This window comes from Arachis ipaensis, chromosome B9 (genome assembly GCF_059453495.1).
Source record: "Arachis ipaensis isolate K30076 ecotype BB chromosome B9, ASM5945349v1, whole genome shotgun sequence".
Taxonomy (NCBI): Eukaryota; Viridiplantae; Streptophyta; class Magnoliopsida; order Fabales; family Fabaceae; genus Arachis; species Arachis ipaensis.
The window spans coordinates 148,789,853-148,934,031 of record NC_142444.1 but is presented as its reverse complement, the minus strand read 5'-3'; the positions used below and the strand labels follow the sequence as shown (position 1 = coordinate 148,934,031).

General features: G+C 30.8%; 6 protein-coding genes and 1 long non-coding RNA gene across 11 annotated transcripts in view; 2 read left to right on the top strand and 5 right to left on the bottom strand.

Moving 5' to 3' along the window:
• ATATH8 (Protein kinase superfamily protein) overlaps positions 1 to 1,979 on the bottom strand; it is a 6,972-nt gene extending 4,993 nt beyond the window's left edge. Inside the window, exons 1-4 of the mRNA XM_088499469.1 lie at positions 1,379 to 1,979; positions 778 to 953; positions 445 to 610; positions 205 to 257 (exon numbers count right to left, since the gene is read on the bottom strand). Coding sequence (XP_088355595.1) covers positions 205 to 257; positions 445 to 610; positions 778 to 953; positions 1,379 to 1,736 — 753 coding nt within the window. The 5' untranslated portion in view covers positions 1,737 to 1,979. The remainder of the gene's footprint in view (positions 1 to 204; positions 258 to 444; positions 611 to 777; positions 954 to 1,378) is intronic.
• A 56,095-nt stretch (positions 1,980 to 58,074) lies between these two features.
• LOC107617854 (aminodeoxychorismate synthase, chloroplastic) lies at positions 58,075 to 65,734 on the bottom strand. 4 transcript variants are annotated; one of them, XM_088499468.1, is made up of 15 exons: positions 65,554 to 65,731; positions 64,517 to 64,937; positions 64,153 to 64,284; positions 63,558 to 63,625; positions 63,263 to 63,327; positions 63,035 to 63,101; positions 62,361 to 62,618; positions 62,133 to 62,259; positions 61,805 to 61,896; positions 61,571 to 61,693; positions 61,254 to 61,333; positions 60,883 to 60,985; positions 59,997 to 60,079; positions 59,216 to 59,833; positions 58,075 to 58,847 (listed from the first exon to the last, which is right to left on the bottom strand). In XM_088499468.1, the coding sequence occupies exons 2-15, from the start codon at positions 64,851 to 64,853 to the stop codon at positions 58,367 to 58,369; spliced, it is 2,634 nt and encodes an 877-aa protein (XP_088355594.1). In that variant the 5' UTR covers positions 64,854 to 64,937; positions 65,554 to 65,731; the 3' UTR covers positions 58,075 to 58,366. The 4 variants fall into 4 exon arrangements, with proteins under 4 accessions (XP_088355594.1, XP_016175209.1, XP_020966318.1 ...); XM_016319723.3 differs by having other exon boundaries at positions 61,571 to 61,896; positions 65,554 to 65,734; XM_021110659.2 differs by having other exon boundaries at positions 61,571 to 61,896; positions 65,513 to 65,641.
• An 11,264-nt stretch (positions 65,735 to 76,998) lies between these two features.
• On the top strand, positions 76,999 to 82,540 carry LOC107617961 (chorismate synthase, chloroplastic). 2 transcript variants are annotated; one of them, XM_021110658.2, is made up of 13 exons: positions 76,999 to 77,393; positions 77,998 to 78,148; positions 78,301 to 78,377; positions 78,464 to 78,522; positions 79,136 to 79,219; positions 79,307 to 79,399; positions 79,885 to 79,965; positions 80,398 to 80,529; positions 81,124 to 81,226; positions 81,361 to 81,455; positions 81,563 to 81,628; positions 81,819 to 81,903; positions 82,147 to 82,540. In XM_021110658.2, the coding sequence occupies exons 1-13, from the start codon at positions 77,261 to 77,263 to the stop codon at positions 82,290 to 82,292; spliced, it is 1,305 nt and encodes a 434-aa protein (XP_020966317.1). In that variant the 5' UTR covers positions 76,999 to 77,260; the 3' UTR covers positions 82,293 to 82,540. The 2 variants fall into 2 exon arrangements, with proteins under 2 accessions (XP_020966317.1, XP_088355593.1); XM_088499467.1 differs by having other exon boundaries at positions 77,002 to 77,393; positions 79,136 to 79,399.
• A 15,109-nt stretch (positions 82,541 to 97,649) lies between these two features.
• LOC110266288 (uncharacterized) lies at positions 97,650 to 101,026 on the bottom strand. The gene is made up of 11 exons (XM_088499335.1): positions 101,014 to 101,026; positions 100,387 to 100,512; positions 99,704 to 99,833; positions 99,300 to 99,360; positions 99,167 to 99,202; positions 98,888 to 98,968; positions 98,739 to 98,780; positions 98,419 to 98,470; positions 98,102 to 98,318; positions 97,896 to 98,009; positions 97,650 to 97,770 (listed from the first exon to the last, which is right to left on the bottom strand). The coding sequence occupies exons 1-11, from the start codon at positions 101,024 to 101,026 to the stop codon at positions 97,650 to 97,652; spliced, it is 993 nt and encodes a 330-aa protein (XP_088355461.1).
• Positions 101,027 to 113,386: 12,360 nt separating this feature from the next.
• PLP6 (PATATIN-like protein 6) lies at positions 113,387 to 119,163 on the bottom strand. The gene is made up of 3 exons (XM_016320094.3): positions 117,092 to 119,163; positions 115,635 to 115,966; positions 113,387 to 114,050 (listed from the first exon to the last, which is right to left on the bottom strand). The coding sequence occupies exons 1-2, from the start codon at positions 118,235 to 118,237 to the stop codon at positions 115,697 to 115,699; spliced, it is 1,416 nt and encodes a 471-aa protein (XP_016175580.1). The 5' UTR covers positions 118,238 to 119,163; the 3' UTR covers positions 113,387 to 114,050; positions 115,635 to 115,696.
• A 6,209-nt stretch (positions 119,164 to 125,372) lies between these two features.
• Positions 125,373 to 127,167, top strand: LOC107616383 (disease resistance protein Roq1-like). The gene is made up of 4 exons (XM_016318344.2): positions 125,373 to 125,546; positions 125,735 to 126,022; positions 126,123 to 126,780; positions 126,917 to 127,167. The coding sequence occupies exons 1-4, from the start codon at positions 125,373 to 125,375 to the stop codon at positions 127,165 to 127,167; spliced, it is 1,371 nt and encodes a 456-aa protein (XP_016173830.1).
• An 11,951-nt stretch (positions 127,168 to 139,118) lies between these two features.
• Positions 139,119 to 139,734, bottom strand: LOC148546751 (uncharacterized). The gene is made up of 3 exons (XR_015899403.1): positions 139,611 to 139,734; positions 139,397 to 139,534; positions 139,119 to 139,224 (listed from the first exon to the last, which is right to left on the bottom strand). It is a non-coding gene; the product is annotated as an uncharacterized LOC148546751 (long non-coding RNA).
• Positions 139,735 to 144,179: the final 4,445 nt, after the last annotated feature.

Here is a 144,179-nt window from a genome sequence, read left to right as displayed (position 1 = left end):
TTTTTACACTCAAATTAGTATCACTGCTAAAGAACATATTTAAAAGTCACGAATAATTTGACTTATAACCATGTATTATCTTCATCCAACAAGAGATTATGACTGCTCATAAACCAACAATAAGCCCTTCCTTTGGAATTCATTGCTAGAATGATATGTCCACCAATAAGAAAATAGCAACAGAGATACAGTTTTTAATCTAACCTTGGACATCTCAACACCAATGATATCTGGTCTTGTAGAAAGGGACTGACCAACTGCATCACCAATCAAATGAATGTAACAAGGATATTGGTAACCTTACGAATGTATGATATAAATGAAGAAGCCCATTTTTTTAATGCAATACGCACTAAAGGAATCAAATAAAGCATGATAATGAAATTATGATGGAAACTCAACTCAAAAATTATAGTAAGATGTTGAACAGATCAAATTCCACACCTTTTATAAAGGTTGGGCCGAGATTAAGCATTGTTTCCTTTAACACCATCCCAAAATTATAATCGGAGGTTTTATCATCCAACTCCTCTTCTGAACTTAGTTGTAGAAACTTTCTAATCCCCGAAGTTCGAATATTGATCACAGCAGCGGCAAAGGAGGAAAATACCTTCCAGTATAAAATATAAGTTAATATGGACTCACTTCAACAAAGAGCCAAGAAACCATTGAAGGAAACATCTAATGACAAATCCACTAAATATAACATAGCGCATAGCAGACCTAACCAAATGATGTGGATTTATGTTTATTTATTCAAACTGTCAAGAGAACTACCTCAAGAACCCGAAGGCCCACCACATGGGGCCTGACACTGAAGTAGTGAGCAACATCCTGAGGGTCATAAACTTCAGGAAGGGGCTTAGACCACATCTTAGACAAATAATATAAGTAACCTGCATATGCCTCCAAGGCCTTGAGATCAGCCATTAGCAAATCCACTGCAGTCAGTCCTGGAAGACAAAAAATAAGATACAAAATCAATCCGTTATTTATAGAATGAAACCGCATTTAGCTCTAAAAACATAGCTCCTAACCAGGAGTGGAAATGAAATAAATATGCTCAGCTAAAGCTTGGGCTCAATGAAAAGTGAACTTAATTCCCATGATTGAGCTCATATCACTGGAAATTCGGGTGCAGCTCAAGCGCAAGAACTAATTCAAGCTAAATTAAACCTTTTGATAATAATAACCACAATAATTAAGGAATCCAATTGAAAACAGCCAACAGTAGAGTTAACTAAGTTGCAGCTTTCCCCCTAACATTTCAAGCAATTTCAAACAATACCCAATTCATAAAGCTGAATTCCAAATCGAATTAGGCACATATTAGAACACCCCAAATGAAAAAGAACAAAAATTTATCATGTTTGTGTACCTGGGTACCAAGGTTGAGGCCAAGAAGGAGAAGAGTAAGGAGGAGCAAGAGGATCCTCGAGGTGGCGAAGCCATACTATGTCGTCGATTTTCTTGGCAACCTGGGGAATGCGGAAGGTCTCAGAGGCCCAAGTAACTCCGCTATCGATCCCTCTCTTGAGGAAATCCACGTCCTTGCGAACCACGTTAGCGAAGTGGCTGAAATTCCCAAAAGCTCCCGGCTTTTTCTTGTGGTGCTTCTGCTTCTTGTGGTTGTTGTGAGGGACGAGTCCGGAGGAGGCGGTTGCACGGACGGAGAGGAGGGAGGAGATGGGCGGGGACGACGGCGGCTGCAGGGACGGCGCAATCACCGCCGCCATGGAAGAAGGGATTGGTGAAGTGGGAAGCAGGTGTGTGTAGGTGAATGCTTTGTGTGGGTTATGAAGTGACACGATATGATTTGAATTATGATTCACAACTTTGGATTTCCGATTGCTATTTGCTTCATTGGCCTATCAACTATCAACTATTTAGCTACCTTCATCTTCATGCTAAATTCCAGACAATTGATTTCTCAATTATGTGTATCAATAAAGATTAATGACTAAAGTTATTAAAATACTAACTCTTTCAAAATTAGTCAACAACTTTTTCACTTTTTAAGTACCAAGATTTATACAAATTTGGGTAAATAATTTAATTAAGTTATTTTTGAAAAATAATTTAAATAATAAATAATTATATTAAATAATTTATAAATAAGTTATTTTGTATTTGGGTTTTTAGTTTTAAAAATATTTATTTTTATAGAAATATAATAAAAAAAATAGTAGTATTATGAGAGAAGTCATTTTTTTAACTTCTCTGTAAGTTCTTAAATAGCATTTTAAAAATCTGCAATTTGATTTTGAAAATTGCACCAAATATTAATACCACTACTTTTCATAAGTCAAAAACTCAAAAAAATTACTTTTAAAGTTTTCAAATAGACTCTTAAATGTATTTGTGAAAAAACAAAGTTTTTAATGCGAAAATTGTTGTAATATGATGGTCAAAGACCATTGAACCTTTTCATGATAAAATGATTATATTACCAAAAAAATCACATTAAATAAATATTAAAAAATAAATATTTCTTACATATATAAATAAAGCATGATCTGAGGTCATATATACAATTAATAAAAATTTTCTCTTTTTTATACTGCTAATATACTATTTTCTCTTTATATATATATATATATATATATATATATATATATATATAATTTTTATTATATTAAAATATTAATTGTAGTGAATATTAATATTTAAATTTTTTATTTAAATTTTTTATTTTTTATTTATTTATTTTATAACAAAAACCTAATTTTACATATATATATATATGACCATTCATATTAGTTATAAAAAATAATTAGTATTCTATAAATGGGAATTGTTTATTGTATAGATAACACATGTATAAATTTTTTAATTTTTTTATGGTATTTTTTAATTTGGTACATCATAGACTATTTTTAAGTTCTAGTTTAAATTTATTGTTGGACAATAAATTACTGCAAATATAAAGTAAAATTTAAACTTTAAAAATTTTTTTTCTTTTGGTCTTGGAACTTTCAACTCTTAATCCTATAAATATAAATTGTATAAATATAGATATGAGTTTTTTTTTTTTTGTTCATATAATTTTTTATTTTTGGACATATATAATTTTGTTTGGTTCATTGTTCAAATAATTTTGTTTTTGGACCTGCTATTTTATTTTTGGTCAGGGTTTTTGTCGTTACATTAACAATATGATCCTGAAAGTTTAATGGGCTTTGGGTTTACTAGAAGCCCATTATTGACTATGGGCCTGTTAATGCGTATTACAATTTGCAAAATTTCTTTAAAGAAAAAAGGTTGATTGGATCTTACTGAAAGAACAACCCAGAGCTACCAACGGATTTGTAGTGTGAAGTTGAGAGTAAATCATCCAACCTGGTATCTATCTAATTTTTTTTTAAAGATAAGGCAATTTCTGTTTTAAAAAAAAAAACATTACAGCTCCTAACAAATTTTTTCAAGACAATACGATCTCTTTGAAAAAAATAAAGGTTAAATAGTAAAAAAATTTAATGTCGTGGACTTTTATTTGTAATTTGTAGAAACTTTAAACCTCTACAAAATTCGATTTTACAATAGGATGACTACCATTATTATTATCACCGTCTTTTTAATCATTATCATTATAATTTATATTTTTACTATTTCAATTATGCAATTATATCATACCATCGTCATTAATTCATTATCTTCTCAATCATCATAAACACCGATAGCAATACCACCTCAACATCACCATTTTCTTCTCTCATTTTTTTATGTGAGGTTATTTTTTTCTTTTGAAAAGTTTTCGTATTGTGATTACATTTTTTTCTTGTAACATCACTTTCGAGAATGATTTTTTTTTTTACTAGGAATGACAAAACTCTCCAAAACGTGGGGATCCTGTGGAACTATCCCAAATAGAAACATGAAGACGGAAAATTTTCTTCGCGGAAATAGGAATGTGAGCCAAAAATCTTTTGAGGCAGACGTGGGGATCCCGCCCCGTCCCGCTAATCCCCAGATTATTAAATTTACTTAAATATCCTCAATAATTTATTTTTAATATAAATTTTTTAGTCATTTTCACATAATATATATATATATATTTTGAAAAACTTAATCCTAATTTTAAAAGTATCTTTTTTACTCTCCAGTCACCCCAAAAGGTTAGAACTTGCAAATTCCAATCTCCCATAATGTCACAACCATGCTCTTCGCCATTCCTGCTCAGTGCTCATCATGTAGTTACTCCCTCGTCACCTCATTGTCTCTTATCGTGGCATTTTTTCCCCTTTTTTATCACTGTGTGACTGTATCCTTATATGTTGGAATAATAATTTTTTAATTTTTTATTAGAATTTTCATTTAAATGATCAATATAGGAAGATGAGAATAGGTCCCGTAAAAAATGGGGATGGGGACAATATTCTCCCATGACGAAAATTGGGACGGGAACAGAAAGCAAATCTAGAGATGGAAATGAAAACGAGAAGGTATCTTCCGTCCTCTTCCTGTTCTATTGTCATTCCTATTCTCCACTTATCTACCACTAAATAAAGAATTTTTTTAAAAAATTTTATAAATGGTTTGTGAGAATTTTAAATCTCCACAAAATTAATTTTTATTATTATTTAACAGATATTTTAATAAAAGAATCATATTATCTTAAAATAATTTTATTAAAGGTAAAAATATCTTTTTTTTTTACAAAGATGACTTTATCCTTTTAAAAAAATAGACAGCAATTAAGTTTTGTGTTTACTCGTTTGTGAAGTTGAATGTAGGTTTAGAAGTTTCTTTTAACTGTATAATGTTTTTGTTGATTAAAAGTGTAGATTTACTTTATACATTTTAGTTAATGATTTGGATTTATATGACTAAAATAAAGTATTTAATCAAGTATGAAAATTCATTCCTACTGATATAGGAAAGGATCAAATTATTATTATTTTTTTTTTGGAATTATCCTATATGTGCAAATGTCTAAAGAATTCTCTTTTTCCAGAACATCTATATTGAGTTATTGACAAGGGTAAATAATTCCTTCAAAATGGCTTGAATGTCTAAGTAATAATTAATTGCTTAAATAACCCATATGTGCCATATGAAGTAGTGAAAAATGCAATAAATATAATGATAATAATATATATTAAGCATATGCACAAGAGTGAGGTGTGAGGGCCTAAAGGGGTTAGTTTGTAGAGCAATAACCAAGAAATAAGGGAAGAAATGAAACCATGCATGAAATCATCATCTTCTTCTTAAAATTATTTTTCACAAATCATATATATATACACACACATGATTATTTACATAAAAATATTTTTATAAGAAAAAAATAACAAAATATAATAACTAATTAAAATATCGATTTAACTCCTATATTTTTTTGATATTATAATTTTAAATGTGTTAACAAATTCTACAAAAATTCTATTAAGTAATTAAGACGATTTTACGAGTTAAATTTTGTTGCGGTTTCATATTTTATATATTTAATTTACTCTTTTTATTTTAAGAATAATCTTAATTTTTGCTATTTTTTTCTAAAAATTATTAGATAATTTAACCTAAATTAATTACTTAACACAATACATATTAATATGTTAATTATTATTTTGATATAAAAATGTTTTAAGAGAGAGAGAGAGAGAGATGGGAGTGAAATTAAAACATGGATAGGCCCCCCAAACTCCTGAGCCCTTTTACAGGCAATGGCATATGCTGTTGTGGTACTTTAATTTGAGGATTTATTGATTTTGGTTATAAAGAAACTATGAAATGTACCATTTTCTTTCTTTCTTTTTGGGCACATTACAATAGAAAAGGAACAAAATTGGCATCTCTTATCTCTCTGCACTGCGAATTGACTACACTCAATGTGCTATACATATAAAGTTGCATCTCCTTCCACCTTTTACAGTCTCTTTTTTTTGTGATTCAATTCAAATCAAATTGGGATTGGGATCGATCAACAATAATTGAAATGAGATCTATATATATATAATAACATGGTATGTACTTAATTAAATCTCTTTATTTTTGTTCTAATTTTCTACTTGATAGATTCTTTGGGAATATTGTCACTGGTATACCATCAATCATTTTTTATTACATAATGGGCTAGATTGGTTGATGAGTTTAATTAAGAAGTTTTGTAGCACAAAAAATTTGGTTAAATAATAACTTGTACGTAGACTACGAATAAAAAGAGACTTGTATTAATGAAAATATTCGATTCCCACATTTGCTGCCTTAAAAGAAATTCTTATGTGTTCTAAAAATAATTATATCTATTAATATATAAATTTAATTTTGATGCATTATTATGAATAATTTTATACGTATTTCAATTACATAATTTTATAATAGAAATAAAAAAGATAAATCGAAATTGAGTACAAAAGGAATCACTTTACTTTCTACTCACGCAATAAGAAAGGAACTCCTCAACTTAACTTGTCAATGTCATAGTTTGGAAATTGAATCGAAAGGACTCCTCAACCTTCTACCTAATTTTTCGATACAATAAGAGAGGGACTCATCAATTTTAATTGTCCACACTATGGTTTTATTACGAAACCAAAAAAAAAAATTTCAAACTTTTAAATTATTTTGTATTACGACTATCCTAGTTTATGAGGTATTTATAACTTCTTATTAGGTTAAAATATAAAAAATCCAAAACCCACAACCATAAGGTCCAATATAGTAATTAAATAAACAAATCAAAATATATCAAATTAAAACATTCTAAAAATGTACACTAATAACTTCTAAATGACAATTAAACTCTTCATATCACGAATATTTGAAGCACATATCAATATACATATTTTAATATATAAATATTACTTTTGTTGGATTTCAATTATCATGCGTGTTCATGCTTCGTACTAAATATTTCATCAATAATAGTAAGTTATTACCTGTACGTAGAATATTTTAAATTTTCAATACAATGTCCGAATTTGATCATGTTCCAAATAAAACAATGCTACTGAATAAAAGTCAACAAATGTACTTGGAGCGACTAGCGAGTGGGGTAACTTGTTGATGACGTGATGGAGAAAAAAAAGTGCTGCTTCTAAAAAATAATAATGACAGGAAATTATTTTTAATGAATTAATATTAACTAATTTTTTCATAAAATTATTTTTTTTAACTTTGAGTTTTTAAAAAATTTAGAGTTTATAATTAGAATTTAAATTTTAAAAATTATAATTAATAATAAAAAATAATTTCAAAATATTAGTTAATATTAGCTAAAAAAATTAATTCTCTAATTAAACTCTTAAAAAATTATAGAATTAAATTCTCAAATAACATTTTATATAGAGTATAATGTAATAATCCGAATATAAAACTTGTAATATATACTTATAAGATATATAAACACTTCTATCTTTCGGGTTAAATTTTTAATATAAATGATACATTAAAATTTTTGTGATAAAATAAGTTTAGAATTTAATTTTTATTATTTACAAAAAAATCAACATAAGATAAGTAAATAAATATTCACATAAAGTCTAAAAAAATCTTATATAAAAATTTGTAAAATATATAATTTTTATATTTTTATTAATGAGTTTATACTTTTTAAATAAATAATTTTATCAGAATACTAATAACCCCACTAGTTTGGGTGGAGCCCTATATGGTATATACAATTATGATGATTATGGTTATATAATGCATGCTTTCTGTTATATCAATGGAATGCAATGCAAGCACAAAACTAATAATTAGGAATCTAATGATTGTGTTTCTTTCTCGTGTTCTTGCATTGTTTTGTAGGATTTTAGAATTTAGTGGTGGCGACAATTCATCACATGTTAGAATTTAATTTATATTCTATATAATCCAATTTGTTAATATAAAAATTAATTTGAGTGGTATTGTTGATTATTAAATAACTATTTTCAGTTAATTGTATTTGGTTCTTTAATAGAGAGAACATATAGTAAGTCATAAATATTTTTGAGTTCTCAATTCTAAGTTCTAACTATTAAAATACTTTGATTTTGTCCGAGCTGGTGGTTCAAGCAAATCAGAAGTTTCAAATTTACATAAAAAAAAGGTTTATGATTGGACATATGTAGAACATTATTAGTTTAATAAAAATATTGATATATGTGGTATTAGAATGAAAAATTACCTCCTTCTAACCGTTAAGCATAAACATGTGTTGAATTCTTTAAAACTTGTTTCTAAATTTCGAAATTACTTAAAAAAATTCACAAAATGTTTATACTAATTTCGAAATGCTCAATATTTTCACATAAAGAAAAAAAAAATTAGAGACTCAAACAATATAAAAAGAGAAAATAATGGTCATCACTTTTTGAAAATAATTTTTTAATAATCTGTTGAATGCAAATGGGTTTTTAAGATTAAAAAAAGATTAATCATGTAATATTGAGTGCTACAATGCGATTTGCTGTCAAAGAATTTACTCAAAGTGAAAAAATTGACTATAAATAAATATTTTTTCCTGTTTTAAATAAAGATTTTTTTTTCTCGTTATTATGATATTAGTAGTACATTTTGGTATGGAATTAAGAGGTCTTATAAGGTAATTCAAAAATTTTATCTCAAGTGCTCATGTTGGTAATTTTATTAAACCAATAATAATCGTAGTTTCAATCATAGCTAATTTTTTTTAATCTAAATTTAGAATTTCTAATTCTTGAATCATTAACTGGGATAAAATGAGATTGTTTTGATAGTTCAAATTAAAAGTCCAAAAATATTTATGATTTGTTATTTTCTCTTTATCAAAAAATTAATTAACTGATAATACAATTAACTAAAAAATAATTATTTAATGATTAATAATATTGTCTAAACTAATTTTTATATCAACCAATTGAATCACATATAAAATATAAAATTCTAACACCAAATGCACATGCAATAATTCCATCCCCTTTATTTCTTCTTGCTTGTTTTATATTGTATTATAACTTTCGTAATAGAGTAAATGGTTTTATCATCCCTGAAAAATCATTTATTTTTTAAATTAATTTTTAATTTTTTAATTAAATTTATCTTTTAAATATTTTAAATTAATCACATTAGTTATTTCGTCACCTTCATTATTGACAACGTCAAAATTTATTAATATGACGCATTAAGTAATAATACACTAATCACATTACATATTTAGCCGTCTTAATTAATTGATAATATAATAAGTTTATGAAATTAGATCAAATCAATCTCAATTTGAGAATAATCTTAAGCCATTAAAATATTTCAATTTGAGACTAATTTAATCCGATTTAATAATTTTATTATATTAGCAACTAACTATATAACTGTTAGTTGTACGGGTGTGCATGGCCCGGGCCGGTTCGAAGATCCGGCCCGGCCCCGAATACTTTAGGGACTATTTTGGTGTGATTTTACTGGGTCTAGGGCTGGGTAAGAGTCTCAAAAATAGATCCAGTCATTATTTCGGGTCGGGTCCAAGCTATGGCTTGGGTCACCCGAAGTCGGTCCGGTGGCCCGATCATCATACACAATTAATATTTTGTGTTATTAATGATGGATGATGGCTATTCTTATGTAGAATTTAAGTATTGTAAACCTTAATATTTTGTATTATTAGTTATTATAAGACTATAAGTTAATGTTTTATGTTTAAAATGCATAAGATTTTAGACTAATGCATAATATTGTGTTATTTATATTGATTTAAATATTTGGTGTTATTAGACAATATTAGTATTGATTATGGTTATGCTTTAATTCTAGAGAAGAGTTGGTTCTTGTTAAATTTTTCTAAGTGAATTTTACCATGTCAAATAATGGTTGGAGTCTTGGAAATTTGGATATTTTTACATGCTAACTTATAAGAAGGTATCAAGACAATGTAATGTTAACGGCTCGGTTTTCACCCGGATTTTACCCGGTATAATCGTGGCTCGAAAGTGTATATATTTCATCGGGTATAGGGTCAGGTTCGGGTCTAATAAATAGACCCGGTATATATTTCGGGTCGAATTTGGGCCACATCAAACCCAGTTTCACTCGAGTCATGCACACCCCTAGTTAGTTGTGTGTTTTGATGCTATTTAATATGTCATATCAATAAATTTTAATGTCATTAATAATAGAAGTATGAAACTTAAAATCTTTAAAGAATAAATTTAATAAAAAAAATCTTTCAAAAGATCAATTTAAAAAATAAATAATATTTTAAAAACGAATTTGATCATGTAATCTTCCATAATATATACACCATAATTCAATGTCCATAATGATATGCTTAGCTTATTTAGTATTTATCGATATAATTACTGGCTAATATTTATATTAAAAATTAATAATCTTATTTATTTATTCTCATAATTTATCAGACTCTCAATTTTTTTTTGTATTTGCGTTTTAAGTTTCGTCATTAACCACACTTCTTTTATTTTGTTAGAGATATATAATTGTTTATATCTCTTTTTTTTATAAATTTAAATTAAAAAAATATTTTATGATATGATATTAGAATTTTTATAATTAAAAAGTATAGAATTTTATTATTATTGATAAAAAAAAACAGAAATTTAGTACAAGACAAATAAAAAATAATTATTTAAATTAGTCTTTAAAATTTATTTTTGTTAAATAATACGGTCTCTTTTTTAATTTAATTCAAAAAATAAAGTATAAAATAATTTACAAATATTTTAAAAAATCTCAAAATAATTCTTAAATTTTTTTAAAATAATAATTTTAATTAAACAGATGAAATTAAAAAGAGACTATAAAAAACAATAATTAAAAATTATTTTGTGTATTTTAAAATATTAAAAATTAATTTTTTAATATTATAAATCTTAGGACTGGCCTATACAAAATATTCATACATACCTAACAAAATTTGTACATAAAAAAATATATTAAATATAAAACCATTCATATATTATTTTTTGAGAAATGCTAGGACCTGTAATTTTTGTGATTTATAGCCATCAAATAGTCATCAATGATGATTTTAATGGTGTGAGATTTCATTCAATGACTCATTTTTCTTTACTGGTTACATACTGGTCAGAATTAAAAAAAATTGATCGCCTCCTAGACTTTTCTTTATTTTTTAACTTAAACTTTTGAAATAAATAATTTCAACATCCTTAGTTATTGTTTACGTGTTTAGGGAAGTCCCAAAAAAAAAAAAATCCTTTCACAATCGGTATTCATCGCTGCTAAACACAATGAGTACAAATTTTCTCTTCATTGCAAGTCATTCACTTAATTAAGCACAAACGACTGACTACTATTCTTTTTCTATGGTCAAGGAAGATTTAAACTTTCGACTTCTGTTTAAGGTTCCAAATGATAATGAACCATTAGTTCTCATTCATGTAAAGTAGAATTTATGTTACTGTAACTATAGTAATTATAGTATTTTAAAAGATGTTAAAATTAAAATAATATTTTTTATTTTATCAAATAATATTTTTAAAAAATATTAAAAATATATATAATTTTAATTTTAATAATATTTACATAATTATCATAATGACGATGCATAACATAATCATATTATAATTCATCCTATAAAAATATTGCAGATTGAAGATGGTTGTTATGATGGAGTAGTTTATGAAAGTTGCCTCCTCTCATGTGTAGTTCAGTTAAAGCTGCCATTTACAAGGAATATGTAGTTGTCGGGTTCTTGTGTTGCCAACTTTGTACAATTCATAATAAAAGGAGAAATATTATTTTCTAAAAAGTGGATATCACATGAACCAACACATGTATATTCTGTTTTTCTGGGAGGAAAATTTATTTTACAATGACAGATGTTGGAATATATAATAAAGCTATCAAGGTTCTGCCCCCCCTCTGTGTTCTAATCTTCAAACACCGTCAATTTTTTACTTTATTTTTTTTAAAAATTATATTTTTTATTTTCTGATTTTGTCTACTTTTTTTCTCAAATTCTTTCATCACCATAAATTTCAACTACACATAGTATATGGACATATTTTATTTCTCTATACATCTTTTAATCTTTATATTACTTTATGAGGATATACATTAAAAAGGGTTATACCCATTTTTTTTTTACTTTTTATTATATATAAAAAATTAAATTGGCCTAACTTATAACCTTAAAAACTAGTTCAAGAGAATAACTTCACACTTATAAAAATTATGACACTTTTAATTTTAGAGAATATAAAACTTAATATTATATATAATTTATAAAAAATGCTATTTTCAAAACTTGAATTCAGACCCTTAACTAAATTATAAACTATTATTATCTCAACGAATTATATTCTTATTATTTTAATATATTTTAAATAAATTAATAAACACGTTACACCAGTTGATATAAATTTTCATGTATACATTGTAAAAAAAATAAAATAATAATGCTACATGTACATTAAAATTAGTCACCAAAGTTAGCTACTAGTATAAAATACATGTTAGAATATAAATATACATTGAAAATAAATTAAATCACACATGTATTTATACACAAATACATTGGTGGCTGATTTTGGTGTACAAATAATATTTTTGAAAAAAAAGCCAAATTACTTAACAAATTCTGTTACTCAGTTATGTAATTACTTATTTCAAAATTTAATTTAATAAATAAAATATATAAATAACTATGGCCAATTTTTTTTTTTAATTTATTGTCAAATTTATCAAACTTACATTTTTAAAGTAAATATCAAATATTTAAAAATTATATACTTTTGTATTTTTTAAATTAAATATCAAACTTTAGACACCATATCAATCCCCAATAACTATATATCTATTAAAATATGAAGCACCGAAGAAAATTCTAAAAGCTTTTGAAAACATGCATAAAAAAGTAGAAAAAATAAAAAATAAAAAAGAGATACAGAAGGAGCTGACTAAGAGAAAGTGCAGAATAATGTAACCTAACAAACATCTGCTCTTTCTCCTCAAAAGCATGGAAAAGGGTTAATCCGTTATGGGCAGTTAACATGCGTGTTTACTTGTGTTAATTTCAAGAATATCACCCAATTAAACCATTCTTAGAAACATTATTTGAATTATTCGATACTCTCATTCATGTTTAAGTTTCTACTATTAGTTTAATTATTACTTTAGTAAAAGAACAATAATGAATGGTAAAAATTTGAACATAACCAAAAAATTAAGAGAATATTATGGAAATATCAAAACCTAATATAGTTGCCAACAGCTCAACATACACAAGGTGCTCTTTCATTCCCTCTTAGGCTTTATTTTAGTGCCTATTTTAGAATAAAAATATAGATATATTAAAACTTAAAAATTTGCATTTACAAATGTTTGAGATAGATTTGTTGTCGATTTAATTACTTAAATTTTTGAGAGATGTGTATAAAAATTTAGAGTTTGATTTTTGTTAAAAAAAAATAGCATAAAACCAATAAAAAGATAAAACAAAAAAATCTTTACAAAAAATTCATACAAACTCAAAAAAAATTTTTGTGTGAGAAGATGTGTTAGAAATATAATTATTTATGTGTCTCTTCTTATCTGTTTAAATTTTTTTAAAAAATAAATATCATGATATGAAATCAAAATCTATCACCTGCAAATGTTTATGTTTTAAATAATTATTCTAAGACATAAAATAAGTGTATTATAAGTCTCACATCTATCAAAAATAAGATTTCTAGAGAATTACAAAATGTGAGACTTTTCTCATTAAATAGGCTAACTTCTAAAATTGAATTACGTTCACTTAAACTCAATTCTAATATAGTATTAGAGCTTTTATGATTTAAAAATTTTAGAGTTTAATAATTTTAAAACAAATAAAAATAGTGTTGACTTCGAAAACAAAGAATTTTATTATAAAACAAATAAAAAATTTTGATAATCAAAGAAAATTAGTTAAAAATAGCCAGAATTTATTTTATTTAATATTTATTAATTATTGTAACAATTAATAAATATTAAATAAAATAAATTATGATTTTTTTTTTCGTTTTAATATTACCGTAAAAAAATGATATAAATTAAAAAAAATCATATAACAAAAATATTAAAAATATAATAAAAGTAATTTAATAAAAAGATTTATGAAATTAAATGTTATATATACATAATGCATAGGAGGTGAGAGAGAGAGAGAGAGGTACACAGCATGCACATGGTTATCTGCAGATACCAAAACCAATAGGTGTGTGTGTTGATATTGTTTGCGTGCAATTCGAGGCCTATTCTATTACAAGCAGAGAAAGATTTAGAAAACAACTGTTCATCATCATCTATTACATATTTATGTTTCTATGCCACTCTATATCATTACATTTTTCTGACATTTCTTCATCAACTTTATAAACTCTTACTATTTTTTTTTTTAAATTACAATAATGCATACTTAAGGTATAATTATTTTTAATTATTTTAAAAAATATTCATATGATGATTTGTGTCATTGTGTGTATGTGTGCAATAGTAATACGAAATCAAGTGTTCCAGCAATAGTTAAAATTATTAAAATACCCGATTTTTGTAGTACACTTAAAATGTTTCCAATATCATATATTCATAGCTTTTAGGGTTTAGAAAGCCTATACGTTTCAACCTCTATTTCTCAAATCTCAGGCATCAATATCTAAAAGAAATGCAAGAAAATTTGTAATAACAATCATATATAAGATATTAACCTAATCAATTTGGGTTGATTTAGTAGTTAATTCACTAATCCACTTAAACAAGTGTTGAAAATTCGAATTTTATATGTATGCAGTAACCTATTAACTAACAGTAACCCTTAAATGGAATTTAGTACAGCACGATAGATTAGTCTTTATTTTATCGGACTGGAAGATACCGTCCAAAATATAAAAATATAAACCTTCATTCATTAATTACATTACAATCAAGAATGCACAAAATTTAGAGAAATTACTAAAGAAGGGGATGGAATAATAATGAAGTGATGAAGTACAAACACAAGGAGATGAGAAGAAAGGAAGAAAGGGAGAGAAGAAAATAATAATAACAATAACAATTATATATTTTGTGTATATTAAAATTAGTTATTAAAATTAATAATTAATATATAATATATATTAAAATATAAAATATATATTAAAAATAAATTAAATAATATATGTATTTATATATAAATATATAATAATTAATTTTTATAATTAATTTTAATATATAAATAATATTTTTATAATAATAATAATAGTGAGGACAACATCACAAGACTGCAACTGATGAGATAAGCGCACAAAACTAAGAACCTAAGAAACTGAAATTGAAACCGAAAATTAATTTAAAAAAAAAAAAAGGAGGGTCCATGCATATGCATATATAATGAAAATGAATCTGACAGGAGGATTCCCACACTTGTTGCTTCCAACACTCTACACGATAAAGCTAATAAGTTCCCCTCTTGTATCATTTTTAATCCTTGCTTTTTCTCTTTCTCCTTCTTAATCTCTTACCAATTTCTACATACATGGAAGTGGAAACCCCACCCACCCAAATCAAAAGCCCTAGCTACCTACCTATATACACATACATATTGTTATTGCAGCTTTTTCTTGAACAACAATTATGTTTCCCTTACTCTCACAATAATTACCTCTATTAAATCACTTTTAATTACTCATTTATCATTTATAATTATACTTTTCAAAAAAGTTATTATACTTTTGCAAACAGAATTAGTACAAAATACATTTTTTATTATTATTGGAGTTTATCTTTTTTATGTTATTCTTTAAACATTTTTTACTAAATAAGAACATAAGAATATTGGATATAAGGTTAGATTTTAGGGTTTTGAGTGTTTTATTTATTTATTTATTTATTTATTTATTTATTATTTAAATGATAGTTAGGTTAATTTATAAAAAATATTGGACTCTTTATTTTTTTAGGACATTATATATAAGTATTGATGGAATTATTAATCTAATTTGACACAAAGTTGATACTTTTTCAAAAAGTTTAACTAAATGAAAAGATGATACATGAATGATTATATTAATTATATTTTTAATATTTTTTTATTGAAGAATTTCTTTTGAGATCTACATAAATTTTGTGTAAGGTCTCTTTTTTATTTGTCTTATGTTTTTTTTTTTTTTTTGAATTATAAGGATAGAATTTTAAACATTTTTTTTCTAAAAATCTTATACCATGATATGAATATATTTCTCTTAAAAATCTAAGTTGATAATAGAAAACATATAAATAATCATATTTTTATCATAATTAATAATTCAAGATACTTTCACAAAATTTTTAAATGTTGAAATAAAAAATAATATTTAACAAAACAAATTATAATTTCTCAATATCTAGGTCCTATAATGTTATAAGATACTGTAATAATAACCTCATTTTTTATTATTGTTAAAAACAATATAATTATTGAACAATTTGAAATTGTTAGAGATATAATTGCTCAATTCTAGAACCCTCCACTTCATCATTCTCTAAACACCTCTTAATTTGGTAAATTAAAGTAATAAAAAACCAATAAACCTTGTCTAATTGGTGCTTTTCAACAGGCAAACAGGTGTCATTAGTTGCAAGTTTTTAACTTCTAACTACTTGTACTTTATACTGGAATCCATGCATTATTTTTTATATATATGTAAATCTTGTAAGTCTAAATAGGTTTGTCTTTTTCTTCCTCCTCCTTATTGTCCCCAGTTCCATCTTCAATTCACTCCTTTCTGCTACCAATTATATTATATTTATTGTCCATGGAATTTTAACTTTTCTGTTGTTCTTACATGTAGAAGAACCTTGTAAACAAATTGTTTCCACCTTCTAGTTATCCTATATTCTACTGTACCTTATATTAAAAAAATTATGATACTAAATACATACACAAGACACAGCTGTGGGATCAAGGTAATAATAGTATTAAAATATGTTTAGCACTTTATACTATATAGTTTTTATTGGATTATTAAGTGTCTTAAGTGACTCTAAAAGTAGTAAAATCAATTACCCTTTTCAAAGCTCCTTAGGCTACCCATTCAATGTTTTCTAAGGCTAACTAAACTCTTCTTTTTTTTTTTTTTTTTTAAATAAGATTTGGTGTTGTATGGTTCGGCTGTTTTTTCCTGGAAGTTACTTAGCTTTCACCCCACACCAAATGCAATTAATAAATTAATTAACTCAAAGCCAAATTAAATCTTTAATAACTAATATTATCATGTTTTCAAAAACGTGCTCGATCTAACTAATAAATTAATTAATTCAAATCCAAACTAATTCTTTATTATATTATTATAATATGCAAAGATTAACATATTCATTGAAAACATACCTAGATATTGTTTTAATTTATGGGCAGAAAATTAAACCTAGGTCTTTTATTTGTGTTTGGTTTAATAAAATTTTTTACTTTTTAAATTAAAATTAAGTTTTTAAAAATATCGTTTCAAAATTTATAGTAATTATGTTTAGCAAATTAAAATAAAAATAATTTTTAATAAACACGAATTACAAAAGTTGTATTTGATAAAATTACTTTTAATATTTAAAATGACTTTAATAGATATAAATGTAATAAATAGTAAGAGCAAATGCAAATATTCATTAATTCATAAATTTATATTAATTTTTTAATTTTAAAAATATAAATTAGTTTTAAAAAGTATATTTTAAGCACTTTTAAAAATACTTCTAACTTAAAAAAAACCACTAGCTAAATATATGGTGGTCTTTTTCATTTATCAAACAAAAAATAAGAAGTTTGTATTTTTTATAAAGATAAACATATTTTTAAACAACTTTATTAAACTGGACCTTAAACAGTTAAACCTTTTAAATCTATGATATTGATATTATATTTTGATGACAATTCTTTTATGAATATATCAATTATATATATTCTTCTTTATTATTATTATTATTATTTGACCTCGTGATTCAAGGTAAAGTAGTATCAATTATACATTGATCAATATAACAACAATAAAATATTAATCAATATAAGCTTTAATTCGTATAATATATATTTTTTTAATGTTGAAAATTATAAAATTTATTTAAAAAAAAAAAAAGAAATACTAGGGGGCGGGAAGTTAGTTTATCATGAGTTACAAAACTTTGTGATCAATAACCATCAACACTGTGGGAACACAGGAGAAAACTGACTTAGCACAAAACAATATGTCCCATAAAAGGAGAAAACACAATCAAAAGTAACAAAGAATAGCTTCTTTTATTGTAAATGTTCATGTTTAGAGATGAAGTGACATTGTAAGTGATGTCTTACACTCCATGGCAATAGTAGTCATCTACTTGTTAGATATAAAGTTAAATAATTATGTGCTATTATGATGTTTTAATTTCCTTCACATCATAAACGGTTTTTGCTTTTAATTTCCTAATAAGTGTTTATTATGGCTTTTGAAAACTGTTTCTCGCTTTGTACGTGTGGTGATAAAATTTATGGTCATTTATTGGTCCAATAAATAAAATTTATGGTTAGTTAAAACTTTTACTTTTTATAAATGTTATTAAAGTTTGTTTTGAAAGATGTTTTTTAAAAAATTTAGTATCTATATTTAATAAATTTAAATTAAAATTAAAATAACTTTTAATAGGTGCAAATAATAATAACAATAATTTTATTTGATAAAATCATTTTTAAAATTTAAAATGGTTATAAACTTATAATAGACATGAATAAAGGAAAAAGTTTGATCGTAAATAGAATTTGACATTAATAATTAAAATAAATTAGAATTTAATTTTGATGCAACATCAGTATATAAAGTAGTTTTATACGTGCATTCAATTATTGTAACTTCATTTCAATAAAAATAACTACATTTTATATTAACTGCGTGAATCGTCATTCAAAAAGAACGAATGTGATTGTACGACTGTGTAAAATACTTTACACGGTCAGTGCATTAAAATTAAACTCATATTAATTATTAGGTGTGGGGTGGAGCTAGATTAAATTTTGAGTAATATCTCAAATAGGTCCCCAAAGAATTATGGTCGGACAGATTTGTCCCCAATAAAATTTAACTAAAATTTTGACCCTGACGTTTTTAGTTATACACCAAATACGTCCTCATGACAATTTGACCCGATCAGGACATCCTACGTGGAGGTTAACGGGTTGACATGTCATGTTAACTGCCACGTGTCACCTCCAGGACAATTTGGTCCCCATCCAAGCTGGACAAAACGACGTTGTATTGGATCATGAGGCGAATGACGTTGTTTCGTGGAGGACAAATTCGTCTCCACCATGGAATGCAGAGTTGCAAAACAGCAATGTTTTAAATGGAGGACCTATCTTCCTGTTCGAGGGGACCTATCTGTCCGATGATTATGCTTCTATAGGAACCTATTTGTCTGATAACCTAATGTTTGGGGACCTATCTGACCTATAATTGGTGACATTACCCTCGAATACATTCATTGCCCTTTTTTAGTTTCATTGAAAACACAGGCTGATGTATCTCTACCTAGTAGTTTGCAAAATTTTAATCCTCCCACTCATGACACTCAAATTGAAGATTCTCCTTCACATGCCACAAAAAATGTCTCAGGCAATCCTAAAGTATGCTAATTTTGAATGACTTAATGCGTATGTTGAACGATGTCTTGGAGGAGAGAGTGAAGCAGTTGGAGAATCTGTTGTTGAAGAAGAATGAGGATAGCCAAGTTGTGAAGAAGCATACTATTTTTGCTTTGTTTAGGGGTATAATAATTGGGGGCATTGGTAGTTGTAGTTGTGTTTTGTATGTATGTGGTGGCTGTTTAGGCAAGTTTTAATCTGTGTTGATTATCAAATTGTTAGATTGAAATGTCTCATTATATTTAGATGGATATGCATGAAATGAATGGTGGTGAAATAGTATTAAAAAAAAACACATTGCTTTTGGTTTGTTTCATCCATTTATCAAAATGGTTACATAATTGATAATCAAAATATTGTAACCACACAAGTAGCTAAGTTCAGTAACAACATAAACCAAATCTCACAAAAAAAGATTTATTTCCTTCAATATAGACTAAACCAAACCAACCCAAACAACAAAAGGTCTATTTCCTCCAACGTAACAAAATATAGTGTTGGAATCCTTAAAAGCATCATTTTTTCGTAGACTACTTCAATCCCAGTGTTAGAATAAATTTAAACAATTTAGATGCTGTGCCAATGGTTGTAGCTGCCATAGTCTCAACACTAACACTCTTCTGAGCCTTGAGCCTGATTACTGTTTGCTTTGGATCGGACGTCTAAAAGGTTGCTGAGCCTGGAATTAACAAAATTATTATGAGGATGTTTCATACAGATTTCAACATATGCATTAAGTCATTCAAAATTACCATACTTTGGGATTGCTTGAGATATTTTTTATGATATCTGAAGGAGAATCTTTAATTTGAGTGTCATGAGAGGGAGGATTAAAATTTTGCAAGCTACCAGGTCCAGATATATCAGCTTGTGTTTTCAATGAAACAAATATATATATATATATATATATATATATATATATATATATATATATGAAGGTAATGTCACCAATTATAGGTCAGATAGATCCCCAAATATTAGGTTATCAGACAAATAGGTCCCTATAGAAGCATAATCATTGGGTAGATAGGTCACTCGAACAGGCAGATAGGTCCCATTTAAAACGTCGCCGTTTCGCAATGCTACCTTCCATGGTGGGGACGAATTTGTCCTCCACGAAACGACGTCGTTCGCCTCATGATCCAATACAACGTCATTTTGTCCAGCTTGGATGGGGACCAAATTGTCCTGGAGGTGACACGTGGCAGTTAACCTGACACGTCAGCCCGTTAACCTTCACGTAGGACATTCTTACTGGGTCAAACTGCCATGGGATGTATATGGTGTATAACTAAAAACGTTGGGGTCAAAATTTTAGTTAAATTTTGTTGAGGACAAATCTGTCCGACCGTGAATTCTTTGGAGACCTATTTGGGGTATTACTCTTAAATTTTTTATTTTACAATTAACCTAATATATAAAATAAATGCTGAATATTGTATAAGATATAAGAAGAAATTAGCGGCAAGGGTTTTTTTCCCATAAAATTAAAACTAAGCACAGAAACGTACAAAAGTTTTAAAGAATTAAATCCAAAGAGTTATGATAATGAGGCAAGAGAGGAAGAGTTGATTAATATGCTAAATAATCTACTATCATCGGTTTTGATTAGGTGTTGATAATTAATAATCTCAATTTCTTCCCAAGTAGATTATAATATGCTTTAGTTTGTTTATACAAGATGCCACAAATAAATCCCACCTTTATTTCAAGTAGGAGTATAGTCTAGCTAATTGGTAATTTATATGGGTTCGATTTGTTAACAATTTGATGGATTAACTTCGTAATTAAACTTATGATTCGAGTTTAAATTTAAAATTTAACATCATAGTTTTACATTAAACATGAATTAAACTTAAATTTCGTAAAATAAACTTAAATTTAAAAAGGCTAAACTCAACTTTATTAATTAACTTTCACCCCTAAATCTCATCAAGGAAACCAATAATGCCTTTTTCAAAATTAAGAACACATATAGCAACAGTAAAAATAGTCACTAGTCTATAGCTAATTATCGAGCGATTAGAAAACCAATAACTGACTGATATGTCTCTTTATTTAATTTTAGTAACAAACCTAGTTTGCTTCAATTTCCTTTTTTTTTAATTGGGAAAACATGTATTAGTGACAATGGAGAATTCAGCATAATATATTTATATTAATGAACAAAAATAACAAATATACAAAAAATGCAAAAAAGGTAAAATAATGCATGCATGACCAAAAATATTAAGTATATGTAACTATGTAAGTATTAGATGTTGAAAAACTTTTTAGTGAAGTTCCTAAAACTCTCCCCCATGAGAGTAGGACCAAAAAGGTGAATCATCGAAGGACGATCTCCCACCCATGCATGTATCATCCCAAAAGAAATCAAATAGCACAATGGAAACCCTAGCCCACCACCCAATTAAAATACACCTTTAATTTAATCCTAGGGCACTATATTTTAAGTACAATTGTTTCACTGTTCAGCCACTCTAGAGTTTAGACGACCGACCATAAAGAAAATTTGCTTTTTGACAATCAAAAGAAAGTGGTTTGATTTATATATTATATGATTGCATTCGGTTATAATTATTATAACAACACTTCACTCATACATCAGGGGCCAACCCTATTTTGACCACTCGATTACCATCATACATATAATCATTTTTTTTTTTACCAAAGATAGGAGACTTGAACCCGCAACCTCTTAATTGAGTATGGAGAGACTATGCCATGTGACTCGAAACCGCGACCTCTTAATTGAGTATGAGGAGTCTATGTCATTTGAGCTATAACTCATTGGCTCATACATAAAATCATTATTATAGCTTAATTATATAATCTTGATCGAGAAATATATAATCTTGTTAAAATTAAACTTATATTTCTTTATATTTCGATAATATTTTTTTAACAGTATTTTAAAAAAAATATTACTAAATATTAAAAAATATTATTTTAATTTTAGTAATATTTTTTTAAAATACTATAGTCAGAGTAGTATAGACATACTAATATATATATATATTTAGTGGTCATTTATTTATTTTTAATAGCAATAAAAATAGTTACTAATATATCTACCGACAATCGGACATACCTAATTTATAATTTAAAAATTTTAATAACAATTATATAATTGTCGATAAAAATCTTTTTAATGGCTATATATATATATATAAAATTAGCAAAAAAAACATAAGTTAAATAAGATATATAGTAGTCATTATGTCATTGTCATTAAAAATGTATCACTAAAATCAATGAGTAATAGCTCAAATGGCATAGTCTCTCCATACTTAATTAAGAGGTTGTGGGTTCGAGTCTCCTATCTTTGGTAAAAATAAAAAATAAAAATAATTTTTATTGTGGTATATAGGTTAACCAAGGCTCTCTATGGACTAAAGCAAGTTCCTAGAGAGTGGTATCACAAACTTGCTAACGGGTTGGGAGAAATTAGATTCAAAGCAACAAAATCATATGTGTCGGTGTTTCTAAGAGAGATGAATGGAGTAAAGACCTTTGTATTGGTGTATGTTGATGATATAATCATCACAGGAGAAGCTGAAACTCAGGTAAAAGAAGTAATTGAAAGGCTAAATGCAAAATTTGCACTCAAAGACATGGGCAATCTCCACTATTTTTTTAGAATTCAGGTGACAAAAATAAGTGATGGAGGAATTCTTCTCTCTCAAGAGAAGTATATCAATGAGGTATTGAAGAAAGCAAATATGGAAGGTTGCTCAAGTTGTCACACTCCTCTGTCCTCGGCAGTAAAATTATCGGCCTTAAGTGGTTCCAACTTTGGTGATTCTCAGCTTTACAGATCGATTATTGGTAGCCTGCAATATCTAACAGTGACCAGACCTGAGATTTCATATAGTGTACACAAGATGTCACAGTTTGTACAAGCCCCTTTAGACAGTCATTGGAAAATGGTGAAGAGAATACTCAGATATCTCAGTGGTACAATAAATCATGGATTGCATTTGAACAAAGCTAACTCTATGAAAATCACAGCCTACAGTGACTCAGATTGGGTTGGGGACCCTGATGACAGGAAGTCCACAAGTGGGTGTTGTGTATTTCTTGGTTCAAATTTGGTCTCTTGGGCTTCAAAGAAGCAAACAGCTGTAGCAAAGTCAAGCACAAAAGCTGAATATAGGAATATGACAGACTTGGTAGCTGAGCTAATTTGGGTGAAAAATTTAATGTCTGAATTGCAGTTTCCATCAAAAGAGGCATCCATGGTCTACTGTGATAACTTAAGTGCGGTTCTACTTGCTGCCAACCCAATCTTACACTCAAAATCTAAACATTTTGAGATAGATCTTCACTTTGTCAGGGATCATGTAAATAGCAAAGACATTAAAGTAAGTCACATTCCAGGAGCTATGCAGGTGGCTGATATCTTAACAAAGGCCGTGTCCTCTGAGAATTTTCTTCACTTCAGGAGAAAATTGAATATTAAAGAGCTTGACAATATTAATGCAACAGGAGAGTTGAAGAGCAGAGGCAATAATCAGCAGAAACAGCAGAACAAATGTGTAGAGATGATGATGCATGATGATCAAAACACAACAACACAAGAAGAAGGTGAAAGTAGAGGTCATGATAGGTGAGCCTAAGCTCAAGCAACTGTGTTCAGCTGAGTTAGTTACAATATAACTAGTGGACTTTACTGCAGTTAGGCCTGTGGCTCAATTGGTTAGTTAGTTAGTTAAGCCACTAAGCTGCTGTTTAGAACTAGTTGATGCTAGAACCTTCTAGTGACTCATACTCAAGCTACAACTATAAATAGCAACTCTTACTGTTACAGTAACTGCTTTTCTCAATACATAATTACAGACTCACATTCTTCGTTCTCTTCCTTCGAATCTTCTTCTTCTTCTTTAATTCCTTAACCTTCAACCAAGGTTCTTGATACCTTTCATATATAAATAAAGTGTATATATATATATATATATATATATATATATATATATATATATATATATATATATAGTGATATAGAATGTAGAAAGTAAATTGCATACTAAAAAATTACATTGACTCTATAAAATAGATAGAACCGGAATTATTTAAAATTAATATCAGAAGTTTAGTAACACCACAAAAAATATCAAGTCTTTTTAAAAAATATTACACATTCAATTAATTAAATGCTTATCTCATATATAAAATTCTAAAAACTAACACCAAAATATTTTTTTTAAATATTGATATTTTCAACTAAATGATATGATAGAACTAATAACTTATTTTATAAAAATTTGAGTTGCAGATTCACAAACTTTAATAACAAAGAGAATAAGTAGAAAAATTTGTAAATAATGTAGCGAAATTAAATCGAACAAGTGCAAAAAATTGAAAGAGAATGAATAATAACATTTACGTATAAGAAGAAGATGACGTATTTAATAATATATAAAATAATGCATAAATTTTTAAAGAATAACATCGAAATATCTTCACTCTAACACCAAAATTTTAACTAAATCATGTGGTAGAGTTAAGAATTTATTTCATGAGAATTGTAAATTCACAAATTTTGATTAAAAAAATAAGTGAAAAAAATCTGTAGATAATATAATAAAATTAAATAGAATAAGTACAAAAATTAAAAAGAGAATAAATAGTATTATTTACGTATAATAAAAAGACAATGATGATGATAACCATAATAATAATGATTACGACGATGATAATAAAAAAAGAAAATGTTAAAAGTAATTAGTTTGATGGTTTCTAATTGGTATTCTTTAAATTAAAAATTTGTTTTGTCTTTCTTCTTTTCCACATCACCCACCATCTTTTCTTTCTTTTGAGGTGACAATAATAATTTTTTTTCTATCTTCTCAATTTTTTTCAGCCATTTTTTTTATCCTTCTTTTAATGGTAGATGGATCTGATAAGGTGATTGATTGACATGGTAAAAAAAATAAAAAATAAAAGAAAGAAAAAGAATGAAAAACTTAAGAAAAAATAAGGATCCAGAACTTAGACTCACACAAGTGAATGGTACTATGAAGACTTTGTATTGAGTTTTGGTATCATCAGAAGAAAATCATGCATTAAACTTAAGTTTTCTTATAATAAGCTAATAGTGTATCATATTTTTATAATAAGCAGCCCAAAAATATATAGCATACGAAAAAGAAAGAAAACAAAATAAATCTCTAGTTCAAAAAGTATAAAAAATTATCAATTAAAAATCATCAAACTAACTACTTTTATCAAAGAAAAACAACAAAAAAAATTCAAATAAAAAAATAAAGAAAAAAAACATATTTATTGTAACTTAATTAAACTTGATTATATAAAAAATGAAAAAGTCTTAGAGACCAGTAATTTTTTAAAAAGTTAGTCAACATTTAATTATTAAAAAAAAATTGAATAATTTTACATTATTAAAAATATTATTAATGATCAATTAATGATTATAAAATATAAAAATTGCTAATCCCCTAACACTTTTCATAAAAAATTTTAGTTATCTAATTTTTTTTATCAGATATACACATACAAAATAAAAGTTTGTTTTTAGTCATCTCTGTTTGTAGCTAGCTGACTCGACAAAAATATTATTAAAATCCCTAAAAACATCCTATCATGATTTGTTAGAGAACATGCATAAAGCTCTTCTCTTATGGAATCGTGCTTTAATTTTCTTCCTTTGATCATGATACAATATATAATTATATATAATATTTTCATTTGGAGCTAGTGTATATGTTAGTGAGATTAACCTTCCCATAAATACTGTTATTAGTTGATCGGATCCCAATGTTAATATATCCCTCAAAGGCTAAAAGTTTTAATTATATATCACTTGAATCAAGCATTAGAGATTTAACTCTATGTTTAGGTTTAACATTTGCAAACAGGTTAGTGTCAATTTGTTTTTGCAGAATTAATTTTGATTAAAATTAAACTAGTGTCAATGTAATTTGTGTTTGGATAATGTATTGTCAAACATAATTTTACTGAGAAAATTAATATATTTAAATGATATTAGTTAAAATCACGCTGGAGATGTAGAATTTCTAAAAGGACATATTTTTTTAATATTACTTGTAATTCATTTTTTTAATTTAAACAAATTACATCAATCATTAAAATAATTATTTAACTATCATTTTATTATTAAATCGAATATTTAAATATTTATCAAATTAATATTTTTTATTCAATGTGTTGAAGAATAAAAAGTGTGAGATTAGTTAAGTTGATAAATATTTGACTTTTTAACTAATGATCTTGGATTTAAATATTAATCTTTTAGAAATAAAAACTATTTTATTTAGATATTTGTTTATTTTTTAAGTTGGACAAAACAATTAGTTAAAATCTTTATATTTTACTTTATTATTTGAATTGAAACACATTAATAATGTAAAAGAAAGAAATTTTGGGATCCATGTTTGGAAGCAAAATAATTACCATAAATAACATGATAACACAATGTTCGTTCCAAAAAGGTTAAAAAACTGTTTGGTGGATGGAACGCCAAATTAAACATGCACTTAATTAGAGGTATAAAGTTATAAAGGTTTGCCAAATAGGATTGGTGTAGTTATTATGGAATTTGGATCCTCTAAATTTTGAATTTTATTTTAAAAGAAAAAGTGTAATCTCTCACTATTTATTTCATAAGTAGGATAAAAAAGAATATGAAAAAAAAAAACCATTCAAAAGTGAAAGATCATATTTTTCTTTCTAAAGTAAACTAAAAATTTAAAGGATCTAAATTCGTTATTATATATATAATAGACTCTCAAATATTGTCTTAAATTTAGTACTTGGTTTTAATAGAATGATAGATATTTAACTTAAATTTATTACTTAAAAAAGCTACAAAATTTCCTCTACTTGAATGTATAAAATAATTTTACTATTAAATTTCTAGTTATTATTAAATTAGGGATAAATTACACTTAGTTATTATTAAATTAATCATTTTTTTAGATATTACTTGTGTTTATTAATATTAAAATTATTTTTAATTTAATTTACTAAACATAAATATTATAATTTTTGAAAAACTATCTTTAAAAATTAGTTTTGATAAGTTAATCTTGAAAAGTAAAATTCTTTTATCTAACCACAATTAAAAAAAATATATATCTTTAAAAATTTAGCTTTTATAAATTAATCGTGAAAAAAAAATTTTATCAATATTTTTTGATGGAAAAGGAGGGGTCAAAACCCCAAACAGCAAAAAAGAAAAATAAGTTCTTTGTTCTAACAACACCCATACAATCGAAAATAAGAAAATAAACTATAGCAGAAGGAGGAGTATCATATATATGAATCCCTAACGGTAGACTCTGACCCTGCTTAGCCAAACAATCTGCTACCAAATTTACTTTTCGGAGGTTGTGACGCCAATTAATCTCCTATATGCAGCGAGACAAAATAAGAATATTCTGGATGAGGGAGAAGCAAAGATGATTAGACGAGCATCCGTTCTTAATCAAGTTAATAGCCATCTGGGAATTCAATTCTATAATAATGTGATTCAATTCATTTGTCACAGCTAATTGCAGCCCTTTTATCACTGTTCATGCATGCATTATGAAGCAACTTCTTATATTACAAAAAAACCTTTTACAAATCTTCCATATCTACATCCACTTCTACTTAATGGTAGATTAGTGAATCTAAGTATATATTATTTGGGGCAATTTATAGAAATAAAATGATTGAAGAAAACCTTTACGTAAATACAACATTGGCAAACTCTAGACGCAAATGCAACGCAATTATATGTAATCCGCTACACCCTGTAGCGGAACCCAATTGCACGTAATCCACTACAGGCTATCGCGGATTACGTTGAGGACTTCAATACTCATAAACCGCTACAGGGTGTAGCGGTTTATGACCAAATTGTGTGTATGCATAATCCGCTACACCTTGTAGCGGATTATGAGTACAATGGTTGATTATATATACCGCGGAGGCTGTAGCGGAAATCATTTGAAGTAATTTGGAAAAAAAGTTAGAGAGAGAAAGTAGAGAGAAATGAGAGAAAATTCTTGAGCATTTGAAGAATGGAGGATCAACAGCGGTTGTACCGGCTCGACGGCGTTGCCCACGTAGCCAGAACCATCGATGAAGAGGTAAGTGTCTCTATTTTCTTTCAATATTTTAATAACTGTATATTTTATTCAATATTAAGGAAGTAATTTATTAATTAGAAAGATAGAGACTTAATTTAGCTTTTGGTTTGAAAATGAAAATTTTAAATTTAAACTTTGACATTTAACATTTAATAGTAAAGGTAGAGAAATAGGATTTTAAGTTGTGGATGGTAAATTAGTAATTTTAAAACCCAAGTAGCTTAAGAATAGAAACATAAGCTATAGTTTGGTGATATCATTGTTAGAAATTAAGCCGATGTTCTTTATTTCTGAATATGCAGCCAACCCGATGTATTTATAGCGTTCGTAGGCAACAGAATATGCCGTTACATGATAGGATCATACCTTACTTGGAGAGAGCTGGGTTGTACCACCTCACTAGGCTGAACGCGCATTGGTTCTGGTTAGATGAACCGCTAGTCAGTGCATTTATTGAGAGGTGGTGGCCTGAGACCCACACTTTCCATATGTCGTTCAGAGAGTGTACTATCACGCTCCAGGATGTGGCATACTGGCTCGGGCTGCCCGTGGATGGCCAGGATGTTTCCGGGTGCATGACAGACTTCCACTTGCACATCGAGGGGGCCAGATCGGCATGGGAGTGGTTCGAGGACTTATTTGGTGAGCTTCCACCACCGGATAAGAGGAAGTTATACACAGTCTACTTCACATGGTTCCATGAGCGGTTCAGGGTGTTACTAGCTGATGCTTCGGAGGAGACCGTACGCATATATGCACGTGCGTATATTATGATGCTTTTGTCGATACAGCGGTTCATGGACAAGAGTGCTAATCGGGTCCACCTTCACTGTTTGCCTTTTGTGGCGAGACTTGACGACATAGGCAGCTATAGCTGGGGCGCCGCTGCGTTGGCATGGCTGTACCGATGCATGTGCAGGGTGGCAAACAGAAACGTCACCAACTTGGCTGGACCCCTACAGTTGCTGTAGTCATGGATCTTTTGGCGGTTCCCCACAGTGAGGCCGCAGGATTTTGACACTTTCTCTTTTCCATTGGCATCCAGGTATAATTTACATCACATATTCTTTCAAGTTCATAATGTTCTATATATGAAATTACATACTTACGTGCTATTTCTGCAACTCAGATGGGCCACATATTTGTCCACTTCCGATGGGAAGGAGCAACAGATTATTTAGTAACGTCTGGCATTGGATCGACTGACACATCGAGATGTAAGTAATTTATTTTTGTTGTTCATTATTTTATCAGATTGTGTGGGAGCCTTATGGTTCTCTAGACGTACTGGCAGTCATCCATCAGGAGATACTGACTGAGGAGCACAGCCGGTTATGGCAGGCCATCACCAGTCTGATTTACTTTGCAGTGATTGAGTGGCATCGGATAGACAGGGTCTTTCCACAGCTAGGGGGCGTACAGCATCTGCCTGAGCTAGCGCTCAACATAGAGTATCTTCATAGTAAGGACGGCAGGGGTGGAGATAGATGGTTCCTCACTTACTATAGGACATGGCATCAGCATTGGGACGAGCAAGTTCGCTCTGTGTTGAGTATCCAGAGAGTGGCTGATCCCTGGTCCATTCGCTGAGTACCTGGACTGGTGGTACCGTGTTGCACATAGGATTCTGTCACTAGGGATTACTTTCGTCGACCCCAGGCCGACCCAGGTTCCGAACGATGCTATACTCAGAGGGTCGTCGCAGGCGCCGACTAGAGTTCCAGCGTCGGATATGCCGGATAACAGACGTGTGGAGCGAAGACGATGCATTGGGAGACGTGCCACTGATCACGAGTGGCGCTGGCTAGACGACATGATGCAGGAGGAGCAGGTTGGTGGTGATGACGGAGGCCAGGTAGATCATCACCTTCGTCAATCTAGTGCTAGACGACGGGCTGGATCGTCCCGTGGGCACCCTACTGACACTCAGGTTGGTGGCACTGCGGAGGCTAGTATGGGTGGCACACCTTTTACTCACGTATCTGGCTCTCAGGTACTGCATGAGTGTAGCACGCAGATGTTAGCTGATCTTGTTACCAATACTTTCGCCATGGATTTGGACGATCAGCTGGCTGGACCCCAGTTCTATGCAGATGTTGCTGAGATCATACGGGGTGACGACGTTCATCAGTACCAGAGTTCATCAGTATCTGGCTCTCAGGTACTGCATGAGTGTAGCACGCAGATGTTAGCTGATCTTGTTACCACTACTTTCGCCATGGATTTGGACGATCAGCTGGCTAGACCCCAGTTCTATGCAGATGTTGCTGAGATCATACGGGGTGACGACGTTCATCAGTACCAGAGTCCAATTCCAGGCGGCCTATCCGACCCTCCGGAGTATAGGCCATAGCCAGCGGATGTGCCGTCCTAGGTTCCTGAGACCCAGCACCCGGTCGACCTGAATGAGCCCGCAAGCAGCCTGTACGACACTTGGTTCGGCATGGGAGGGACGCCACCATCTGCATTTGGAGTTAGGCTACAGGAGGTTCCACTCGGAGATCGGCGAGCGGCTAGGGTTAGGCGTCCGACTCAATGTGGCACAGGCTCGCACCTACTTGCTCCATTCGGGGGCGACCATGATGTTGATGGTGACCAGCAGTAGCGCCCATTGTCTTATTTCCGACCGTTTTCCTTATATGAATTATGACTTATTTATTTTCTGTTAGGGTTAACGACCGCTATAGGGTGTAGCGGATTATGCACACACACAATTTGGTCATAAATCGCTACAGGGTGTAGCGGTTTATGAGTATTGAAGTCCTCAACGTAATCCGCGATAGCCTGTAGTGGATTACGTGCAATTGGGTTTCGCTACAGGGTGTAGCGGATTACATACAATTGCGTTTGTTGCATTTGCGTCTGGAATTTACCAATGTTGTATTTGCGTAAAGATTTCCTTCAATCATTTTATTTTTGTAAATTGCCCTAATTGCCCTATTTTTTGGATGCCCACGGTATCCCCCAACCCGACAGGCCAAGGACTAATCCGTCGTGGATCGGAGCTCCATTTAAGGGTCTGCCGCTGGCCAATGAGTTACTGCATGCACAAGGCGGGATTCGAACCCCCGACACTTGTTTAAGCGGATGAGTGAGCTGACCACTCGACCAACCCAAATTAATTTGTAAATTGCCCTATTATTTACTTATGTATCACTGATTATATCACTAATTATATTGCTCATAAAATTTATTGCCACATGAAATGTGTTTTTTTCCTTCTGTAAATATATAAAATAAGGCATTCCAACTGTTGAAAACAATAAATTGTAAACACCAAGACTTATTGATTCAAATTACTCCAGCTCATCGATCAATTGATTCAAAACTTGCTTATTTTCTTAAGTAGCCATAAATTTTAATTTTTGTGATCAAATTAAAAGCTTTTTCCTTAACAATACGCCAATTCTGACTTGGACAAAATTAGTTGGTCAAAATCAAATGAGTTCTAATAAAGTTAAGAAGCCTAAGCCAAAAAAGTACAAATTTTATGATCTAATATTGAAATTAAGGCAAGACAATGAAGATCTAAAGTATGCAAAATGTCAACAAATAAAAAAAGTCGACTCGGTTAAGGTTAAGATGTGTGTATCTACACTTTCAACGTATAACTGATCCGTTAATTATGCCAATATAACGAAGATGTGATTCTTTGAAAATCATAAACAAGAGTAGCTAAATATTCTCATTCAAATAATGTTATCAAATTATTTCTCTCAAAAATTTAAGTTAAAAAAAAGAGTATATAAATAGTTATATTTTTAATATGTTCATTCAAAAAAAAAAAAGATTTACTTAAACTTTAGACTTTCTTTCTTTTCTTTTTATTTTTTTTGCCTTTTTATGCTAAAATTATTTTTTTAGAATTTAATAATAATCAAATTCAAAACTTTTTAGTTATAAAAAAATTTATACCCTATCATAAAATTATTTATTCCAAAAATACTTATCACATAAGTATCCTTTCAATTCCTTGCCATACGAAACTCAAGCATATGGGGGTAATTAAGAAAATTTTAATGTATAAGGATACGGTCATACATAATATATTTAGGGTTTTGTTAATTTGTGTCTTAAGGACAGAAATTAAGCATATCATAAAAAAAATATTTTATAAGAGTTATTACAAAAATTTATTTTTTTATATTTTCAATGCATTGAATACATAAAAAATATAATATAAAAAAATAAAAAATATTTAAAAAATTATTATATTTTTAAAATGTGCTCTTAAGACATAGATTAGTTAAATCATATTATAAAATTTAATTTAATCAGCTATTAGAAGATTACATGTGGTATCATATGTTAACTTATTAAAACAGATTCAATACAATATTCTCCTTAACCCTATCATGAAGGAAAAATATAAAATAAATTCTTATGGTTATTCAAAACTTAAAAGTGTTAATCACATATAATTGCAACCACTTTGTACACATGTAAAGTGTCTACCTTTGAATTTGCAAGCATTTGAAAACAGCAAATATATACAAAGACAGAGAGGGAAGAAAATGAAAGTAGTTTTATTTGGGATTCCCAATCTAATGCCATAATAGAATGTTACATCCTCCTAATGTTCATTCCTTTTATTTCTACTTAGAATAATTATTTTATATTTTTTGACAGCTAAATTCAAATTCGAATCTTAAGCATAAACAAAATTCAAGATTTTCTGTTTTTCTAATGCACAGCTATGCAAAATGTTAGATGTAACAAGTTTGAAAAAAAAAAAATGAAAATCTGACAGCTGTTATTTTCATTGTCAACCCTAACATTCTATTAGTGGCCAAATTTTGACAGGCAAAGATTCTCTTAAAGATATCGACCATTCATAAATCATTCACACACAAGGCATAATTTTGGGCTACTCAAACACCCTTTGCAATATAGCTTGCTATTTTACTATTATTATATAGTGGTTGCTCTTACGAAGATGTTTTGTATTTTCATAAAGACAATAGTTAAACTGTGGATATATATTATATTAATTAATTTAATTAAATATATAAATGAATAAATACTCACATTAGTTTTTAAAAAATTTTAGATCCAATATTTTAGTTTTTTACAAAATTTTACGTATTAAAAGTCCTCGAGAATGATGATTTTCATCTGATAGATTAGTTTTTTCGTCGTTTTTAATCAAATTTGTAATATATACATGTTATATAAATAAGTTTTTAACAAATTTTATTATAAGTCAATTGAATTTCAAAAATATCATTATATATAAGATAAATAAGTCTTATTTTTAAATTATCTGTCTATTTTACAAGAATAATAATTTTTAAGAACCTATAAAAAATAAAAATTTATTAGAGACTAATCTGATTTAAAATTGTTTTTTTTTTTTGGTGACTGATTTAAAATTGTTTGAAACTGATATGAATGTTTATTCTATATAAAACTATTTAACGATTCTTAAAGTTATCTTTACATAAAAAATATTTAAAAAAAATAGTTACCTTATTATATAGTATATACAATTAATAAATTAATCTTACTAATGTGTGCATGCCCCTTAGAAATTTCCAATTACTCAAAAGCAATTCGAACACTATTATAAAAAAATGTAGTGCAGGAAGGGCCAGGATTCGGCTGCCAAAAAAATAGGTTAAATCAATTCATGTCCCTTGTACAACAGTGTTATATACGCCATCTATCTTATTTACTATTACTATATTATTCTTTTTTCAGTGAAAAGTGTCTTTAATTTGTATTGTTCATCTTATATTATATCTTAATTAATTAATTATTGCATGGTGGAGAGTACACAATTCCTTGAATCACCGTCCAATAGCTATCTTTATTAATTAATGTCTACTTTTAAAAGTTTAGGAATTATTTTAGAACACTCATATAGTCATATGTTTATTATTATATATATACAAAGTGAGATTTGATGGTTTTAAATAATTGATTTTTTTTATAAAGGTTTTCTTTTATTAATAATAATAAATCTTACTTGTAAGTTGGCATGGTATCCAACTAACAAAAAGTAAGTACAACAATTATTATTCTTTGAATAAATTACATTTTAATAATTTTATCAAAATTTATTGTTTAATATATACGTTATTTATATCTTAGAATTGAATATCATCACATCATATATATTTCAGCCATAAAAAAAATGTCATACTAATCTTATACAAGGCTTGTTTAGATGAGCTTTTAGAAAAATATCTTTTTTGAGTTATTTTTTTTTTAAAGATCTTATAAAAAAGTAGAAATAATTTTATGTTTGGGTATTTTATGTAAAAAAATCTTTTTATCTGTCAATTATGTTTGGGTATAATAATATAAAGTACTTTTTTATTTATTTATTACATGAAAAACATCTTTTTTTTAAGAAAAAAAATCTTTTAAAAAAAATGTAAATTACAGTTTTTCGAACAAGATGTTTTTTTATTTTTCTAGTGCTTTTATTTTTACTACTAGAAATTTGTCAAACACACTAAAAAATAAATAAAAAAATATTTTTTATCAAAATAATGATGCCCAAATAAACACATAATTTGTGAAAAATCAAAATAATATCTTACCATGCATATTCAAATATTTAAAGTTACAACAGTTCAATCCAATTATTCATCATTTTTATTTAAAAAAATCAATAAAAAAATGAAGACATATATTGTTAAATTCCATGTTGAATCAAATTGTTTTATATACATATGTCAGCACATATGACTAATTAAATACGCTATTTTAACTTAAAATAACTTATTCTCTTGTTATATATCTAAATTTTTTTGACAATTAAATCGAACGCAAGTTATTCCAAACACAATAAAAATCAATTTTATTAGTGACAGTATAAATACATGTTTTAATTCCCAACTATTAACATAAATGTGAATGTTCATATTATTCTTTTTTGTATTTCTCTTTTTTTTTTTTGCATTACTTTTTTTCTTCGCGTGTTTTCTCTCCGTCCTCATTCTTTTATTGTTACTATTATTGCTACATTTTTTCCTTTTTTTACCTTTTCGTTCTAGTAATTTTGTAGCATTGATTTTTCTTCTTTATTTTTAGTTTTATTTCTCTTAAGAGAATGAAATAAGAAGAATTAGGAGAAAAAAAATAATGAAAAATAAAAAACAGCAGAATATGAAGAGAAAAAAGAAGAAGAGTTTTAAATTATCAGAATTTATTAGAACAAATAACACCGAAATTTCTTACCAATAATATATAAATTTCTTAATTTTTATACCAAAATTTTGCTACAAAAGGACAAAAATACTTCTTTAATGCTGTATTTTTTTCTTTTTTTTTTGTTGCTCTTACTTCTTCTTTTAGAAGTATTACTTATCATCTTAGACATGAATAAACATGTTTGTAATGTATTTCAATCTTATTTAGTTGAATGAACGTAGGTTCTTTATCTTTTTAGTGATTTTGTAGTATTATATGTTTCTTCTTCTTCTTTGTTTGATTTTTTCTTATTTTTATTATTGTTAAGAAAGTAAAACGAGAAGAATGATGAGGAGGAGGAGAAGGAGAAGAAGTTTTGAGTTATCATTAAGTAATTTTGGTACATTATGAATTTAAATAAGGTGAGGTTTTAGTCTGTACTTGTTTTGAATTGAGTTCGTTTGTGTGACATCATCTTGAAGTAATTTCGGTGCATTATGGATTTAAATAAGGTGCACTTGATTTGTGTTTATTTTGAATCGAGTTTGTTCGTGTATCATCAGTAATTTTGGTGCATTTTGGATTTAATTTTGGTGCATTCTAGATTTAAATAAGATCATTTTTATTCTTAACTTGTTTTGAACTGAGTTTGTTTGCTATCGCTATCATTAACAAATTTCGGTGCATTTTGAATTTGAACGGTTATACATATAAAAAGACGCCGATAAAGATGATAATCATAATGATAGATTAGAAGGTGGAAGAGGAAAAGAAAGGAGGAGATCAAAGAAATTTAAATGAGAAAAGAAGGAGGAGGAGGAGATGGAGGTGGTGGTATAGTGGTAGTGATGATAACGATAATAAAAGAGAAAGATAAAAAAAAAGAGAAGAAGAAGACAACGATAATGACAATAACGACAACAATGTTGATATTGACGATGATGATAAGATGGAGAAGAAGAAGGAGTAAAAAGAATGAGAAAAAAGATTTAAATGAAAAAGGAGGAGGATGAGGAGGTGGTGGTGATGACGACAATAATAACAAAAGAAGAAGAAGAAAAGATGTAACAATAATATGAGTGAAGAAGCTAAGAGATACATGTGAATTTAAAACTATAATAATTTGATTGAATTTAGTTAAATATTTTATTTGGTCATAGAATTATTCTATTTTGTTGTTTCTTTGACAAATCATGATTAAAATTTGTTTGAGTGTTTTTAAGTTGTTAGAAAAAAAAATTTAATAAAAAAACTTTTTTATTTTTTAGGGTATTTAATAAAATTTTAATAAAAAATAAAAATACTAAAAAAATAAAAAATATTTTTTTTAGAAGTAACAATTCATATATTTTTTAAAAAATCTTTTTTATTAAAAAAATATTTTTAACATAATAAATAAACAAAAGTACTTGTTGAGATGAGAAAACAAAAACAATAATTTTTTTGTTATCCACGGTATTTTTCAATCTGACTGACTAAGGACTAATCCGTCCCGAATCTAAATTCTATTTAAGGGTCTGCTACTGGCCAATATCAAAAGCCCAAAAGTGTGTATGATATGTGTGATCTTGTGCAGGACAAAGTTTAAATGAAAATACAACAAATAAGACCCAATAGCAAACAATTCATATGACCCAAGAAAATTGTTACTAATCACAACTAAAGAAGTATAACAACTCTTTCCTCTGACCCATAACCAAGCAACCTAACTCTTCTTCTCTTCTCAGTTCTGTAACCCACGTGATTAATTTTGAATTAAAGTTGAAAAGTTTCAAAAGCAAGCAAAGAAAAGGAAGCTCGGATTAGGGTTCAAATCAAAAGAAAAAAAGATGATTATCAAATCCAAATAACAAAAAAAAAAGCCAAAGGCTAGAGCAAAAAGCAAAAATCAAATCAAGGTTGAATGAGAAGAAAATCAGAATATTTCAATCTTTGTATTTTCATTATAGTTTGTTGAAGCTGCCTTCCTCCTGCATGCACCATTCGAGTAAGATGAAGAAAATGGAGGTAGTGTATCATTGCTACAAATCAAATGTCAAAAACAAAACTTGGAGTCAAAGAATGGATGAATGACTCAGATCCTTGAAGCCAAAAGAAAAAAAGAAGAAAGAGAAGCAACAAGGTAAAGATGCATGCCAACTTTAATTACTGCTACTGTCTCATCTCTCTTCTGCGTCTCTGATATGGATTTCAGAGAAGAAGAAAAGTCAAAAGTGTTCAACCAAGCTCAAGTTTTGAAAGCTTTATTTTTCTTCAAAAAGGGTAAATGGCCAGAAATTAAAGTAAGGAGTGAGCACACAGTTCAGGTTTTCATAGCTTACAAGCTATTCCTCCTTCTCCTTCATGGTTTTATATTAAATTTTCTGTTCTTTAGTTTTCATCTTTCTTTATTTCTTTTCAATGAAAAAAAGGCATTAAGTGATGTATCAGTATAAAAGTCATTGAGAGAAAAGGTAAAGAGAATAATTTTGAAAAAGCCAGAAAATTATGTCAAACTCTTTTTTTGTATTTTTGTTTTGTATTCATGATCTTGAGGGGATTCCCTTGCTAAGTTGGATGAGCACTTAGTGATTGAAAGTCTAGGGTGTGATCCTAGCTAAACTAACTTTGGGTAGAAGTTTGGTTTATCCCAAATAGGAATTGGTAGAATCTTAGAAAAATTGGCGATTGCAATCTTTATAAAAAATAGTAAATATTCTACCACAATTTTGGTGGAGATTGGATATAGACCACATTGCATATGGTGGTTGAACATGATATATGACTGTATGATCTTTTTTTCTTTGTTCTATTTCTGGTTTTATTTTATAAGAGACAAAATGAAATTGTCTCTTACATAATCAATCTAACAGAAGTCACAACATCTTAATTCACTAAAAAAAAGAATAAAGTACTAAATTGGTCCCCTACGTTTGGGTGCAATTCTGTTTTAGTCCCTAAGGTTTAAAGTGTCCTATTTGAATCTGATGGTTTTCAGTGGCTAAGAGAAGGGGGGTTGAATCTTAGCCCCCTTTTTTACTTAATAACACTTGCTGGTCTTTAAATCAACTTCTGGAGACTTTTTTATTTTTGTCTCATTCCCAGCCACGAGACTTTTTCTTTTTGTCTCGTCACCCGGCACGAGATATTTTTCAGTTTTATCTCCTGGGAACCAGAAACAGAAATGGAGTAGAAGAGAGATAGAATTACACCAAGATATATCCTGGTTCAGCTGCAAAGTGCAAGGCAGCCTACATCCAGTCTCTATCACAACAATGATGGAATTTCACTATAATCATCATGATTACATACACCAATTCTCCCTAGGAACTACCCTTCCTATCCGGGACAAGTCCAGAATCTAAACCCAAATCCTGAACTTGACTTGGTCACAGCCAAGCTTTTCAACTGCTAAGTGCTAACCCAATTTGCAAGGGGATTCCCACAGAATCATGAAACACAACACAGATGTACGAAGGACCTCTAAGGACATCTATGGCTTTTTTCTTTTAATTTTGCACTCTCTGCCTTTTTCCGCTCTATGGCTTTTTCTTACAAACCTCACTGTTTGCCCTTTTTTTTTTCATGAGACTCAAGACAAACAAAATTAAACAGAAAAATACAAAATGAAGAACATTGAAGGAGAAGAACTTCTATTAGCTTAGGTTGCTATGAGAACTCTGTGCCTTGCACTCTCTCTCCTTACTTCAAGCTCTAGCTGTTCGCCCTTATATATAGGGGGAAGTCTCCACGGTTGAAATCAAACAAACTAAGCTAATCTTCTTCTTCTTCATGCAAACTGGTTCGGCCAGAGTGGGAGGAGAGATAACCAAATGCAAAACCCAACATGCAATTACCTCTAGTCCTTCGTTGGTCACCAATCTTCATCAATCCGAGCCCTCCATCTTGCCTTGCCCTCCAAGATGGATTCCTAGCCCTTGATGAGTTATGATGATGACAGCTTCATCTGTTCCAACTTCTGCCTCCTCCATCACGTAGCCACTGTAGCTACCTCCTGTGGTGGTTGAGCAAAATCAGAGACAAGCCATCCCTCTAAGGATCTTCCTCTACTAACCGAAATCTTCTTCTTCTATTTTTGGTATGGAGAAGCTGAGATCTCTTTACCAAATCTTACCTTTCTTGGTTGAAAATCTTAGCCACAACATACTTTATTTTGTTTTCTTTTTCTTGCCATCATTGTGATGGTCTTGTAGCTTGCATCTTCATCTCTTTGGTAGCTAGCTTTAGCTTCCATGCTTTCTCTGTTGATATGACCAAAAGAGAAGAAAGAGTAGAGAGAGAAGAAAGAAAATATTCAATGGATTTGAACAATAATCAATGTAACAAAGAGAGAGACAAAAGTGAATTCAAGTTTCCCACTTCCCTTTGCTGAGTAGCGTGTAGAGTCATTAAAGCAATTAAATCAATTTCTCTCTCTCATTTATGTTTCCAATGCTAGCAAATTAAATGTTGAAATCCATTGAGAGAAAGGGTGGTGTCCGTGGAAACATGCAGCAAAGAATAAAATAAATTGGGTTTCATCATATATTAAAAGAACAAGTTAATCATAGTGCCCCAATTCTCTTTTAATTTCGGACCAGCCACCTTGTTGGGCTTCAAATCTGTTTTACTGGCCCAACCAGCAAATCATTGTTTCAGCCACAATAAACATTGTATCAATGTTGAAAATATTTTAATAGGCTTGTTTTATTTTCTTTTCTTTTCAGCCCAAACAAAAACCTGCATAAAAATTATTTTAATTAACATATATGAATTAATAATTTTGTAATTAATCTCATTAATAATGTTTGATCATCACTAATTTCAATTAGAGTTTTTCAAACTTATCAGAATCCAAAAAAATTTCATTTAGCTTCAATATAGTCCCACCGTGAGGTCAAAGTTAAATAATTAACGAAATGTGTAACGACCCAACTTCCAGTACGTCATGATCGTACCAAAAGTAAGGCGTTACTAACCTGTTTTCCTTATTTACTATTTAGTATTGAGCCTTTAGTTTGATATCACGTTTCGATCTTTAATAAAATGCTAGAAAATTAGTTCAACTCATTAGAAATTCATATATCACACATCACCAAGTAATAATAATTACATAATTACTAATAATAATAAGCCTTATACAATTAAATCAAAACAAAGCTCATATACAACACCTATTGCTCTGTATAAGTAATTTAACTCATAAGTAAAGTCAATAATCGCCCGCAGCTTCAAACTGAGTCTTCGAACCTATGTCACTGAAAGGGTGGAAGATATTGGGGTGAGAACAAACCACATGTTCTCAGTAGGGACGGGAATACCATCAAAGCAAAGAAATATTTGTAAATAGAATTGGTTCCATTTTAATAGTAGTTTATCCTTGAAATAACCTTTTAAAAAATGCCTTATGGAAAGTATTACTTTGAAAGCCGTAAAGAAACTTCTTTAGTTTACAAAATAATACGGTAAATAGTTTAAAATTGGAAATGACCACAGGCGTGTCTATAGGACTTCCTACCCAATAACTTACCCCATTCAAATCTGAAACCGGGTACAGCTACAACATACATTCTCAAGCTTTTATCCAATACTCCGTTCAACTTATCTCTTTCCATTACCACAATCTATCAGCATATAACTCAGCAATTCAGTATTAAACTCAATTTTTAACAAACATCTCATTATCAATATCAAGTACAATCCTCAGCGTCGCCACCGCCAGCATGAGAGACCTCTCAGTTGTCAAACATAGACAAGACAAAGCAAAGCATACACAATTAGAGAGTACAGATAGAGCAATTAGGTCAATTAGCAGATAGACACAATTATTCAATTAGGCAAACCCACAAATAAGATTCACACCCAAACAATACACACAAATGCAAATGATGCATGCCTGCCCTATGGCTGATGATATCATCTGTCGGTTATATAGCAAACCCGACAAGTCCTGGTAGCTAACCATGGACTGAAACACCCATTGCGGAGCAAGTGGGTTTGAGCTACAACCCCCATGCTACTACCCGCTCAAATCAGAGCTAGTGGAATAACCACTACTGCGGCTACTACCCAGACGGGTGTTTAGAAGCTCAACCTGGAGCGAGTGGAATCACCACTACTGCCGCTACCATCCAAGCGTTACAATTTCTGACTTGGAGCAAGTGAAATGAACCACAACTCTTGTTTCTGCCCAGGATCTCAAAACATACATTCATTCAGCTTAAATCAATCATCATGGTTATCAAGTCTCAAACATTAACTTGGAGCAAGGGGGACGAACCGCCATCCTTGCTACTACTCAGGGTCTCACACATACACATTCATTCATAATCACTCTTCATTATTACCAATTCTCAAACAATGACCCGACAATATCAACAACGATAATCAAGGTTCACAGCAACGACAATTTATATGTCGTAAAATTGGAATTAACGCGAAATGGATATTAAATGAAATTACAACCTAATTGTCAATAAAGTATTGCGGTAAATAGGAATGGAACCAAATAGTCTCACCGCAAGAAATGAAGCAAGATGACATGATTGGCTTTTCTTTTAATTATACAATTTCTGAAACTCAACCCTGGGATATTAACATCGCGAAATCCTCAATAATATTGAGATTAATAATGATAGGCGAGTTTAATAATATTGAGATTGAGATTGAGATTGAATTTGAGATTGAGAATGAGATTGAATATTGAGATTGAGTTTAAACGGAATGAATGTATGTTAGTTCCCTCGCTTGTTGCTTAAAATTCTTATTTTATACAGAGGGATAGGTGTTGTATCTGAACTTTGTTTTGATTTACTTGTATAAGGCTTATTATAATTAGTAATTATGTGATTATTATTACTTGGTGATGTGTGATATATGAATTTCTAATGAGTTGAAACTAAATTTTTGGCATTTTATTAAAGATCGAAACGCGATATCAAAGTAAAGGCTCAATATTAAATAGTAAATAAGGAAAACAGGTTAGTAACGCCTTACTTTTGGTACGATCATGACGTACTGAAAGTTGGGTCGTTACAAAATGTCCTACATGATAGCAGTATAAAAACATAGTCGATAATCTGGAGAATAAATACAAGTTTTAGAGGCACAAAATCAACCGTAGATACATCAATACATTTATTTATCATTTTTTTTACAATTTAAATGAAATATTTTCTATATAATTAAGGAGAATGATAAATAAATATATTGATGCATCCACGGTTAATTTTGTACCTCTGAAGCTTTTACTTATTCTCCATATTATCGACCTTGTTCTTGTATTGTTGTCATGTAGGACATTTCGTTAATTATTTAACTTTGACCTCACGGTGGGACTACATTGAAGCTAAATGAAACTTTTTTGGATTCAAATAGGACACTTTAAACCTTAAGGACCAAAACAGGATTACGCCCAAATATAGGGGACCAATTTAATACTTTACCCTAACATATTTGCTCTGTTCTTGTTTAATCGTAAAAAGACAAAACAAAATTATCTCCTGTATTACCAACATTGCAGATTCAATATACAACACTGAGATTCATCAAGTTTGAAGTAAAAGAACATAAATTTAAAAGAGTAGGCCATAGATTCAACCCCTCATTCTCTAGATCATAGAAAACCTTCAATACTTTTATATTATTATATCCAAACATAATTGTTAGATAAAAAATATTTTTACATTAGATATCCAAATATAAAATTATTTTTATTATTTAAAAAAATTTAAAAAATTAGTTAATATTCACCTAAACAAATCCCAATATTGTTGATGTTGAAAATTTTTTACATACTCGGACTAAATGAATACTCTTACTCTATATCATTTGTTTTACTAATTTGATGTTAGTTTCTATTTTATATAAAAATTAATTAATTCATTAGCATAAGAGTACCAATTTACTAGCTATTAAAATACCTAAAATTTTCTGGCTCACATTGATTACTAAAGCGCAATCTGACTTTTTTTCAATATATTTTTTTGAGTAATTATCCAATTTAATCTTTAAGAATTTTAAAAGTTGACATTTTAATCTCCAAAAAAAATTAATATATAGATTAGTTTTCATAATTTTTTTCTGTCAGACATATCAGTCCTCAGACTATTTTTCGACATGACTCAACAAAAATTGTTGAGTTAACACGTTAACTCGCACACGTGGCAGTTAAGTGTTCACGTGTGCAAGGAGGAAACGTTGAATGCTATATTACTGAATGCCTTCTGCTTGATAGATCTTTCATGTGTTTATGCACTTGTTGCCATTGCTAGAAGAGAAGATAGACCTGAAATATATGTACATTCACTGCTAAAGATTGGAGCAGCACTAGTTATATATCAACACTGCATTCAACCAGTTAATTTGTAGGAATATTGAGAGAAGACAATATACATAAATCTGATTCCACCAAAGTTGAAGAGATCAATAGGCAGACAGTGAAGAGAAGGAGAAAGGACCCATCTGAGTTAGAAGCTAGTAGAACTAATGGCACCAAAGTAAAGAAAATATTTAGGGTCACTTGTAGCAAGTGTGGAGAGATTGGCCACAACTACAAGACCTGCAAAGACCCTTTAGCAACAATAATTGGAAAACCAACTAATCCAAATAGAAAAACAACATCGAAAGCTGATTCTAGTTCTGCAACCTCAAACCATAATGTAGATGAGATCAATGTCTCTCAATCAACTCCACAAATATAGGTAAAATCAAACCAACCAAAATTGTCTTTTTTAAACTTTCATAGTGACTAAATTGTCTTTTTGAAACTTTCATAGGGATTATATTGAGCTTTTTAACAAGTTATGGAAACTACATTAGTATTTTTTTTTATTGAACTGCAATTTGAACTGTTGTTTAGTCTCTTGTAGAATGTAAATGTGAATGTTAATGCTCATCAGGTTCTTTCAAAAACAACAAATTTGGGTCTAATGCCTAATGTGGTAAGTTAAAAAAGTAATGAATATGTTGTTCTTCTAATACAAAAGTTTATAATATAATAAGTTGTTACTTGTTATATGCAGATAACTATGAGATCAACATCATTGCAAGGTCCCGCCAATTTTTAAGCACCAATTCCATCTAGCGCTAGAGTCAAGCAACCTATTATCAGGCCACACATCAACCACTCCCCATTCAGTCGAGCACTCCACTAACGATTTCACCATTTACAACAACTGGAGGGGTCTCAGCTGAAATAATGGCAGCTGCCAGTAAAGATATTGCATTAAAGATGTTCCAGTTTATTCCAAATTCTGGTTTCAAGCATTCGAAAAAAAGGTGACCAGTATTGCATGCTGAAGACACAACATTAGGCTTTTTGGTGTCTTAGTTTAAACTATGTTTTGGTGTCTTAATGCTCTACTTTGCTATTATCATATTAGTTTTAGATGAGAGATTGTTATGTAGAAAACTCTCAGTTTGGTTGTTATTAGGTTTTATGCTACTGTATGCATGAAGAGTTTGTGTTTTGACACTTCCTAATATCTTATTAGTTTGCTACTATGACATAAATTTTTTTAAAGACTTGTATGCTTAAGTTCTAAAATATTCTACGGTGGTTTACTTAGTATTAAAAATAATGGTGTGTTATATTGTTCCTATTTATTTTTCTCATAATTTTTGTGATTGTATATTTAGTCCAACCAATACTGTTCTTTCATCCTTATTAATAATCTCGCTTCAATACCAAATCACTGCTCTTGATTCTAATAGCATCAACCAATTACTTGCTCTTGATTTTAATAAACATACATATTGCAAAAACTTGCTTTAACTTACTACCATTTAATCCAAAAAAATTACAAATATACTTGCAATTTCACCAAAATACCATTTAAATATTGAACTAAAAGCAAACTTACATATAATATATGTTTAACTCTAAATTTTTTACAAGACAATAATTACCACTGCCATGGCCAAAACTAACAATGCCAGAACCATAAAAACAGACACTACATTAAAATCTCTTCTTTTGAAGTCAATCTTTGGAGCTACATCTTGATGAACCTTTAACACATCAATTTTACTCTGTAACTCTATTAGTTTCTGTTCTAAACCATCATCATCAGTCTCGCAAATGGGTGGCATATTATCAACTAATTCCGTACCAGACATAGCCTCCATAACACCATCATTAAAATTGATGTCAAAAATCTGGTCAACCCATGTAAAGAACTTGCAATGAAGGAGTTTTTTCTGCCCATCCTATAGACAGATTATTCAACACAATTTTTTCTTATTTTAACTAATTAGAATGGCAACAATTATTTACCTTATATAGTGGGCATAAAAAAAAAAACTTGATCGAATTTTCGTAAGTTCTTAAAATGGAGACTATTGCATACAAACTGTATGAGCATTTTGGATGTTGCTCCTTCGTAATATCAATGCTCCTCAACTTGTTCACGTCACCATGTACAAGACCATTATCATTGGAGTCACCGTGTCTCCCTCCACGGTAATTTGAAGAAGACAAACTTCCTCTACTTAGCATCATCAAAATTGAACTTGAATATGTCGATCTTGCATATGACGAACTAGGATTTCATGAGGACGACCTTCAATGATAAAGAACGAGAAAGGAGGAGTATTAATACGATGCCGGCTTTTCAAAAAAAAATTTCAATGACTATTTTGTCCTCCTCACACACGTAGACACTTAACTGCCATATGTGCAAGTTAACGTGCCAACTTAGCCATTTCTGTTGATGAGTCAAGCCGAAAAATAGCTTGGAGATTGATATGTATGACGAAAGAAAACTATGGAGACTAAGATGTCCACTTTTAAAATTCTTGGGAACTGAATTGGATAATTATTCGATTTTTTTCACGGTATCTTCCAACCCGACAAGTGAAAGACTAATTCATTGCCTATTTAAACTTCATTTAAGGGTCTGCCGTTGACCAATAGATTGCTGCATATACAAGATGGGATTCAAACCATCCAACACTTGCTTTAGTGAATGAGTAAGTTGACCACTCGACCAACTCAAATTAGTTATTTCTCTCCAATATCGTTGCTGGGTAATCATTTAAATTTTTTTTATTATGTTTAGATGTTTTTTTTTTTTATAATTTACTATATATGTTTAGATTTGTAAAAGAAAAACACAAATTTAATTATCTAAAATAATAAAAAAAGATGTTTTTACCTTACAGGACATTTTACATTATCCAAAATAAGAAAAATCTCTTTTTCCGTATAGCCAAAAAACAAAGAAAAATCTCCTCTTAAAAGTTTCGATTTCTTTCTTTATTTTTCAACTCCAAATATGGTTAATATTGATACAAAAAAATCTTTTTACCTTTTAATTAGCGAAGACAATTAAAGTTTAGATGCACAATCAATTATGGAAATAGGTACAAGTACCTAAGTATTATATATATATTATGTTTAAAATGAACGTACGTAATCCTAAAAGTTTAAAATTTTGGTTCAATTACTTTTTATAAAAGCTGGATTTGAGAGAAATTTTGCCTCAATTCAGGTCAAAGTTATACATACAAAGAATGGATTATAGCCAGGTGAGTCAAGCTCTATCTGCAAATTAAACATTTGCTTCTACGTTTCATATATATATATATATATATATATATATATATATATATATATATATATTGGATTTAATTTTATTATTATTATCTATAACTCATTTACATATATATCTCATTCTATAGACTCACTGAAGTTGCGTGATTTTTGTATGCTTTTTACCGTGATTTTTGTTGTTAATTAACAGTGACCCTGATGCTAGGCTCATATAGGGTCTATAGCTATGATTTTGCATGGACCTTTGGTTATTTTTATTTTATTTTTGTTATATAATTCTATATATTCTCAATATTCCAAGCAGCACGATATGATTGCGCTCATGGGTTGAATGTTTTACTTTCCCAGAACAAAAGTCAGTCAAAGTGATTATTTGTCAAAAATTGTAGAATGTGTCCATCAAACGTTACACACACATATATATTGTTGTTTATTTGCTTTAATAAAGCAGTTGCAAAATTTAAATAATGGACAAAATATGTAATTCTATTTCTAATCCACATCATAAAGGTCCTTAGTGTCTCCTATTTTTTTTTCTCTATCTTTCTTATGTCATAATCTTTCTTTCTATTTGAGTTTTCCTCATACAATGTTTATTTATGTATATGTGATGAAAATTTTGGTCATATAAAAGTTGTTTATATATATAAGTAATTAAAAGCAATTCTATAACCAACAATCCAACAAAAATATGTAAAAAATTTAAAAAATCAATAATTATAATAAAAAATGTGTAATAAAAGTCCAATAGCAACACATTAAATTATTTTAGATTTTTTAAGGGTTTAGATATCAACATTGTTTATAATATAACATACAGAAGATATACTGTACAATTATTCTTAAAATCTCAAATTGAAAATCATTTTTGTTGTGTGGTGTGTAAGGGCCAAGGGCCACTTCATATAAAAAGATATTATTAATTTTTTTTAGTAATCAATTAATATTTGGATTAAAAAAAAACACACTAACTTTCTTTTTTCTGCCTTAATTAGCGCTCTTGATTGTTGCAATTAAGCCTTCTTTATACTTAAGATTTCTAATCCGATCCTCATATTAAGTTTGTCACTGCCACAAACCAAACTATATATCGATAAGGAGAGAAGAAAATAAATCAATAATTTAATTCTAGGTAAAAATATGAACTACTTTGGCAATGAAAAAACATAATCCATATAGTAGTTTATACCCAGCGTACAATTGCCGTATGCTTACATAAATGTAGCAAGCTAGAACAAAAATGAAAAAAAAAAAAAAGCAATTAAAGGAGCTAATATGATGTATGTTGCAATAATCTGAGTGTAGGTGTGAGTGAGAGAGAGAATTAGGTGATAACCAAGGAGGAGTGGGCTATGATTATTCTAAAACCTAAACAAAAAAGGTTATTAAAAAGCTGTCCCATGACCCAAGTAGTTGTGTAATCAATTGGTAATAAAATATGATTACATAAAAAGCAAAATGAAAACCCCTTCCTTTAAAAACAAAACTAAAGTAGCTATAGAGTTTATATTAACAAATAAAATAGGATTGCTTAAAATTTTGATTTCTTATTTAGAGTTTATTTGTTTAATGAAAAATGCTAATGCGCTATCAAAAAAAAAGTAATGAATGTAGTGTTTGTTTGGGTGTTATTAAATTGATAAAAAAAAGATTTTTTTTTATTTTTTAACGCGTTTGGTAAATTTTTAATAGTAAACGTAAAAATACTGAAAAAATAAAAAATATTTTTTTTGAAAAACTACAATTTACATATTTTTTTAAAAGATCTTTTTTCTTTAAAAGAATATTTTTTCACATAATAAATAAACAAAAAAGTACTTTTATATGGTTAAACCCAAACACAATTGATAAATAAAAAAATCTTTTTGCATGAGTTATCCAAACATAAAATTATTTTTATTTTTCTATAAAATATTTTACAAAAAGATAACTTAAAAAAAAAGATTTTTTCTTAAAAACTTATCAAAATAAATCAGTAATTTTCTACAAAAACTAACTTGTTATTAAAAATATAAAAAGGAAAAACAAAAAATAAAATATACTAAACAATAAATCCCAAAATTTTAAATTATAAATATTAAACTTTAAATTTAGACTTGAATATAAAATATAATAAATATAGTTAAAATTTATTTAATTAATAAAAAGTACAATATTCTTTGTTTATGTTAGTTTGGTAAAAAATTTTATTTTTAAAAATAGTTTATCAAAGTGGAATTTTAAAATATATATATATTTTAATTTTAACATCTATATTTAAAAAATCAAATTAAAAATAACCTTTAATAAGTACAAATAATAATTACATTTGATAAAACAACTTTTAAAATTTAAATAGACCATAATAAAAAATATATATATAATCACAAAATAACATAAAAAAAATGCATCTCTTGATATTTTAAAAAACATCAGTAATTTTTAAAAATTACAAATAAAAACATATAAGTTTTTATTTATCAAATATAAAATAAAGTATTTATGCAAACATCTCTTAAGAGAGTTTTACAGAATCAAACCTTAGTAAAAAGCATTTAATATTTTTTTCCATGGGTAAAATGAAATTGAATTAGTAAAATTTGAAATAATAAAAAAGGAAAGGCATATATAATTGCATGGAAATATTAGGGGAAAGAAAAGGAAAGGGTAGGTTAAGATAATAAGGAAAAAGGAAAGAGGGGAGTGATGGGGGGGAAGGAATTGAAAAGAGAGAAAAAGAAGACACATATTGGTAATACTTGATCTCCTTTATCCGGCTTTAGCTTTATTTTTATTTAAAGAAAGAAAGAAAGAGAGGAATCCATGTTGGTCCAAGCACTCAAAGACAAATTGAGCTTCAGAGCAAGAAAAGAAAAGCACACTTCGCTTTACGACCCAGAAAAGGAGATTTCAACACCTTCAGGGCTAGCTTCGGAAATTGCATTCCCAGCTCTCTCCTTCACCCAACCCAACCCCATAACTCAATCATTTCTCTCTCTCTTTCTCCTTTCCCCCCTTCCTCTCTTCTATATTTAGTGCTTGGTGGAGCTTCAACCTTGCCCTCAGGGTCCAACCATAACCCCACATATTCTTCTTCCTTTTCTCACTATTATTAGCCAAACCCTCTTCATCCCTCCCTATCTTTAGCCCTTTGCTTTTCCTTCTTTTATTCACTAGGGTTCAAAACAAATTTAATTAAACCCCATTTTCATTATTATCACCTTCTTCTTCTATCCATCCTTCTAGATCTCAATTCCTATACCTCAATATATATACCTCCTTCACTCTTGCTCTTTACTTCTACTCTCTCTCTCTCTCTATATATATATATGAGATAAGTTTTCTTATATCATTCATATCAATTCCAGCTTCATATGTATTCCTATGATGAAGCTAAGGAAGAGAATTATAGTATTAATTCTATATAGGTTTCATCATCATCATTATGCCATGTTTTATCATATTATCCATAGGTCTATATATGCATTTATGGAGGAAGAAATTAAGTTAGAGTATGTGTGTTATTACAACTTCCGCCAAAATAGCATTTGTCACATGTTTTTATTAGATGTGGATATGTATGTGTGCATCTAACCTAGTACTTAGTCATGGATACACATGATTTCAGGGTAAGTAGAGACTAAGTATTTGTTGTTGTTGTTTTTGATGTTACTATTGTTGGTGAGCTTTAATAAATGCAATTTAGACATGTGTGTTAAATTTGATGTATCTTAATTTCCTTTGTGTCACATCATGCATACATGTGTGTATGTGCCTGGCTCCCTGTATGCCATTTGTAGAGCTCATCGAAATATCTATGACCTCTGTAGATGGCGTATGAGGAGCCAAGCATATTCCATATACATACATGGAGAAATACAAACACGATTAAAATAAGTTTAATTATGTATGTCTACAGAAGAATGTAAACAAAAAAACCTATATATATGTTTATTAAGTGATATTATTATAAATTATCTTCACTAATTAAACATGTATTATTGTACTAACTATATATTAGAGGGCCATATATATAGGTCAATTATTCAACAGAGCACGGCATTGTCATTTTCAAAGTCACAGGTAATGCTTCCTCATTGCTTAACAAAGGTACATATCTTCCTTTTTTCATCATTGCAAGAAAGAAACTTATTATTTTCTATGTAAAGAAGTTATTTATTCTAGGGTTGTTCTGGTCTTGTTGATGATTCATAATGTGTGACACATAATAATAACACTGCTTATTGACAAACATATATGTACTACTTATTAGATAGTGTGTGTTTTTAAAGAGAGAAGAAACGATGGCATGGGAAAACCACAAGAAAAAAAAGTTACCGTAAATTTTTAGAACCTGTTCCTGACAATTAACATGGAAGTTATAAAAATTAGTTGCTTCACTTTTTCTTCTTGCCATGCTTGTCTGTTCTCATGGACATTTCATATGACCTCTGATTATACCAACAAATATATATATAATGGCCTCAAAAGAAGATATACTGTGTCATATGTCTATACAGTTAAAATGCATTTATTTATATCTAGGGAGAAAATTGGTCACGTGATCATTATGTTAGTCTAGAAAAGTTCAAATTCATAATGCAATAATGCAGTTATGATTCTAATAAACTCTTATTATACATTGACTCTTCTTACTGGTAAACATTTTCTTCATATACCTAGGTTAACTAACAGCTTATAATGAAACAAATTAAAAAATATCATGATGTACATTTAAAAAAGAAGGGTTTAGTTTTAATGTTATTCTTTAAGAATATATTTTTCAAAATATATTCATATATTATATACATGGGCTTTCATGGTTTTTTTATGATTGTGTAGGTGCATTGTTTTTGTTTTTGTAATTGTTTAGTGTGAACTCTCATATGATATTTATTTTTCCCCATCTTATTTTGAACATGATATAAAAATATAATTACTTTGAGAATGTCTTTAATTTATCATATTCTTATGTATAGATAAATAGATCCACCACTAATGTTGAGGATGGGAATACTGTTTTATTATTAATGCCTAGCTAGTTATTATAAGAATGTTCAATATTTTGTAGTTTCATATTGGAGTAATTACTTAAATACTGTCCACATACATAATGTTATTGTATGTATATATAATTATATATTCTCTTAAAAACATTGGTGGTCAATGAACCTTCTGGTTGAATATAAGAGCTAGTTAGGGAACTATATGTGTGAGAGTAGAATGTGAATGTTGATGAATTTGTTAATTATTAAAAGGGGTGTGATATAGCGTCTAGGTATATATGTTATCCATGGGTCATAAGACATGTAAAAATATTCATTTTTTAACCCATTAATTGCAATATATAGTGAAGAAAATATATAATCACATTTATAGTGATGAAGGTGTGAATTCCATTGATTCTCAAGAGAAATAGAGAGCATATGCATATATATAGTTTTTTTAAATTAGGGCACATATTGATGAGGTTATTTTTAGTAAATATTTTTAAATTTTTATTTTAATAAATACAGAATAAATTAATTAAAAAATTTTGGTATTTTTTATAATTGATATTTTAACCATATGTTTTTTAAATATTGATAAAACTTTGGTACAATACTCAATTATTGGAATTAAAACATACAATATGCGAGATATTGTCCCACTCTTAGAATTTTAAAAAATACTATAAAATCTAATAATTAAGTATTATTTATACCAAAATTTTATTAATATCTAAAAAAATTAGCCGATTTTAACTTATACTCTAGGAATACATATTCGTTAAACCCTAAACTATTCCAATAATTTTCTAAACTACAACATCCTAAAATGTAAAAGCTCACCAATAATTGCTATATATATTATTGCTCTTGTTCATTAGGAAATGTATATGCATGATGTATATAGTAGTATACACATGTATAATATGTAATAGTAAAGTTGCTTTTAGGTATAGGAGTTAGGCTTGATTGTATCTCCCAACTCCCAAGTAGTAGAGCATATAGTTAGTAAAATATTTTGAATGGATTAAATATTTTAAAAAAGAATTTATAATTAGGAATTGGGGACAACACAGCACATACACACGCATGGGGTCTGGGCAGGGCTTGAAGAAAGTGAAGAAAAGATGTATATATCACGGGAAAAGCAAAAGCATGATTTGTATGTGTGGGAATAGGAGGAGGAGGATGAAGAAGAGAGGGGGATTATGATTATGATTATGGCCACTGGGGAATAGGAATCTCATGCAAAAAGGAGTTGGACCACTCTCTCTCTCTCTTGCTGAGAAGAGAATATGTTTTTACGGTCAAAGCAGGTCAAAAGTGGGACCACCCTGGGGAACCCTGCCTCTCCTTTCTCTCTTCCTCTCTCCAAATTTGTTACATTCTATTATTTTCTAGTTCAACAATGGAATATTATTCTACTTATACATCATGGTTTTATTCTGTTAGGATCATATGTTATTAGGTTATTGTTTAAAAATATTAAATGTCTTGTAATTTTATCTTTTTTAATTTTTAATTCATATTTCATTGGTTAGTAATAGAATGTGGTTTGTATGACAAGAAGGCAATGATTCTAATATTCTTCTAAAACTAGAAGATAAATTATTATTTTTTATATACTGCATATAATAAGTCTGATTGTTCATGAATTAAATTCTAAACAATTAATTTGTTACATCATTCTCATTCTTATTATAGAATTAAAAAACTTAAAAAAATATTTGTATAATCTTAGTGTATTTTTTAAAAACTTGCTTTTATTCATACGTTAAATATATAAAAAAGAATAATTTCTTCTCTAATTTCACAAAGATTAAAAAATAATTACTTTATAAGATTACTTGTTAAAACTAATAATATGTTTCCTATAACAAGTAGTATTTTTATTTAGGTAATGTGTTTTTGGTTTTTCTTAAATAGTATCAATTGGATTATTAGTATCATAATAATCCAATTATGAAATAGATATATAGAGTTATAGCCTACTAATGCAGATGGATTATTAGTGAATATGATTGGTCAAAAAAAATAAAATAAAATAAAAGACTGAGAATGCAAGTGTGCAATGTTTTTTCTCAATGTTTGTTGAAGGCAACAGTGCTGATGCAAAGTAACCTGCAGTTTCTTTGTTCTTCACATATGAGAAAGAGAAAGAGAAAGAGAAAGAGAAAGAAAGAGAGAATAAAAATTATTAGAGTAATCATATGATGTAAGGTGCAGGCTAGGCCCGGTTCCTCAGTGTTTGATGCCACTGCTGGCAGATTAATTGTACTCTTCAACTCTGAGAAAAGTAGATTCTATACTATTCCTGTCTCACTTTGCTTATGGGAATCCATCAACCTCTTCTTTCTCCATTTAATTCTCCTTTCTTTCTTTCTTTTTCATTTTCCTATGCTCAATATAAAAAGAAGAATTATATTTTTTAAATCTTTTCTTCATATCTTATAATGTTAGTATTTATAAAAAAAATTAACAGAATATTTAAATTATTATTTCGTTTAAAAAATTGAGCAGAAATTAAGTGAATAAATTAAAAAATATATATATATATATGTCATCTAGCTAGATGTAACAAAATTTTATTTTGATGTTGATAAGATCTATGCATAATTAATTTTTTTAAAAAAAAAGTGCATATTGCATATTATGAATTTTAACTATAGCATGCACTCTGATATTGTTGTCCTTTTAGATGGGTTCCGTGAATTGTTGGACTAGAAAATAAATTAGTGTCATGTTATAGATATATGAATTATATGATATGCTCAAAGGCTTTATAGAAGAGATAAGGCAAATTCTGTAAGATTCTTCACTGCCATATGCAAACTGCGGTGTCCTCTACTCCTCTTGTCTAGTTGTGTGCAAGCTAAGTACGTGCCATTATATTTACATATATGATATATCTTATATAAGTTCGCGTTTAGAAGAGAAATTGAAATTAATTTGGGACTGAGAGATAATAATTGAGTGACACAGATTAAATTAAGTTTTTGTATTGTATTTAATGTAAAATGTACTGGATTAATTTATGTCTTATTATTATATTTAATTTAAGATAAATATAAAGATTAAGAGGTAGATTTAAAATTTACAAAATTAAATAAGAATACTTTTTAAAAGAAATATTATTAAAATATCAATTTTTGTGTTTTTATTTTTTGAAAATATTATAAGAATTGAAATTTTTTTATATTCTAAGATTGAAATTTTAGTTTCAATCTCTAATCATCAAACACAATTATTGAATTTTAATCCCTCAGTTTTAATTCCAGTTTGTAAAACCAAACGCTACCTAAATATTAAGAATAGGGTATGTGAGTCTCTTTTCTTTTTTCGAGCAAGCAAATCAAAAGGGGAGAGGAAATAACAAACATGGGAGAAATTAAAATCACATTGGATAAGACATCAATCTAGAAAGAAGAGGAAATAAAAAAATGAAACAACATACACAAAACAATATTGAATTATTCATTCCTAATGACAATGCCAAAGAGAGGGTATGGCATCATAACGTAGAAACCGATCAAATTGCAATACTTTAACTCTATTTGTAATGAGGTAAAAATATTACTTATCATGTAATTTATTTAGATAGCTTAGTTATAATTATTTTGTCAAAATTTTGGTTTATGCTATAAAACTCTTGATATCCTACTTTGCCTTTTTTTGAGCTTAATACTTACTTACAAGAAAAACATAATTAGTAAACACTTATGCATTAATTAAAGAGTTTAATTTTGATATATTAACCGTGTAAAGAGTTATACACAGTCGTGCAATCACATCTAGTTTTTTGAATGACCATTTATGTGATAAAATAAAAAATAATTATTTTTATTAATATGACAATTATATATTTAGAAACAAATAAAAAACTACTTTATATTTACATTAAAATTAAATTATTAATTAAATTCATCCAACACAACTTTTTAATTGTGTTTTGCCGACTATTTTGCTAGAAGCTAAGAAGTTATGATAATCTTTCTTTAATGAAGTGAGCAAAGTATACATGTATAACTAGCTAATATCACTGATTAATATAAGACTACGTGAAATAATCACCACCCAAGTCTCAGTATATATATATATATATATATATAAACATAATCAGGTTGTGACTAGCTTTTATTTCTTAGCATAATAATATAATACTAATAATAATTCATCTTGAATAAGTCCTCCATGTACCTTCTAAAAAAAGACAAGGATTTACAATGAAATATAAAAAAAATATTTTAAATAAATAAGTAAAATAAAAGATTAAAAAAAGAAGTTGCATTATTATAAAAAAGAAATTGAGAAAAACAAAACACTCTTAATAATTGGATGGCGACTAGAGAGTCACAAGGTGGCTTTTTATCTTTTTTTTTTTTTTTTCTTTTCTGAAAAAAATAAAAAATGATCTTATGGTATCTCAACTCTGCTATTTGTAATTTGTCTTGTTTTAGGGAAGAGACATGGATCTGATGCACAAGGGGAGCCCCCTTATGGGCAAGTGTCACTTCATTCTTAGTTGTCATCTCTTACACATGTTTATACTCACTTATTTTAGTTTTCAACTCTATAAATTAAATTACAAACACAATAATCACATTGTTAACAATCATCACGATTATTTTTTGCCAATTATACTCAACTAAATAACATGGTAGGAATAAGTGAAGTAGCTGGAGAGAGGTTAATTAAGAGTCGTTTTCTAAAACACCTTTTAATTTTTGAAATTTCAATACTTGCTAATATTTTTTTTTCTGTCAAATTATCACATGTAAAAGTAGACGAGTAAATAGTCAAAATCATCTCTAAAAAATTATTCATTCTCTAAATTAATTTTCGAAAAATTTTTTTAATCAAATTCGTCATTCAAATATTTTAAGTTAGTTATATTAATTCTTTTGTCATTTTTGTTGCTGACAATATCAAAATTTGTTGATATGGCATATTAAGTGATACCACATTGACTACAACACACACCTGACACTCCTAATTAGCTACTAGCGTAACAAATTTATGCAATTAATCAAATCAATGCCAAATTGAAGAGGACCTCAAGACATTGAAATTTCTTAATTTGGAGTTGATTTAATCTAATTTCATAAATTAATCATATAAGTAGCCAATTAAGATTATCAGGTGTACACTATAATATAGCTTAACATGTCATATTAGCAAATTCTAATACCATGAGTAATGGAAGTGACATTTAATGTGACTAACTTAAAGTATTTTAAAGGTCGAATTTGATTACAAAAATTTTTCGAAAACTAATTTAAAAAACAAGTAATCTTTTTAAGACGAATTTGACCATTTAATCGATTTTTTCATAGGCCAACTCAAAGAAAGAACTGTTGTGATCTAAGCAATGACATCATGGCTGAATATTGATATTACATGCTGGTCATAAATTGTTGCTGCAGTTGGAGTTTCATTAAAAAAAAAAAAAAATCTTGTGAGCTTACAACGATTCATGGTCCTTTGCCAAATGAGAACATTGAGGTGCTCCTACTAAATCGTTGCACTAATCAAGCAATTTATGAATTAATGACTAGTGAGGGTATTAAGATTATTGTAAACATTTAAACATCCAAGTCAACAACACCGCATACCAAATTGCCTTCTCACATTTTCTGAAAGTAAAATGATCCTTCACAATAATAAAATTAAGGCTTTTCATAAAACTTCTGTTCTGTGCTTCCAAAATAAACCACTCTCATTCCAAATAAACATTTTTCTAATAGTAAATGATTTTATTATTATTCATGTAGCAGCAACATAATAGCAGAAACAGTATAAGGCAAAGGTGAGTATATTATATAATATGAATAAAATTGTCACCAAACTTCAAGGTAATTCATTTATACAAGAAACTGGGGAAATTACAGTATACAGAAACCTATAGTACAATGCAGCCATTGCTACAACAGAATAATAAGACACTCTTCAGATTGAAAAGAAAACCAATTGAATTCTAACCCCAAAACAATTGAATCTAGTACCTGTACCAAAATATTCTTTAATATTACTTCTATGTAAAGATTAAATAATTAGTGGGATGATATGAAATAAATGCTTTGATTCAAAACTATTCAAAATCTATCACTGCCTTTGCTGGGGCTTTTGTTTTCAGGATCATCTCTTTGTACTCGTCTTCAGGATTCGACAAAGAAACAATGGCACCTCCAGCTCCTATTGAAGCTTCACCATCATGTATAATCACCGTTCTTATGACAATATTAAGATCAAATGTCTGGTTATACGAAAAAAATCCGATACAACCGGAGTATATACCTCGAGAACAACTTTCAATGGAATCAAGAAGTTCCATCGATCTCAACTTTGGAGCACCAGTCATCGAACCACCTGGGAATGCAGCTCTTACGCAATCTACTGCACTGGCGTCAGACCTCTTCTTCCCACGAATGGTGCTCACCATTGTGTGAACAGTTGCATACGACTCCACATCCATGAGACGTGGCACATGTACAGATCCTGGATCACAGACCCGACCGAGATCATTCCTTAGAAGGTCCACAATCATCAGATTTTCAGCTTGATCCTTTTCACTGAGAGAGAGGAAGCCAGTTAGTTCATAACATATTCACCCATCTTCGTCTTAAACTACCAGCATGTTAAGATTTCGGATTCTGTTAATTTAAGAGTTTAATTTTCTTGGACAGCATAAGTCTATAGATAAAATATTCTGAACTACATACACAACTTCATTTGCAACCAAGCATAGGTCATCACACATTTCAAAGAGTCTTGATAGTTTTTCAAATCACAGAGGCATCAGCTAAACTCCGAGAATCAATATATCACATGACAAAACAACTTTCGAGAAAGTGAGAAACCATAGTTTAAGCTGTAGTAGCAATATTTCAGGATATGATGTTGAAAAGACCTAAATAGTACCCAGAGAAAAGTGGATCACCTGAGTTGCAATTTCAATTTGAGTTGCTCATCTTCCTCGGCGGTAGCACCACGAGCTATTGTACCCTTAATGGGCTTAGCTTCTAGGATATTATTTCTATCCAACTGCAAGAACCTCTCAGGGGAAGAGCAGCAAATACACAAGTCTTCCTTCGGAAAATTAAGCCACGCAGCATAAGGTGCTGGATTCCTTTCTCTCAAATGAAGATAAAGTCCAAGAGAGTCTAAATTCTCGATCGGTTTCCTCATCTGAGTTGTGAGGCACAACTCATAGCTTTCTCCATCTTTAATGTATTCCAGGCACTTCTTTACATCCTCAATGTACTGCTCTCTAGATTTTTCAGCTGCAAAACCGGCCTTTTGTGAGGAACAAGTTAGAGGATGAAGATACTGCTTTTCTGACCCCATTATCTCAGAGCCATTTAAGTTCAGAAGCTTCTCCTCAGCATCATCCAACCACTGTGTCATGCTTGAGCTTTCTTCATGTATAGCCAATATATAAACATTGTCAGTTTTGTGGTCAACAGCTACAAGGCTGTCGACAAAGAAAAAACAAGCATCTGGAGTTTCGGATTTGTGACGATTAGATGCGACGCCGCATTCACTTTTCAGGTTATACCTGCATCAGAGGAAATTAATAGATGAGAAAGAAAAGGTGATCACATGCACAAAAAAAAGAGATCACAATTAGAAAGGCACTTGAAAGAAAACAATGCCATTGCTTAAACTAAGCATTTAGTTACTCAGTGTAGACATACAATAGCTTTGAGTTTACCACCTACCCGATGTAACCAACATATCCACCATGAAAGTCAAATGGCAGACCTTCGTAATCTTTTTCATCATAGTGATATGATTGAAGCTCCTGCCAAATGAAGAAGGCAATATATTTACATGAGAAGAAAAAAGAACATATTGGATTATGATAATTAAATAAATAAATATAGACCTGTTAATATTGGGAAGATACAAGTCTGTACAAAGAAAAATACAAAGTACACAAATGAAGGCTGTTCAAAGAAAAATTATACTTTTTTGTCTCTGCTCAGTTTACTTTATCCTGCATCCTACATATCCCTTTCTTCATTTCTAATCAGAAGAGCAAAATTCAAAGCCATATATGGCATTTTATTGGTCTAAACCACAATCATGCACATTAAGGATCTTTATTATGTATGTCATATCTACATATTTCTTGTTTATTAATTGGGATATACACATTCTCTCGGGAGAAAGAAGTTTCATTGGAGAAAAAGGGGACAACATTGCAAAGGAAGGGCAAAATATCCTCCAAAAACCAAACCATAGAAACTAAACATGACAAGTGTCAAGGACCAACTATCTTGAAATCTTAAGTTGTTGGGCAGGAGCCATTGAGCCAATAGTGATTTTATATCTCTAGTTCTCTACCCTCTAGCACTCTCCTTCAGAATATAACTTTTTGGCATTGAAAGATAGGCGTGTGGGCCCATTTTTACCTTCTGCTTGAATTTGACTTAATTATGGTACATGGAGATGATAAGGATAGTATTCCTAATGAAGACTCTGATCCTATGTCAAGATCCTATGTTCTAGAAACCTTATGCAAATAGAAAAGGATTAGGCATAGCCCTATATCTCTTAAGGTACAATAAAGAAGTTGATCAGTTCCAAGGTACATCTACAAACCTTGTTCAAAAAATCAAAAAAACCTTCTTCCAAGAATCTTGTTTCAGTGGAACCTTCACAACTTTCCATTGACAAGTAGCCACCACCTTTCGAACACTCATCACTGGAAAAATAATGAAATATACATTATTTATCTAAGAATATACCGAAGAGTAAAAGGTATGACCATTATAATGGTAAATAGAAAGGTTTTTTCATGTCAATGCATCAATGCAGATAACTATGACAATGCATGATGCATAAACTGAAACACAATGCATGATGATGATGACGATGATAGAGAAAAATAATCTATAATAAGGAAGAGAATATATGAAAAGGGAAGAGATAATTACAAAGTAATTTAACAGTAAAGAGTATAAATTTCAAACCTTTGATCAGATAATCTGAAAGTCAATTGCTTCCAAAGTGGTCCACCTTTTCCTCCCATGAATGAGAAACGTGCTCTTCCCTAATTAGGATGGCAAGAATAATGTTAAATATAGAACAGTAAGTTGCGGTGGAAGACATGGCATATAGATTAGCACAGATGATGAAATGCAAGTTGTATAGAAATTAGAGTTTCATGATCCAAGTGAGAAAAGATCTACCATGTGGAAGATGATTAGAATAAGAGCTTTCTGTTACTTATCCAAAATCACTTAAAAGGAAAGGAGAAAGAAAAACCAGGAATTCATATAAAAAATACCTTCTCTGTGGAAGAACTATCCAACCAGAAAGTGTTTTTAGGTTCACGTCCAAACAACCCACAAAATATACCTTTCGCACCACCGACTTGACTAGCCAGGTGAGTGTATTTCCTCCATTTCAACTTCAAACATTTTCGATCAGTTCTTGCATGATGAACATTTGCAATGTTGAACTTTTCTAAACAAGTCATCTCAGCATTATCATCTACCATATGTCGATGACCATTAACTACCTTATTTAGCTGATCAACTTTACTGTTCTCTGAATTAATACTTCTATATGAATCTCCACAATGTCTACTAGCACTTGAAACCTGCATGTGTGCTAAAGAAAGTTTACTGCTCAAGTAAATTACATAGAACTCAATGGTAATAAAAATAATAATAAAAACATGGAACATGGAAACCATGTTACAAAGATTTGAGTCACTTTGGCATGACCGACATACTGGTTAATATTTGTAGCACACCACGCAAGAGGAGTGGCCACACAAAAATAACTTGATAAGCACACGTGTCAGAATGAATTTGCATTTACATACAAAAAGTTCTTCAGTTTACCGTAAGAATGAACATGTTTTTCTCTGCTTTGTGATGACTTGTATCTCAGCCAATACTCATTTGTAATATCTCTGAAATTCTTGAATATTTGACTTCCATGGAAGGTTGCAACACTCTCTGGATGAAACTGAAGGTCAAAAGTGTTGAGTTGAACATAGTTCATAAAAAAGATTAAAACAATAAAAACAGAGACCGACATTATAATTAAACAATGTCTGTACATAACACCTGCACGCCATAGTGCGGTCTTGTGCGATGCTTGATCCCCATAAGAACTCTTGGACTTCTTGTTGTTCCATTTCCTGCTTTAGGTGAAAAAGAATCAACGAAGACATTTTTCTCTCTCTGTGTTCCAAGAGCATTGGAGATGTTATGATCCTTCGGCCCAACAAATGGAAGTGTGCTCGAGGAAGACGTCCAAGCTATTGGAATGAGCACTTCAGGAAGTGATTCAGAATCTATAACCAATGAATGATATCGAACCACCTGAAATATGGGATAAAGAAGTATTACTACTGCTGGTGGTAGATCAGATAGATCTTGTTCAACTTTTGACAAGAATAAAATGAATTAACCATAAACTGCAAGGGACTAATTTACGTTAATAATCCAATCATGGTGCACCATACGTAATATTCTGATATTATCAACAAATTATCTAACTGCACAGCCATTTTTTCACCCTGAAATCCAGATTATCATAATGACCTACAATATGGGGCATTTGGTTTGCGAAATGTTCTAGTTTCTAAATGCAACAATCTTTGGTTAATATTGACTAACTTTTATGTCTCAATTATGAATATGATAACTTCAGGATTGAATACTACGTGAATATTTGAATTCTTTAAAATGTTTGAGGATTCAAATTCATAATCTTTAGACTATAGTGGCAAACATACCTTGAAACCTGAATTCCTGCCAGATGGTATGCCATGAAAAAGCTGGCAGCCGCCATGCTCAACTTCACTACATGGTAGAAAGAGATAAAATGCAACAAAGAAGTAAGGAATAAACATTATACCTAATAAATGACATTTTAATTTAGGTGAATTCATCTTCCTGATGATAATAAGTACATAATAATACTGAAAAATCAGCATACAAATTTCTGAATTTTTGGGTCATACCTCAAACGCCCATGGATTGGTTCGGGCGCATGGACAATGTGAGCTCCATGAACATATCCCAATGCCTACCAAATCATATCATCAAAAAGATGAGTAACAATATTAACTTTAAGATACTATGTAGCAGTAGGTAACATGTGAAAACACACCAGGATTTTACAAGAGAAATTGGTGAATAACTCCATAGCTAATATCAATTATTTGTGGACAATGATTAGTTTACCATATTATCAAACAATAGACCATTATATTGGTCCCGGGGGGCAAAATCAAAGCATAAAGTAGGAGAAAATACCTGGTGTCCGAGGCAAACACCCAAAACAGGTATATCCCAGCATTTATGCAGTAGTTGAAGACAAATACCTGACGCATACAAAATCATTTCCTATTAAGATAAAGAATCTCGACACCTCATAACACAAAGATCAACACACATACTACATTAAAATTATAAGATTAAACTATGAAAATTATATCTTTTAAAAACACATATAGGCATAGTTATACCGACAATCCATTCTTTTGAGGATATTTCACTTATATGGTTAGAAAAAGGAGGTGTTGAATCTGCAAATTGGGATTTTGGAGGGGAGGGGAAGAGAAGGAAGGGTTTGTAGCATAAAAATTCATAATTTGACACCACAAACCTTTTCTTTCCTTCCAAAACCCCAACTCACAAACAACCCCCTAAAAAAAAATAGAAAAGTCAAAAGTGTATCTGTGGGAAAAACTGAAGTAGCATCCAATGACAATATACAAATACTCGTCTAAGATGATGAAGTCATGCATAAAGACCATCAATCAACAAGTTTACCAACTTATTTTTCGGTTGCATCTTCTAGAGAAGTAAATGCATAATGGGAACTCCACAAAGACATCCATGTTCTCACCTATATCTTGTGGGCATGCTGGAGAACCAGGTCCAGGCGATATTACAATGTTATCAAATGCATTTTCTTCATACAAGTAATGGCTAAGTTCTTCCCATATCCAATCATCATTTTGGATTACCACAGGAGGGACTGGCAAAGTTAAAAACAAAACCAGCTGTTTATTTTGATTCTTAATTACAAGATAATTCATTTCTAAACAAGTGGGAAGCTAATTATTCACTCCAGATATATATATTTGAATCTATATATAAAACAGCAATTCTAAGGAGAGAATCTAATGATTGACCATTACAACACTACCATTCTGCAGGTTCAACTTGAAATCACATCCACCTTCAAAGGAAAGATAAAAATGGCATACCTCCATTAACAACAGATAACTCCTGATATATATTATATGTGTAACTGTCATAGTTGTCAATCAACAATGTTCTCACAAAATCCGGCTTCTGTAAAGGCAAAGGCACCTGTAGCCTTTTCTTTCTTTTAAATGACTCTTCTAAGTGACTATGCATCAATTGGCAAGATATAGTCACATTCTTTCTATCATAGTTCGATGGCTGCACATCATCTTTCTTAATAAAACAAGAGACTCTCACCGACGGTTTGAACAAAAGAAAGTTCACATTTGCATATTGAATGTCTTCACTTGTTGGACAAGTGAGCTCAGAAGGCAGCAACCGCAGAGCAAGGTTCATTTTTCGTATTGAAAAAGTGTCCGAAAAACTGGATTGGATTTGAGCAAGAAGCTGCAGCCTCCACACCACTGCCAACACCACCTTCTGCAGATGAAATATGCATGCAAAATTCTCAGTCTATGATCTAAGCTCTGTGCTCTGCGCTCTATTCTTTTATGTCTTCTAAACTCATAAAATGTCACAAACTAAGTGTTAAGTTCATGTCAGTGTACACCTATCAATTAACGAGCAATTACATGCAAAAACCAGTTTTTGATCACATCATAGCAACTAATAAAACATGTGAACCTCTAAATAAAGTGAACATATGGAGAAAAAAAAATGAAGTTTGAATGGGAAAAAAGTGATTTTGAAAACAGCCCAGAATGCATTTCAACCTGAAAAATGAAGAACAAAGAAACAGAGGCACATATGTAGTTGTTGATAACTAACACAAACACAATTTTGTTCCTGCTATTTTGGATTATATGGAATAGAAGTTGCAGATTCAAGAGATCACAAAGGGATACAAAACTCAATGAGCCAGATCACATAAGAGAAAGAAAAAGATGAAAAGAAACAGAAGAAGAAGAAGAAGAAGCTGAAAGTAACAAATTGGATTTAGAAACAATAAGCAAGCAAAGAGAGAGATGAAATGAAAGAAGGGAAAGTGTGGATACCAAAAAGCGAAAAGGAAGAAGGAGGAGAAGGAGATAGATACCGCAGTTTACGGAAGAAGCATGGTTGAAAGAGATGGTGGCGAATGGTGACAAAGGCGGTGAGGATTCGGAGCGGGTGGTACAGGCGTACAGCCGTGCAGATACATGAAGAAGAATCAAATCACCTCACTTTATTCTATATATTGTGACCATGCCACTCAATTTTTTTTTCCCCTTACGATCATAGTATTTTTTTTCTTATTCGTGAATAAAGAATTCATTACAAACTAAGTGCGAAAGTTTTAAACATTAATGACAATGAGTAATAGCTCAAATGGCATAGTCTCCCCATATTTAATTAAGAGGTTACGGATTCGAGTCTCCTATCTTTGGTAAAAAAAAAATTTTAAACATTAATAAATTTATTTACAAAAAAGAAAAATTATAGTTATATTTATGAAAGATGAATTTTGTATGATATAATTATTTAAATATTAAAAAATTATTTAAAATTTTTAAATTATTTTTTTTAATTCTAATCTCAATACTTTTTTTAAATTTCAATTCTTTTTTATTCTTTTCATAAATTTCATCATTTTTATCATTAATATCACCACTATGATCACTATTAAGTATTAACTATTATCTTCACCTTCTTTTTTTCTACTGTCATAATAATATCACTATTACCACCAAACTGTATTATGCTCCATGCAAATGAGAACACTCTTGAATCTATGACACCTGGATTCTTACATAATTTTACTTGATGTACTATTTTATTTTGAGTTTGTCTTTCTGACACATTCAAACACTCCTAAATTTCATTTTATCTGTATTTATTGTTGCTGTTACTCTATAATTTCTCTCCGACGTAACTACAATATTTATATTCATAGTCAGCCCACATTTTGAAAAAGAAGATTATTGCATAACAAGATAAAGAAGAAGAAGATCGAGTGAAACAGTGCTATTTTACTATTGTTATGCTCGATTATCATTATTGTTGTTGTTGTGACAGTAAAAAAGGAAGAAAGTGAGATTGATGGTTGGTGACGGCGATGATAATGGTGTTGGTGAAGAAGGTAATGAAATCTATAGAAAGGATAAAAGAAAGATTGAGATTTGAAAGAGGGATGTTGCGATTAGAGTTACGAAAAATGTAATTTAGAGTTTTTAGGTGATTTTTTAGTATTTGGTTAATTTTGTCGTACGGAATTCATTTTTTATAGATACAATACAACTATAATTTCTCTTTTTGTCGTGGATAGATTTGTTAGTATTTAAAACTTTTATGAATAAAAATAATAGTTTACGCTATGAAGTATTTTTTTAGTGACTACGCTATGAAGTGTTTATATACAAAGAAGGTGAGAGCATTAACATAATTTATTATTTTTAAATAGCAGTTAATTTTATATTTAAAAATATAAATTAAAATTATATTGTTAAATTATTAAATTAAAAAAATTGAATAAAAGAAATATTATAATTTTAAATTTAAATTATTAATATAAATTATAATAAATAAATAATTAAAATTTAGTTAATTAACAAAAGAGGTAACTTTTCTTATTTAATAAAAATATTTAAAAATAAGTTATTTTTTATTATTTTGCTTGTACAAATTAATATCTAAACATATTTTGTGAAATATCCTAATATATAAATGTGTAAAATATATTAGATTTAAATTTAAAAATCTTCAGTCATTTGTTATTATTTTTAATTAATATAAAAAATTCAAGAATTTTATTTATACAAAAAAATTAATTATTAAATTAATTATTAGTAAAACAAATATTAAAATATAAAATATATATTAAAAATAAATTATATTTATACACAATATATTACAATTATTTGTGATTAATGTTTTGAGTGCATCTAACATCTTTAAAAAAAATTATTTTTACTAATCTAATAATATAGATCAACCCCTATTAAATGATAAAAAAGTTACAAGGCTCAACTTTGATGATAAAAATGTCAACTTTCGTATCCTACTTTATTAACAAAATTTTCTATTAAAAAAATTAATAATTTTAAATTATTATTTTTAGAACATTGATCGAAACAATAAATATAAAAATTACAAAAAGAATATTATTAAAATTTTATAAGCATAATTTTTTTAACTACTTTCTTATTAACAGGAAATAACAAAAAATATTTTCAGTTCCTCTAAAAGTCCAGTTATTTAGTAAAAACAAATATTTCAATTAATCTATATATAACGTATAATTTTAATTGTGTCTCTTGGATGTTTTAAGAATTACTCATTATTATTATTATAAAGTTCAGAATTATTATGGCTACATTTGGCAAATGTAGGAGCAAATGAACCAGTTTATCGTTATCTTAAAAAATGTTGCTGACTAAACAAATGGCTATTATTAAGACTCACCAATATATATATGTTGCCAGTGAGGTTGAGTATAAAGTAATTGGGGTGCTAAATATTAATAGAATCACCATATCTCTCATAAGCCATCACTATAGTTGTCAGAATTAGATCGAATTGATTCGACCAAAAAATCGATCACAAGAACAGTCTAATTAAAGGATCTAATTATAGAAAGAAAAAAATTTATTTGGACAGATTTGGACTAGTCAATTTTAACAAAAATTGATAAAGTGATGAGTTAAGTCTTAAAATAGTCATTGAAGTTATATTCGAATTTTAAAGTGGACTCTAAAATTAATAATTATTCTATTTCATCTTCGAACTTATACTCCGAAACTCATACTAATTCCTAAGATATTTTCCGTCCATCAGAACCCTAAAACGACGTCATTTTGTATTATTAAAAAAAAAAAAAGACTTGAGCCTCCTCTCTCCCTCCCCCTCCCCTTCCCCTTTTCCTTCTTTTCCCTTTATTCTCTGTTTCTTGACTTTTCGTCATTACCTCCCCACCGCAAACGAGCCACCGCCAGTGGACACCTTCCTTTCCACCGGCGCGGACCTCCAAAGCCAATCCATTTTCTCCACAAGCTTGCTGCCGGCTGCCACCACTCTAGCGCCGCCGTCGAATCCAGACCACTGCGACGTCTCCCTCTGTCATTCCTTCCCAAGCCGCCAGCTGCTAGCAACCCCAGAGACCACCACACCACTCCTTCTTCTTCCCTCCTCTTCACATTCTTCTTTTCCTTGTTTTTCTCCTCCCCTTCGGACAAGACTAGCCAGCGTTGCTACCACCCTGCACCGCTGGCCTGTCCCTTCAGCCTCATCATTACTCACAAAACTCAACCCCAACCTCTCCTTCCAGCTCGCCAATCTCTCACTGACACAGAAAAACAGCCGAATAGAGGATAGCCCTTCTTCATTCCAGCAAGAACATGGTACAAATTCAAAAGGCTTATCATTTTTTTTCTTTGTGTGTTTGATGAAGAAAGCAAGAAGCCCAAGAAGCAAGAAGTGCTTCTAAGAGGTGAAAGATGCAGACTTTAGAGAAAAGGGAAGTAAAGTTGAGACGGGCATTGGTGGGTGGCTAGAGAGGGATGCCAGAGATGATAGGAAAAGGGATCATGAGCGTTGGGGAAGGGGAAGGGGAGGGGAGGCTCTGGGTTTTTTTTTTTTATATATATATAATACAAAACGATGTCATTTAGGGTTCCGATGGACGGAAAATGTCTTAGGGACTAGTATGAGTCCCGGAGTGCAAGTTCGAGGATGAAATTAGGTAACTATTAACTTCAGGGACCACTTTGAGACTCGAGTGTAACTTTAGAGACAACTTTAATGCTTAACTCCGGTCGTTTAAATAACCCGGTCGATTTGATATTTTTTTTTTTGAAAATCCTTATGGCCTAACCTAAACGATCGAATCCCTCTCTCTTAATCTCACTTAGTATATATCTCAGCCTTGCCCTCCAGAGTCCAGAGGCACCTATTCAGTGTCTCACACTCAAAAGACACCACCGGCCACTGCCAATGTATGGTTGTTGCCACGATCGCCAGCTCTTCTGCCTCGTCTCATTGGCTCTTGTGTGTCTCCATCATTGCTCCATCTATGGCTTGCCTGCACTATGTCGTCACGTCTCGTTGCTCCCGTGCATCTGTTGTTGACGTAGTCGCGTCCTCGTCCAACGTGACTCGCCATCACTACTGCTTTTCCCCGTCAGTCTCTGTTTCGCCGTCGCCATTACATAGTTTGGTTTGTCTATTCTTTGCCCGCATTATTCAAACAAAGCATTATTTATTTTTTTTGTTAGTTATTTATTGGATTATAATTTGATTATCTGAGTAACTAATTAATGATATTAATTATAAATCTATTTATTTTTTATTATTGTTGACTATAACTTGTTGAATAGAATTTATTGATTTTTGGCAATTTAATAGCGTATAATATATATATATATATATATATATATATATATATATATATATATATATATAATGGTGGATTGTTGTCTTTTTTTTATTATTGATGTTTATGGTTATTTTTGTTGTTGTGTTATGTTGTTACTGTGAATAGAGTATGAATATCATGAGCCATTGTATGTTGAAGTTGATGGTAATTTTATTTAGGCTATGTTTTGTTTTCTGTGTTTCTTTTTCTCTTAGATTTTTAAATGGTAACCTTAAAAAAATAATCAATAATAATCAGTTTCAATATTTGTATCTAGACATATCCTGTGATTAAGAGTGGCAAATGTGCTAACCCGTCCCGCCCTGCTTAGTAAGGTGGTCTTGAGTTCCATTTTCGTCCCGTCTAATGGCGAGTTAGCGAACTAATCCCGCTAATTATCTTTTTTTAATTATTTTTTATTTTTTATTAATAAATTATTAAATATTATATAATATATATAATTTCACAACATTTTAATAAATTTATAATTTCTAAGGATATAAAATAATTATAATTTTTAAATTCACAAATATTAAAGTCTTTATAATTCTAAATATATAATAAACATAATCATCAACATTGTAAAAAAAAATAAACATTATCCAAAATATATAATTAAACATTTTCAAAAGATCTTTTTTTGAGTTATCTTTTTTTAAAAGATATTATGAAAAATTAAAAGTAATTTTATATTTGGATATTTCATGTAAAAAGATCTTTTTATCTATCAATTATGTTTGTGTATAACGATATAAAAGTACTTTTTTGTTTATTTATTATATGAAAAATATCTTTTTTTAAGAAAAAAATATCTTTTAAAAAAATGTAAATTACAGCTTTTCAAAAAAGATTTTTTTATTTTTCTAGTATTTTTATTTTTACTCCTAGAAATTTGTCTAACACGCTAAAAAAAGATTTCTTTTATTAAAAAATTTGTTTTTATCAAAATAATAACGCCCAAACAAGCACATAGAACATAATTCAAATTATAACTTAGAACATCTTCACTTATCATCTTCAATTACAAAAAAAAAAAAAAAAACAAAACGACGGGCCCAAGGAAGCCCTCCCCGCACCGCCGAAACCCGCCAAATTATAACTTAAAACATCTTCAATTATCATCTTCAATTATGAAGAAGCATATTAGACTATATGAGGGTACCTCTACTCCAGATGTCAAATCATTTATTCCAATTTTGATCAAGGATCCATACTTCATGATTGACAATCTCTCTCCTTCAACTATTACAAGTAATATTTGTTATTTGTTAATTTTTTTTTTGTTTCTTCTCTTTCTTTTGTACTTTGTGTGTGTGACTGTTGTGTCTTTCATATTAGTGTTTTGTAGACTTAAACGCTAAGTGTTACAAACATTCACCTTTTTCAAAAAGAAAATCTGATGATTCTATTGTTATTGTTGAAATGGTCAAGCATGATAAAATACAGGGTTCAAATATTAAAGTTGTAAAGAAGTCTCCCAAGAAACCACCTATGCCTCCATTGATGCTATCCTTTTACTAGTTTCTACTAGTTCAGTCTTCTATTGTTGATTGCTATATTAAGTCATCACAATCTCCTGATACCGCTAGCTTAATTGGGGATGCTGTGAAGTGTATGTCTCATCGCCTTTTGGGTAAGATGAAGACAATTCCCAATGCACATTCTTATCCAGTGAATGTAAGTGATGAGAGCTCCCAAAAAGGGGACAATGGAGACTTTCCTAATTTATTTGCTTTTGGAGATGTCCTTGATGATGGTACTACTCAAAGTGTTACTCAAGATAGCCTCCAAGCAGTAGCGAGTAGTAAGAATAATGTTGGTATTGAGGCAGGTATTATATGCAAATAAATCTTGCTAGAAATGATCATCTACTCATCTAAATAGTATCGTTGTCTTTTTTCATTTTTTCTTTCTATTATTCCAAATATATTGCATATGTGTGTATGTCTACATCCATTACTAATTTTTCAACTTTTCAAGTTGATTTTCGACTACTTTTCAAGCATCAAGTACTTCTAACATCACAAAGGAATTCTCAGGTAGTGCTTTTTTTGGTGTGTATCATTGCTTTTGCCTCTATTTGTTTATGGCACCAGAATTTTGTAAGTTTTTTTTACAGAAAAATAAAAAGTATTTTCTTACTTGTTTGTTTTGCTTGTCAGTTTCTATTCATGATGAGTTTGAATATTTTCATGGTGATGTGAAGATATTGTTGTTTGAGATTGTATCTTAAAATTCTTTCTTCATGTTTTCTGATGACCTCAACTGTCTTTTCAAAAAACTTGAGTATCAAATTTTTTTAGACGCATGGATGCTCTATCACACACCCATGCAGATTTATGGGGTGTTCATTGAGATGTGGTAGAAAAATACATAAATAACCTTAAATTATTTAAATTTAATAGTCCTTGTCTTGAGAATCTTTTTTTAAATTAGAGCCATCTTAATCAAATTATACTACTAAATTCATCAATGAAGGATATACTTTGTCAAAATCTTACATATTTTACAAAATAAACTGGTAGGACAATTGAAATTTGTTAAAAGAAATAACTAAAAAACAAAATTATCAGGATAATTTATGTTATTTTAAATGAATATACCACAAATAAGAAAAATACCAAAACATAATATTTTCTGGTTAAACATTAGATCTGCTATCATAAAATAATTTTCTCTATCATTAAAGCAATTCACTAATTTGTAATAAATACATAATACGTTCAAATTTTTTTTTAAAAGAAAAATACCAATTCCTTGTGTGTATTGAGAACATAATTATCATAATCGAATCAATAATTGAACCGATCAAATTATTAAATTATTAGGTTACTAGTTTAATTAGTGAATCATGGATTGAACTAATTAAAACAGTCCTACTTAAATAAAAATATAAAATACTAAAAAATTTAAAATAAAAATATAAATTCTATTGAACTAATTTAAATAAGTATGTGATGAAGTCATTTAAAAAAAATGAATCAATTTACATAACATAGCATCTAATCATAGTATCACATAACCTATTAATCAATCTATAGATTTCAATCTTCTAAAAGAAATTTCAACAATCCACAGGATCTATCATCTAAAAGAAATTTCAAATCTATCATTTAATTAATTCAAAGAGCTTATCCAACTATGATATATTTCAATCAACTATGGTATAAATTAATATATACTCTAAACAACATCAATTAATCTAAATAACAATAATAAAAAAAAAACAACAAAAAATAACCAATGCAGATACATTAATAATAGATAAATAGCAATAATAATCCAAATCATTAAAAATAAATGATTGAATAATGAAAAAAATATTTTGCTAGCATCAATTAGACCCAAGTTTTATCTTAACAGTGATGAATTTGCAAAATCAACTTACCCAACAAAAAAACATTGATACAATAAGCATCTCTAATCCTTAAACCTCCATATTTCTTAGGAGTCGTAATAATCTTCCAATTAACCAAGCTAAGACCATGGCCATTAGAATTTCCTTTCCATAAAAATTGTCTCATCATAGAATTAATCTTATTACAAACATAATTCCAAAAAAGAGAAACCTACATTTGATAAATAGGGACGGAAGAAACCACAGATATAATGAGGCACAGTCTACCAACTCTGTTAAACAAATTACTTTTTCATCCCGCAAGTCTGAAGCTTTATCGAGAACATCCTAAAACATAGCCCGACTCACTCTTTGATGATCAAGATTTACCCCTAAATAACGATTTAGGTCTTGAGTGAATTTAATAGAGGATATACCCGTGAAAAGTTTCCTTCTCCTATTAGACACTCTTTTAGAGCACAAAATTTTTCTACATTTACCTTTATACCCGAGGTAGAGCAAAAGGAATTGAGGACATTCATGACAAACTGGACTTGAATTTTTTATGCTTTGTAGAACAAAAGGAGATCATTTGCAAACACGAGATGAGATATAAGTGGTCTCCCTCTAGAGACAGCTACTGGCTCCCACAGACCTTCGAACACTTGATTGTTGATAAAACAAGCTAACCTCTCCAAGCACAAGACAAACAAATAGAAAGACATCGGATCTCCTTGTCTGACGCCTCTTTAGGTAGCAAAAACCTCCAACTTTGACCCATTCTAAAGGATAGAAAGAGACAAAGAACAAACACATAGCATAATAAGCCGAATAATAGAAGAGGAAAAATCAAAACTAACAAGAGTATGCTCAAGGAATCTCCAATCCACTCTGTCATATGCTTTCTCCAAATCGATCTTGAAAGCCAGAGTTTCCTTCTTGGATTTGGTATGCTTCATAAAATGAAAAACTTATTGAGCAATGATAATATTGTCAGTAGTTCCTTTACCCGAAATAAAACTACCCTAAAGAGGACTGACCATATCAGTTAAGAAAAGGCGAAGGCGATTAACAAGGACTTTGGTAATAATTTTGTACAAAATATTACACAAATTTATGGGCCGAAAATCCTTTAGAAGAGTAGGAGAAGAGACTTTCGAAATCAGCACTATAAGAGTCTCTAAGAGAGAAGGGTCCAAGAAGATACCACAAAAGGTGTTGTTAACTAAAGACTAAATATTATAATTCACAATGCTCCAATATTCCTTATAAAAAGCAGCCTAGAACCTATCAGGGTTAAGACTTCTAAAGGATTCACGTTAAATAGAGTTGTTTTAATCTTTTTCAGAGTCACCAGCACAATAAGATTCTCATAGGCCTCCTTGCTCAACGTAGGTAATAAAGGATAATCCTCCAAAATATCCAAATTAACATTCACTATTGAACAAAAAAGAGATTGAAAAAAAAATTAGCTTCTTGTTGGAGAATGTCCGATTCAGTTACCCAAGTGTCATCATTAAAAAAAAAGCCATGAATTTTGTTTCTCTTTTTTCGAACCAAAGTTTGGATATAAAAAAATTTGATATTTTTATCCCTAAATTTAACCCATTGCTATCTAGATTTTGGTACCTAAAAAAATTCTTCTTAAATTAGCACTTTATTTTATTCTTCCACGCAATTTTTCTCCTTAATTCTCAAAGATAGAATATCCACAACCTCCAATTTTTTTTAAAGGGTGTCAATTTGAAACTCCAGCTTACGTTTCTTAACAAAAATATTGCCAAACACTTTAGATTTGAAATCCAAGAAACACTTCTCAACATCTCTTAAGTAGTCGGTAATAGTAGGCGCTTCCAATCTTGCTAAACAATATCTTAGTAGAAAGGATGAGTAGTCCAAGCTACATGAAACCTAAAAGGTCTATTTTTCTTGAGATGAAGCATACCAAAATAGTGTAAGAGAATAGGGCAATGGTCAGAGTGCAAATGATAGAAAACTTTAGAATAGGCTTCAGGGAAGAGACTGCCCCAAACAGGATTAGCAATTATCCAATCTAGCTTTTTGGCAATACTTTTGAACTCTTAAATTCTATGATACCTAGTGTAAGACCTTCAAAAACTAGAAATTTTCAAAAGGCCATAATAATCTAAAGCTTTCACAAATTTATTGGCATGAGAATCATAGAAATTACTCCCTTTAACTTTCACAGGAGACATGACTTCATTGAAATCTTTGAGTAAAACTCAAGGATAACTATGACTCTCAATTAAGGAATGAAGGTGTGTCCATAGAAGAGTATGAGTTGCATATTGAGGGCTTCCATAGCATTGTATAACCACTCAGAGCTACTAATACTAATTTTCATAGTTAAACATTGATAAAAAAACTTAACAAATATGGCAATTAATAGAATTACTAGATAAAAGGAACCAAATTCCTCCTTTATGACCACCTGACATTAATAATACCTACAAGTAAGTAGCCAATATTTTTTTTTAAAAATATTGCATATTAGCAAAAGGAATATGAGTCTCAACTAAAATAAGAGAAGGGTGAAACTTCTGAATTAGTTCCTTACAATCGAATCAAACATAGATGTTCTAACTTTTAAAAATTATTTTTTAAAAATTAATTTTTATAAACTATTTTTAAAAAGTAAAAGTATTAGAAAGCTAGGATAGGTAAGTCCAACAACATCTTCAATGTTATTATCATAGGTTGCATTTGTTTACAAGTATGAAATACTAAAATAAAGACAGAGAGACACAATTCATATTTAGTAGATGAGACATGAACAGAAATATTATATCTAAAGACAATAAATTAGTATAATTTGTATCTATCCTCACAAAAAAGACATAAAAAAAATTAACAAAGAGACATAATTTTTTTGTTATTTTTATTAATTTTTTATAATTATATATTATTATTATTATTATTATTATTATTATTATTATTATTTCTTTCTAACTTTTTTGAATGAAAATAATGAGAATAAATCGAACTTTTATAATTTGTTATAGTTTAATAATTAAATAAAATAATAAAATATTAATTTATATTTTTTTTAATGTTTTGTATTATTCTATCCTCGTAATAAAATATTGGCATGATGATGTTCATAATGAGGTTGAGCGATATATTAAATCTTTTAAATCTTGTTAATATACGTTTTCGAAACACGTATTATAAAAATATTATTAAAAAATATTTTGTTAAAAATTACTTAAAAAATAAGATTTTTATATTTTTAATACATATACATATACAACTAATTTAAAATTTTCTATTATTATATTATTAAAATGTGTGCTAAAGATAGCTAAGCCCTAAATTTTTTTTCCTTATACATTAGATTTGTATGGAATAAGACTCTGGGACGAATCCACCCTTTAGCCGTTACCAACCCTTGAGAGTTGACAAACACGTGCTGTCAAACATACCAAACGTGGATTAATGTCAAAGAGAACATACGCGACACCAGCCCCAAGTCCCCAACAACAAATCATACACCCCTGGGGCCTTCTTTGTAAAAAAAAAATATATATGCATCAAGATTCAATTACTTTTTATTATATAAATTTAATTTTCATTATTTTCATACAAATTTTTACATAATTATTTAATCTAATTATTTGTATACTAAAAACTAATTACTAAATAAATTATTTATATAAATTATATATTAAAATATATAAATATATAATAATTAATTTTCCTTTACACATATCATTTTGGTATTTAATCATATATTATTTAAACATATAAATTTAATTGGACCACAATATTTACCTAGTAAGTGCATTTGCTTAACTGAAGAAAAGAGAAAAATAAAATAAATAAACGGGGAAGGAGGGAGGCGGGGAGGGAGGGTAGGTGAAGGAGGAGGGGGTTGGGAAGGTGGGCAGAAATTTGAATATAATTACAGAAATTGCCACCACTGAGACTACCAAACACCACCACCAACCCCTTTCTTTTGTATCTCAAGTTTCAACCACCAAACCTCAACCGCTCCCTCCTTATTACTCATTTCAATTCAATTCACCAATTTTCTTCTTCCACCTGCGTTTATTTTCAATGGCTTCTTCTTCTACCTCTCTCTCTTCGAAGCCGTTCCTCCGCGGTTCCAACTCTCTTAATTGCAACATCCGATCCCTCTCCTCCGCCTACCTTCAAGTCTCCCTCCGTTCTCGCATTCCCAAAAACCTCCGTCAGTTCTCTCTCTCCTTCCATCTCTTCGTTTTTTTCTTCATCGCATAATAATATATAAATTTCTCTTCCAGTTATTATTGTTAGTTGATTTTCAGATCATCAGCTTATTCTTGTAAATTCGTGTTCTCTATTGCGTTTATTTATTTGCTTTTTTGTGAATGCACCTTTTCCAGCTTAATGATTTTGAATACTGAATCTGTTGCTGTATTTTAACGTTTTTAAGTTCGATATAGCATGAAATTCGCTGTAATGTGTTCATTGTAATTGTTGATTTCGTTTTTAGTTCATGTAAGAACTCCTCGGAGGGGGATTACATACATGTTTCATCTTATGTGAAATTGATTCTTAATTTGATTTATTTATTTATTTCCTGAAACTTTCTACCTAAGTACCTATTAGGATTTTAGATTTTAAGCTTCCTAGATGATGTATACTTAGTTCGAACTGCTTCTAACTTAGGTTTGAGTGTTTCTTAAATGATAATGAAATTAAAAGAACTGGTTGGTTTGTAATCTTATGCCAGTTATGCATTTAAGAGTTCATAGTTAATGATATTGAGATGGACATTGTTTTGAGTTTCTGAAGTCATTGGTGAATTACAGAGATACGGGCAGCCGGGAGTACCTATGGAAATCACTTCCGGGTGACAACATATGGAGAGTCTCATGGAGGAGGTGTTGGTTGTGTCATTGATGGGTGTCCTCCTCGCATCCCTCTCTCCGAGTCTGACATGCAAGTTGATCTTGACAGAAGGTACTGCATAGTGGAAAACACTTAACAGGCTAAAGATGAATATATTTTAAGATAGCTTTTCATTGTTGTAACTATGAATGATAGGAAATGCTTGTTTTTTATGCATCACAAAATGTCTCTAAAGAGTAACATTGTACAGTTCTTGTGTATAGGAGGCCAGGCCAAAGCCGAATTACAACTCCTAGAAAGGAGACTGATACGTGTAAAATATTTTCAGGAGTCTCCGAAGGTTGATATTTTTCTATATATTAGTTGGGAAGCTGTATATTTATTGCCAAAAAAAAGAAACACTGAAGTATAATTTGTTAATTGCAGGACTTACTACTGGAACTCCAATCCATGTATTTGTACCTAATACTGATCAAAGAGGACATGTGAGTATCTAATGATAGAGCTTATATTTATGTACGGAAGAGTTAATAAAAAAACAAGCAACACTTATTGTTTATTCTAAACTTGCTGTTATAATGTTTAACTAAAGGGAGATCCCCCCCCCCCCCCCCCCCAAATTTTTTTTTTTTTTTTCTTTGCACGTGTGTGTGTGTTTGGGGACTATATATTATTCGGAACTTGCACCTAAAACCTGCCATATATTTTTTGTCTACTTACTTTGAATTGGTCATGCTAAGACTGACGTTAGATGGGTGTTTTCTTGGATGACACATTTGTGCTTGAGAGGACTCTCGGCTCTCCGATTCCCTTCCTACTAAGTGTTAATCTCCCTAACTCTCTTTTCCACCCAACTTTTATACTAATTCTTAACTGATTCAAGGTCCAATAGCCTTGATTCCTGTCATACTCAATCTTTTGGTACATCTATCATCCTTATTTGGCAATTGGTTAGATGAAGTAAATAACTTGTTAGTTGTGAGTCTTGATAATAATAATTGATTATGATTTATGACTGACTCACAAGTTCATATTTGGTATTCTTTAGTTGATTCTGTAATGCTTATAGCTTTGTTCATTACATTTTCTGGGTTTCAGGACTATAGTGAGATGTCATTAGCTTATAGGCCTTCCCATGCGGATGCAACCTACGACATGAAGTATGGAGTCAGATCAGTTCAGGTATCAACTTTTATGATTTCATTAGTTTGGCATTTTCTTTTAATCAGACAGGCATTAAACTTATGCATCAGGGCTCTTATTTTTAAGGGTGGTGGTAGATCTTCTGCAAGAGAAACCATTGGAAGGGTTGCTTCTGGTGCTGTTGCTAAAAAAATCCTTAAGGATTTTGCAGGAACTGAGGTGTGTACTTGTCTTGTGGTTTAGGCTAGAGTTTTCTGCCAATGAAGTTTTTGTCCCTTTTTTAGCGGTCCATTGCTTATTCTTAGAAGAAACTGTAAAATTGTACCAATAGATATTAATATGGGATAAAAATATTTCGAATCTAATTATCCCCCTTTTTCCATTGTATGTCACGTTTTCTGTTATTCTTCTATCAGTTCCCACCTTTGAAAATATATGCAGAGAGTACATATTTTCTTCTTCTTGATAGGCAAAAAGTTTTTAAACGAGAAAAGAGGAAAGTACAACAAGGGAGAGGATAAGAGATCCTCTAAAACAAGAAAAGAAACATGGAACTTTACCCAGTTAAGACATCAGCAAAGTTGTCCAGCATCGATTATTTCTATATGTCTATTCATAGTTGGTGTATATTTATGTGCATGTATCATGTTTTTATATGCCAATTCCTTCAGGATATCCTTTGCTAAAGGTCTCTTACTTTTCAGATTCTTGCATATGTGTCTCAAGTTCACAAGGTTGTTCTGCCAGAGGATTTAATTGATAATGAGACTGTGACACTTGATCAGGTATTTTAAAGTGAATATTCATATATGTTTATTGGTGCCTTCTGTAAAATTGAGCCAAACAAAAGAGTTTAAAGGAGATTTATTGTATTCTATACATAGAGAATTGAAGATGACTATTTGTTTTAACTTTTAATATTTTTAAATGGATTTTGAATGGTACTAACTTATCAGGTTGACAGCTTCTCAACCCTCATCTAACGGATTGTCTTTGCATATCATGTGTATGCTTTTCTTTACAATTTTGTGTTAGGAAAATAAAAATGGCATTTATAGATAAAAAGGCCAATGCCATAATGTTTTACTGACTGCAGTAAGCCAAATTGGTGGATATTCTCTCTAACTTGCTTTCATAATTGGTTATTACTCTGTTATATTATTGCAATTCTGAAGCTGAAATCTTGCTTTGGTATATATTCTATGAAAACTTTCCAGATCGAGAGCAACATTGTTCGATGTCCTGACCCTGAATATGCAGAGAAGATGATAGCTGCTATTGATGCTGTCCGAGTTAGGGGTGATTCTGTTGGTGGTGTTGTGACATGCATAGTGAGGAACTGTCCACGTGTAAGTTTTCTACCTTTTTCTGTCTGCATAAAATTACTGCGCAAGTTAGCAGTTACAATTTAGGGTACAAGTAAACTTGTAAAATTGATTAAATATATAACACAAAGGTTTTATGGGTGAGTGTAAGGTACTCGGTAGTTGGTACCTATGGATAATAATAGTACTAGTAATAACAAACACTGAAGAGAATTTCTGGATTTAACATTGAATTTCAAGAATACAAGGGGTATGGCATTTCAAGAGGCCAAAACTCTCATTGTTGAATGGTTGTTGATTCTAAAATTAATCTAATGAAGGCATGACTTGAATCTTCTATAAAATCTAGAAAACACTGGAAGGCCTTAGTTGAACTCAAACAAGCTGTGCTAGTCATCCTTGGGAGGTTTAAGAGCTTGCTTTCATGTGTAGCATGTATCCATGATTAAATTTGTATCCCATCAATGTTAAAGAGTGCTCTTTTGATCCTGCTATTGGTACTTTAATAATTAGCACGCAGAACAAAAGGAAGACTGCTTTAACTTATTCTAGTGCTGTATTATTTGATGTTCAATATACTTTCCACCTAAGAGTATAATTGAATCTATTATATATCAGGGGCTTGGTTCACCAGTATTTGACAAACTTGAAGCTGAACTGGCTAAAGCTGCTATGTCATTGCCTGCAACCAAGGGCTTTCAATTTGGTAGTGGGTTTGCAGGTATTTCGATTGTTTATATTTATTGACTCTGATTGAATGTGTTACGATATGTCCTGACTATGGCAGAATTGTTTTAAAAATGCTATTTTCGTCAATTACTTTTGTCTGATGATGGCTTGATGAAATCATTACAGGTACCTTTTTGACTGGGAGTGAACACAATGATGAGTTCTATATAGATGAACATGGAAGGACAAGGACAAGAACAAATCGTTCTGGTGGGATACAGGTATCAATTTCCATTCTATTATTACTAATTAGCTGTCTCTAGATGTGCAGTATGATGGTCACGTGTCTATAAATGTTTTACTTACTATTGTATGTATTGATAATCAGGGTGGAATTTCCAATGGAGAAATCATAAACATGAGAATAGCTTTTAAGCCGACATCAACTATTGGTGTAAGTCCATTCTCTCTCTCTCTCTCACACACACACACCTTTTTGTGTGGGAAAGTTAATCAGTAATTGAGGTAGTTTACTATATGTTCACTAGATGTTTAGCTGATCAGGCGGTCTTTCTCGTGACAATTTGACTGTGTGTTTACTTAAGTATTTTATCCGAAGTGAACATGGTGTTATGCTTGTGCAGAAGAAGCAAAATACGGTGACCCGAGATAAAAAAGAAACAGAGCTGATCGCTCGTGGTCGTCATGATCCTTGTGTTGTCCCAAGAGGTTAGAAACTCAGCCTTTTGCCTTCCTCATTTCTTCTTCTTGGAAAGAGATTATGCTTCATATATTAATTCATTTAAGTACATTAGAATTAACTGAAACTAAGATCAGATAGTTCGTTATGTGATGAAACATTTTCTTGTATGTTATACTGTTATCTTCAATTACAAAATATAAACATTTTGTTTGCCTGCACATCCATGAGTGGAAAAATGTGTGAAATCATTGCTTGGACCGTTGTTGCAGCTGTACCCATGGTAGAGGCCATGGTAGCTTTGGTGCTTGTGGACCAGTTGATGGCGCAGTATGCGCAGTGTAATCTGTTTCCTGTAAACTCAGATTTGCAAGAGCCTTTGTTGCCCGTATTAGAGCCAGAAGAAGTAATCTTTTGAATGATATAATGTATTTTTTTGTGAGTGCAATGTATCCTCCTGTATTATCATAAGATTTTAGTTTTTAATTTTTAGCTTTTCCCCTTGCATTTTGCCTGTGAGGATTGTAGAACGCTTAGCTGCAAAAGCGGCAAGATAGATCTATATTCTTATATTGAATTGGACCGTATCCGTATGACTTTTTCCTGTAAGAAATGTAACAGATTTTGGAGATCTTATGATCTTATCAATAAATGAATCTTTGGCAAGCTTGCATGTTCATATTGTAAACTGCTGGTAATTCTGGTTTCTGGGTATACACCTTTTGTTTTGGAGGTCGATCTAGGTATACACTTTTTATTTTGTTTGGGTCCTGATCTAGGTATACACTTGAGAACACTTAGTTGATTGTTGGCCGGGATTGTTGTTTGGTTTTGGTGTTCAACTGTGGGCCTTTTTGGTTGTTACTGTTAAGGATTCCTCAATGTCATGGCCCAAAGCCCACATCAAACTGTCTCTTAAACCTCTGCAGAACAACACCAAAAAAAAACTTTCTGGAGAAACAAAATCAGACGAAATAAAAATACCTCAGAAAGAATCAATTTGGGTTGGTCTTAATAGTTAGTATACAGTATACTAGTATGTTTAAGCTGGAAATTTGAATTTCACGCATGCAGTAACTTATTAGCCAATAACAAACCTTTAAATGTAGTAACCTGTCGGGACGAGAGATACGGGAAGAAACTAAAAAAAACCGCAGAAAAATCAATAAATAAAGGTCATATTTGATTAAACTTTGCTTAAGTCTATATAACTCAAAAAATTCAAACATGTCAGCCAATTTAATAAACCTAGGTTGTTGAGGTATCATAGTTGGGTTATCTCGGATTAGGTTACGTAATAACCGAAGCTTTTACACAAAGGAAAAAATCAATTATTTATTATGAATTTAGATCCTCTAAATTTTAAATTTGTACTTTAAAGGGTAAAATGTGATCTTCTACTCTTGAATGGTTTCTCTCTCATATTTATTTTTGGTTCCACCTATAAAATAAATGGTGAGAGATCACGTTTTACTCTCTAAAGTAAAATTCAAACTTTAGAAAATTCAAATCCATTTATTATATACCATTCGCTAAGAAACTATTGTAAATTATTTACAAAGTCTCAGTTTCTATCTATCATATTCAAGACAATAACTAATAACGTTTAGCAGAAGGAATTGTCGAAAAAAAAAAGTGAAAGTGAAATGTCGTTAGTGCGCATGGTGGTATTCAATTTTGTAGTGTACTAGTAGTGTTAATGCTTATTTATCCATAATAATGACTCTTTAAGAATTGACATCATAACAATACAAATACCCTAAATCATAATTGTGTTTTTTTGAGCTAATTAATAACATGTCAAAATTAAAATCATTTTCGTCGAAACAGTCGCTAAATAGTGATCCACTTTGTATGGTTATGAACTTATGATCACCATAGAACCTTTAACTTTGAAGCTTATCAAATTTATCATCCACTAAAGCTCCGCATGGGAATGTTTGAAGTGATCAAAGTCAATTCATAAGCCATTCACAGCAATAAAGAAAAAAGAGGTGAACCATTAAAAATGTCCTTAGAAAAAATTAGGCACAGGTAAAAATATTAAAATAACAAAAATATTCTAAAATATTTAAAACATGACAAAAATAATAAAAAATTATTTTTATAACAAATAATTTTTGTATTTTACAAACTATTCTTATGTATTTAATTCGAATTTTGGGAAAACATTTCAATAACCATTTAAAAGATGCATGTAAAAAAGGGGGAAAAACTCAATCTTTTAAACTTTTTTTTTTTATTTTTTTTAAATTCAGCCATTCACAAAAAAATGAAAAAGAAGTTTAAAAGATTGAATTATGATTAATCAAATTTAATAATAAAATGCTCTCATATTTTAATCATACTCGTAAACAACTATATCAAAATTTGATTCTTAAAATTAATTTTGTAAATATATATCCAACTTATTTTTTCAGAAAAAAATCCTGAAAAAAAAAATAAAAATCCTATAAAGAAAATTCACAGGTACTATTTAAAATTGACACCTACTTTTAGGTGTCCCCGATAAATAATGCCTAGGAACTATGGATGTACAAATAATAGTATCACCATATACGAATTCTCCACGCCTTTCCATTTAGTAAATTATATTCACAATTTCACCATGCAGATCCTTTAATTTCATAGGTTCCTTGTTCATCAGTCCTTGTCTTCCCAAAATTTATCGAAAATTATGCACACTTTATTATGAACCAACTAATAGTCCACGTTTAATGCCATTTATTATCTCAATAGTGCATGTGAAAGCGAAATATCAGTCCACTATATTTTCAAATCTTCGGAAATTGTTATTATTAGTATCAACACAAATGCAATTCCTGCTAAAATGGGACTCTCTTAACTATTAAACAACAATAAGAAGTTTATGAGAGCACGCCTCCTAATTATATGGACTTAACTTTTAATGAGTATATTGCATTATTGTTATATGTATATTCTCATTTTTTGGTGTCACTGTTTTTCAGTTAGCGACCCTTCTAAATTATTATTCCATTACAACTTTGAACCGTATGTGACTGCCTTTAATTTCGCCATCATCATTTGAGCTCATATTAGATGCTGATGGAAGAGAGCAAGATAGAGATTGCAAGAATTAGTGACATAATAATAATAATAATAATAATAATAATAATAATAATAATAATAATAATAATAATAATAATAATATTGTTTACATATTAAAATTAATTATTATATATTTATTTGTGTGTATATATATATATATATATATATATATATATATATATATTAATTTATTTTTAATATGTGTTTTATATTTTAATATACATTTAAATTGATGATTAATTTTAATAATTAATATTAGTATATATTTAATATGGTTGTAATAATAATAAGTGGAATAGTTTTAGGTTGAGTAATAGAGAACTCTTAAAACGGTACCTTCCTTTATTTTCGTTATCATCATTGTCGTTATTAGTATATAATCCAATTTAATTGAGTTTAGTAGGACGTCACATTTGGGACCTATGAGCATTTCAATCAATCAAATTAATAATGATATATAAATATAATAATGGATGGTTCATTGGGATCATTGAAGATAGCAAAATTGCCCACCAATGGTGTAATATAAGGATAAGGCAATAATTTTAATTTGATTAAGAAACAAAAAAGGAGAGATTCCATTATGATAAAGTTTGGACATCCAATAGGGCTATGGAACAGTATCTTTTATAGGGTGCATGAAAATGGAGGGTGGGGGTGGTGCCCTATGGCCAAATTAAAGATAATGAGCATTGTGGAAAATAATAATAATAATATTGTAGGCTAATAATAATAAAAGACTACTTAAGACTTTGGAAGAAAAAGAAGAATAGAGCTAAAGAACATGACAAAAAGGAACGCACCGACTGTTATTGTTTTTCAAATAAGGACTTGACACCAGCTAGAGCTAGCTACCTACAATGACTTTATAAGCTACTAATTTATGAAGAGATAGATTGTCGTAATATATAGTATAGGAGACCTCTTACACCTACAAGTGTTTTTGACATATAAATTTATATAAATTGATTTAAATTTAACAAAAATAATCTTTAGTTTAAATTGTGTGTAAACATATATTTTTCAACTCTTAAATAGCATAAAAATTATGATAACAAATGATTCTTTTCTCTCAATCAAAATCGCAACACTAAAACTTCAAATAACGATCAAAATCTCTCAAAAATCTCTTAAAATAGTTGCAAAAAATGAAGGAAAATTTGAAACTGAATTCGAAAAGAATTATAAAAAAATAAAATAAGAAGATAAAGAAGAAGAAGCAGCAGAAGATGAAGAAAAGGAAGAGGAAGGATTTTGAATTATACAGAACTTATCAGTACAAAAATACCGAAAATTCTTTAATAATACACATAAATATCTTCGTTTTATACCAAAATTTGCTACAAATACACAAAAATATTTTCTTTGATGTTGTATTTTTTTTTCTTATGTTTTTCTTATTTTTTTTAATTGAATGAATGTAAGTTCATTCTCTTCCAAATAATTTTGCAATATTATGTATTTTTTCTTCTTCTTCTTTGTTTGATTTTTTTATATTCTTGTTAAGAGAGTAAAACAAGAAGAAACTTGAGAAGATAAAACAAGAAGGAAAAGATGAATAAGAAAAAAAGAAGAAGATGGTGATGAACTGATGATGGTGAAAAAAAAGTAGTAGAAGATGAAGAGGAGGGAGAAGAAGTGTTTTGAATTATACAGAATTTATTAGTACACATACACCAAAAATTTTTAAACAATATATATAAATATTTTAATTTTACACTGAAATTTGCTGCAAATACACAAAAATATTTTCTTTAATGCAAAACTCCTATATTACATTCAATTCAAACCATCAACGATGAACAACAATTTTCACAAACAAAAACAATATTATTCACTTATAGAATCATAAACTACTAATGAAAATATTAATTAGAATCGAACCTCATCTCAACCACTTGATTTGATTCAAAACAATAATCCACTTCGCTCTGGTTCAATTGACAATTTGAACTCAAATTATTCATTATTTTCAACAACAAGATAACTGTTCAAAACTGATTTCAGAGCTTAATTTCAAAAACGTAAAAAACGAAAGAAATCTCAAAAAACGAAAAAAATAACGTAGAGAACGAATAAAGAGAAACGCAGAAAACGCAGAAATGGAAGAGAACATATATCAAAAACGCTGAGAAAATTTAAAAATAAACAAAATTCTTTTTAAAAAGACAGTTATATATTTGCGCTTGATTGAAAAATTAGTTAGATAGTAGCGCGTAAGGTGAATTAAGTTAAAGAAACTTGTATGGACTTATATTAAAAAATGAGTTGTATGTGGAGTATATTTAATAGTATACTAGACAACCAATTTTCAGGTTCATCTTACTATATTAGTTTCGTTATTACCTCTACTGATCAGTGATCACAATTCACAATATATCTTAGTCTATAAGTTGCACTTTTTAAAGATTAGCTTAAGATAAAATATAGATATGCTCTTCAAGGATTTAAATTTGTTTGGATGGTTGTTATTAATAAAATATTTTTGCTCTTGTATGTGTTCTAAGATTTTTTATTAAAAAAATTCAAAAATTTATAGAATATTAATATTTTAGTCATTTTAATAGTTGGTTTTAATTAATATATTATATATTTTTTATAATTAAAATTAACAGTTAAAATTATTGAAACATAGTGTTCTAAAACATTTAAAATTCTTCCTTTATTATTATTGGTATTTTTGTTTACCTAAAATATATACATAGGATATTAGCAAGTATAGAGATTTTTTTTTGTTCTACTATTTCAATGCTTTTGCATTGTGTTTTGGGGCATTGAGGTAGCATTTAGATAGTGTATTAGCCATAGAGACTATAATGATAAATAAATAAAAATTGTTATTTTATCATGTTTGATAGTAATGTAATATATTGAAAGAAAACACCAGAGATTTTTGTGTTATTATTCTATTTCAACATTTTAAAAGTATTTTCATCCCAAAATCACATTTTCTTTGTCTCTATTTCTCATTCAAATAAATTCTCATATTTTCCAAATAGAATGTTATCTTGTCAAATGATTGAGGTCATAAGAATATAAATTCAAACACTCCTCCATTCTCGTTGCATTAAAATTATTTTAAAAATATTATATGCATACAAAAAATAATTATTTTATATATATATAATTTAACTTATTTTTTATGTATATTTTACATTTTAATTTATATTCTATATAAATAACTAACTTTTTATGTATATTTATTATAGTTGAATTTTTTTTTTTTACCAAAAATATGAGACTCGAACCCGCAACCTCTTAATTAAGTATAGGGAAATTATGCTATTTGAGCTATTACTCATTGGCTATAGTTAAATTTTTTAGTAGATATATCAGTGTTGAATTTCATCTAACTTTAACTAAATAGAATAATATATTCAATAAGATATCCAATTCCCTCATATAATTTCTCCTCAAAAAATGAAGAAAATTTTGTTCCGCTTTCTAAACAATAAATTAAAACAGGAAAGTAAGGGGCTTCTCTTCTAATAACGATAGCTTGTATCTTTGTACCTTCCCCTATACTACTACCATTGTCACTTGCCTTTCACATAGCTTCACCGACTCATCAGATGGCGACATTTTCGTTTCATTTTTGAACAATTTTTTTTTTATATTTGAATGTTCTTTAGTTTCTTTTTTGAAGTTACATGCTAGGGTTTATCTCAATTAGTAAAATCTATAATACTGTGTTTAGAAGAGAGATTGAAACTGAAAAATAAAAATTGAGAGATAAAGACTGAGAAATAAAAATTAAATTAAGTCAAATATATTAGACTGAGTTGTATTTCAGTATCATATTTAATTTAAGATAAATATAGAGAGTGAGGAATAAATTTAAAATTTAAAAAAGTTAAATAAAAATATTTTTGTAAAAAATATAAAAATTTTAGTATTCATCTTTAAAAATTTCAATCTCTTGTGTCTATACTATCTAAAAATATTAAAGATGAATATGGAGATTGAATAATAGTAGATTTGGAATTTAAAAAATCAAATGAAAGTATTTTTGTTAAAAAAAATATAAAAATTTCAGTCTCTTGTATCTTTACTTTCTAAAGATATTGAAATGACTGAAATTTTAATTTCAATTTCTAATCACCGAATATAATTCTCAATCCTTATTTAATTAGTCGTAGTTAAGGTTCTGAAAACTAAATCGGTCATTAAATCGTTTAAATTAGTTTATTGATTTAACTAGAATAATTGTTTTATAATAAAATAATAAATAAAATATAAATAAATAATACACTAAAACATAATTATAATTTAATATAAATTTTAAAATATTATTTAAATTTAAATCATTATATAAAATATTATCTTAACTTCTCCAATTATAAATTTAAAACAACCCCTATTGTTACTTTAGCTAAAAGAACTCTAGATCGAACAAAAAATAGTGTTAACTTCTTCAATTATAAGTTTAAGAGCTTTGTGACACAATAAAAGTATTAAACACCAACTTATGGTAATATGTGCTATCAAAGGACACATACATACGCTCATGTTTTGTGTGTGTTGTTGCCACCTTATTTGGCTAATCAAGTTTAGTTTTAAAGTATGAAAGCTCAAAGATTTTAGACGGTAATTTTTTAACCAATAAAATAAAATTAACAATATTCAAACTTTACACATAATTACTTTTAAGTCTTAAGTTGACATAATAGTAATTAATTATATATTATTTCAATATTTTTCTATATTCAATGATATATATTAATACAGACGAAAATAATAATTATCTGATTCTGATAGCTAAAACAATAAAATATAATTACTAAAATATTATTAAGACGATAATTATTCAAGTTCATTTTAATACACAATTTATTATATTTTGTGATTAAATTATAAGTATTCTTTTAGGAGGCATTTTTTTTCATTTTTTTGGTTTATAAGTAATTTATAGATACTCAACCTGACAAAGCAGGGACAATCCATTGCACAATATTTGCAATAACCAAAACATAAACACATATCAAGAACCTCTCATAACCTGCGAGTTCATTTCAATACCCATTTTTTTGTTTTACTATGATGTTATCCATGATTTTTAATTTTAACACAAAAATTAACATACTTTAACAAAGATTAACAAAATTTTTAATCCAATTTTAACAAACTGAGCATAATGATTAACAATAGAAAAAAAAATACTGAATGAAGCAATGAGCACAAAATTTATGATAAAAAAATTTTAACAAGATTTAACAACAGCAAAAAAAAGTAAGAACGAGGTAGTAACAATTTATCACCATCAATTTATCATCGATATTGTTAGAGAATCATTAGCATCAATTAGGATCAATTAGTATCGTCTATATTTATGTAGTATATCTGTATATTAATTATAGGATTCTATGCCTTTATTACTCTGATTCATTTAGCAGCTATAAATACCTCTTGTATATTGTACTTTCGATCACAACTCAATAATACACTTTTCATATTATTCTCTCAGTCTCTTGTTTCTAACATGGTATCAAGAGCTTAGGTCTTTTTTTTTTCCGATGAATATTAGTTCATAGCCCCTTTGTTTTTCCTTGTCGGCAGTGTTCTTTGGCCTCCTTTTTCGTTCTCTTTTTGACGCTTTGGTTCGTCACCCCCCATAACCATCTTGTTCGTCTTGTCGCCGTGATTCCAACGCAACCAGAACCGTCCCCATCCGCCTCCGGACGCGCCTCCACGCGCCGCCGAAAGTCGCTGCCACGACCAGTTTGATCTTCCCTCCCGCTGCCACTCGTGCCTCTTTGATCGCAATTTTCGAGCTGTTTCCGACGCTTTGGTTTGTCACCTCCAGCATCATCGTATTCTTCTCTCCGTCAGCTTTCCAAAGCCTCCGAGATCGCCGCCAAAGACCATCGCACGCGCCCACACGCGCCGTTAGAACATCGCTGTCCACCACCATTTTTTCTCATCCAGAAGCTTCAGCAACCGTTGGATCTTCGTTCAGATCGGACGTCCCTGGAGCGTCCACGTGTCACCCGGTAAGCTGGTTGGCAATCCTGACCCGCGACGACCCGACCCGACCCCCTTGACCCGCGTGTCACCTGTGCGCCAGCGTGCCCCCCTTCCGCCTATCCGGTACTGCCACGTGTCGTCGCTCGCTGACGTGGCGCTGACGCATCGCTGACGTGGCGCTGACACATTGCTGATGTGGCGCTGACGTTGCAGACAAGTGGGACCCTCCCTAAGGTTTTTTGGTGAGCTCTTTCCGATTTTGCCATCCGTTTCCTTATTTTCTGCTCCGAAATTGCAGTTTTTCTCTCCTCTCCTTGTTCTCTATGACTACTTTTATGAAAAAATCAGATGTTTTTGCTACCACAGACAGAAAGGGGGCCTTCTGTCGCAACTGTAACCGTTTCGGGCACCCGTTCTCCAGCTGTCCCTCTGTTGAATGTCGCACATGCCACCAGAAAGGGCATATTAGCTACCATTGTTCACAGTTGTTCTGTCGTTATTGCAAGCTCTCGGGACATTTGCTTACTACCTGTCCTACTCGTCCACCGCGTCCTGCGCCTGCTTCTGCTGTTGCTGCTACTACTGAACCTACCACTGTCTCTCTATCTGATATTGCATCTCTTCTACAGCGTCTTCTCTCTGTTTCTGGTAATGCCCCTGCTGCTTTATCGAGCCCTCCAGGTACTTCTAAATGGTACTTTGACTCGGGTTGCTTTAATCACATGTCTCCGTTGCGTAATATTTTCTCGTCCATGTCTGCAACTACACATGGACCTTCTGTCAATACTGCAAATGGCTCCCTCTTGCATGCAACACATAAGGGTTCTATATCTCAGTCATCTCTTAATCTTCCTGATACTTACTACATTCCCAAATTAAACTTCAATCTTATTTCTGTTGGTCAACTTGTTGATCTGGGTTTTGACGTCACCTTTTCTGTTTCTGGTTGTCGTGTACAGGATCCTCGGACGGGACAGATCATCGGGACTGGACGTAAGGTCGGAAGGTTGTTTGAACTCGAAAGTCTTCATATTCCTCCTGTACCAAATCTCTGTGCTGCTTCTTCTCCCTCTACCCTTCACTTATGGCATCAACGTCTTGCCCACACCTCCTTAGGAAAACTGCGTCCTCTTGTATCTCAGGGTGTTTTAGGTCAGGTTCCGAATGAATCTTTTGACTGCATTTCTTGCCAAACTGCCAAACAACCTGCTTTATCTTTTCACAATAATTCCTCTCTTGCTTGCTCTCCTTTTGATCTCATTCACTCTGATGTTTGGGGCCCCGCTCCCACTGCCTCTATGGGCGGAGCTCGATACTTTGTTGTTTTCATTGATGATTATTCCCGTTTTACTTGGGTTTATTTGATGACTAATCGCCATGAGTTACCTAAGATCTATATCAACTTTGCTACTATGATTAAAACTCAGTTTTCCAAGGCCATTAAGGTTTTTCGACGTGATAATGCTATGGAATACCGTGATTCCAAACTCTTAGCCTTTCTTGCAGAACAGGGTACTCTGTCTGAATTTTCTTGTCCTGGTACGTCTCAACAAAATGGTAGGGCTGAACGCAAACACCGTCACATTCTTGACTCCGTCCGTGCAATGCTCCTTTCCTCTTCGTGTCCTGAGCGTACTTGGGGTGAAGCTGTTCTTACTGCTGTTCATATTATCAATAGACTCCCTTCTTCTGTTCTTGGTAATGTTACTCCCTTTGAGCGTCTTTTTCATACCCCCCAGATTACAGTTCTCTTCGAGTTTTTGGTTGTGTATGTTTTGTTCTTCTTCAGCCTCATGAACATAGTAAACTTGAACCTCGGGCTCGTATGTGTTGTTTTCTTGGTTATGGCACTGAACACAAGGGTTATCGTTGTTGGGATCCTCTTTCTAAACGTATTCGTATATCTCGTCATGTTGTCTTTTGGGAGCACCACATGTTTTCTCGGTTCTCATCCTTTGAGTCGATTCCTACTACTCAGTCACCTTTGTTTACTAACCCCAATGTTGATCTTTTTCCTAGTGATGATTCTACAGGTTCTATCTCGAGTGACCCTCCACAGCCTCCTGTTCCTCCGCCTTCTCCATCTCCCGATGATTCCAGACCGGACGATGATCCTGCTCCTACCGTCATGCCTCCTCCTCCCGCTCGTTCTTCTAGGGTAAGGAATCCACCTCCTCATCTTCTTGATTACCATTGCTTTTCTACTATTCTTCATCAACATGAACCTAAGACATTCAGAGAAGCCTCCTCAAACCCAAATTGGCAACAAGCAATGCAAGAAGAATTACAGGCACTTGAAAAAGCACACACTTGGGATCTGGTTGATCCTCCTTCTGATCAGGAAGTTGTGGGCAGTAGATGGGTATACAAGATCAAGACTCGCTCTGATGGCTCTATTGACCGTTATAAGGCCCACTTGGTTGCTCAAGGTTGTACACAAGAGTATGGTATTGATTATGAAGAGACTTTTGCCCCTGTCGCTCGCCTTACGTCTGTTCGAGCTCTTCTTGCCATTGCCGCAGTTAAAAAATGGTCTCTTAGTCAGATGGATGTGAAGAATGCATTTCTTAATGGGGATTTGAAAAAGACAGTCTATATGAAACCACCTCCGGGATATCCTTGTCCTTCTGATAAGGTTTGTCTCCTTCGCAAGGCACTTTATGGACTTAAGCAAGCTCCTCGTGAATGGTTTGACAAGTTCAGCACTACCATATGCAGTCTTGTTTTTACTTCTAGCCCTAATGAGAATGCGCTCTTCATTCGTAAAAGCGAACGTGGAGTTGTTCTTCTACTTTTGTATGTTGATGACATGATAATCACTGGGGATGATGTTGATGGTATCTCTGCTCTCAAGGCCTCACTTCACCGTACCTTTGAGATGAAAGATCTTGGTTCTCTCAGGTATTTTCTTGGTCTTGAGGTCATCTCCACCGATGATGGCATCTATCTCTCTCAGGCTAAGTATGCTTCAAATCTTCTTGCTCGCGCTGGGATTACAGATAGTCGCACTGAGTCTACTCCTCTTGAGCCTAATGTTCGATTTACCCCTATGGATGGCACTGTTTTGGATAATCCGACACTTTATCGCCAGTTAGTTGGAGGTCTCGTCTACTTGACTGTCACCCAACCAGACATTGCCTATCCGGTTCATGTCCTCAGCCAGTTCTTGTCAGCTCCTCGTACTACTCACTATGCGGCAGTTCTTCGCATTCTTCGGTATGTCAAAGGCACTCTATTTCATGGCCTTCATTTTTCTGCCCATTCCTCTTTGACCCTTCAGGCATACTCTGATGCTGATTGGGCTGGTGATCCCACTGATCGTCGTTCTACTACTGGTTACTGTTTGTTTCTTGGCGACGCTCTCATCTCTTGGCGTGCTAAGAAGCAAACATTCACTGCTCGCTCAAGCACAGAAGCTGAATACCGTGCCCTCGCTGACACCACTGCTGAGGTTATCTCGGTTCGTTGGCTTCTCGAAGATCTGGGTGCTCCTCAGTCGTCTCCTACTGATGTGTTTTGTGATAACCGCAGTGCTATTCAGATTGCCCATAATGATGTGTTTCATGAACGCACCAAACACATTGAGATTGATTGTCACTTTGTTCGACAACGTATCCTTATTGATGCTGTTCGTCTCATTGCCGTTGGGACACTGGATCAGACTGCTGATATCTTCACGAAAGCTCATCACCCGACTCGCTTTCGGACTTTGTTATCCAAACTCAAGTTGGTATCCTTAGCTCCCACTTGAGTTTGAGGGGGGATGTTAGAGAATCATTAGCATCAATTAGGATCAATTAGTATCGTCTATATTTATGTAGTATATCTGTATATTAATTATAGGATTCTATGCCTTTATTACTCTGATTCATTTAGCAGCTATAAATACCTCTTGTATATTGTACTTTCGATCACAACTCAATAATACACTTTTCATATTATTCTCTCAGTCTCTTGTTTCTAACAGATATAACAGAGTTAACCAACCTAGAACAAGCAAGAACAAGCTAGTACGCCAATAACAGAGTTAAAATTTATCAAGAAGCAGTGAGTAAAGTCAATCAACCAATCCAATCAACCCAAAAAAAGCTCTGAGCACTGACTGAGCATCCAAGGCATTACCTTCAGTGAGGGCAGTGACCAGAGATTTGCTCGAAAACAACAGACGATGGGAATATTATAATATTTCGTAATAAAACAACAGTTCGTTACAAAAACTAACATAATTTGTAACAACAAAAATTAGGTTGTTACATAATATTAGCATGTTTTGTAACAACTTATAATGTTGTTACAAAACATTATTATTCTATAACAATCACCAATTATTATTACAAAAAAATCATTTTTTGTAACAATTTTAAATTTGATACAAAATTTTTGTTACAAATGTTCCATTTTCTTGTAGTGAAAGCTAGCGATGAACACTGGTGAGCTGGAGACAGACGACTGCAGGGAGCTGGCCACGAACACTGGCGAGCTGGCAATGAACATCACGGACGAAAGACGGCGGAGCACACAACTAGAAAATGGATTAATACAGACAGATTTACAGACGGATTTAGTCTTAATTACAGACGGATTTTTGGTTACCGACGAAATTACCGACGGATTTTGTCCCTCTGTAAAAGCCCCGTCGGAAATTATTTACCGACGGATTTTTTTCCGTCAAAAAATTACAGACGAATTTTTAACAGTTACCGACGGATTTTCCCTCTGTAAATTTTCTATCTATTTCCCAAAGGCGACGGACTTTCCGACGGATTTTTCGTCTGTAATTACAGACAGATTTTTCGACGAATTTTCCGTCTGTAATTACAGACGGATTTTCAGACAGATTTTCTGTCTGTAATTACAGACGGATTTTCCGACAAATTTTCCGACTGTAATTACAGACGGATTTTCCGATAGATTTCTTGTCTGTAATTTAAACCTTGGAAAATCACCTCACACTAAGATTACAGACAGAAAATCCGTCTGTAAATTCGTCGGTAAAGTAAAATAGAAATTTTTTTAAATTTTTCCATTGCAAAATGAATACTTTAGGTTTATTTTTTAAATTTCCTCCATCAAACACACTGTAAATTGAAAAAAAAAAGACCAAAAATTATATAGATAAACATAATATTCATTACATAATACCTATAAAATTGGATGTTATTTTTCAACATCATTGGCCAATATATGACTATCATAAAAAGGTACCCAAAAAAATAAACTATTGACAGAACTATAACTATTTACATTACTCATTGACACTACTAGTTCCTTCATTTTCAACAATTTAAACAAACAAGATTTTATATTGATCATATTTCTTTTAGATTGCATGATGGTGACTTGCTCAGAGCCATTGACAAATACACCTCCTCGACAAATAAACCATTAGACAAAAACGCTACTTTCGATCAGTCAGCAGGAGTATACCCTTAGAGGCTGGACCAACTTGACCTGGAGCGTAATAATGCCAACGAAAGAGTTCAACATCTCTTCCTAAAGGATCGTTTTTGCGGACTACCTGAAAGCGTTTTGGGATACACAATTTAGCTAGTATATATTGAATCATTTTGGTGCATCTGTCAAGTAAGGCAAGACAAGTCCAAAAGAGCAATCAAAAGCTCAATAAAGCAGCAAGGCAAATCTAAAAGAGCAAAAATAAAAAAGTACACCTGAATCACATGCTGAATTGGACTCCCGGCTTTTTTCAGCACTCCTAACTGTAAGCATGTTACTGTAATTTTCAATAACTGACATTGATTAATGATTGTGAAATTCTTTTTTTTATGTTGTTTTTACTTACTCAAAGTGAATAGGGCATTTCCTTATGTGTCAATCAATGAATTCCTTGAAATCCTTTTAAAGAACCTATTACCTGAATGGCTTGCATGCTTTGTGCATCTGAAAAGTCAATTCCATCTCGATTGATAAACCTAATTGAATTCAAAGTTTTCAGTCGCTTAATCAAGTACTTTATGAAGGCCAGGTATCACATAGAGATGACACTAAGTCTATTGAATCAGGTCCAAAACTAGACTGCATTACACCTATGTAAAAGCAAGTAATAAGGAAAATGCCAAATGCATATAGCCATCTATCTACATTTTCGTCTTTCATTTTACAACCTTTCTTCCACAAGCTAGATGTCAGCTTCAGTCCACTTAGTCATTTATAACAGTACAACTAAAGGATCTTACAAGTATTTTCTAACATATTTGAATTGTTTTCTTAACATCCAACAGAGAATATAAGCAAGCAATCATACAAGTAGCAACAGATGACTAGGTTCTAGTTCTTTAATTTTTCAAGTTTAGACTGAAGATTATTATTTACTACAATTCATAATCCAATTACTGGTTAGTAGTGATTGCACTGGAGTAATACTTTTCAGCCAGAAAGTCAAACTTACAGACTAGACAATAAACAGAATTATCAGATAAATTTCTACAATCACAATATCACATATGTTCTCACTTGCAGTATTGCAAAATAACAAAATAACGTTCTCGGTTCCTTACCAAATCCCCTTCCAGATTTAGAACCACATATGTCGCACTGCCATGCATCCTTTTGGGGGAAATTAAAAAACCCATGTCAGATTATGTATATGTCAAAAGTAAAAATAAATTAAAAGGGCAGAGCATGGTGCAGACAAAAAATAGTAATCCAAGTAAATTCAATTTTCAGACATTGAAATAATTAATAGAAAATTTAAATAACAAGCGAAGTGACTTGCCATATATGCCTAAGGGAAAACACCAAGTGCATGATGCCCAACATTATTATACAAAGACAAGCACCACCGTTCTTTTGCTCGAGGAGAGTAATACTCGGCCACAAATTTTCTCCAATAGGCCACAAATTCACTGGAACGAGACAAAAAAAAAAAAAAGAAGAAGGAATCTTTATCAATTAGAGATCATGGAAGTAAAACAAGAATGCGAGATGAGACTGATTTATTTATTTATTTTGAAGGTTGTGAAGAACACACCATTTTCCATCATGGATTGCAACTGCTTGATTGCATCCTGATTGCAAATACCCATCTTCAACTGAAACAAAGACAAATCTGCAACTGGGTTCTTGAAAAGTGTGACCTTTAACACTAGCACAGAAACCTTGTATAGAGTATAAACATTCTGAAGAAGACTGTGGGGAGCCAAAAAACCAAAATCATAATAAGAACAACTGTCTTACCATATGGGGTAGTTTGTAAAAGCATGCATCTCATAGTTGTTTCGCTTTAAGGAAAGAAGCAAATGTTCAATTCCTTCAATGTATGAATATCCACTTGTCATGCAAGTTTTAAGGCCTGTGATGGAAACACACATGAAACTAAAATATCGACAATCTGGAATTGATCTGAAATGACTTGATCTATGAACAAAAATATCAACATCAGCATTTTGCGGTTCTTAAAAGTCAGATTTTCAATGTATTATATTAAACTAAAATAGTATCATGTAATGACTAATACTAAGATATCAGCTCTAGCAACAAAATGTTAGACCAACCTTCTAAATCAACATCCCTTCCGTCCTTAAAAACTTTTCTCGCTAGCTCCATCTGGAAGAGAAAAACATTATTAAGAACGATGTTATGAAAGTGGAAACTACTTAACCATTTTATGCAGAAGATACAAGAAATTCGAAAGCAAGTAGTGAAAAGCGAGAATTCAATTTCTATGATTTCTCAGCAACCAAAGATACTTGAGCCCTTAAATAATCATTGCTTTGCCTTAGATCTTCAATAATTTTGATGTCTTCGTCCATTTTTTCTGATTTTTCGGCTGTGTATCCATCAAATCTTTATTTAGCCTTTGTATGGAACTTACGACTTCTTCCCTTTCTGGAAAACTTTTGGAAGGATCTGACATCTGTTACAAAAAGCCAATGCCGGCATTCCAAAAAGTAATTATTTACATTATCAAAAAGCCATTATATTGTTAACATAACTGATATCCCTTGAATGCTTGACCTGTACCTGAGAAGCACTGGAAAGGACATTAGCCGCTAAAGACTTCCTGCTTGTTTCAAGAGCAGCCTCAATTTCATTCTTTTCCATCTAACAATAATGAGAACAATGGGTTATAGTAGAGTACATTTTAGAGGTAAATATCACAAATTCACAACTAAAAAATATAAGTCTTTTAAATTATGACCTCCCCATAGTATAACTACAAACAGAATGATTCTTTTTATCTCACGGTGAGCAAAAGAATGCTTCAGTTACAATGATGAAATATATATAATATAAACTCACTTTGTCTCTATCCAGCTTTAATATTTTAAGCTCCTCCTGAAAGGACTTGTTCAATTTCTGTTCCTTTGACATTTAAGTGTAGAATCAAATAAGAAAGGAGGGTTAAAAAGCATGGTTCCTTATCAAGAATTACCTCTCGGAGAGCTTCAAGTTTCCATGAACAATAGCCGGAACTTTCTGCAGAAGGTTTACTTCTGCAAAGACATCAAACAGCGCATGTAAGTAGCCAGAGCGGACAGCACCAACTATTGCAGATCTCAATATCTCAATATCTCAACAAATTTGTAGAAACTTATCAGTAATTTTAAGTTAATTAAGAACAGATCTCGATATCTCAACAAATTAAAAAATGAATGAAGTTAATTAGTATTATTTTTATTTTTCTGTGAAATTAGCAGCAGCAACAAGGAAGGGACAGGGCTAGGGCTAGGGATAATGAAATCAGAATAGAATCACAATGGAAGGGGTTAGGGATATGGACGAGAAGGAGGCGGAGGCTTACCTGAACTAACGACGACGAGAAGAGATGATGACAACCTCCGGCGAGGAGAGAAGAAGCAGCGACGAGAGCAGCACGGAAGGAGCTCGTAAGACAAGAGCACGGCGGAGAGAGGTCGTACGACGATGGCAACAAAGGGAGCAAACACGATGAGGGCGACGGAGGGAGCTCATGCGATGCGAGCCGCGGCGGCGGTGACAGCTGAGGACGTCACATCTTCAACGGAGAGAGAAGGCAGGGAGCAAGGAAAACGTGAAAAATTGAAATGAACCTGGGAGTTTCGGGAACCTGGGAGTTGGAGGACTACAGCATTCAAAAACTAGGCGTGAATGGCGAGTGAATGGAGTTAATCTTCAACTAGGGTTTTCAATATTTCCGACGGATTTCATTTAAATTACAGACGGATTTTTCGTCTATAATAATTTAATAAAATGCACGTTTTGTCTATTTAATTACAGACAGAAAATTCGTCTGTAACCATTTCACAGAAAAAAATTAATTTTTTCGACGGAATTATAGACGGATTCTCTTTTCCGTCTGTAATTTATGCTAATCTATTTTTTTTGTTTTCCGACAAAAAAATTCCTCTGAAATTTCGTCTGTATTTCAGTGGGATAAAATTCGTCGGAAATATCCGTCTGTAATAACTAATTTTCTAGTAGTGGCAGAACTTGGAGACGCTGGTGTTGGGCGAACGGGAGGGCCTTCGAGTACAACAAACCAGGAGGAACGGCGAATGACCACGATGAACTAGGTGGCGACGGAGAGACCAACGGCAGCGCGATAAAGGCTAGGGTTTTCAAGGAAGAATGTGAGGAGCTTTGAGACCTCTGCCGCTTTGCAGGAACTTGAAAGGGAAGAGAGATTCAGTTAGTGGTTTCTCAATTTAAAAACCCTTTTTCTTTTTTTCTTTTTTAAATATCAAACAATGTTGTTCAGAGTAAATCAGTCAGATTTCGATTCTGTTCGGTTCAACTGGTCGGTTCAACAATTCTAAAACAATTTTTTTATAGACAAATTTTTTCTATTAGACCAAATTAGTAATTCAGTCGGTTTTTAGTTGAATTGGTTTAACCAGTCGGTCTAATTCGATTTTTAAAACCATAACGGTTCTGCTACGCTACCAACAACATTTTTGCCAACTTCTGCCAACTCTTATTTATAACTGTGTTTAATGGAAGTATCTTCGTGGATGTGTCTAATAAAAATGTCTTTTTTATGGCTGTGTTTAATAGAAGTGTTTTTATAGATATATTTTATGTATGTGTCTCTTTATATATATGTTTAAAATATAATAATTAATTATTGTTGGCAATAAGTTGTCAAATAATATATTGATACCCTATACTTTTCCAAACCATAATCGTAACTCATTCGTCCACTTATATAAATATTGAAAATTCAAATTTTATTTTGTATATATAATAATGTATTACTATCGACAGATTTTTAAATAAAATTCTAATCTACAATAAATTAATCTATTAATTAGACTAAAAGATAGCATGAAAAAAATGCGATCTAAACATGCAAAGATGTCAAAAAACAACAATTGACAAGAAATAAAATGTCTTTTTATGCTATTTTAATTAAGAGAATGTACGTAAAGTGCTATTTAATTAGGTGGGAGAAAGGAACAAAGAATAGTTTAAGTGAATATTTTTATATACAATTATTACCCGAAATCGACAATGGAAGTGGATTGTTGACATATTTAAACACTACTTTAATTAACTTTTCCAGTGGAATAGTATAACATAATTCATGTCTTTTTCTTGCATGTGAAACGTTGGTAGGGTCATCGTGCAATATGCATGGTTTATTTAGTCTCTATTTTATTATTATTATTATTATTTACAGCTTGGTTACTCTCATTGATATTAATATTATTCCTCCTAATTCAGTCTTATTGGTTAGATTTACTATCTTATTAATCTTGACAACTCTCGAAATCCTTTCAATAATAACCACCACTTGTCAGTAAATAAGTATAGGATAGATTAAGGACAAATTATACTAGCTTTGTTTGAATTAATTTAATTGATGTTACACAAGATAGGAATAAAACACACAATTTTCTACTTACAAAAATTAGAGGAACAACAATATCCACTTACAATAAGTATTAACACTAACACAACAATACTCAATAGCAGCGGAAAAATCACATAAACCAAAAATTAGAGACAAGCTAACACACCAAGAATTTTAATGTGAAAAACCTCCTCAATGAGAGAAGTAAAAACCACGAGTCACCAAGGCTAGGAAATAACTTCACTATGATGAAAAATAGGGTACAAGAGAGTCACAAATTACTGCACAAAACGTGCATACAACAAGCCAAACAATCCAAGTTTCAAAACAAGAACAAGAAGATGAAAATACCACAAAAACAGAGCTACTGTGCGTGGTCAATATTTTCAGCTACAGACATCGAATCGAAGATCCGAACGGTGAAATAAAAAAACAAATGTGTAGAACACACTGTCCAAATTTGAGTTCGATCCAACGGTTAACGAATCTGCAGTGACCAATTTACAGAGACAACTTTGTGTATGTGCGAAAATAACTTTCTCTCTTCTTTTCTCTCTAGTGTTTGGTGTTCTCCTTTCAAAATGACCTCTCTCTCTCTCAACCCTAACTCACTTCAGCCACTTCAACTATTCATGGGTTTGGATACTAGCATTTGGGCTTTTTCTCCACATAGGAAGGGAGCCCAAAAACCCAACAAATCTCTCCCCTTCACGACTATGTGGAGGTAACCGCCAATCCGGCGATTAAGCAACAAACTTCAAATTTCCACCTTGGTAATGCCTTGATCATCATATCAAAACCATTCTCATCAATATGAACCTTTTCAAGTTCCAACAACTCAGCATCCAAAACATCACGTATCCAATGATACCTCACATCAATATGTTTGGATTGAGAATGAAAACTAGAATTTTTACCAAGATGTATAGCACTTTGACTATCACAAAACACATACCTCTCTTGAGTAGACCCGAGTTCCTTTAAGAATTTCTTCATCCAAAGCATCTCCTTGCACACTTCGGTAATGGCAATAAACTCGGCCTCGGTAGTAGACAAAGCAACACATTTTTGTAATCTTGATTGCCAGGACACAGCTCCACCCGCAAAGTTGATCAAGAAGCCTGAAATGGACCTTATAGAATCAATATCTCCTGCCATGTCTGAGTCAGTGTAACTAACTAGAATAGGCTTATCACTTCCATAACACAACTTCATGTTAGAAGTACCACGAAGATATCTCATTATCCATTTTACAGCATTCCAATGCTCTCTTCCTGGGTTTGAAACAAAACGGCTAACACAACCAACAGCATGAGCTATATCCGGTCTTGTGCACACCATAGCATACATTAAACTACCCACGGCTGATGCATATGGAACTTTTTCCATGTCTTTCTTCTCTTCATCACTTGATAGACTTTGCTTGCAACTCAATTTGAAGTGTGTAGCAAGAGGAGTACTGACGGCCTTTGCTTTCTCTATTTGAAACTTGTGCAACATTGTCTCTATGTATTTCTCCTGTGACAACCAATGTTTCTTCTCTTTTCTATCACGCTCGATTCTTATAACAAGAATCTCCTTTGCCGGCCCAAGGTCCTTCATTGAAAATGACATTGCAAGTTGCTTCTTTAACATATCAATCTTAGAAGCATTCTGACCAACAATAAGCATGTCATCAACATATATCAAAAGGATAATAAAATCATTACTAGCAAATTGTTTAACAAATACACAGAAGTAGTATTCTTGTAGCCTTGTTCTGCCATAACAGACTCGAACTTCTTGTACCATTATCTTGGAGCTTGCTTCAAGCCATACAAGCTCTTCTTCAGTTTGCAAACATGATCCTCTTTTCCCTTTACCATGAAACCTTCAGGTTGTTTCATGTAAATTTCATCCTTAAGATTGCCATGAAGGAAAGCAGTTTTCACATCCATCTGCTCTATCTCTAAATCAAGACTTGCAGCCAAACTCAAAACAATCCTAATAGAAAATCTTCTCACAACCGGTGAAAAGATTTCATTATAGTCAACTCCCTTTTTCTTCCTGTAGCCCTTGACCACCAATCTAGCCTTGTACCTTGGACACTGAGAATTTTCTTCATGCTTCAACCTATAAACCCACCTGTTCTGCAAAGTTTTCTTCCCTTTTGGCAACTTCACAAGCTCAAATGTTTGATTATCATACAAGAATTTCATTTCATCTTGCATTGCATCAAACCATTTCTTTTTGTCGTTGCCTTCCATAGCTTTCACATAGCATTTAGGTTCTCTCCCATTAGTCAAGATCACATATTCATCAGTAAATGTCACATACTCATTAGAAGGATACCTCATTGAAGGTCGTCGCTCTCTAGTAGACCTCCTAGGATGGAAACCTGGTGGATCTTCAGGTAGCTCAGGTTAATTATCAGCGTCATCATCAACTGGAGCATCAATTGGATCTCCCATCTCCTAGTCATCAGGAACCAAAGGCTCATTTTGCTGCATATGCTCCTGATCTTGATTCTTTGCTAGTTCTGATGAAGGAAGAGGCTGAACTGGATCTACATCAGTCAAGTCACTGCTCTCTTGTGATTGACTTTTCTCTGCCTTATCAATGTCTTTAATGGTCTGGTCTTCAACAAACTCTACATCACGGCTCCTTACAAGCTTCTTTTCAACTAGATCATAAAGCCTGTAACCAAATTCATCTTGACCATACCCAATAAAAATGCACTGCCTTGTCTTCACATCCAACTTGGACCTCTCATCCTGTGGAACATGAATAAATGTTTTGCATCCAAAGACTCTCAAGTGACCATACGAGACATCTTTGTCCGACCAAACATGATCTGGAACATCATTGTCCAAAGCAATTGTAGGACTCAAATTAATCACATGAGCCGCTGTAAGTAGTGCTTCACCCCAAAAGATTTTAGGTAGCTTAGCTTCAGTAAGCATACACCTAACTCTTTCAATCAACGTTCTATTCATCCTTTCTGCCAAACCATTCAACTGAGGTGTTTTAGGAGGTGTATTTTTATGCCTAATGCCTTGCTGCTTGCAATACACATCAAATGGTCCACAATACTCACCACCATTATCAGTGCGAATACATTTAAGCTTTTTACCTGTTTGCCTCTCAACCAAAGCTTGAAATTGTTTAAACTTTTCCAAAGCTTGGTTCTTTGTTTTCAAAGCATAATTCCAAAGCTTTCTTGAATGATCATCAATAAAAGTAATAAAGTAAATAGCTCCACTAAAAGACCGTACCTTCAAAGGACCACAAATATCGGAGTGCACCAATTTCAAGAAGTCTGATTTTCTTGAAGGTTGATGCTTCTTGAAGGATAATCTTCTTTGTTTGCCAGCCATGCAATGAGAACATTTCTTCAACTCTGCATTCTTCAAACCTGAAAGAGCATCCTTTCGAGCCAAATAGCTAAGTCCTTTTTCACTAATATGACCAAATCTTCTGTGCCACAAGCTACAAACTTCTTTATTTTCAACCGCATTCAAATTATCTTTTGCAATCATGGCATGCATCACATACAAACTTGAAGTACCTTTTTCTCGAGCCACCACTAAGTTGCCTTTAGTAAGCTTCCATTGTCCAAAGCCGAAAGTATTTACAAAGCCTTCATTATCAAGCCTTTTAACGGAAACCAAATTCAAGCGAACATCTGGAGCGTGTCTAACATCTTTGAGTAGCAGCTTCATTCCCATATTAGTCTCAAGACAAACATCTCCTACACCAATAACCTTGGCCAAGCCATCATTACCCATCTTAAGTACTCCAAAATTACCTGGAGTATAAGAAGTGAAGAACTCCTTCTTCGGTGTAACATGTATTGAGGCACCACTATCAATTACCCAGCTGAACTCATCATCAGAAACAAGATTGACCTTGTACTCATAATCAGAAATATCAACAGTAAGAAGATCATCTGAAATAGAAGATACACGATCATTACCACTATCATCCTTCTTTTCTTGCTTATCTTTGTTTTTCTTTTTCCAAAGATAGCAATATTTTTTAACGTGACCCGTTTTGTGATAATAGTGACACTCAACAATCTTGTATCTTCCCTTGGATTTGCTCCTGCTTTTACCTCTACCCTTTTGAACTCTATTCTGATTTCTCTCCCTGGTTTCAGTGACTAACATTTCAGAGTGTGACGAAGAATTCTGCGTCTTTCTTATCATCTCTTCATTTAAAATGCCACCTTTAACAAGTTGCATGCTCACTTTACCTTTCGGAACAGAATTAGTAAGAGAGATACGAAATGTCTCCCAAAAATCTGGTAGAGTATTTAGCAACCACAATTCTTGAACCTCATCTTCAAACTTGATTCCCATGCTTGACAACTGATCCAGAACTCCTTGAAATTCATTCAAGTGATCTAATACTTGTGACCCCTCCTTGTATCTCAAATTCATCAACATATTCAACAAGTACAATTTATTATTGCCAGACTTGGAAGTATACAAGGATTCAATTTGATTCCACAAAGCCCTAGCATGAGTTTCGTTAGCAATGTGATTATAAACATAATCATTCACCCATTGCCTAATAAAATCACAAATTTGTTGGTGTTCAAACTCCCATTCTTCATCTGTTCGTTTTAGATTCTGATTTTTGTGTAGAAAATACGGATAAATATAGATTTTGACAAACAACAAATCTTTCATTTTGCCCTTCCATAGATGGTAATTAGTGCCATTCAAACTTATCATTCTAGTAGAATTATTTGCCTCCATCTTTCAAGCAAGTTATAACCAAATACCCAAAACTGAGCTCTGATGCCAATTGATAGGAATAAAACACACAATTCTCTACTTGCAAGAATCAGAGGAGCAACAATATCCACTCACAACAAGTATTAACACCAGCACAATAATACCCAATAGCAGCGGAAAAATCACATAAACCAGAAATTAGAGACAAGCTAACACACCAAGATTTTTAACGTGGAAAACCTCCTCAATCAGAGAAGTAAAAATCACGAGTCACCAAGACCAGGAAATAGCTTCACTATGATGAAAAATAGGGTACAAGAGAGTCACAAATTATTGCACAAAACGTGCATACAACAAGCCAAACAATCCAAGTTTCAAAACTTTCAAAAAACAAGAACAAGAAGATGAAAATACCACAAAAATATAGCTACTGTGCGTGGCTAATATCTCTAGCTACAGACATTGAATCGAAGATCCGAACGGTGAAATCAAAGAACCAGATGTGTAGAACACACTATCCAAATTTGAGTTCGATCCAACGGTTAATGAATCTGCAGCGATCAATTTACAGAGACAGCTTTATGTATGTGCGAAAATAACTTTCTCTCTTCTTTTCTCTCTAGTGTTTGGTGTTCTCTTTTCAAAATGACCTCTCTCTCTCTCTCTCAACCCTAACTCACCTCAGCCACTTCAACTATTCATGAGTTTGGATACTAGCATTTGGACTTTTTCTCTACATAAAAAAGGAGCCCAAAAATCCAATAACACATGCGCGTATAACTATTTTTGTGTCTCTATTAATAATTTAATGACATCTCCCAAAATTTGGTTGATATTAACTCGATATTTATATATTTGATAGTATGTGATAGTAATATAAACACTCTTCTCTCTCTCTATATATATATATATATATATTATTGCTGGCTTAGGGTTCAGAATGGAACAGGTGAACATACACTGAGGATTGCATATCAAACAAAATATTTAATTTATTTGTGAATGAAAAGCTAAGGGTATAAAAATTTTGGGTGATGTAGTGTAGGGTACTACATAATATTTCTTAAATCTTATGTGTGGGTCGCGTCTAAGCCATTATTAAAGGTTTACAATTATAGCCTGACTTTAGAAAGAGAAAATTTTCCTAATCTGGAAAAAAGAAAGGGACTAAAAAAGGAGCTAATATATATTATGATAAAGCAAATTTAATTTATCTTATACAATAAAAGACATATGTGGTCAACAAATTAAAGTCCCTAATTAAAAAACTCATCATATATAAACGTTATAATAATCAATCAATGGTGCGTTACCCTCCCCATCAATTACAAACAATATTTTTTTCATAAAGAAATAAGTTAGCTAGATAGAGAAATCTAAATTATTAAAATTTAATAAACTGATAAATAGAATGATTTTGGTTTTTAAGAAAAGAGTTTTATAATTTGAATCCTCTAACTTTATATGAGTAAATTTAACCCAAATTTTCTTTAAATAAATCATAGTAGACATATAATACAGAGAATTATGAAATTGTAATATACTTAATTTGGAGTTTATTACCTCACAAAGTCTTGAATGCTAAGAAAGCTGCACCAGTCACTTTTAATTCACAGGATTGAAAGTGGAATGAAGTAGAAATATATAAAGAAACAAATCATCCACTTTTTGCTTTTGAGGATTGAATGCATTATTATAGTTTATTACCCTTCTTTGTTTGGGTATATAGTAGCTTTTGAGGACGGAAAGATATCATAAAATCCAAGGTTGCAAGAATGTATATGGAAGGATTTCACTAGAAGCTCATTGCCATGTGTTATGACTATTGAATCATGATTCATGTGAATTAATAAAATAAATATGATATATTTACACACGTTTGTATATGAGTAGAAGAAATTTATATTTTTATTCCTAAATCATGTCTCGTTTAGACGTGCTGCAATTAAAATAAGTAATGCAAAATTCTCATTTATCTCATTTGCAAATAAGATAAGTGCATATAAATATTTTTAAGTATTTTATTTGCACACAAGATAAATAACTAAAAATTATTATTTATTCTGATGTAAATGAGATAAAGTTGAATGATACCAAAAAAAGAGTGTTTATATTGTCGTTGGAATTTAAAAAGTTTGAATTTAAATTGTATTCATTTGATTTTATTTTATTTTCCATCCAATTCAAATATTTCAAACTATTATTTGATATAACACATTGTTATTAGTTGTATTTATATACATGAAGTGTAAATAGAATTAGTTAGTTTTAGTTAATAGTTAGTTCTCTCATGTTCGATAGTGCATATATATATATATCTTCTAATATAGTAGATTAAGAATTAATTTATTGCGAATTTGAGCATTATTTTAAAGATTTGTTATTGGTTAATGAGTTGCTATATCTATAAGGTGAAATTCAAACTTTCAATACTTGCTTAAGCAAATAAGTGAGTTAACTATTAAATCAAGTCGGTAGTATTACAGTTTTATATGCTATCTTTTTTAATTGAGTAAAGTGACAGCTAAATTCTTGAAGATTTTGACTTCGTTAATTGATCCTCCATGATATCAAACGATGGACACGTTATATCATTTTTCTATCAATTTATTACGTAATACTTAACGATGGTACTTATATGTACTGTTAACTACTATAACGTGTCTATTTACGAAAGTGTCATTTTTAGAATAAAATTTTATCTGTTTTGATAATATTCGTGATAAATAAAAAGCAATTGATAAAGTATATAGAAACTCAAAAAAATAATAAATATTTCATTATTCAAAATTACATCATTTTCATATTTATGTGACAGCAACGAAACACATACCATTGTAGGTAACGAAATACATTAACAACTCCATTTCATTTTGCATTATTCATTGACGGAAGGACATACATGTATGTCTACTATTTTCTATCATAAAAAACTTAATTCGTACTTTTTTTTTCAAGAACTAATTAGTCTTAAGTTAAAATTTTCAAAGATCTAATGGTTACTTTACTCTTTTTAATTACAACATAAAAGTTCAATTGTTGAAGAAATTAAAGGTAGTTGTAGTTGGTACAAGTCAAAAGATAAATGAGTTGAATTTGTTGAGAGAGTATAGCACCCACACCAAATGAAGACATGAAAGGTCTCATTCTGTAGTTGCATGCGTATGCACTACCTACTGTGCATGGACCACGTACGTTGAATTTTTCATCCTTAACCACTCACTCATTTGCCAATTGCCAACGCTCCAATTTCACTTTTAGTTATATATAGAGTTACAAGAAAAATTAACATGACTCTCTTTCAAAGGACACATATGATGGAGCACCGAAAATAACGGATACTTGTCTAATATATAACATGAAAACTCAAGTGAAGTCGACTTCACGTGAAGTTGATATTTGAGAAGCGTTAGATAAAAATTTAGTCAAATCAGTCAAATTATTTGACGAATCTCAAGTATCAACTTCACATGAAGTCGACTGCACCTGAGTTCTACCAATATATAATTGGAATTTAATATCATTGCTTTATTATTTATATAGTTATCTAATGTTCTTTTTTCTTTTTCTTTTTCTTTTTTTTGTGGGGCGGGTATAGTAAATGATGTTATTAGCTAGGTATGTAAGGTCTTCAATGTTGGATTAAAACCTTGATTATATAAGCCTAAACAATTAGTTACCAGTTAAGAATGTTCGTTTTTGTCATTAACTATATATTACATTTAAGTCACTAAAATCTAGGCTTTTTAGTTTTGGTACAACTTTTATAGGTCTTTCCTTTAATAACATAATGATATTTGACTACTATCCTCTGTCACCCAACATCCAATCTCTTACAGAATATTGTCTTGGCCTTCAAATGTGCCACAAATTAAAATTTTACTCAATTAAGGTTGACCAGTTTTACTGTTTTATCACAAATTAAATTACACATGAGACGCTTACATTTCTTTCACTCATCAGTTTGCATTGTATACTATAGTTTCTTCTCCATCTCTCTTTTCTAATTGTTCTGGATAATAAATCCAAAATATTTAAATAATAATGTAATTTGTACTACAATATTTTCCGTGACTCTCACTTCTAAATTTCCAATAAGTGAATAGTTCGTGTCATGTACAATCAAATAGAACTTTCATAATTTCACATCAATTTTTATTTTAAATTTTAATTATAGCATCATTCAATTCATATATAACTATTGATACTACAAGAAAAATAACTTTTAGTAGTGTTTATTTTATTTTTAGTGACAATAAAAATAGTTGCTAAGTATTAGCACAAAAATTCGACAGTACAGATAGTTCAATTTGACCATAATCGTTTGATCTAAAGGTGAGTTGACAATATTTAAGTCGAAATGTCAAAGCAGGTAGGTTGTTCGACGAGAATGTAGGTTGAAATATTACAAACAAGGGTTTGACTTATCCTAAAAGGAGTTAAGTCGGTAATTTCTAAAAATTGAAATGAGATAATTGCACTAAGACATTATCCATAAGCACTTTATAGAATGTGAAGCTTGAAGACCAAGGTAAGAGAAGGCGTGGGACGTCAAACTCGGGAGTCAAGATTCTTCATGGTCAAGGCAGTGTCGTGGCCTGAGAAATAGGAGGAAGCTAGACCATAGGAAGAGAAAAATACTTTACAAATCTATCCTTGTGGTTTATAAATAGAAGAAAAGCAGAAGTGAAAACGGGGCTTCAAATTGAACACTACAACATCACACAAAACTCTACAAAATTCAAAGTCACGCTGACACCAAAAAGATCTATAGAGTGCAAGTGCATGTGAGTGTCTGGAGTCAATTTTCTTTTGTTCATTTTATCTTCATTATTTTAACTTTCTCTTTTATTTAATTTTATCGTTTTTAATTTCTTTTTAGATATTTTAATTTATTTCGTTCATTTATTTTAAACTTCAATTTGCTTGTTATTTTAGTTACAATTTTTATTTATTCCATTTCTTTTCCTTATTGTTATTCTACTTTACATTGTTTATTTTGATTCTTTTCTTTCAAGCATTTTATTTCTAGGCTTTTACTTGCTTTATTTATTTTCTTACTTTGTAATTTATCACAAATATTTTGACATAAACAGTTTCGATACCTACGCTAAGTAATTCGCGAGTCGAGCCTATTCTTTTTCAGAAGAGTCGTATCTGCTAGCTCCCCAAATTGAGATCTTGATACAAGTTTGATTCGACGCTCTGTCGAGGTTACAAAAAATCAAGTGTAACAGTAATGTAGAATATGTCCACCACCTATTTCTTGGTTGCAGCTTTGCTTGGCAGGTATGATGTGCTTGGTTATCTTATGTTGGAATGCAGTGGGTTTGCCCAAGTGCAGTAAAAGACCACTTCCAGAGTTGGACTGAGAGCTCAAGTACAAAACAGGAGTGCAAGAGATGGATGGTGTGTTTATGCGCGATCATCTGGAACTTATGGTTGGAACGGAACCGAAGGATTTTTCAGAACAAAGGAAAAAGAGTTGAGGAGATTATCAACATGTCTGCGCTGAGCTACAAGGAGTGGTTAGGTGTTGACCCTTTCAGTTGTTGATGGCAATGCCGGAGATGACAAAGGGATATCTACAGCTTTGATTGTTGGTTTTTTTAATTTAGTTTTTTTTTTAGTTACTAGTTTTTCTATGCTGCTGGTCCCTATGCTCCACCTGTTGTGTCGAGCTTTAATTCAAAAAAAAAACATATTTAATTTACCGGTAATTATACATTAATCGTTTTATATTTTATCACTAAATTATTTTAGCGACAACTATAACAATTGTCGTAAAAACTTTGTGCGGCCATTAAAAGTAATACTAGAATTATAATGATATTCATTTTTAGTTGTTATTCCTATTATTATTAAAAAATCTATAATTTTAATTAAGTATATTCAATCTTTTTAGTATAGAAGGCAACAACCCATTTTTTCTTCTGAAGTTTTAAAATTATTTTTGATGATGATGATTATTATTATTATTATTGTGGACAATCAGATCCGAGCTTAAAAATTATAAATATTCAATTCGATTTGATCTAATGTTTTAAGTGCGAATCAAATTAAGATTTTATCTATATTTAATTTAAATCGATATTCTTTTCATATTCAATTCGATTTGAGTATACCCTATTTTTTGGGAGAAAAAAAAATCCTAGCAGTTAAGTGAAAAACACCAAAATATTCCGTTTTAAACAAACATAAATATTATGTAAATAGCACTATTTTGAAAGATACACGAGGTCAAAACAACAAATAATCGATATCTGCCTGTAAAATGGTTCGATGCACGCTGTGTACACAAAGATGAGAAGCACTCCAAAATATTCACGCTGTTTTTAATTTTTATTATCATCCAAAAGGAGGCTAAAAATTTTTGTTATGGAAGAGAGAGGTGTGCAATCCAAATCTGTTGAGGTGCATGTGATTTTATTTTGATATGAGATTAAGTAATCGCAGGTCGGATTACTTTGTAAATTAAATTTTAAAAATTTTTTAACATTAAATTGGAGGGTTCGATTTGTTTGTTATAATTTAAAAAAAAAAATTTACAAATTGGAGGATCCAATTTGTTTGTTGTGATTTTAAAAAAAAATTCATAAATCGGAGAGTCCGATTTATGTTACTAATAAATCGCATGGTCCAATTTTTATTCCTAAAATAATCGGAGGGTCCGATTTCCATATTTTAAATAAAAAAGTTCCACATTTGAGAATAACATCTTTAACATCTATACTTCTAAAAAACACAATTTCCACCCCAATATCAAAAATAATTTGCGCCAAAAAGATAGCCCGTTAGCCACCCGTCATGAATCTTTTCCAGTTTTCCCTAGTCTAAGAAGTAAAAAGCAAAATAAGAAATTTAAAAATAGAAATCTAAACTGAAGAGGTCAGCCACAAATATGGCCACGTTTCTGAAATTTCATAAATCACAATTCGGTACTAGTAGCCAAATACCACCCACATATTTTATCCAAAGCAGGAATGAATAATCCTTTTAATATATTTAAACAAGAGAAATCTTTACAAACTATAGGAAAACTTTTAAGTATCCCGCTACTTCGATATTTTAGTAATTCTTAACCGTTGATTTTATAAAAAATATATATAATATACATAATTAAAATCAACAGTTAAAAATTATTGAAATACCAGTATATCGGTATACTTGAAAACTTTCCTAAACTATATATACTTCGAAAAAAATTAAAGAGAAATAAAAACTTAAAAATGAAGAATGTAAATATGTAATCCAATATTCCACCCTGAATTCTTTTAAATGAAAAGAATTCACACTTGATTTCATGTTTGACCCTAAAAAACTTCAAGCCTTCAACTCTTTCTTTTTTCTTTTTCTTGGTATCTTACCTCATAGAAAGGTTTTAGTGGAGACCACATGTCTGTCCTATGGAGAACAAAGTATCCCACAGAGATTTTCCACCCTTTTTTACACTTACACACTACTTGTCCTTTTCACTCAACTCCCTAACACTTCTTTGTCTATTCTTGCATATTAAAGCTGCTAAATATTACTAGTTTACTACCCCTTCAACCTCTTCCTTTTTTTTTCTTTTTCTACTCCCCCTGCTTCTTGTTTTTCCAGCTATATATATATATATCATGTTCTTCCCCTGCAAGAAATAGAAATTTACATCAACAATAGAAAGACTTTTACATGCAATTAGGTTGAATGAGATGCAAGTGTACAATTATAAGTATGATGCAATTCATATGAACAAATACTATGTACTTTGAGAACTAGAGCTGTGAAAATAATCATTCAAGATTGAGAGAAATTAAAAATTAAAGATGTTTGGAATTTGAGCTTTATGTTGAACGTTCTCTTTCTCACTTTGGGACATGTGAACAGTCTTTATACTTCTTTTTGGTCTGTTATTTTCTTTCTTCTTTTTTTTTTTTGGTTTTAGAAAAAGAATAAAACCCTGCCATTGCTTTGTGAGGTTGTCCCCATTTCATTGTTCCATTAATAATTAGTCAAACTCCAAATCAAAGAGAGACTTTTTTCTTCCAACATTTTCTTTATTTAGTCAAAATTATGTAATAAAGTTAGTATCACACAATTAGAAAGACAGAAATATACTCATCAAAAGAGCTACTAAGTACTAAGCCAATCAATTGAAGTATGAAATTTTACTGGAATCTCACAGAAAATGCATGTAATGGAATGAATAACAATGATCTACACTCTAAGATATATTAAAAAAAAAAAAAAAAAACTGGATTAGATTTAGCTAGGAACATTAAAAAAGTTTTCTAGTTTATTTATGTAAAAAGTGTTCTTAAAACAAAGACTGAACATAAACCATTTTCAACCAGATAACCCTATAAATGCGGTCTCAAGAAGCAGTTGAGTACTGTAGAACAATGATGAATAGTAACTTAATAACAGTCAACCACCCCAAAACTTTTGTTTTATTTTTTCAGGGGACGAATCTTTAAAAACCTACCACACCTCAAGACATTATTATTACATGAACTACTTTTCAGGACTACGGAAAACACTTTTATAGGGGCTACCCCGCAATGATCTTAATTCTTTTATAATGATCAAAATATACCCTATAAACTCTAACCCCAAAAATAAAAGGTGAATTGACCAGAATGTCCTTTCCTCATTCCAACAATGAGTGTCGGTGGGCCGACATCACATATTTCTTTCATCTTTCTTCCCCATACATCATACAACTACAATTTCTTCCCAAGTCCTAACACATTTAATCATACATCTATATCTATAGATTATATGAGCTGACAATATCAGCACTCCTGCTAAAAAGGCTATGGTAGTCAATGAAAATTCAAGTGTAGTAAAACCATAACTAACTTTTCTTTCTTGCAGGAAATTAAAGTTTTAATTTAGGAGACATGAACTATGCTATTAAATTTACCTAGACCATGCTACTCATCACAAAAGAAAACAATTAATTAAATGAAAATGCTAGTGAGCAAGCATGTCCAATTAAAAAGTGGGATTTAGAATAGACGTGTAGTTAAGCAAAGTTGGGGCCATGTTTTATTTATCAAAGACATCTGAATAAAATCAATGTCCATGGTTTTATGTTTATCATTGTTTTAATTAAGATGCCTTCCCTCTTGCTAATTCATTCAATGGGTCCACGGAAAACGCTTTCTTTGAAAGGATGTGTATAAATGATTGAGGGTAACACAAAACAAAACAAATAGATACTCCATACCTTTTTTTCCCTCTTTCATTAATTTTTCTTTATGTTGATTCTTGCAAGTGTTTGTCCATGAATTAGGTCGCTTTTGGGGTAGCTTGCTTGAAAGCAACAGTGGGAGCTATTCTGCAGCTCCTCCTCTGATGCTCCTGGACGAGTTCTCCGGCGAACCAGTCAAGTTTCTCGAAATTACTTTGCTCGCCGATCCGCTTCCCGCCAAACAGCACTGACTCTACATTCTCCTGCTTCAACATCTCCTCCGCCATCCCAATCAACATCTTTACATTCTCAGGACTTGAATCTGTATCCACATTGGGTCCACATCGCCCCATCCTAGACCCGTTTGCCTGTCCTCAATTTTTTAAATTGATTAGAAAATCTTTCAATTTGAAATTAAATACAGTACCCGAATTTAAGTACAAATGAATGAATGAAATACACAGAAAAAACAGTTAAAGACATGTAATAAGACGAGAAACACACATCCATCATTAATCATGAAATTAAAAGCAACCTAACAACTTCTTCTGGTGATTAGAATATGATCGAAATTAGAATAGGCTTTTATTAGTTTACTTAAACAGTTGTATGCTAACACAAGGCTGCAATTAAGGAATGTCCCCCACCCCCACCCTCACCCTTTCTCTTTCTTTTAAGTACTACTGACAAACTTTGAAACTCAATGCTGCTTTAGTGCCTCAGCAATAACAAACAAATGCTATTATTACCCTTTGATCCTAATTCCTACACACAGTGGGTAAAGCAATGTACTCCATATTTCCAAGTTGCAGAAACTGAACACATGGCAAGGGGGAACAAGCATGGTGGCAAGGCTCTTTCTTACCGGACAAAATGCACAACATTAATTGTCCCTATTGTAAAGATATCCTCTTTCCACTCCTAACAAGTCCAAATCCAGCTATCCATCCCATACTCATCAAGTTGCTACTTACAGACAAGGCAAGAGAATCATCCCCCAAATGGAAACCCCACAACACCCTCCTGCTGGTGAGAAATTGACTCTATTTATTATGAGATCAACATCACCCTCATCCTCACCCTCACCCTCATCACCTCTGTGTTTGTGTTCCTAAGCTGAAGCATTCACAATTCACAAATCATCATTCCCTTCCGGCTATGAAATATAATACTACTTTTTTTTTAAATTTGAGAGACATCTTTCACCTGTAAGCAGTTTAATTTCCCTTTCCTATTTAAATTGACACTCCCAACAACAACAAAATTGACCCATGCTCATCCACCCCCTCTCACACACTCACGTGCCAGTGTGCCACCCCCAACCACATAATAAAAACAAAATTCTTATTTTGCAATCAACCACATTTTAAATTCAATCCAACAAAATTCTCATTCATGTCTAGTGTCACGCAAACATCAACATGAACATAATTGTAATTAAGTTGCCACATAACAATATTCATAATTAAAGGAATTAACTTAAAAAATTCTACCTGAATGCGAACATAATTTGTGCTCCGGCCTTGTCCAAAAGCCATGGCAACAGCTTGGTCGACTAGGTCTGCTGAGCCGTCGCCAGAGATTCGGGACACAGGCCGGGCCCAATCCTTGGGCTTCCACTTCCTGACCTCCTCGTAGTCATAACGGGCTTCGAGGAGCTGGCCGGTGCCGAGGGACAGCACGAGGAGGTCCTCCACGCCGCGGACGAAGGGGAACTCCTGTTTGTTGTGGAGCACGTGCGTGATGGCGGCGCCGGTGGGGTTGCTCATGGCCAAACCGCCGTCAACCGCCAAGCAACTGGTCTGGCCATCAACGGACCGCATCTGAAGCGGCTCGAACAGACCCGGTTCAGCCGAAGTGGCCCGGCACACCTCCCAGAGCCGAAAGTCATAGCTGTCGGTTTCTAAGGCGTCAGCACGTGAGAACAAAAACGGCGCCGTACTGGACAAGTCATAGCACGGAACAAGAACCGGCTTCAGCGTGTCCTTCAATGTTAAGCTTCGACCGTTCTCGCCCGTAAACGCTTCCTTAACGGTTTTCTCTAGACCGGAAGTCGCCGAACCGATTGAACCGGAGCTGGAACCGCCGAACAGCCTTCGTAAGAATCCTCGGCGGCCGGAGCATGTTCTGGTTCCGGTGTTAGGGTGGTAGAATCGGCGACCTTGCTCGGCCAGCAGCCTCCAGGTGTCTTCGGCGGCGAAAATCGGACGTTTGTGGTCCTTGGTGGCGAATAGCATAGCGGTGAAGATGCCTCCGACGCCGGCACCGGCGGCGACATCGAAGTAATCGGCGATTGTGGCGTTGGCGTCGCCAGACTTGTTCTTGAGAGCATTTTCAAGGTAGGCTAGGGCTTTACCGGCGAGGATCCCGCGCATGGCTCCGCCGCCGTCGATGGAGAGGATGCATATCTTGCCACGCTGGTTCTTGAGGGAAGATACGGCGTCAATGGTTGCGACGGTTGGCGGTTGAAGAAGTTCCGGTTTGGGATCAATAGAGGTAGGTATGTTCTTGGGGAACCAGAGCTTCTGTTGGTCGTAGCCGAATAGAAACTTGCTCTCCAGAATGGAGAATATTTCGTAGCTTAGCTTATCGGTTTCAATACTCGGCTCCTGCATTTCAACCTCATTACTTGAATCCATTCTTCCGATTCACACACAACAAAGTATTAGTGAAATGTTTACAAAGAGAAGATTGGAAAGCACGTTTGAGAAAGAAAAGAAACAACACAAGAGTGGGCGTGTTGAGCCTCTTCTATGCTGGTGCTACATGTATAAACACTAGTCAAAAGTTGTCACAACTCCTTAGCTGCTGAAAGAAAAAGGGAAAACTCGCCGCTCCTCAAGTCCTCAAAGGCAGCCAACAAACAACCAACCAACAGCAACAAGCACCGAACAAAACCACAAAATGCCAAATCACCACCCCCATATATCTATGCTATCTATGCAGTATGCACCTCCTCTTATATATTCTTTTAGTTTACTTTATTATTATTACCACTTACCATCACTAATGTGCGCTCTTCTATTTTATACATCACTCACTAGTCACTACTGCCCTTTTCTTTCTTTATTATTATTAATTGCTTACCCCTGGTACTAATCACAAATCACAATCGTGTTTTAAAACGTTAAGCTTTCATAACACCTAATTATGTGTTAATATTTTACACTCACCATACCATCTTCATTCCAATGGTTGATGATGTAATAAATAGTCTACTAATGAGAGAGGGTCTCCTAATGTGTGCCATATTGGTCTGAAAGGGTCCCGCCGTAGGAATTACTAATAGGGAGGGTGGAGGGAGGATCACCAATGGGTCACCGACACTTGTAAACCGTCCATCTAGCTGACCACGATCAACGGCGGAGACTGCATCCGCCGATTACTATTCCTTCCGTGATCAACGTTGCGATTTCGGAAATCCTAGGTGGCCTCCATGTTGTCCCCTACGTAGACTTGCGCAATTAGCAATTCCCATTTCAATCAGGAAGAAGGGAGACTCGGTCAAAGACGTTTAAAATGTCTGTAAATAATATTTTATTTTGTTTATTAAATAAATGGTCATTTATTATATTTTTGACACTTGACATAAATTAAAAATGTTATTGTTATTAAAAAATATTATTGTATTTTTGAAATTATTATTTTAATTTTGATATTAATTTTTTAATTTATTTAACGTTTAAATTTTTAACAAAAATTTTATTAGAAAATTATTTTATCTTTTTATTACTTTTTATAAATTTTATAATATTAGTTTATGCTTTTATTTCATTATTATTTTGATATTTTTTATTTTTTACAAATTAACTTCTTATTTATAATTTTTATTCTTTAATAATTCTTTTTTATTTTAAATATATATTTTAATCTATCAATTCTTATTGTTTTTATTTTTAGTCTAACAATTCTTATTCATTTTTTAATTTTTTGAGTGAAATTTATTGTTAAATTAACATAAAAAATAATTTTATATTAATTTAAAAAATTTAATATTATTTAAATTAATATTAGTTAAAATCATTAATTTTGTTCTATTAATTTAGATAACTTAATTATTTCTTTTCTTAAATCTTTTAATTTACTTGTTAATTCAATTTTATTCATACTTTACGTTTTTAATATAACCTACATTTCTTAAAGCACGTTTTTAATTGTTATTAAATAAATAATTTTAGAAAAAATTGTTTTTGTCATTTCTATATGAATGGACTTAAAGAAAAATTTTTTAAGGACTAAAGAGATGAGCCTTTTTTTGCTTTTTAACCTTTTTATGGAAAAATATTCTCCTTATTTTTATTAGTATTATTTAAAAAAAAATGTGTTTAAAGTAGTTGTTAAGAAAATTAGGTATTCATTTCAGCATTTATTTTATTATTATTCTTAATTTTATAACTGTCTAAATATATAGACACCCACTCAAACTATTTCTGTCCACATGAATATTTTTAGTATTGATACCATTCAACAAACTTATGATACGTTAAAAGAATATCAAAAAATATATTTTTGGAAATATTAGGTTAAAGGTATTATATTCAAGTAAAAAAAAATATTTATTACTTGTCAGGTTAAAATATATTCAAAAAAATAAAAAATAAATAATTTGAAGTTGTTTTTACTGTCATCACAAATAAATTAAGATATGTTTGTTTATTATGCATGTTTCTGGAATTCAATTTTTTATTTTCAAAATAATCTCAATTTTAGTCTTTAAAAATTTAAAAATAGATATTTTAATATCTTAAAAAAATAAATACACAAAATTTTTAAAGTTTTATTTTAGTAGATAAATTAGTCTTCAGTTTATTTTTTGATAGAATAATTATCCAAATCAGTCTTTAAAGATTTTAAAAGCAAACATTTTAGTTATCAAGAAAAATTAATACACAGATCAATCCCTAATATTTTTCTCTACCAGACATAACAGTCTTCTATTATTTTTTAACATAATTCACTAACGAAAAATGCAAACTTAACATACTTTTTTTATTAACATAGTTTTTGCACACGTTATAAATAAAATATATATATATATATATATATATATATATATATATATGTCACATAAATGTGTATATTAAGTTAGTCTAATTATGAAGTAAAAATTCAGTAAACTTTTTGAGTTGATCGATAATTTTGGTAATCAAATTGAGATTTAAATAAAAATAGAAGAATAACTTTGATTATATTTAATTTCTAGCTATCATACTAAACTAAGTTATATTAAATACAAAAATATCAAATAATTTTAACTTTAAATTTTTTTTTTAGAATAATCTCTAATAACTTTATTGAACATTATTATTATTATTGAGTGACAAATATATATTTTTATATTTTTATGCAAAAACTCTTTTTATATTATAAATATATACATAAAAATCTAATGAATAAATTTATCATTATTTTTGTCGAAAAACATGCAAACAATTATGGTACACTATTATTGGATATGATAATATGAGATTTAGTACATATTTTTTTGTTGGATTTGAAATTATATACCTAATGAAGTTAATTGATTATAATATCTACTAATTTTTAATAAATACTTGAAGAATTTAGTGAGTCATGTTAGAAAATTGATGGGAGATTATGTTTGACGAAAAAAAATATTGAGAATTGATTTGTGTATTAATATCTTTTTGGGATTAAAATATCCGCTTTTAAAATTTTTGAGAACTAATTTGGGTAATTATTCCACTAAAATATAAATTGAGGACCAAATTGTCTACTCAAGTAAAATTTTGAGAATATTTTTATATATTAATTTTTATTAGAATTAAAATATTCAATTTTAAAATTTTTGAAAACTAATTTAGATAATTATTCTAAAAAATATAATAAAATGAGCTATTGATTCTTTTATCCACTATTTTTTTAGTGTATGAAAATAAAAGTGTTTTTGAGTCAACATCGTTTTTGAAATTTATTCCCTTGTCATGGAAATTTAAATACCCAATTTTTTTGAATGAGAATAAAATTTTACATTTTAAGTAAAAAATATTTTTAAAAATTAAATTTTAAAATTTCAAACAAACATAAGAATGATATATTTTTTTCATTCTCATTTTTGTTTGTTATATTTTATTATTAGTTTTGTTTAAGTTTTTTTTACAATTAAATTTAATTAAGTTGGTTTAAATTTAACAAAAATCAGTTTTATTAGTGAGAGTGTAAATACACGCTCCAACTATTCCCACTAATATGGACGTTTGTATCCCGTGTTCTTCCTCCCTTTCTTCCTACTTCACATTCTTCGTTCTTTGTTTTCGCATGTTTTCTCTTCATCATCATACCATTCTTTTATATATTGTTGTTGTTGCGTTTTTTTTTTCTTTTTCTCCTCTTTTTGGGTAATTTTGTAACATTATATGTTTCTTCTTTTTTGTTTGATTTTTTTATTTTTATTCTTATTAAGAGAGTAAAACAAAAAGAACTATGAGAAGGTAAAACAAGAAAGAGAAGAAGGAGGAGAAGAAAGAGGCGAAGGAGGAGTTTTGAATTATACATAAGAGGGAGGAGGAGTAGTTTCAGAAATTTTTTAATTTTGACATTGAAATTTCTTAACCGTGACACAAATTTTTGTTAAGAGGGTGAAAACAAAAATTATGAACAACATATTGATGACTTTCTGGATTTAAAATTTACATGCATGTATTTTTGTGGTTGATTGAGTCTTGTTTGTGACTTTGTGTGCTTGTTCTGAGTTGAGTTCATGTGTTGTCATCATTAATTACTTTTGGTGTAATTCTGATTTAAATGTGTTATAGTGATTCTGGTGTTATTTAAGCCATATTCATGATTTTTTCTAATCCAAAATTAATTTGGATGTGTTTTGTGATTAATTGAGTATTGTTTGTGTGCTTATTTTGAACTGAGTTTATTTATGTGTTGTCATCGTTAAGTAATTTTAGTGTATTTTAAATTTAAATAAGGTGTACTTAGGCTCATTGAATTAGATTTGGTATAATTAATTCATGCAAGATAATTATAGCCCTTCTGGTATCATTTAAGCTATATTGATGACTTTTTTAGATTTAAAATTTATATGCATGTATTTTTGTGGATTGTTGAATTTAGTTTGTGTGCTTATTTTGAAGTGAATTTGTTTGTATGTCATCGTCATTAAGTAATTTCAATGCATTCTGAATTTAAATAAAGTGCAATTGGTTTCATTGACTTGAATTTGGTGTAATTAGTTCATGTAAGATAATTGTAATAATTTTGGTGTCATTTAAGTCATATTGATGACTTTTCTGGATTTAAAATTTACATGCATGTATGTTTGTTTTAAATTGAATTTGTTTTATGTGTCGTCATCGTTAACTAATTTCAATGCTTTGTGGTATCATTTAAACTATATTCATATTTTTTTAAATTTAATTTCTCTTCCTAATTGTGTTTTTTATTCTAGTAGAACAATCTGCAAGTTTAGAATAATTAACTACCAAAAACACTGGAGTTACCAACGGGAAGGTACCCACGAACGATAAACAGTGACAAAGTTTAATGACTGTGTTAACCATTGGCAACGTATTATATGTCTGTGGCTAAATTTTATGGAATTTTCCAACATTTTCGTTTGTCCGTGGACCGTGGCCAATTTGAAATAAATTTTCTCATTTGCCACATACCCAATGATATCCACTTTCAATTTCGCGCCTAATTTGGTCATTCCCTCCATTCCTTTCAAAAAATTTTTATGCAGTTTATCTTTTTCTTAAATTTAAACCGTAATTAACTTCAGATAAATAGTAGGGTGCAATTTTTTTTTCAGGAATCCTAATAGTTGGTTTCTTTTCCTTCCTTCCCAGTGCTGCCACTGAGAATTACTAAGGTACGTTAATTATGATTTTTTTTATGTTTTTCATTAGCGGTATAAAAATTAGATGTGGATCATGAAGTCATTAAAAAAATACTTATGAAGTCATTTTTATTTTTTTATAGGAGTACATCTATTATATCATAATTTTAATAATTAATATAAATTAAAAAAATTAAAAAAATTTATATGTATTTTAATTACATTCAAGAGTGAATTATATGTACTCCTATAATTAAGAAATAGACTTAGCTTATTCCATAATAAATAAAATTTTCTAATTATTTAATTTATAAAAAAAATCCCATCTTTTTGTTTATTCTAAAAATTAAAAATAAAAATTAATATTCATACTTTTGATTAACAGAATTAAAATAAAATATAAAAATAAACTTTGAATAAAGATAAAAATACAAAATTTTGAATTTTAAAATATAAAATAGTTAAAAGATAAACTAATTATTTAAATATAATTTTTTAAAAGCACTCTTTAAACTTAGATAAATGAATATTATATACAAAATGAATCATTATATATTGACATAAATGATAATTTTTTATAAATACACAAGAGTAAAGTATCGTTTTTGTCCCTAACGTTTGGGATAAGTCTCAAAGTTGTCCCTAACGTTTCAATCGTCCTATTTAAGTCCCTAACGTTTCAAAATTGACTCAATGTTATCCTGCCGTTAGGGATCCGTTAACAGAATTGACGGCGGGACAAAATTGAGATGATTTTGAAACGTTAGGGACTTAAATAAGACGAAAACGTTGAGGACAAAAACGATACATAGAAATAAATTTTAATTTTATCCTTCAATAATATCAATTTTTTACTATACATAGTATTCAATTATTTTTTAATCACATCTAAGTAAATTACACTTAATCATATTACTTTCATTCTAAATAAATTATTTTTTTTATAATTTTACTCTTAAAGATTTTTAGTTATTATGAAATATTTGTAGAATAACTAGTATATAAACTTGCAGAAAAGAAAAAAATAATATATATACAATAAAATATAAATTATACCTTTTTGTCTCTCTAATGTATCAAAATTCTTTAAAATTATAAAAAAATAAATTTATTTAAAATGAAAGTAATGTAATTAAGTGTAATTTACTTAGATGTAATTAAAAAAATAATTGAATACTATGTACAGTAAAAAATTGATATTATTGAAACATAAAATTAAATTAAAATTTATTTTTATGTATCGTTTTTGTCCCCAAAGTTTTCGTCCTATTTAAGTCCCTAACGTTTCAAAATCGTCTCAATTTTTTCCCGCCGTCAATTCTGTTAACGGATCCCTAACGGCAGGACAACATTGAGTCAATTTTGAAACGTTAGAGACTTAAATAGGACGATTGAAACGTTAGGGACAATTTTAGGACTTACGCCAAACGTTGGGGACAAAAATAATACTTTACTCAATACACAAAAGAACTAAACTCATAATTTTATTTTAATTTGAGAATTTGCATCAAAAAGACCGAGCTTAATTCAAATCACGCTTTAATCTGCATCAAAAACCCCAAGCTTGAATCAAAACCGCCCCCCATTTTATCTTTCAGTTTCGGAGCTCGACTAAAACCCCAAAGTGGTCCTTGAGATTGGGCGAGTTACCCATACTTGTCCTTGACTTTCAAAATTTCCTAACAGCATCCCTGACATTCAGCTCCGGGACTCATAGTTGTCCTGCAACCCTTTCCGGCGCCAATTCAACAAACGGAGGGATGATCTGGCACCTCCAATGCCACGCTGGAGCCAGCTACGGCTAGCTGATGTGGCAAATATGAATTTTGTACCCAATCTGGTCCCTGGTCCCATTAAAACTCTAAAAGCTAAGATCATCCTCTTCATCGCCTGAGCTTCAAACTGCTACTGCTGATTCCTTCTTAGATCATCCTCTTCATCACGGCTTTTGCCCCAAGAACAGCATGCGAGTTTTGATTGATAAGTCTTTGGTGAAGATTGAAGATGATAGAGTGATGTTACATGATTTGATTCAAGATATGGGTAGAGAAATCGTTCGACAAGAGTCTGAAGAGCCTCGAGGGCGTAGCAGGATTTGGAACTTTGAGGATGCAAAACGTGTTTTGGAACAAGACAAGGTAAGTTGGTTTCTCTTTTACAATGCTCAAATTGATTCATAAAAGATTATGTATGACTTAAATTGACTTATGTGTGATCTTTGAAGAATCATTTTGAGTATTAACTCTTATTTTTCCTTTAATTCTTTAAATAATATGTTAAGGTCATTATCTATCTGAAGTTGTTTGGTGCTTTTATGGGCTAGCAGGGTAGCCATAAAATTGAAATTATCAAGCTAGCATTCCCCAAAGCTGATGAAAAACTTAATTGGGATGGTGTAGCATTCATGAAGATGAATAATCTCAGAACAATTGTTATTAATAAAGGTGACTTTTCAGACAGTCCCAAACATCTTTCAAATAGTTTGAAAGTGCTTAAATGGAGAGGATATCCTTCACAAATTTTCCCATTTGATTTTTATCCAAAGGAAATAGCCATATTGTGGTTACCAGATAGTTCCATATCATCACTCATTAGTTTCTTTCAAAAGCAAAAGGCAAGTACAATACAAGAAGTCTATCTTTTTTATAATCATGAACATTAATTTATCCATTTTAAGCTTATTTATTTGATTTATATTACTTTTTCTTTGGCAGAAGTTCATAAATTTTAGAGTTTTGAATTTCAGCAATTGCCAGCACCTAAAACAAATACCTGATTTATCTGTTGCCCCACATTTGGAAGAATTGTCTTTCTGTTGGTGTAAGAACTTAACTGAAGTTCATAAATCAGTTGGGTTGCTAAATAAACTTAGAATGTTGGATGCAAAGGGTTGTTGCAAGCTTAGGAGTTTTCCAGACCTTATGTTGCCTGCTCTCCAGCAACTCCGCGTTTCGTCTTGTTCAAGTCTTGAGAGTTTTCCAGAAATATTAGGGAAGATGGAAAGTTTAACAAAACTTGAGTTAGAATACACTCCAATAAAAGAATTCCCACCTTCAATTCGTTATATTACTAGGCTTGAAAGATTAGAATTGTGGCACTCTAAGATTGTTCTGTTGCCAAGTAGCATTTTTCTGATGAAAGAGCTTAAGTGCTTGAGAATTCGAAACTGTGATGGTTTGCTGTTACATTCACAAGAGAAAGTTGAGGAGCAAATAAGCTCAGTTGTGTTTTCCAATCAGCAACACTTTGATTTCAGAAACTGCAATGTATCAAATGAGTTTCTTCAAAGGAGTGTTCCTTGGTTAGTCAATGTGAAAGAGCTGAATCTATCATCCAACAGTTTCACAATTCTTCCTGCATGCATTGAAGGATGTACCTTCTTGAAGGTACTTATTTTGGATTATTGTGGGAATCTTCGAGAAGTCGGAGGGATTCCACCAAACATTGAAAAATTCTCTGCAAGAAGATGCATATTCTTAAAATTCTCTGTATGTGTTATTACCTGGAGCTGGAGGCGATGAAGAGGATGATCTGAGAAGGAATCAGCAGCAGCAGTTTGAAGCTCAGGCGATGAAGAGGATGATCTTAGCTTTTAGGGTTTTAATGGGACCAGGGACTAGATTGGGTACAAAATTCAGATTTGCCACATCAGCTAGCCGTTGCTGGCTCCAGCGTGGCATTGGAGGTGCCAGATCATCCCTCCGTTTGCTGAATTGGCGCCGGAAAGGGTTGCAGGACAACTATGGGTCCCGGAGCTGAATGTCAGGGATGCTATTAGGGAATTTTGAAAGTCAAGGACAAGTATGGGTAACTCGCCCAATTTCAAGGACCACTTTGAGGTTTTAGTCTTCGGAGCTCATTCAAACTTTCACTCGCCGGCCCTAATCCGCCTCTGCATGTATCCGTCTCCTCGAGCTCAGATCTCGCACCCCCGCCAGCCTCCGATCTCGCGCCGCTGGCAACATCAACGCTCGTGATACACGCGCACAGGTCACAGCTCTCACTCGCTGACGCTGCTGTACCTCTGCCTGTGGTCTCTTCCTCCGATCTCAGACCTCGCACCTCCGGCAGCCTCCGACATCGCACTTCAGGCGACATTCAACATTCACAGTCGTGCTTTGCGCTCACAGGTCGCAGCTCTTACTCGGTCACACTGCTCAACGTCGTTGTCGTCAACAACAAGAACTTCTCCAATTTTTTTCCAAATTTGATCCTTTGTAAATTTTTATTTTATCTGGTATTTATGTATTTCAGAAAAAAAGAAGGGATTAGATGATGGTTTGGAAATGGGCATGTGTCTGTCTTATTTGGTTTGATGTTGTGAAGAATTATCCTTTTGTTGCCTGCCTCGTACAGAGCATCAATTGCAAATCCAATATTGGTACAAGACTAGTAGCTACCTAGCACTTGAATTCCTAATACGGTAATTTTCTCTTTAACATGATGCATATTATGTGTGACGTTTTAAGCAAATAATTTGATATCACTAACACATAATGGAATCGTAGTCATCATTACTACGGGGATTTTTTCTATAATGGGCTTCTCAATTTACTTATATAATAAAATGAATGCTAATCCCATTTAGTGATATAAAATTTACTGCTATTAAACTAGTTATTATGAAAGTGGATATAGTTGTTCATATTTTCAAAATTTTTTATTTACTACAAAAATTTCCTTTCATTCCTCATGAATCATATATTCTTGAATCTAGTTATATGAGTCCGTACTTTTGATGTTCATATTTTAGTTTAATACTTAAGAAATTATAGAAGGTCGGAGGAACATTATCCGACCGAACCAAATATTATTTACCAGTTTTTAAGTAGAAAATTATTGATTTAGTATGGTTGGACATGAGTGATTTCTTTCAATTATTAATGATGAAACTTTAAAAATATTCTGAATCTGAATTTAAGTTTAACTTGTTAAATATGCTCTATGATTAACTTACTAAATATGTTGTATTGGATTATACTTAGTAATGTTTAATTTAGTTAAATGTAGGGACATTTATGAAACTTTTTGTATGTTATTTGACTTCTTTTTGTATTGTTATATGAACTATTTTATGTCACTATTTTATTTGATTTTTATTTTTTCTGAATTCTTTTTACGCTGTCTATGACTTTGTGTCGCAGGCATTTAGAATACTATGAAGCATAAACATAATATCTGCGGACAATCAATCTTTGAAGAGTTACGAAGACAAAGTGAAGACATAAACTTGAGTTCGGAAGATGGGTTGGAACAAATAAGTCTCAATGATGACGGGGATGAAATTTCAGAGACGGAGATGTTAAATCAAAGTGGTGTTGATCTACCAGAACCTGCTGCACCTAAGAATAAAAGAGATGAAAATGAGCCACTGCTTGTGAAGGTTAAAGGTAGGTTTATTCAAACTCTAACTTCTCTTTGAGTCCAATCTATTGACTTTGTGCTGGTTGTTTTTTTTTTCTCATCCTGTTTTTTAATTTACACAACTCAGTTTTTGTTCCCTTTAGTTTTGGTTCCTTCTATGTTTGCTATGCACAAAGCATATTTGTGAATTTTCTGTCTTCTCTTGGATATGTGTAACTATAAATATATTTTAAAATTATTGGATGGTAAATTTTATGGTATAGAATGTAATTTTTTTCTATACATATAGAACTTAGGTAGAAGCTTTTAAAAATAGACACCTGTTGTATTGTACTCTATGTCCAATCAGGTCTTGTAGTCTCTTGCCTAAACAATAGGATAGCTTGCAGTAATTTATTTATTTATTTATATTAAGTATTAATTGAAATTAATTTTTGAATGGAAGTGTTAATTAGGTGGATTAAATTTTTTTGGGAAGTTAAAAATTTGGACTATACTTGATTATGCTGCTGGCATTAAATGGGCTCTGAGGACCTTAGGTGATAGATGGAAGGCCCATAAATATAATTTACGGGGAGAATACTTCTTTCCTAACAAAAGAAAGGTAGAAATTCTGGCTGCAAATCCCTCCGACATACTTCCTGTTGAATGGACTGCTTTTGTGGATCATTATATGGATCCTAAAACAAAGGTAAATAATTGATCTATGCTTTTTTATTATTTTTATTGAATATTTATAATGGATATCTGGTAACATTTATTTACTTGTTTCTTGTTCTTTAAAATCATAGAAACAATGTTTGCAAAACGCCAGAAATCGTGAGAAACTTATAGTTTCACATGCCGGTGGAAGTAAAAGCAATGCTAGAAGAACAACTCAGATGGTATTATTTTTTTTATTATTGAGTCTAGTATTGTTATACTATTATTATAAAATTAGCGCTTTTAATTAAATTTGTGATTACCTTTAATATCTATTTATTGTATTAGGAAAGAAATTGGGAAGGCCTGTATGTCGAAGCGAGGTTATTGTATCAACTTTGCTAAAGAAAGATGGGAGTTATATAAGCGGGGAAGGACAACGATTAGCTGTGAGTGTCTCAATTATATTTTATATGGCTGTTTATTTTTTTATATGCCTTGATTATGTCAATACTCTACTCCAATGCGATGTGCATTTGTTTGTGAAAAAAAATAGCAGAGTATTTATCTGAAGATCAAGAGCGTGCTGCCACTGAAGGTATTCATTCAAAGGTCTTGGCTCATCCGGATGATGCAATTGTAAAAGTTTGCGGTCCTGAGAATGATAAGCGAGTACGTGACTTTAGTAATGCTGCATGTCTCAGTGGTTTTGTTAAGTCAAAGCGCATCTTTGGAGGGGCAATATGCGGAAGTTCTAGCAGTGTATCGCAACAGCATGTTGCAGATTTAAAAAGACAACTTCAATAAGGTGAAGGTCAAGTGGCAACTCTCCACAGATTTCTACAACAGAAATACGGTGATGAAGTACCTACCTTTTCTGATTCTGTGCCACACATTGAGTCGGAATAATGCACCTCGTATCATGTTTATTTTAATTTTAATTTATGTCTAGTTTATACTATTATTAGAGATACTTTTATTTTTTGTTGTACAGAATTATAAAACTTGGCTTTTGTTATTTCTTTACTATATATATGAACAATGCATATGCTTTAATTTACTGTTGTTACTTAGTTTGCTATTTTTTTTTATTTTAATGTTATTATCGTTGCTTTGATTGTTTATATTGTTATAAAATTATTTTAATATGTTAGTATGTATATATAGAAATAAATATATGCAATATTAATTTAAAAAAATATTCAATTAGTAATTATAGTTGAGTGTTTTTTTTTAAATTGAAAAAAAATTAGCTACGGATTTATGAGTTGGTAAATAGTTCATAATATTGGCCACGGAAAAAAGTGTGGACAAAAAACCCAGCCTATCAAATATTTTTTGTGCATGATTTTTTTTTTTTGCCACAGAAAAACCGTGGTTAAATAACCCAGCAATGTTTAGCCACAGAAAAAATGTGGCAAAAAAAGGCCAGCCTGTTAATATTAGCCACAGAAAAATTGTAACAAAACTACACTCATTGGTTACACTGTTGTCATTTAGCCACGGTTTACAGTGTGGCCAATAACGTAAAAACAGTGGCTATTTAGATGTCTCCACGTATCATAAAACCGTGGCTAACTGAAAAGGCGTCGTCCTTGTTAGCCACGGAAATGTATTCGTTGTTAACGCTTAGTCGCCACAATTTTTTTTTATTTTAGTCACGGTTTTTTCCGTGACTAATCACCGCATTTCTGGTAGTGATTTTTGTAGAATTTTTTAATTTTTTTAAATATGTTAAAAAGTCATCACAATTTTTGGCACAAATTGCTCATCAACATCACACAAAAACTACAAAAATACAAGAGTGTTATAAGCACGATACCATTGTAAACTAACAACAACACTAAAATTATTCGTATTTATAATCAAAGAATTTCATCAGCTCATTACTAAATGAAAATCACATAAAAATAACCACAATAACTAATTTCATTTAGTTCCGATTATATAGCATAAGAACTAACAACATTAATCACAAAATCATATATCAAAGTAACAATAACAAAATATACAGCACCAAAATTAATTATACTTTGCACCAAATTATATTTTAAACATAGTAAAATTATCATTAAACATAATAAAAATACATTGATCGAAAAAATAATTCAAAATTTTTATATTTCATTTAAATCCAAATTTTTAATCATCAATATTGGTTTTTACAAAAAAAAAATTATTTAACTCTTATACAAAAATACTAAACGAGCATCAACTACTTACGAATTATATTAATAAAAAAACCAAATCAAATCTCGTCAAATTAATTCGATTTAGAACAATAATCTAATTTGTCTTGGTTTAATTGATATAAACTTATATCATACATTATTTTTAAAATTGAAATTAAATGTTTTTATATGTTTAAATAATAACTAACATTTAAATTTTGATGTCTAATTTATTAAAAAATAAAAATTACTATTTTAAATAATAAAAAATAAATAATTTTAAAATATAAAAAAATTATTTTAAAAAATCAGACAAATTTAACATCAAAATAATGAGACACAAGAGAACAGGCCTGGTAATTAACCACATAAGTTGGTTTATGTGTTGGAGAAAAAGAGATGTGAGGCGATATGTCTTTGGCGTGTGGGGCCAGTCGGCGAGGAGAGGAAGAGAAGAATAACAAGACCAAAACCACTACTCCGATTGCACTGCATTCCGTGTTGCCAAATGGCCATGGACGACTTTGTCCCTGGAATCAGATAAGGGTTGGGTCGGCGGGGGCAAGAGCCAACGTGGGGGACCAGGGCCAGTTTTGTCTTTGTGCGTACGTGGTCGAGAGCAAAGACAATCAAGAAATGACAACCACATTACACAGGGGGGACAATTTCTGGTCAGGTGGTGCACAATATCAAACAATAATAATCATCATCTAAAAATTAATTTACTACTAATTTTAGTTTCTCATTCAATGGATTGCCTAAGACTACTCTTGAATCTTCATGAATTATATAATCAGACAAAAATGTAAGTAGTACAAACAAATATCATAACATGATTTAATATATCCACTAAATAAACTTATTAGAGAGGTTTTATTTTGATGTGGATCAAATATTTACTGTAATAGTCATTGAAATAATACATGACATATGGCATATCTACGTATATCATTATCATCCTGCACGGAATTTTCAAATATTGTAACGTTATTCAAATGGGTGAGAGTGCAGGTACGATCATTTCAAACAAGGAGATCACTTTGATAAAAAAAATTAAAAATGTTTTTTTTAAATATTTATATGTGTCATAATAAAATTAGATATTTTATTAAATTGATGAATAATTTATTTTTTAATAAATTAGAACAAAATCGATTTATTATAGCAATAATAATAAATTTAATTGTCTATATTATAATTATTAGATCCAATTTAATTTGATCGATTTACAAAATTTGAATTGAATTATGTTTAAATTATTTGATAAAAAGACAAATATATTCTTAATATTTGTTTAAAAAAACAACAAAAAAAAAACATAATCCAGTGGGTTATGTAAATTAGTCACAGTTTGATCGGAACAATTGGATTTATTGTTATTGTTATAAAAAATTGATTTTATTTTGGTTTGTTAAAAAATTGAGTAAGTATAAGGAGCCAATAGAATATTTGTACAATGTATACAATGGAGGTTTAGGATATCCAATTCAGTATTAGAGATATAACAATTAATGTTATCTTTTCCCATCAGCTGAAGTTCTTGGGATGAGTAGTATCATGACATGGTATCAGAGCTGATGTTCATTTTTTAACTCAATAGTCTATTGTACATATTGTACAAATATTCTATTGGCTCTCTAACATGACTCAATTCAAAAATAATTGATTTATTAATACGTCCAATAATTATGCGACATATAAGTGTCTTTACAAAAAGACATTTTACGCGTCTTTATGAGAGTATCCTCCTTCAAACAATTGTCTGGCTTTGCTCTTAAGGTAGGGTATGGTTAAAACACTTGCGCTTATTATATAGGTAAATTCTATATTCTTATAGTATCATTTGATATCTAATTTTTATTTAACATAATTTTTATAATAAATTTTGGAATAATTTACTCATTTAAATTGTTTAGAGAAAAACTTTATCAAATTACAACTTTTTGAATATGCAAATACAAATATAATTTTCATAATTATATATAAATCGCATCAAGATACTATGGTTTAGGTATTACACGTAAACTCTACAAGGTGTAGCGATTTATGTTAGTTTGCATGAATACAAAATTCGTTACACCTTATAGCAGTTTTTGAAGGAGTTGCGTGCATGACAAAATTCCGACACCCTAATTATTATATAATAGAATCCGTTACACTCTGTAGCAATTTTTGTTTTGTAATTGTAATTATTATATAATAAGTTGATTATCAAAATTTTGTATAATATGAATTATAATCCTATTAAAAAGAACAAAATAAATGAAAAACTAATTATAAGTAATAATAGAATCATAAAATAATGAAAATTTATAGTTTAAAATAATACTAAATTAAATAGTACTGATAGTACTAAAAAAATTATAGAATATTTTTTTTATTTGACATTATAAAATTTAAAAAAGTTTTTAAGTATACCAGTACATCGGTGTTTCTGTGATTTTTAACTGTTAATCTTAATTATGTATATATTATATATATTTTTTATAATTAAGATCAGCGGTTAAAAATCACCGAAACACCAGTGTACCAATACATTTGAAAATCTTTTTAAAATTTATAATACTCTCTTCCATATTTTTATTTTTTATTATATTTATTTTATTTATATGATAAATAATTTTTATATTATTTTTTTAGTATTCTGATTTTTCATATATATTATTATTTTTTACAATTTTTTTTATTTCTTTGTTCATACTAACTTTTTTTTTATCATTTAATATTCTTTATGTCTAATATTTTTGTTTTGGTTGAAAATTTTTTTATTCGATTCTGTAAAATTTATATTATAATGCTTGTATACACGATATTTTATTGTAATTTTTTTATAATATAAATTTTGATCACATTTAAAAATCTCCAAATGAATAATCTGCTACTACTTATTCAAGCGGATTTATACTCATCCAATTTTTTAAGAAACCACCAGAGAGTGTCACGATTTCTTTATACAGTCATTCGTTCAGAAACCAAATTGCGATAGGGTGCATGCGCAGTGGTTTACGTGCAATCCTGATTTGCGGGAGAGTGTCGCGATTTTTATAAATTTGTATAAATTATATTTATATCTGCATTTTTTTAAAAATTGTAATCTGATAACATAATTCTTTAAACAATTTAAATAGATAAATTATCTTAAATTTTAAATATTAATTTTTAATATTTTTAAATAAATTAGATAAATATTTTTAAACACCATAATGATCATTTTTTTTTGTGACTTTTTTTTAAATTTTTTTGGTGACATAATGATCAGTTATTATATATAACTTATGATCACCATGTTTTCTTGTTGAGAAAGCATATTAATTGAATTGAATAGTTGGTGTTTCACCTTATTATACATTTATACTAGGTATAAATTAGAAGCATAGAGACTTTATTGAGTTATTATATTCGCATATTAAATATATTTAGACATAATATTTATTTAATATATGTATTTTTTATATTCAATTGTATCTTAATAAAAAATAAAAATAATATATATTATTTATTATTAACATATTAGATATACTTAAATACTATCATGTATATATATATTAATGTCGTATCTAACTTTATTTTTAACATGTATTTTTAAAATATATTTAAAAATAATATATATTATTTATTAAAATAAAAAATATTTTAAATATTTTATATAATTAAAAAATTAATTTATATTTTAATATTAATAAAATATTAAAATATTATTATAATTTATCTAAAAAAATATTTTATATTTTATATATACTATATATCTATTTTTTTTATAAAAATTTAAAATTTATATATTTATATATTTCATATCATGTTATATTTCGTATTCATATCACTATTCATGCATTATAGGATTAGAACCTATTTGATGATGGAGGACCAAAATTTCTCCAACTTCCAGGTATAGTGATTATTCCAAGTAGTCCGATATCTCTTCACCGAAATTAAAGAAAATAAAATAGTCCCAAATATGCTGTATAGAGAAATTAAGAATAGGAGAAAATTAGTACTCAATTTTTCTTTCTAAAATATTCTTCGTTATTCATTTCTAAAAGAAAATTGAATAATCTTTTTCAATTATTATTAAGACTTGAATCCAACATTATTAATTAGAGAAACTATAATGCTTACTATATTAACAAATTTACATTTACTGTTATTCATATTCAGTAAAAATTAATAGATATGTTTTTCTATAATAATAATAATAATAATAATAATCCAAATTTTTTTTTTGAAATAAAAAGTTCAACATAACAAAGTGGAGCATCAATGTCTCGGCAGAAAAGTACTAAACACATCAAATAAATTAATTCCTAATTATCTTTGACAAAAACCATCAACAACCCAAAAGATCAAATATGACTCCACTCTTTATAACTCTTAATCGACCTATTAACTACTCCTGCAACACCTGATTTTTTATTTTAGAAAATTCTGTTATTTCTTTTTAACCAAGTGCTCCAAATGACAACAATGAAACCAAACTCACCAATATTCTATTAATTTGACTGCACGATTGAACCACGTAAACTTACGATCATTCAACTCTAAATCCACCAGTTCGATAAAAATTGTTAACACACTAACACCTTTTCTTTCTTCTAACTGCACAACCTCGTTGAAGACACCTTATAATAGTGAGTTTCAGAAAAATAAGTCTTGCATATAATTATTATATATGATAATATAATTAAATCTCACTCTATCAGTCAAAAAGCATATGGTATCTGATTTGGTATACTACATATTTTTCCACAAATTCATCATTGAATTTGAAGCATGTCATTGCCTTCAGCATAGTCAAGATATACTTATTATTTTCAGCGGACATTATTGTACTTAACTAAGACGAATAAATCAGTCCAGAAAGGTTCCTCTCTGTAGTAGTAGTTTGTTATATTTTTAGGGAAAAAGATAAATTAGAATTATTTTTCAGTCAATTCTAGAATGAAATTGATTAGACCTAGAAATTAACTCAAATTCGTCTTCTACACTCTAATAAAGGACATCACAAAAAACATATTCGCCAGGGACAAGTACGACAATTAATTAACTAATGATTTCGTTTCATGCTAATTTTTTAATGGTATCATGTCATCTATGCAAGTGATTGCTTAACCATATCCGCTAGTCTTCTCTCTCTTCAAAAACCTTATCATTTTAGTTTTAATCAAAGCATCAATAAATCCCAACAATTCATTTCTTTTGTTTCTTTTGGATGTACAATTAGTTTTGATGTATTTTAATTTAAATATGGAACTTCAATATATAATTATTCACTAATCTTTGTTCTTTTTAACAAAATCGTATCATTTATATGAGTGGTGGTCCAATATTCAATAGTGGGAAAAAATTAGGTCAATAAAAAGTTTGGTCGTTAATTAAAAGGGAAAAAAAGAGGGAATTTAGTTGGATAAACCTGAATCATGTGGTGTTTAAAATAGTAAAACAAAATAAAAGAAGTTTTGACGATGGAATAATTAGTGCAGTTAGTCAAATTTGATTTAGATAATGAAAAAATAAATAACCAATAACCCAATGCAAGTTGATGAGTGTGATGAATAGATTGAACGACATATCTATTTGATGAATGACCACTCACTACTACTCATGCTTTGTGATCACATCTTTCTCTTCTTAGAAAAAATTTAATAAACAACTCCTTTTTATGCTCCATGCTACACTTTGTTCCTTTATATATTTCAGAAAATGAAATTCTGCTATTGGAGTCTTTTCGGTTTGTGTTTGTTCTTGTCATTTTGGAATTCTCTTCTATGCATGCGTGTCTGCCATGGCAGATTCCCGCTGCATCTACTCCATGATTGATTTTATTTTAGTTTTAATTTCTACATATCCTCGGTTACTACTTATAATCCTTATTAAGGCGCATTATTTTTTATGTAAAGTTGATATCTGAAAACTGTTAGATAATAATTTAATTAAACATGTCAAATCATCAAATAATTCTTAACTATTAACTTTATATAAAATAACTGCACATGAATCTCTAGCTAATTCATAATCTTATTAGCATTCATACATGGTTATGCTTAAATATCTTACTGATGGTAACATTTACCTAAATTGTTGAGTTTGAAAGTTGATAGCACATAGTATATATAGTTATTAAAATTGCATTGGACCAATATATAATTGATTCAACTAATAATATCTAAGGTATAATATATTTAAGTTTGATAACTTAAAACTGAACTGAAAAGACTCTAGTTTCTGCTTCAATTGTTAATTCAATTGAACTTCTTCATTAATAAGTATAGTTTTTAAAATAATAGAATCTTATACCCATCTTCCGATTCCTTCATTACCCTCGGCTACAACCTGTGTTATGAATCTATGAATTTTGTCTCTATGAATGACCCCATTCTGATCTCTTGCTTGTTAATGAAATGAATGCAATAAGTGCATCTAAGGTATTATTAGGGTACCCTTTCAATATAATCAAAACTCTTTGGACACTGTTACTAGCTAATAGATAAGTTAGGAAGATTATTTTCAAGTGTACCTTCTCTTATTATAAATTACTTCAAATTTTTACAAGATTTCGTACAGGCTCTTACATCACTTTTTTGTGGGATTTGGTCCTGCATCTGCTGTAATCTTTATGGCATTTGGTCCCATTCCTAATTAATGAATCCAACCTCATAAATATGTGGTTACTTATCTTCTACCCATAATTAATACTAATGGGAAATAAATAAATTAAAAATGGAAGAATTTGTGTTTTCACCTACTTATGAATTCAGTCTAGTCCATTTTGGTATAAAATAAGAGGAGAGTCCTACCTCTATAAAAATTTTATATTCAATTTAAGATTATTTCTGTTTTTCTTTTCTTTTTTTAAAAAAGGAGCCCTTGCCCTTTATCAGGTATTCTTGGTCAAAATGCTTTTTTTCCACGATATAATTATTCTATGTACAAAATAAAATTTAAATTTTTGATGATGTTGATAACAACACAACATATATTTCGTTAAAAATACTGTTGGGCCATAATTGAAAATGTATTATTGGGCCTTAAACTGAGCCTTTGTGGAAATGGTAGAGTAGCTGTGGATTCATCAAAGGGTTTTTTTGCAATGATTAATGCATGAAGATTGTTCAAGATTCAAATGTGCCTTGACAAAAAAAAAAGATTCAAATGTGCTTTTCTGACCCCCAACACACACAAAGCGGCCCTTTTTATGACCAAAAGACTATAAGAAAAAACAAAATGCTTGTGCTGTTGAAAGGTGAGATACTCCTGACCAGAAACCAAAAAAAAAAAAAAAAGAAAGAAAGGTGAGATAGATACTAGCCTGAAGGGCACTTGTTTAGTACATATTAGTATTTAACTCACCGAAAATGTATTATAAGTATAAAAATTTGAAATTTTCATCTCTCAGTACCATGGAGAGCTTTTCTCTCTAAAAGAGAGATTCTCGAACTTTGGTTCTCTTTCTCAGGAAGGAATTCTCATCCGCTGAATGATCTTAATCTTTTTAAGTGAGAATCATACCACCCAAACAACTAAACTAATCATGTCAACGCGAGGAGAAGAGCAAGTAGCGACCTATAGCTTGTAATCAATTGAAGGAAGAGTCGTCACGTTCACCACAAACGAGCAAAGAGAATTCAATGAAGACAGCATCAACCTGGTGGAAAAAATATTATTAGAGAAAGAGATTAATTTTAAAACAAGCAATCAGATACTAATGGGTATATGGAAAAATCCGGAAAAAGTGTTTTTTATTGAGATAGGGAAGAATAAGATGCACATAAATTTCAAAGATAAGAAAAAAGGCATTTAAGTTTTGAAGAATGGACCATGGTGTGTGAAGGGATCTCTGCTCAACCTACGACTTTGGGTCGAAGGTGAATCAATTCACAACATAAAACTTGACCACATGGAATTTTAGATTCAAGTACATGGGCTGCCTCTAGAGTTCATCAACAGGAAAACAGCTGAAATAACAGGCAATATGGTGAGAATTTCAATAGAAGTAGAAGGTTCAAAGGTGAAAAATGTGACAGTCAGAACCTTTCTAAGGATAAGGCCAGCGATTAACGTGCATGAGCTACTACCAACGAGATTTTGGATGAATAGGGATAATCCGCCTCAAATATGGATACACTTTAAGTATGAGAGACTGCTGGATTGCTTTTGCTTAAACTGTGGCAAAATTGGCCATAGCAAGAAGGTATGCAAGGAGGAGAAGGCAATGGCGGTATGGAATCTACAAATGACAAAATACTCACCAGATTTAGCAGTTGCACAGGCCAAACAGATAAGATTTTTGGAAGAAAGAAGAGCAGGAATGAGAAAACGAAGGGGCTGGGGGAGACAGAGGCAGTGCGTGTATATAAAACGTGGAGTAGATGGAGTGAAAAAAATTATGACACAGATAGAGGTAGAAAAAGTAATGATGGAGGTCTAAGCAAAAATCCGGCTGAAAAGAGGCAATTAGGCGGCGAAAAGTCAGGAAATGCAACAGATTTAGGGATGAAAGGACATGTGAAAAATATCCCTGAAAATCTGATCCTAGAGAGAGAAAAATATGAAGAGAGAGATCTAGAAATGACAGGGCAGAAAGGGGATATTAGTCAAAACATAAGAAGGTTGAGGGGTATGGGTATAATGGGCTGGAATAGTCAAAGCCCAACAAGAGAAGAGGAGGTAGCTAATAGTTGGGAGAAAACTACTCCTGGTTGCTTCAAGTCCAATAGTAAAGAGACCACACCTAAGAAATATTTCAGCAAACAAGGGAATGAAGAACTTTTTTGGTATAGATTAGAGGATGTTGATCATGATATAACCGTGGGCCCTAAGCACACTATGGGCTCAATCTTCAAGGCAGAGATGGTCAATACAAACAATATTTACTTAGTAAAAGTAGGAGAACAGGTCACAACTAGAGAAAATGCAAAAAATATAGAAGCGGTGAGTGTTATTATAGCAAGTAAGTAAAAGGAGAGATCAGAATTTTTCAAAGGAGAAAACGTCAGGAAAATTGAGACAAGGCATGAAACAAAAACAGAAAAAGTATACTTCGTAGAAATGCCAAAGGAAGAGAATGAAGATGAGCTGGAAGGAGAGGAAATTAATAAAATTTCAGAGGCGCTAGAAACTGAACTGGTGCAGGGGATCAATTGCAACTTAAGGCTGAAGAGAAGACATGAGGACGTAGAAGGCAGGGATAAAAGGGTGGTCTATTCAAGTCACTATAGGAGGTAGACATCATGGAGAGGCAAGCAAGAGAGGAAGAAGTGAACCACAAGCAGGGACAGCGGAAGAGAGGAGCATTGTGAGGTATGGGACAATATCAGAGCTTGAAGAAATCATTGCCAGAGAGGCGGGCCTTACCATGCCCCATTTCCAGTCATGAGTTGCTTAAGTTGGAACTGTCGCGGGTTAGCGGCACCCGCGACAGTCTCGAAGCTGCAAAATCTGTGTAAACAGATTAAGCCCGCTATAGTCTTTCTTATAGAAACTTGTGCTAAATATTATTGTATTAACAAAATTAAGAAGAAATTACATTATACTGAATCCTTTTGTGTAGAACTCCGGAGATTGTCTGGTGGTCTATGTCTTTTATGGAATACTAATATCAAGATCGATGTTTACATATGGAGTAACAATATCATTAAAGCTAATATAGAAGATAAAAGTAAAAATAAATGGATAAAAAATTTTGTGTATGGCCAGTCGAAATTTGCACAAAGAAAAAAGTTGTGGGAGGAGTTAGCAAGAAAGAGAGATGACAGTTCAGTACCTCAACTTTTTATAGGGGATTTTAATGATATGTTAAACCAAGATGAAAAGGTGGATTTGCGCACTATATCGGACTGTCAATTGGAATTTTTTAGGAGTTTTGTTGATTGTAATGCACTCATGGATGTTGACTTGAAGGATGGGAGTCTTACCTGGTTCAGCAACCCGAGGAATGGTTTTATAACCAGGGAGAGAATTGACAGGACTCTTGCTAATTGGGAATAGAAAAAATTATACCAAAATGCTACTCTTGTGGCAAGACCAGCCATCAGTTCTGATCACTGTCTCATTTTATTAAATTTTGAGACCAAAGAAAAGAAACCAAAGGAATTCAGATTTGAAGCTTTTTGGGAAGATCATGAGAAGTGTAATGAAACAGGAAGAAAGGGGTGGAGTAAGCAAACATCAAGGATACAAGGGTGGGGCAAGCTCATTGATAAGATGAGGAATCGCAAGGAAGAATTAAAAAGATAGAGCAAAAGAACTTTTTCTCGAGCGAACAAAGAGATCGTCAAACTAAGCAATAAAATTCAAAGACTCCAAAGATCAAGTCTATCTGAATTTCAACAAGAACATATCCGACAAGCTAAGATTAGAATAGAGCAATTATGGAGACGAGAGGAAAAGTTTTGGGATCAAAGGTCAAGATTGAAGTGGATAAAATGGGGTGATAAGAACACTGCTTTTTTCCTTGCTACCACTATTCAGAGGAGGGATAGGAACAGAATTGAGAAACATAGATATGCTCAAGGAAATTAGGTACAAGAAAAGACTGAAGTGCTAAAGCTAATTGAGGATCACTTCACTGATCTGTTCAAGACTTCTACAACGACTACTTTAAAAAGGTGTATCAGCAAAATACTTAAGAGAATATCCTCTGAAATGAATGACTGGTTGACTGAAGGAGTGTCAAAGGAAGAAATAAAAGAGGCGGTGTTTAGTATCGGCAGAATGAAGGCACCGGGATCAGATGGATTGAATGACCTATTTTTTTTAAAAAAATTCGGAGGACATAAAAGGGGAGGTGTGTGAAGTTATCAAGGACTTTTTCATTAATCAAGTTCTGCCACAAGAGATAAGTGAGACAATAATTGTGTTGATCCCAAAAGTGAAACAACCAGAGAATTTGCCTCAGCTAAGACCCATTAGCTGTTGTAATTTTATTTACAAAATTATAACAAAAATTTTGGTAAAGAGATTGAGAACGGTGCTGGATAAGTTGGTCTCTCCTATTCAGAGTGCATTTGTGAGTGGAAGATTAATCTAGGATAATATAATCATTGTCTAAGAAGTGTTCAATACTTTAAGAAAAAAAAGGAAGAGAAGGATCATAAAATTTGGCTATCAAATTAGATATGAGTAAAGCTTATGACAGGATTAAGTGGAACTTTATGGAAAGAGCTTTAGAAGCTTTTGATTTTAAGAGGGAGTGGATTCAACTGGTCATGAAATGCGTGAGGGGAGCTAATTATAGAGTTAGAATCAATGGGGAGTTGACCAATAAAATATTTTCTCAAAGAGGTTTAAGACAGAGTGATCTTTTATCTCGGTATTTACTCATCTTAGCTGCTGAGGTGTTCTCAATTCTAATGTAGGAAGCACAAGAAAAAGGCAAAATATCTGGATTCAGAATTAAGTCCAATGCACCGATTATTACACATCTACTTTTTGCAGATGATTGCATTATCTTAGCAGAGGCAAAAGAGGAAGAAGTGTACCAAATAGTTTCGCTCCTAAATGAATATACAAAAGCGTTGGGACAAAGAGTTAATCTGGCTAAATTTGGAATTATTTTTGGCGAACATGTCTCGATAAAAATCAGAGTGGATATAGAGGAGATTCTTAGAATCACATCATGGGACAATCCAAGAAAATATCTAGGGTTGCCAGGATATTGGAGATGGTCTAAGAATTGAGCATTAGCATGAATTAAGGAAAAAGTAATTAACAAACTGGAAGGTTGGAAGAAAAAGCTACTAAACCAAGTTGGGAAAGAGATTTTAATTGAGGCGGTCGTACAAGCTATTCCATCTTATGCCATGAACGTGATTAGATTTTCAAAAATTTTTTGCCAACGGCTTAGTGCAAGAATTTCCAAATTCTGGTGGTCAGCATCCAGAAAGAAACGGGGTATTTACTGGAAGGGTTAGGACAAATTAACTTTGAGCAAAAGGATGGCGGGTTAGGTTTCAAGGACTTTCAAATTCAAAATCTTGCTCATCTACCAAAGCAAGCATGGAGATTAGCAGAGAACCCCGAGGCTCCTTGGGCACAAATCCTTAAAGCGTTGTATTTTTTGGAATGTTCTTTTTGGGAGGCTAAGGATCATAAGTCAGGGTCATGAGTTTGGAAGAGCATTCTCCAAGGAAGGGATTTTTTACTTAGGAACTGCAGGTGGAGTGTAGGAAATGGGAGAAAAATAAAGGTATGGGAGGACAATTGGGTACTGGGTCTAAAGAGAATATACAGCGGTAGGAATAATTCAGTTACTAGAGTGAGTAACCTAATTATGCCGGGATAGGGATGGGATGTCACAAAAATTGTTGCCATTTTCTGCAGGAGATAGAGGAGAATATCTTAAAGACTCTAATCAGTATCCTTGGGATAGATGATGAACTTATTTGGCCATTCAGGCAAGATGGGATTTATACAATAAAAACTGATTATCATGTGGCAAAGAAAGAGCTTGTAGAACAAGAGTCTGATTCAACAACATCAAGCAGGGATAGAAGAGAACTTTGGAAGGAGTTGTGGAACATACAAGCTCCCTAGAAAATCAATATATTTTTGTGGAAGGCTACTCAAAACATAATTCCAGTAAATGAAAAATTGTTCAAA

What these genes read in the sequence shown, in the direction of transcription:
- LOC107617854 (XM_016319723.3), bottom strand. Translation starts at nt 64,853, where the DNA reads ATGAACCTTGCTCTGCGGTTGCTGCCTTCTGAGCTCACTTGTCCAACA. An exon ending in GTGTTTGCCTCGGACACCAG is followed by an intron (nt 63,328 to 63,557) that starts GTATTTTCTCCT and finishes ATGATTTGGTAG; the next exon opens with GCATTGGGATATGTTCATGG. An exon ending in ATAGTTCTTCCACAGAGAAG is followed by an intron (nt 61,334 to 61,570) that starts GTATTTTTTATA and finishes CATCCTAATTAG; the next exon opens with GGAAGAGCACGTTTCTCATT.
- LOC107617961 (XM_088499467.1), top strand. Translation starts at nt 77,261, where the DNA reads ATGGCTTCTTCTTCTACCTCTCTCTCTTCGAAGCCGTTCCTCCGCGGT. An exon ending in ATACTGATCAAAGAGGACAT is followed by an intron (nt 78,523 to 79,135) that starts GTGAGTATCTAA and finishes TCTGGGTTTCAG; the next exon opens with GACTATAGTGAGATGTCATT. An exon ending in TCCTTGTGTTGTCCCAAGAG is followed by an intron (nt 81,904 to 82,146) that starts GTTAGAAACTCA and finishes CCGTTGTTGCAG; the next exon opens with CTGTACCCATGGTAGAGGCC.
- LOC110266288 (XM_088499335.1), bottom strand. An exon ending in TTCTTCTCTCCTCGCCGGAG is followed by an intron (nt 99,361 to 99,703) that starts GTTGTCATCATC and finishes ATGTCTTTGCAG; the next exon opens with AAGTAAACCTTCTGCAGAAA. An exon ending in AAGGGATGTTGATTTAGAAG is followed by an intron (nt 98,319 to 98,418) that starts GTTGGTCTAACA and finishes CTGACTTTTAAG; the next exon opens with AACCGCAAAATGCTGATGTT.
- PLP6 (XM_016320094.3), bottom strand. Translation starts at nt 118,237, where the DNA reads ATGGATTCAAGTAATGAGGTTGAAATGCAGGAGCCGAGTATTGAAACC. An exon ending in CAAATTATGTTCGCATTCAG is followed by an intron (nt 115,967 to 117,091) that starts GTAGAATTTTTT and finishes AATTGAGGACAG; the next exon opens with GCAAACGGGTCTAGGATGGG.
- LOC107616383 (XM_016318344.2), top strand. Translation starts at nt 125,373, where the DNA reads ATGCGAGTTTTGATTGATAAGTCTTTGGTGAAGATTGAAGATGATAGA. An exon ending in GTGTTTTGGAACAAGACAAG is followed by an intron (nt 125,547 to 125,734) that starts GTAAGTTGGTTT and finishes ATGGGCTAGCAG; the next exon opens with GGTAGCCATAAAATTGAAAT. An exon ending in TCCTGCATGCATTGAAGGAT is followed by an intron (nt 126,781 to 126,916) that starts GTACCTTCTTGA and finishes TATTACCTGGAG; the next exon opens with CTGGAGGCGATGAAGAGGAT.